The sequence below is a fragment of the Haemaphysalis longicornis genome, unplaced genomic scaffold (genome assembly GCF_048455015.1).
Source record: "Haemaphysalis longicornis isolate Haplotype H1 unplaced genomic scaffold, Haemaphysalis longicornis Haplotype H1 scaffold_4, whole genome shotgun sequence".
Taxonomy (NCBI): domain Eukaryota; kingdom Metazoa; phylum Arthropoda; class Arachnida; order Ixodida; family Ixodidae; genus Haemaphysalis; species Haemaphysalis longicornis.
In genome coordinates, this window is record NW_027526361.1 from 58,037,942 (window position 1) to 58,180,877 (window position 142,936).

General features: G+C 47.8%; 4 protein-coding genes across 11 annotated transcripts in view; 3 read left to right on the plus strand and 1 right to left on the minus strand.

The window, feature by feature from the left end:
- The window catches only part of Rdx (BTB/POZ and MATH domain-containing protein rdx), a 99,269-nt gene extending 98,675 nt beyond the window's left edge, over positions 1–594 (plus strand). For all 5 annotated transcript variants that reach the window (XM_077706849.1, XM_077706847.1, XM_077706845.1 and 2 more), the window contains one exon: positions 1–594. This exon is cut by the window's left edge and continues 1,641 nt beyond it. The gene's annotated coding sequence lies outside the window, so the exon portion shown is untranslated.
- On the minus strand, positions 389–8,893 carry Hspbap1 (HSPB1 associated protein 1). Of its 2 annotated transcripts, none has more exons than XM_077706851.1 (7): positions 8,761–8,893; positions 7,144–7,328; positions 6,909–7,045; positions 5,923–6,055; positions 5,743–5,862; positions 5,567–5,674; positions 389–1,049 (listed from the first exon to the last, which is right to left on the minus strand). In XM_077706851.1, exons 1-7 carry the CDS (start codon positions 8,864–8,866, stop codon positions 744–746), a joined length of 1,095 nt encoding a protein of 364 aa, XP_077562977.1. In that variant the 5' UTR covers positions 8,867–8,893; the 3' UTR covers positions 389–743. The 2 variants fall into 2 exon arrangements, with proteins under 2 accessions (XP_077562977.1, XP_077562976.1); XM_077706850.1 differs by having other exon boundaries at positions 8,525–8,881.
- Positions 8,894–21,283: 12,390 nt separating this feature from the next.
- Positions 21,284–120,218, plus strand: Cnc (NFE2 like bZIP transcription factor cap-n-collar). Of its 3 annotated transcripts, XM_077706858.1 has the most exons (12): positions 21,284–21,555; positions 22,162–22,259; positions 44,704–44,823; positions 47,236–47,335; positions 51,206–51,381; positions 77,138–77,348; positions 78,373–78,666; positions 112,936–113,054; positions 113,657–113,776; positions 115,086–115,317; positions 116,378–116,658; positions 118,734–120,218. In XM_077706858.1, exons 2-12 carry the CDS (start codon positions 22,197–22,199, stop codon positions 119,019–119,021), a joined length of 2,004 nt encoding a protein of 667 aa, XP_077562984.1. In that variant the 5' UTR covers positions 21,284–21,555; positions 22,162–22,196; the 3' UTR covers positions 119,022–120,218. The 3 variants fall into 3 exon arrangements, with proteins under 3 accessions (XP_077562984.1, XP_077562982.1, XP_077562983.1); XM_077706856.1 differs by lacking the exons at positions 21,284–21,555; positions 22,162–22,259 and adding an exon at positions 28,927–29,828; XM_077706857.1 differs by lacking the exons at positions 21,284–21,555; positions 22,162–22,259 and adding an exon at positions 40,343–40,965.
- A 7,943-nt stretch (positions 120,219–128,161) lies between these two features.
- LOC144178757 (methionine aminopeptidase 1D, mitochondrial) overlaps positions 128,162–142,936 on the plus strand; it is a 16,685-nt gene continuing 1,910 nt past the window's right edge. The window contains exons 1-6 of the mRNA XM_077706859.1: positions 128,162–128,762; positions 129,208–129,399; positions 131,084–131,250; positions 133,256–133,353; positions 135,578–135,625; positions 137,095–142,936. The exon at positions 137,095–142,936 is cut by the window's right edge and continues 1,910 nt beyond it. Of these exons, the coding sequence (XP_077562985.1) occupies positions 128,331–128,762; positions 129,208–129,399; positions 131,084–131,250; positions 133,256–133,353; positions 135,578–135,625; positions 137,095–137,240 (1,083 nt within the window). The 5' untranslated portion in view covers positions 128,162–128,330 and the 3' untranslated portion in view covers positions 137,241–142,936. The remainder of the gene's footprint in view (positions 128,763–129,207; positions 129,400–131,083; positions 131,251–133,255; positions 133,354–135,577; positions 135,626–137,094) is intronic.

Sequence of the window (142,936 nt, forward strand, 5' to 3'; positions counted from 1 at the left end):
GCTGGGGGGAAGTTCTCTCTCATCTCGCGCGCGGGAAAGTGTGTGCATATGTTTAAGCTTCAGGTTGCAAACAATTCCTGGCTCCACCCACCACCAAATGATAGTCAATCCTGTACATAGCAAATGAATTGTGTGTTTATTCGTCAACTTGCCAATCACCGATGAACGGACAAAACGGGGTTTGTTCATTTATCGTTCACAATGGCTGCCACACAGGTGTGACACGGTCGTGTTCTGCTGTCAAGACACACCTAGAGAAACCTACACCAAAGCTTAGCACCCCTTCCCTCCCTCCCTCCCCTCTACATGTGTGCATAGGAAGTCCTTTTGCAAAGTGTACACACGAAACAAGCATTTAAGGATGTGTGCAACATAGTGTGTGTATGTGTGTGAACGTTTGTCTCCCTGCCGCCCCACACCCCCCCTTTTTTTTTTATGCTTTTAGGATATTTCATTTGTGGTTTCAGATTTGACATGTGGTTGTAGTACTCATCATAAGTTAAGATGAATGTTTTTTGCACACTTAGAACCGTGTCGCAGCACTTTTTTTTTTTTTATCGATCACACTGTTAATAAAACAAATGCAAACCCTTATATCGTGTTGTGTATATGCTTCTTGATCAGTGTTGGTAAGAACTTTCGGCACATTCGCTGCATTCTACAATTCAGCCCTTCAGCTGCACTGGGCGCTCAACTGACCGATTGTAGAACAGAGGAGGCAGTTTGCTTAGCATGACTTTCTTCTAGTTTGCAAGCTCTTGCAGCTTTTGTGCAACAAGCTCCACAACATCGGGATCGAAGAAACAGTTCATTATGCGTCTTGATGACAGGCATTCTTGGCTGGCCCGTAGCCTCTTGGTGGAATCGGGGCCTTGCAAGATCCTGCATCCTGTCATCGTCACATAGTCTGCCCAACTGCACTGTGGTACCAGCGTAGGTGGAAACTGTATTGCTTCTGATGGGCAACCCGGCAGCTCTGTGTCGCCTGTAAAGTTGGGGCTTAGGAGGCGGCGAATGTACTCCAGGTTTTGTTCAGGCGGCGTCAGCTCCTGCAGAAAGGAAATGCCCCGTATTTCGTATGTTTATTGTACAAAAAAAAAGGCATGCATAGCCCTACACATGATAATGCGCAGGGCGTGTGGTGGTACACATTTTTCTGCCAACTGTCAATTTTAAAGGATAAAACTGACCAGACTCTTTTATAAATGCTGTTTGAGTTGATGAGAGGAAAAAAAATGTGCTGCCCTGTGGCAAATCTTGGTTTAGCAGTGTTATGCAGAGACGGAACGGCAAAGACACTTGCACAGCACACAATTTGTCCCAGGTTAAGATGGTGCTTGTCGAGCAGACAGATGTAGTACGAGTGCAGTTTAGTATACAGTTAAACCTGTATGTAACAAATTCCTGGATTTAAAAGTTTTTCAAGTCCCCATCGGCAGCCTCATTGAAATCCATGTGTTTGGACTTCTATGTAACAAAGGTGTTGCGACGGTTAACTTTGATGATTTGCTACTTTTGCACTTGATGATCTGCACTTTTTCTGAAAAACGGGCTAGAGAAATGCACCAATTTAGCAAACTTCACTCGGACAGCAAGCTATTGTGCCTTTCCAGTGTGAGTGCGGGGTCGGTAAGGTGCTAGGCCTGCTTGTCGGCGTGTGGTCGCACGTCCACTGCCATTTGTGGTGTTGGTTCATCAGGGACGAGTTCTGCTACCACAAAACGAACAGTTTTGTACTTTCAAGACAAGTTCACAATTTTAAATGCCGTCTTTGCCGGCGAGACAGAACGTCACCGCCAGCTACAGTATCCCAACTAGCTAGCACGCTCCCAACAATTCTGAGAGAGGCAAGGAGAATCAACTTCGGGAAAAGGCGCCCTTTCAGCCTGAATTTTGTCCTTGAAAACGGGTGGAGGCACTGAAAAGTGTCAAAAGGCAAAAGTCACGTTTGTGATTACAGGGGTAGTGAACTTGCTTTTTTGGAGAGCCTTGTAGTGACTAAGTTCCTGGGAAAGCAGGAGGCGCAACTCACGCACTTTTGCACTGTGAAATAAATCCTTCAAGGGTGAGTCCACCATCACTTAAGTCTAGCATTTTGGTTTCATTTCTGCTTAATTCACGCGAGCGTTAACTCGAAAACCTGCATGTAACGAAAAATGCCGGACTTTCTGGTATTCATTGCAAAGTTTAGCTGTCAATTTCTTCGCTTGGCAACACTGGAAATGGACATGGTGCGGCTTGTGCCACCGCGCCCTGAAAAAAAACACTGGCGTGTGTCGTCTGCTCAGTTTCAACCGATTCTCAATAGTGGTGTCAACAGACATCACGTGCTTAGCACGAACAAGTACCACCATCCCGCGGAGCCCGACGTAACCAATAACAGCGTACTCACATGGTTTCCTGCATGCGTGCCTCGCCAGTGAATGCAAGCTATATCCAGGTTTAACTAGCTAAAAAATGGATCCAGACTAATCGGCATGTTCTATGCCAGCAGGCACAGGCCACACTTCGGACGCAGCAACGCCAGCCAGCTATTGTGTGCTGCTCTTTTTATATTTTAAAGTGGCACTCTAATTTCAGAATCAGATGCCAACGGATCAAGCCCGTTCACGGTTGCAACTGAGGTTGCTCTACTCGAATTGCACCTCTGCCAAATTTATTTTCACCATGCAGTACATACTGCCAAATCAACTGCGACATGAGTGGTAGCCCTGCGAACTGCCGTGTTGATCAGTCAACAGTGTTGAAAGGGCTTTTTTCCCGCAATGCTGCAGCTGCCAGGAAATAGCGTAGACAGCCATGAAGCGCATGCGACTTCCCAGATGGCCGGGTGTTCCGTCCTCTGGCCCACCATACAGCTGTAAAAGTGGTCCAGCTCCACTGCGAGTACTCCCCCATTTGCTGCCGCGCACGTGCACGGAGCTTGCATGAAGGCTCACTCCCAAACTGCTGGCCATCTGGCCACTTGCTAGGCAGCTGCAACGACACTTCAGCCTGGCTGTGATGGCGGTGCTCCTCTCAATTTCAGTTTCAACCCCCGCTGATTTTTACTGACCGCTTGCGGCGTGCATGTGTGTATTTCAGCTGTCATAGTTCACATCTTGGAGTTTTTAGGCAGACTATACAGGGCTTTCAAGAGGGTGAAATTTTAAGTGTAGTTGACCTTTAAAGGAACCATGCAGACAAAATACAACTTTGTTTTATTCGGAAGATTTCGTGTCTTATAGTGCCCCAGCGCTTGTCTGGCCACCAACGATGTCGTATTCACTGAGAAATTGATCAATTTAGGTTAAAATTTTGATCCTCTCACCAAATCGAGTGTTTTCATTTTGTCAGCAATGAATTCATAGGTGCGCGCAGTGAAACGAACTTCCACTGCGTCATTCAGTTCTGCATCCTTGCTTGCCGTCAGTCCTCCCAGATGGCGCTGCCATAGTCAGCCACGGACCGTTGTCCGCCGTTGCTTTGTCTCGGACCGTATTTGGTCCTGCCTTGTTTTTGTTACGGTAGAAAATAATCGTTTTGTGAAACATGGGGTATGCTCGACAAACAGGTTCACATTAGACAACGTCGCTTACACCAATTGGGCAGTATCGTGTAAGACAATTCCAAAGCCGCGGGCTGCTGTGCAGCTAAAAAAAAGCATAGTGCTCCCAGCACCAACAGCAATGCGCATCGGTACTTCTATGCTTACATGTATTTTTGTAACGTTCATTGTTTACCCCACTATTCTTACTGTTGTGTAAAGTGAATATACATTACATTTAAATGCAAATAGCTCCTTCAGCAAGCTTATAAGCCCTGCCTAATCTCGTTTGCCTTTGCCAGCCTCAGCCAATCACACAGCTGGGCACGTGTGACATCATAGGTTCTGTTGAGGGAAATTAGCTAGTGGGTCACATGGCGATTCCCTTTTTCCCTAATTATATAGCTCATTTGAGTGAAGTGTGCATTAAAAGTGGTGTCAGTATGGTTATAACGAGGCAATCGATCGAATGAACCAAACTTGTGTTTTGTCTGCATGGCCCCTTAAGCCCAGTATACGGAGTGCTGATGTCAAGGCTGCCAGTTACCTGACAGTGGAAAAGCAGCAGACGGCTTTCACACATTGCGTTTGCATCCCACAGCATCAAGCAGAAAGCCAAACGAGTCAACAGCGTGCACAGCAACAGGCACACCACCTGTTCTTTCCTGTCTGGCGCTAAAGAATGTGCACCACACCGCACTTACTCTTTCTCAAACTGTGCGTGAGCATGGTGCTCTGTTCAAACATTCACTTTTCTGCCACGTGACATAGCGCCAAGCACCTCTCGGGCGCGAGTGACCAGCCCAGTCGAAGCCACGGCATGTGATGATTTCGGCAGGTGAAGATGTTGCGGAGCATTGATGCGAGGCTTGAAGGAAGAGCCGTGACAGCGGGGACCATGTGACACACTGCACCTTATCCTCCCCAAAACAAGTGAACAGGGTGCAGAATCCCACTGTTCACTGTTCCTGCGCGTCGCCCAGCAATGGAGACGCCATTTCCTTTCTTTAGCTGGCTCGGCATTCTTTCGCTAAGGTGGCTTCACGGATGGAACGCATTTTTCGCTCATGGCGCATCTAGTGCGCTCGTGCTAAAAAAGCACTCCGAAACGGTGGCACTAACTTGAAGTGGAATAGAATCGGGGGCGGATCTAGATGCCTACTTTGGGTGGGGCGCTTCCATTATGCTGATGGGAGGAAGGGAGGATGGCGCAACCAACCTAAATCATGAATCGTTCTTGGTTGTACACCAAGTGCTTTTTTCATCAACATATTGCAGATAACCATGTGACCAGTTAAAAAAAGGCTCCGTCCTCACTGCTGCAATGATTGGCTGTGGGGAACAAGGGATTAGCATGCTTCCACTACAGCGGCAGCTGCGTTTTCCGAAATCATGCATAACAAAAGGTTACAAGTGAGGGATGCCTTTCCCGCTGCGGACAGCGATGTTCCCCGTTGCAGTCTAAAAAATTACGTGTGCTGAAAAATCATTGTTGAGAGGTGTAAAGGACGGGGAAGAGGGTTGGGGCAATTGCCACCTAACTGCCCCCCCTCCCTTCTTGGATCCACCTCTGAAAAAAATATTACTTCAGTGAGGCTGCTTGAGCATTGGGAAGCTTCAATACAGTTTGTGTTCTTTTACGAAGCGATCTGGAATAGCAAAAGTTTGATGTGGGCCCACTGGTACGGCATTTAGTTCGATGGTTGGTACACTTCGTTTGTCTAGCTCATTTTCTTCCAGTGTCCACGTTTTTCTTGCACCTTAAAACCTTTGATTACAAAGCAAGCAAAGCATAGTACAGCTTTAGTCCAGCTTTCAATGGTTACCCGAAATTATTTTGTTTTGCATAGCTGTGCTCTTACGCTGAAGGCAAAAAAGGTTCTGTTTCAGGGCAAGGCAGTATCAACATCATCACACACAGCTTCTCTATACATGTACATATGATTTACCCGTATTCCTTATCAAGAAAGACACAATTAGGTATTTGCCATGGTTTTCATCATAGAGACAAGTTCCCTCAACGACACAAAGCAAGCTTGCCTCGTTGGTGTTCACCCACTGGTCGTCGTCATCTTCATAGCACGGCACTAATCCAGTGGCAAGCGTCCTGGTGATCGCTTCCAGCAGTTGGGAATATCTGTCTGTGCGCTTGGGGTGGAAAATGCACATTTTAGCACACAGTTGAGCAGCAAAAGGGAACACCATGCAGCAAGTACCGAGGGAATCCATGTGTTGATGCTGAGAGCAGTCGTGAGACAGGAAACGTAGTGCCACCAGCGGTGTGGAACGACCAGCACATCTCCTGGCTCGAGCACAACGTAGTAAGGCCTTGCCGACTGAAACAGCATTCACAAATTTGAATTTTTCTGGTTCAGGGTTCGGGTAGATCTGCATACCTCCAGTTTAGGAAACTTTACAAGGTCGACTTCCCTCAAGTTCACCAAGCTGAATATGCTGGACTCTTCAAATGGTATTCTTGTTGGATAGAGGCACGCACTGTCCCTTGCTGGAAACATAGTCCATGATTTCCTGCAAAGTTTTTTTTGTCATTTTAATCGCAATTACAAATGTACAAGTGCACCAAGCTGCGAGCACTTTCCAGCCAACTGTTACTTTATTTGAAAACCCTTTGTTTTCTGGATCAAGCTGACTAATAAGTTGGCCCATTATTACCCCAACACGCAGGTGCCTGTTTCATACGCATTGTTAAGCTCTGTGAAGTCTTATTGGCAGCTGGGGGCTGACAATGAGAATGAGCATTGAAAGCTGGGGAACTACCCGGGGATCTTGATTAACAAATGCTGAAATCTCGACCCGAGGGAATCATTGTTTTACACCTCTATTTAAAGAATAGCCAGCATGGTCGGGAATCAAACCTGCTAACTTCGTCCCTGTGGTTCACACAGTTGCCTGTGGTTCACACTTTTCGTCAACTCTACAACATGGAAATGAGCAGTCTTCGAAGAACACAGGAAGGATTAGCACAATCTTTCAAGATACTGCTTTAAACGTACTAAAAGTGCTTTTTGCTGGGGCTTGGGGTTTCTTTTACATTTGACAGACTGTAATCAAATTACCAACAGAGGCAAAGGCAGGTCAACATATGCTTTTTTTTTAGCATAGCAAAATTTGCTGGTGCTCAGTCATGAATGGCTAACAGCCTGTCACATAAAAAGTGGAAAAATTGCTAATTGCTGAATCTGCGTGTACGTCTTTTTCTGCCAATGTCCGCAGGATTTGAAACTGGATATAGCTTTCACATTGTAGCATTGGGATACTGTTAGCGAAGCCTGTGCTTGATATGAAATATCCGTTGTACCCTCCACATCACTCGCCCCTGCGTGCTGTGCAAAGCAGAGGGTAACTTCACAAATATTCGTACTTGCCAATCAGCTGAGCCACCAAGTTGTAGCCGTAGGTGTCTTGATGGCAGGGGGTATTCGAGCCTTCACTTCCAAGCCACATTGTACTGTCATTACCTTTGCGGCCAGGAAAACCAAACACGCTCCAATCCACGGACTGAAATAAAAGGCCAGTGTACACTTCACTGTGCATTTTGTACATTTGTACAATTATCTGATACAAGAAAAGAAGAAGTTGGGGCTAAATTTAATTACCTCTGTAATGCTGGGAAAGTCTTGGAACACTTTCGCCATGTAGTTGTAACTTGAATACGCAAAGTGTGTCAGCGAATCAACACTAGCCAGGTCGCTTTGCTGGTCGCTGCAACCGGATGTCCATTGTGTGAACTGTTGTATCGTTGCAGACACGCGTGCACCTTCAGTCTCCCATTGAGGTCCCCCTAAAGAACAGAGAATATCGCATTGCCCTTTGCTAGTAGCATGTTGAATGTTTGTATTTTCAAAACCGCCAGTACTTAAATTCATTTACATGGTTTCATATTTTTTTCATATTTCATATTTATTCGCTTTTTTTTTACGGGAGACGTACTTGAGGCACATGCGGAGAAAGTAAGAAAGGTTTCTCCATGCCAAATTAATACTAGTCCACCCAAACTCAAATGAGCCTAAGCTGGAAAGGCAGTGTAGCACAAGGCTTCAAGCCAGCTTAACCCACAAAACTTGAATGTGCACAAACTGTTACTTGCACGGCATTTGTGCATTCCACTTCCACCAAATAATTATATGACGTTGAATGGGAATCTTCCACAGTATCTCGAGCTTAGTACGGAAGGGTCTCAGCCAGTAAGCCGTGGTAGCGAGGACCGTCAACTAGGCAAACCCCAACAGCCACACCTAAAATGCGTAACAAGGAATGCTGTGTCTAAAGGTACATTGGATATATTCGGATCTCTGAGTCTAACATCGGACCTACCCAGTACCAAAAGTGCTCCGGGCTCACCAGTCGTGCTTTCTGGCACTTGTATTTACGACTAAGATAAAACAAAGTTGCACAAATCAACTCATGCTTGTTGGCTTCGATACATAGATCTACAAATCAACCCATTCCATCCAGTTTGGGCACCTGCAATCTATCACTATCAACCGAACCTAAGACTCTGGAATCCGCATACATTCAGTGTATTGTGTCCCCATTGCTTGCAACTCAACTTAGTTATTTCTTCTGTCACACATCTCGCAGGACAGCAGCCTGGGTTTTTACCTAACCGGCAAAACAGCTCGACTAGCCACAGTCGACGTTAATTATTATTATTATTATTTCTAATTAGTATTTGTTGCTTCGGCTGAGGTTTCGTCTAGACGTGGTAATAACAGCGAATCCGGCTGTTCAGTGAGGGGCAGCGGTTTGGCCAGTTCGATAAAAATAAAGAAAGTCAAAAAGACAACACAAAGTTGCGAGTGGGGGAAAAATCACGGCACCAGCGAGAACACTGCCGAAACTTCGAAAAATACACGTAACCTCTGTATAAATGACACAACACTAAAAAACATTACATCTATTTACTTTTAGTTATTTTAACATACTGTGTGACAGAGGAAATTAGAATGGGTTCTCATTTCGGCGCAGTTCGCGTACCTGTCTCGGCCTTAACTCCAACGCGAAATTTCAGAGGCATGTCCTGCGTCCTGGCGGCCCAGTCGCTGAGCGTCCAGGTTGAACATCCCCACGACGACAGTGCATCTCGAAATACGACTGGTTTTTCGAGGTCAGCCAAACAAGTTTCTAGCTGAGTCGCTATTTCTGACATGGCTCGTCAGCAGCGTTGCTGCGCGGCGAATTCCAAACGTAAACAAGTAGGGTCTCCAGCCGACCTTTCCCCGTCAACAGATCCATACGCAACGGCGGTAAAGGAATAGCACGTGTCAACGGCCCATCAACATATGGTGCAAAGCCAAAAAGTTCATGAACTCTGCGCATGCATCGAAAGGAGCCACCTACTAAATATTTAAAAACAATTCCAGAGGGCGCCGCCATTTTCTTCATGGTTTGTAGACTGGTTTTATTGAAGCGGCTGTCTTCGTCCGCTTGCTTTTTTCGGCAAAAGAACAGAAAGAACCAGGAAGGATTTTCATTTTGCGTTGTGCAGACTTAAAGAATGAAAAATCAGCCCTTCTCTTTATAATTTGGTTTGAACATTTAAATTTAAGCGGATTTTTTTCTATTACACCAGAGGAAATATGCACAAATCATCAGTACACTAAAAATACAGATCATGGAGGATTAACACATATGGCAGCTAATACAGAAGTTTTGTAGCTTTCACTAAAAGAAAGTAGAAGTTCTAAGGGGTCGGCAACCTTCTGACGCGAAGGGCAGAGTTCTTTTTTTCGTGGCCGAGTTGCATGAGGCCGGCACTGCGGGAGGCCAGACGGCGAATTGGGGGGAGGGGTGGGTAGCAGTAGCGGTCCCAGAGATCGGTTTTGGGGGGGGCGATTTTTTTTTTTTTTTTTTTTTTGGGGGGGGGGGGGGGGGGGGGGGCAGGCGAATTAAGAATCGCTTCCCTCCTTGCGCCAATTCTGCGGAGGTGGTGATAACCATGGAGGCGTGTGCGCGTATGCGGTGCAACCCGCTGGGATTTAACTTCGCGCAAGTGGAATGCTTAAAAAAAACTAAAAATAAGAAACTGAGGACCTCTTTGGGGGGGGGGGGGGGGGGCGACCGCCCCCTTCGCCCCCTTCGCCCCTTCCTTGGGACCGCCACTGGTGGGTAATAGTAATAGTAATAGTAATAGTAGTAGTAGTAGTAGTAAACTTTATTTTGTGAAAAGGGGTGAGGGAAAAGGGGGAGAGATCAAGGGTGGGATCCAAATTCCAGGACCCCAGAAGCTATTTGGCCATCCCTGGCCCTACTAAGCAGCGCAAGCTGCTGTGCAGGGTCCGAGCTGGACAGGGCTTCCTCCCAGGACTCTAATGAGGTTTGGTGGCTATTTTTGTCCCAAGTAATTGGGCAATTTCAGACTGTGTGGAATAAATCGGCCTTCTGGTGACATTGCTTACAGTCCTCATTATACTTTTCTGAGAACATAAGTGACAGAACTTTGCAAGCAAAGAGAAAAAAAATTGGCGAATTGCCAATAATGTTCAAAACTGTTGTTCAGCACGCATGTGTAAACAGTACAAGCAAAATACGAAACAATTAAAGTGAAGACGTTATGTGGCCAAGTGTGGATATGGGGGACAATGTCAACTGTAAGCGATCTTACTTTATTTCTGTATTAACCCATCTGAGGACAAAACTCATGTCGGCCTCTAGATAGGAAGTGACAAGGGGAAGGGGTTCTGACATCGTGCCGGAGGCTGCATAACACTGCCCTGCGGGCAGCAGGTTGCTGACCCTTGCTGTAGTTGATGTAAAATGATAGGGATTACTATTACAAAACATCCCCTTTCCCCACCAAAAAAAAATAGCCCAACTTTAATAAACGGCGCGAACGCTGATATTAACAGCGAACCTGCCTGGCGTTCCCTAATTGCAAGGCTAATTGTTTCATAGAACTTCTCAAAGCCAGCAGGTCGATTCCAGTTCGCGCACGTTCGCGCGCCAACTCTCGCCGGTGCTTCCGACAAGCGGCTTCTTCTTCCGAAGAGCGCACGACTTTACGCGTTTTCCGAACATTCGAGAAACGACCGCCAACCGTACTCGTCTATAATATGAGCGCTCCTCCGAACCATCTGTAGGAGGTGGCCGACTTCTCCTCTCACTGACTCCGTCCACCTGCGCTTGGTTCCCACTCCACCTAAGCTGCATCTGTACTTGGCGCTTGCTCCCCCACCCTCCCATTACGCTGCACGTGTTCTTTGCGCTTGCTTTCAAACCCCTCGCTAGGCTACGCCTTCTCCACATCGCTGCGCCCGCGTTACACCTCCTCGTCCCATGTAAGCATCGACCAAGAACAGCTTCGCTTTAGAAAAACAACCTTGCTTGATCTCTCGGCTTGAAATGGTCATCGCGACTTTCCGGTTTACTGTCGAACTATGCATTACAATAGGGGCAATCGCAACTAGGGGCGGACTAACCAGATGTAGGGAGGAGGATACCATAAAGCATGGTCTAGGAGCGCGGGTTAGACCGTACTGTAGACCAGGTATAGGAAAAGTTTCTAAGGGAGAAGGGGGCCGGTTATCCCCTCTTTTGGCCCGCCGCTCACCGAGCCGGAAATAACCCGACAACCCGGTTGTTGATAAGGTCACGGCAGGCCACACTAATGTGGCATCAGGCGACTCGGAGTCCCGACTTTCCACAGATATACGGCTATCCGGGTGCGCAGTCCCGCGTTGATAAACTGGCGTGGCAAAGACAAGAATCCTGCTATGTGTGAGAAACGACCTCACATTTGTGAAACGCGTTGAACGAATTCGTAGCCGTTACCGTGGCGTACTTTATTACCGTGTTATCGCAGCACGCGGGCGTTTTCTTCACAGTCATCACTGCGTATATTCCGCCTGCGCATCGCTGATCACCCACGCCTGGAGTACATAATTTGCCGTACACCACTGCCACACATCCTCACAGGGGATTCAATGGTCATCATCCGTCATGGAGAAGCGAGAAAACGACGGTTAAAGGGCGTCGCGCGACTCGCGCCTGTGGACATTGCAGATTGCTTTAGTTCGTGCATTATTATGTCAAGCGTCATTGACGTCACGATGGTTTTCGCAGCATTATTAACGACCCACAAGCTGGCATGCAGACATTGAGTCTCATGGAAGCGACCGTGCACAAACTTAATTCATTCGACAGATTGCCTGCTGGTCGCCGTAAATTACATAGGGACATTCTCGAAAATCCTCAACACCTGGTGACCTAGTTAGGCGTTGCCAGTGGCCTGGCGAACGTGATTTAGTGGGTGTCTACCTCCCTCCCTATTCCCCCTCGACCTTCGTCATCATACCATCATCATTTCTCAACTGGGGGAACTTCACCGCGGGAAACGAGCGCTGGTGATTTCTCGTCATACGACAACGCTATTAACAGCATCGCAAAAACCCGGAGGTTGCGAAGCAAATCTGCGAGCCTGTCCATTGAGTATGCAGTGGCTGACGTCGAGTTTAAGGGCAGAAACGCGCGCTCGGAAGACTCCCGCTGTAGAAGACATACGAGCAGCCAGACGAATGCGTAAGCTCATTCAGAGAAGAAGCTTGCCTAACGTGAATGGGTGTCCTTTTGTTCGAAGCTAGACCCCAGGAAGCTGTATTGGTAAGCTCATGGAGAAGATGGTCCTGGCGCGCTCAGTCTGGGAACTGACTGAGAGAAGCGTATATCCGTCGCATATATGTCTGGCTTCCGCAAGGGCCGGAGCAGCATTGACAATGTCATTCTCCTTGCAACACATGTGAAGCACGCAAAGATCCGACGACACATTACCATTGCAGTCTTCATTGACATCAAATCAATGACTGTGTTCTCCGTGAAGCAATCCGTGCAGCAAGGAGGTCTGCATATATATTTTGTGACGCCCCGCTTTGTGAAGACGATTGCGGCGCACTTGGTCGGTGATATGTAGGCCACGTGTCGCGAGAAATTTTTCAGTCGAGTATATTGCACGCTGCAGCCTCAACTGGAGTAAAGGCTCCAGCCTCGCTGTTGCGGCCCGAGCACCAGATCCAGATTTGATCTGCGTACATGGAGATTTCAACCGATTTCGGCAGAGATATCTCAAGGCCAACCAGCGAGATATTAAAAAGACTCGGGCGCAATACTCCACCCAGAGGGACGCCGCGGGTCACGTTACGGGGGGAATATCTCACCATCTGCTACAGACATGTAGGTTCTCCTATCAGAGAGGTAATCAGACATCCAGTCGCGCATGCTTCCCGCCGCAGGAGGAGAAGGATAAACATCTTTATTGTTGGCAAAATTTGCATGGACGCTTCAGGAGGTAAGACCTAAATCCAGGACCCCGTATATGCCTTGCCAGCCGCTACAGCCCGCTACAGCCGCTGGATGAAAAGCGCACTGACGTGCGCTCTCATTCAGCGGCCGTGGTAGTGGCAGACCCTTTTAGGGTGGGTAGTGGTGTGGCACGGTAGTCTGTGCGCCTGCTCGATAGTGGCGGGGCGGGGGGGGGGGGGGGGGGGGGGTTGCGTCGGGTCAGACGTAGATGTTGGGTAATTGCTGTGTATGTCAGGAGGGGAGTAGCTCCTCGCGCGAGGTCGTGCTCCGTCTTGTTCCCTTTCACTTCCAGATGGGCTGGAGTCCATAAGATCTGGATCTGTCGCTGCGGGGGGTGGAGGAGTAACATTGCTCGGGCCGCAACGTGAGCCGTTAAGGCCTGGAAGTGCCGGCAGGCCTCTTGGCTGTCCGTCACTACAGTAGTATCCTGGGTAGAGCAGATGGCAAGGGCGATTGCCGCCTCTTTTCAGCTGGTGAGTGTGTTTTGACAGAGGCAGTGATAGCCTGTCCTCCTTGGGCGGGGCTTACTGCCAAGGCGAATGCTGGATGTGGTTGGAGGGGGAATGGGGGGGGAATGATGCGTACCGATGCTTTACGTCACCTAGCTCAGTTTCTTGGTTCCTACCTTCGACCGCATCTGACATGGACGCCGTATATCCAAAGCCCAAGAGAAGTTAACGTCATTTTCACACATTTTCGGCATGCTTTCCACAGCACTGATGGATGTAGCGCCAGCTCTATTTTAAGGCTATACGACGCCCTCTGAGAAGGCTTACTTCGCTATAGCCTCCCAGCCCTGGCTACTCCCTCCAAAGGAAATTTTAAAGTACTAAAGGTGTTCCATGGCCCGAATACTGAGAATTTGTCGTGGTGTTCCGAAGACTACCTCCACAGTGGGAACCATAACAAAGAGCAGGCGGCTTCCGCCCACTGCTTTGCAGGCAATGGGACCTGCGCGTTGTGACAAGGAAGCCTGGGGATCCCCTAGCTGCCGCCTGTGTCTCTGAAGTACAGCACGATCTGCCTCCACAGTATCAGCCTCCAGCCTCTTCTCCCCTCCTCAGTGGCTGTTTCCTCCAATGAAAATTGTCACCACGGTACCTGGATTTGAGCGGAATGCGGATAAAGTTATTTGCCTCGGAGCATATTAACAGCCAATACAGAGGCCACACTCATGTGTTCACTGATGGCTCAGTGACGGCTACATCGTCGGCGATGGGGATCTCTATCCCTTCGTCACTCACTACCACCACTTAGCCACAAGTCCTGTACGGCAGTTACTGAGCTGGCTGGACTGTGCGCTACTTTTCAGTATATTATAAAGCGGCCGGCCACTCAATGGGCTGTCTCTACAGACTGCAGGTCAGCACTCGGGAGCTTAAAGTCGCTCCCAAAGGGCAGCTGGCCTGGTAAATCAAGCTTTTGCACCCACAAGCAATACAAGGGGGGCACAGCGTGGAACTGCAAGGGCTTTCTGTACACTGAGCAGTTGCGGGCAGCGACGCAGCTGACAAAGCCGCCTCATCTGCCCACAGTCTCTGCATACAAACTCCGCTGATCCCATTCTCGAGAAATGGCGCGGTAATACTGCATCATCAAGAGCATGGAAAGCGCACATGTCTATCTGGACTGACGCAAGGCAGTAATACGCACCTGTTCACCTGATTGATCCCAAGTGCACCTTCAGGATGCCACCTGAGGAAGCGTGAAGAAGCCTGTTTGCATGGACTGCGCTTGAATGTGGCGTATACACGGGACATTACCTCTACAAAATCCAGCTGGCAGCTCCACTATTTTGTTCCACACGTGACGCACGAGAAGACATCCATCGTGTTATATGCGTGTGTTCAAAGTACATCGTACCCAGGCAGAAACTCATATTACCTTTGTGCAGGCCGCTTGGTACGGGACTTGGGTTGAGGGCTGTTTTGTGGTCGGGTCCCAGCCAGGCTGCACTTGTAACCAAAGCGCTCTCGGAGTTTCTCCAGAGCACAGAACTGGACAGAGTTTCGTGAAAAAATTTTTGTATGTGACTGAGAACTTTGGGCGAGTCATCTGACATCTTTTCATTTTTATAATTATTTTTTGTTTTTGTTTTCTTCCATCATCCGGCGTAGCACGTCAGCGCGACAGCTCGGCTAACATCATCGTTTTCCACTGAAGTTACTCTCTCTCTCTCCTCTCTCTCTCTCTCTCTCTCTCTCTCTCTCTCTCTCTCTCTCTCTCTCTCTCTCTCTCTCTCTCTCTCTCTCTCTCTCTCTCTCTCTCTCTCTCTCTCTCTCTCTCTCTCTCTCTCTCTCTCTCTCTCTCTCTCTCTCTCTCTCTCTCTCTCTCTCTCTCTCTCTCTCTCTCTCTCTCTCTCTCTCCTCATCACGGACCATAAAATAAAACGTGCTCGTTTTGGGCAAATTTAAGAAGAGGTGGTCTCCTTTGCGCTAAGCCTGTTTTTCCAATGTATGCACCTGCATGAAGCCGTAACGGTATGTGGTCCTCTCAAAAATCGGCCTGGGCAGAATCTCATCAATTATGGTTCACGTATCTGCAAGTGGTATCCATGCAGGTCTTCATCGATAGAACTATAAATTAAACTATAGTTCAACCACGAGTCGGCCATGCAGTACTGACTAGGCAATATATATGGCCGGCGGTTGTGAAGGAAGAAAGCTTTTATGAAGTGCGTCGTGAAATCCGATGCACGTGTAAGTATGTTTCCCAATCGCTCTTGCATAATTAAACGTACTGTTTGTGTAGTTTCTACCACTGTGTAGCGTATTGCCAAGGCCAGAAAGCAATGAATAGGCTGCAGAGGCTGCACTTATGATTGATTCGCCATCGATAGCGCTTTTAGGAGCGGAATTGAACGGCATTGCGAAACTCTGATAAAATTATGAAATAAGATCTTCTTTCCCATCACCAGTGTCTGGTCCATCCGCTGTTTGGATACAGGTGCCGTTCACCGAGGAACGTCGTCGTCGTCGTCATCATCATTCTATATATATATATATATATATATATATATATATATATATATACTCAGGTCCACTGCAGGATGAATGCCTCTCTTACTGACCTCCAACCGCTCCTGTCCTGCGCTGATCGAGTCCACAGTTTACCCCTGAATTTCTCTATTTCATCCCTCCATCGGGTTAATGGCCTTCCCCTTCCTTCTAGACCCATCTGTTGGTATCCACTCTGTTACCCTAATTGTCCACCGGTTGTCGGTTCGCCTCACATGGCGAGCACAAGTACATTTATTTTTCTTTATTTAGACTACTATATCGTCAACTCTAGTTTGTTCTCTGATCCACTGAGGTAGCTCGTTTCTTGCGTTATTCCTAACCATATTCGTTTCATGGCCCATTAAGCCGACCTAAGTTTGCTTTCTAGTTTCTTAGTAAGCCACAAAGTTTCAGCTCCATATGTCATCCCCGGCAGTATGCACTTGTTGTAGATTTTTATTTAGAGTGACAGAGGTAGCTTACTTTTCATTCTTTGGGAGTGCTTGCCGAGTGCTCCCCGGCCCCATACCCAGGGGTTTCCCCAGGCATCGAATCAAGGGGGGGTGTCTCAATGGCTCTGGGGGGGGGGGGAGGGGGGGGGGGGTTCATAAACTAGAAAAGCTGTTTTTTTATCGCACTAGTTAAATAATAGACGTCTGTTAACCAAACGCTCATCCCCGTGACGTACGTTTTTCATTTTCTATATATGTATATATATACACCTGAGAGGCGGTGCTTTCTATTCAATCTAAGAAAAAAACAAATTTAGAGAAATTTATTTTTTACCATGAATGGTCTGTATTCAGTTTTTTTTTTTTAATTTCTCGCCATTTTTCAACGTATAAGGACATTTTCGAACTTGTTACCAGGGCCAGTGACGAAATTTGAGTTCCTAAAACAATGTTTAGGTAGCACATGAATTATGCAGCACTTATAAATCAGGCACCGATTGTACGCTCCCGATTTATTAAAACGCCAGGATTTGCTTCCGTAGCGCTTTTCGCTACTCCCTGGCTGGTAGCAATGTGCTCGCAGCGTGGTTAGCCTCAAACCACTTTGCCCCTTTCCTTTGAAAGCCTTTGTGTGTGCACATACGAACTTGCCACGAGCTGTCGAAAAAAAGGAAATAAATACGTGCAATGCTAACAGCAAGCTCGGGGGGCGCACTTTTGTTTATTTTGCCGAGGCTACTGCCAAGAATAGCAGACGGGCAGCCCAAGGGGGGGTGTCCAGAAAAACTAGGGGGGGTCTACACACACCCCAGGGGGGGTGTAGGGAAATCACTGCCCATACCCATTCTGCGCCGGGTTTCTCTCTCGTGATTGGGGTCAGCACTACCCATCTGTCCGAGGTAGTTATATTCTTTCACTTCTTCTAGCGCTTCGTTTCCTACGCTGAAGGGGACGTTATTGGCATGCTTATTCCTCATTACTTTAGATTTATTCATATCCATTTTTAGCCCCACGGCCGCGCTTTGTGATTGTAGTTCCTCCAGCATTGTTTGCATGAGTTCTGCAGTCTCACTCAGCAAAACTATGTCGTCCGCAAATCTCAAATGGCTCAAGTATTGCCAGTTAATCCTTAATCCTATGCTTTCCCAGTCCAGCTTTCTAAATACCTCCTTCAGGCATGCTGTGAATAGTTTTGGCGAGATGGTATCTCCCCGTCTTACTCCCTTTCGGATCGCAGATTTATCGCTTTGCATGTGAAGAGTAATCTTGCCCGTGCATTCCTTATATATATCTTCTAGAAGTCTTACGAGGGTTTCCTTTGTTCCCTCCCCTTTTGGTGCTTCTAGCACGGCCGCGGTGAGTACTGAATCAAACACTTTCTTGTAATCTATAAATGCCATGTAAAGGGGTTCAGTGTACTCCGGGGTTTTTTTATATCACTTGGTTGACGACGTGGATGTGATCCATGGTTGCGAGTGCCCTGTCCATGAACCCAGCGTGCTCTCTGGGTAGATGGGAATCCAGGCTGTCACATATATGCGGCTAACTATAACTTTGGTAACCAGCTTGTAAAAAACTGAGAGTAGGCAAATGGGCCTGTAGTTCTTGAGGTCCTTGGGATCTTCCTTCCTATGAACCAGAATAATATTTCCAAGCTACGGGCACTTTTTAAGTCTTCAAGCATTCTGAAAATAGTTCAGCAAGCTTTTCCAGTACAATATCTCTTCCCTCCTTCAAAATATCCATGGTTATGTCGTCGTTACCTGCAGATTTTCCTATTTTCATGCCTTTGAGAGCCTTTGAGAGCCTTTGAGAGCCTTTCTAACTTCGTCTTTAGTTACTAGTGGGACATCGCAAGTTGAGCGTGTATTCTCAGTAGTTTCCCTGGTCTAACGTTGCTGGTATACAGTCTGGTGCAGAATCATTCTGCTACCTTAATTACCTCGTTTAAGTTGGGCGTAATGTTTCCCTGCTCATCTCTGAGTGTGTGCATCCTGTCTTTGCCGATGGCTATAACTTTCTCTTACTTGCTTTCAAGCTTCCCACTATGTGCAGCGTTTCCTCGATCACTGTCATGTTATGTGCACTTCGAATGCCCTTTGCTTTATTTCTGTTAATCAGTTTTGACAGCACGACCTATTCAATCCGGTCCACCGTACTTGACACTTTCATGTTCTTACGTTCGGCAATGAGTTCCTTCGTTTTCTAAGTTTTCCAGTTTGCTCTCTACACACTACTGCTACCCCAGCTGCTGCTGATTAACTGAGTGCCGCGATGTTAGGTTGTCATTTAGCCAGTCTACACTGACCTCGTTCTGCTCGTTCAAGAGCGAGAATTTGTTTTGAGGAGTTATTTTAAACTTCTGCGATCTGGCTCTTACTGATGCGGGGTTTCTTAGTTTTCACGAGTTTAGTTCTTCCTCTTCTAAGATTCAGCCTTATCTTGCATCTAACCATCCTGTGATCGCTACTGCGAATCTTACTTAGCAAATGCAGTGGATACCTGGACACAGCGGCATCAAAGGTAACCAAAAAGCCGACGAAGCGGCCCGTAAGGGCCTTCTTTACCGAAAATACCGCAAGGTGTATTTCACGAAAACAGAAGCTTCTGCCATGGCTCACCACTTCGCGGTGACTGAAAGAAGCCGTCTATGGAGCAACTTACAAAATACTCGATGCTTTTTGCACACTATTGACCCAGAATTAAAGTCAAGACTCCCGACACAGCTTCCTCGTAACCTGGAAACGTTGTACCATCGTCTACGCCTGAACTGTGCCTACACAAATAGCTACCTATTTCGCCTTGGAGCGACGCCAAATCCACACTGCGACAATTGTGGTTGCGTCGAAATAATTGAACACATTTTATTAGAATGTGCGGCCTACATGGAACCGAGATCCCACTTCCTTGAAAGCATGGAAAGTCTAGAACAGGGACCAATTACTCTCAGAAATATTTTAGGACCATGGTTCATCCGTCAAAGCAGCGCCAAGCTCTACGGAGTTTATTCTCTTATTTGGATAAAATTGGCCTCATTTCAAAATTGTAAATTATGTGGCCCAAGCTCAGAACAAAAGTCCGCTACCGCGCCAAGTACACGACAGTTTTTTTTTTTCTTTTTCTTTCCTGCCCAGCTCTTCCTTGGGCCTTTTCTTCCCTCATCCTTAACCCACAGCAGAGAAGCATGTAGGCGTCTGTAAATGCCGGCAAGCCTCTCTGCTTTTCCAATAAAGCGCCTTCTCTTCTCTCGTCTTGTACGATACCCGGGTTATCACTTAAAACGAAGTCGATTTCGTTTTTCGTCGTATTATCGGGACTTTTTCATGTCCACTTCCTTTTAGTTCGTTGATGAATAATGAATAAACTTCATTTAAGTAGAAGTGCTCGTATAGCTTGAAAAAAAAAAAAAAGAAAACACGCTTGTTTTTGATGCAGCATGTACTGCGCGCAGTTAGCTAAATGTGACCCCTACGAATTCAGGCGTAAAATGAGTAAAAATACGCCGTAATGATTACACAATAATTGACACGATCTATCTCAGCATTATTTAGGAGGCGCTAGAACGATTCGGAAGCTCACTTATCGAAACAGGCGGGGGTATGCTTAGCACAAGTGTGGCCATATTTCTCGCCTGTCTGATAAATCTCATCGACTGACGCGTTCACCGGCATCGTATAACAACCTTCACTTGATAAAGGACATCAACAAAGATTACTTTTATCGATCGTACCAAGAATTACGCTCCGAGAGAAGTGCATTTGGTGTAATCAAGACTCGAGTGTATACTTCAACGGCACTGGCAGCGCGGCGACGATGACACGACGGCAAAACCTGAGCTGGTAAGTCACTTTCGGAGCTCGCGCATGCGCAGTCGACTCTCGCAATTGCGGTAAACGGAAACGTAAACATGGTAGCGGCATCTGTAACCACAAGCCGCTGAAGAAAATTACCCCACGTTACACCCTAATTAGTATGAACTTAGCGAACGCAGTGTCATGGCAGCTATAACCTGTCATATCCACCGAGTTTCACGCATGATGTATGTAAGCTTTGCATGGCTTTCGGGAAAACTCCGAAGCAAAAACTTCATTGTAGCCTAACTGCTTGATCGTTAGTTTTCAAACTTAACACAATTAAATACAACACTTACCGGCTAATTTTTGTTGTAGCGTCGAATTTTATAGGCAACCGCAATTGATTCGTTCATCTTAAATCTAATATATCCCATCACTTCGAAAAAAAAAAGGAAGAATAAAAAGAACGTACACGGGGTTGATTTTGCGTTATTGTTGGCGCTATAGCCTCTATTTATACGCTATGTATCTGGTAGCCACCGACGAAAGAAGTTAATTACAAGACAAGTGAAACGTACTCGTATTGTGTTTAATTTTCTTCAGTCTGTGGTTAGCTGAGCAAGCTAAGTAACTTTAAATGTATATTTTTTTTAAATTTATGGAAATAAGGGGTAAGACTGGACAAAATAATGGGTATAGTGAAACTGGAATACTGGTCCTGTAGCCCGGGCGGCGGCCCTTTGTGTCTTGTGTGATGACGGTCTAGCTACATTTATTCAGACTCTAAAATCAGTTGCAAGGAATTTCTGGGCCCAGTATGCCTGTTTAGGGCCAGTAATTTTTGTTTTTTATGTTCTCTCTGTGGAAGTTGGTAAACGCATGCCTATTCAACATTTTAATATTCCCAACCACGTACTGAATAGAAAAGAAAAACACGCTTATGAAGCGTTATGTGCGTCGTCCCCTCGCACTATCTGGAGTGCCGGCCCTATACCAATGTGGAAAGTAAGCCGCAGTGGGAGGGACATTGGGACGCGCCCCACGCGTTCTACAATCACGCTGACTCTCGCGATGCGTCTGCGATTTTTCGGTTTTCTTCGGCGGCGGAAAGCTCCAAGTTGCTCCCCTTATCAGCCAGCCGTCGCCGATAAGGGGTGGGGATACGAGAAGCCCACAGGCGAGCAGCCTCGCAAGATATCAGCACGGGAGGTGACGCTGCTTCCGACCTTCTCTGTGTCCCGAGTTGTAGCTCTCTCCGCGAGTGGAATTCGCAGTTATTTTCGTGTGGCTGTGAACACCGTAGATTTGAAGACACTGTGCCCGCCTAATCGGTTCTATCTCAGTGCGCGAAATGTGAACTGGAGCATTCGTGCGTGTGTGCGTCCAAGTCTTGGGCCGAACTGTTTTAAACAAGCCCCGAAAAGAAACTCCCGGACACACATTCTTCTGGCGCTGCGAGCGGCTGCCTCGTAAGCTTTGAAACTTTCTTATGCTCACTTTTAACGTCTCAGCAGGCTTGCGTGTAGCTTAAGGTTTGCCGTTTCAGTTCCAAGCTCTGAAAAGAAGTGGAGGCAATACCGCAAGCTGGGCTATTCGGCTGAGGCAATACCCTAAGTGGAGGCAGCACAAACGAAACTGAAATCGTGCGAGGACATGTGGCGTCAAAAAAGAACTGCCTTCGATGCAGAACTCTCAGTGCAGACGAGAAGGCGTTTTAACATTGCTGTGTTATTTAGATAAAAATTAGGCAAGTTTTGCTACTGTTGTCCCAGATGCGCCCTGTTTACATTCCAACGAAGCAGCAAGTGTAGTACGTGTAATAAAGTTAGGCTTAGCAGGTTTATGCACCGTCTGTTTTGTTTTCTTAAAATGCAGTTTATAGAGGGTATACTTGGCACAGAAAATGCAGAACAGGAGGATGCGTTTGCCAAATGGCGTCCCTGACCGGCGTGGTGCTGCGTGTATTCGCTATGCCGTATACTGGTGCTATCCCGCGGAGAGCCAGGCTTTCGTTGCCATCAGCAGGTCCAACACTGCATGCCACTATTTGTTCCTCCTGCTTTGTTTTTTTGCAGGCGGCATCCATAAATTAGCTCTCGTGTTAAGCAAGATGGCAATGCTGAATCATCCGACGTATCCGCCGACTACATTGCGACCACCGCATCCTTTGACGGTAGGTAAACCGATTGAGCGGCGAATTTATATATGTAGAATGTTTGCGCTGACTTAATTAGCATCTTTCCCTCCGATTTTTCTGTCTTGTATCACACACTTTCAAATTACTCTAAATTAACTGAAAACTTTGTCAAAGTTTTCTGATGTTTACCCCAACCACGTCTCATGCGTGTTTACAACACCTGTGCACGATATGTGTTCATTCAGCGTGCCTGTATTTCGTGTCATCGGATACGGATATTTAAATTCGTGGGCTTGATCTAATCTTTTGCCGTTCCTACTTGACATAAGCCAATAAATGGCGCGGAAGAGCTGTGAAATATGGGTTAAACTACGTGGTTTGAGTCTCAGGTGGCATGTGTGTTTACTGAACGCATTTTTATTTTTCGTTACTTCGGTATACGCCTGGTAGAAACTACCCGTCCATTTACAGACGCTTTCTGTGTGCTGGGGTATCAGTGAGCTCACTGCAGGGATGGCAGAGCCGATGAGCCCCGACGGGGCGGTGTTCCTCCCTTACCTTCATTCGTGTCCACCTGCAGTTCTTTGTTCTGTCACCCTCCTTCGGCAGGGAAGAATGTGGTGGCCAGCGTGTTGCAAAATTTTGCAGTGGCCATCGTCTTTGTACGCGGCGCAGAGGGAAAGCTTTCCTTTCCTACCGACCGTCAAAGACAGAGGGGGGCGGAGGCCAAAGTGGTTAGCGCGATGCCGTGCGGTGGCAGCAGGACTGAAGTCGCCAGTCCGGCGACTGCACGCGAAAACTTCGTTGAGTTGTTACGGAGCTGCGGCCGTGAGCGGTCGCAAACAAGGCCCGCTTCCGTAGTGGCTTAAAGGGCGCCACATCCCAACGCATTGTACCTCGCCAACCGTGCGGCGTTTCGGCACCTTTTTGGCCTGTGGGCATCCATCAGGGATCGTGCGGCGATACCCTTCGTACGTGGCGGCGTATTTATTCCAACTCAGTTATCCTCTTGTCTTGTTTGTGCTTCGATAAATTCCTGTAAACACCGGTAAATAGGCTGTTTCTTCAACGTCTACCTCCCTGCGCCTCGTCATCGGGTACTCCACACCCCTCCAAGGCGACACCACCCAACATCACCACTGAACTAAATTTTCCTCCCACCAAAAGCGATTTTGGCTCAAAGCGCAACGCTGTACACTGTTTATTTCAATTTTGTCCCTTAAGGGTAATAATGACCCGCCAAATGTAATGGGGGCCACTTTGTGCAGAAATTTTATTTTGTCGGTGAAATTTCTTGCCCTATTTCACGGCGACAACAGCCGCCATTTTCAAGCTGTTACGTAACATTACGTCATTTTTATGCAGGCTGAAGTTGCCCATGTGTGACGTAATCGTTCCCGCCAGTTGCTTAAGTTACGTCACGCCTTCTCAGTCACAGAGTTTCACACAACAATTGTATGAAACTCTATGTTCTCAACCAATTACATAGAGTGCGTGACATACAAGCCGTATTGTTGAATAGCAAAGACAGGCGTACGTTGTCATGCCCGCTGCATTTAGTCTAGTTTTTCAATGCCGGCCAAGAATTATGCGCCGTCAGTAAAGAGAAATAAGGCAAACTTTAGAACTGGTGCCAGTAAACATCATGAAACGTCAAAATGACGAAAGCACATGCAACCGCTTTGTCAACCGGAAGCACGTGACCAAAACTGAAAGCCAATCTGAAAAGACTTCCGGCAAATTCACAGTTCACTGTGTATTTGTGTAGTCGAGAACAGGGCCCTTGGTCTGCTTCCGATGTTCCTCGAGCGATACCGTGGCGAGGCTGTTCATTCCGCTGCTTACTTTCCTCATGAGGGCGCATTCCTTTGAGGGGTGGTGTGGTAGTGCCCGCTGTTCTCATGCAGTTCTTACGCGAGGAGAGGCCATGAAGACGACACTCATCACATTGAATGAGGCTCTGAGCTCGAGTCCTGAGTGAGCTCGACGCCTACTTTTCGTCCAGGCCTTTCCATTGGAGAACAAAACTTCCCTACCGGTCAAGTTTGTTGAAAGTGTCGGCGTCTCCACTACTGGAGCTGCAGATTCAGGCACTGCGCCCCCCCCCCCCCCCCCCCCCCCCCCAAAAAAAAAAAGGTCTCAGTTCAACGACCACAAACCTATGCTTCATGTAACACATATTACCTGCCCTGGTGGGTCCCGCCAACGGGATCAGTTTATCTTAAGCGGCACCGATGAGCACGGCGTTGAGACTTGGCTTATTCCTTACGGTGAGCACTCATAATAACATGGGACGATAAGATCAAGCAACGTCATTTTCTACTTCAGTCGGTATGCTGGGACTGTCACATTGCTGGTTGCTACCGCTTGTGAAGTTGTATGTTTTTTTTTTTTTTGAACTTCATTCCAATTTCCGCGACACGTGGAACTCCATGACTTCTCCGTGACCGAGGAAATGTTTTCTTGTCCGACGTCATAGCGACCATCCTCAAGGAAAGCTGTACCGACCATCGCACGACCACTGCGTATATACCCGCGCTACCGACGGTCAACCAAACGTTTCAACCGCACTTTGGGAAACATTCCTTGCAGTACGTCGCCTCCGAGGACACGGTCCTGCCGTTTGTGACACAATACTTCTGCGAAGATCACAACAAGGTTATCCCTTACCTTATACGATCCGGAGCTCTCGAGTACACTCGACAAGATACTTCGCACAACCACGATGTATCCGAGTGTACGCCTATTTCTTACGTCACGAAACGCGCCTAGAAATGTCGGTAAAGGTGGTGAGTCACGGATACGCAGGAAGACCAAGAGCGCCCGGAGCCGCAATATGGTATCGATAACAGGCCTGCTCCAGCTTCTAACCCGGCTCCTTGATGTGGCGCCAGTAGTAACTTTTGGCTTGAGCCCCACGATAATTTCAGAATACCATGGCGCCTAGCCGACCACGTTGTCAAACGCATGTCGCCTGCAAATTATGCCATTGAGCCAATGACTCAATCTTTCACTCGACAACGTCGCCGTGACACGTTCGTGCACAACGTACATCGACCCTGTCGACTTCTCATCTTTCTTAGTCGCTGGATGGCTCCATTTTCACCCGGGGGCGGCGGTATAATGAGGACTACAGCCAGCGACAAGCGTACAACGGTGCGAGGAGGCGTAGCCAGCGCAGGTCATTTCGTACGCCGAGTGCGTGTGATCATTACATGAATGAAAGAAGGACTCATCATTATCATCAGCGTCATTGTATGCAATGAAGACGACGTAAGCAGAAGCCTCACATGCTCAAGACGGTTAATGCGACATTATGTTTCAGATGTGCGTTGGCTGCAGCCCATGTACTTAAGCTTATCCAAGTTTGCCACTTGTTTCCTCACCACATTGCCGACTGTTTTTAACAACAATAAAGAGGCGAACAAGATCTCACGGTCAGCGCGTCAGACGCCGCCACCAACAGGTATCGTGTGATGTCTTTTAAGAATGTGTGTGCAAACAGGGCGCTATACAGGCAGGGAGACGGAAACGGGGACAGGATATGAATGTGTAAAGGATACAAAATACAAGAACACAAATTGTGGGCGACATGGGCGTCGGCAGGGGGTGCAAAAGGGGCCCCTCCCACCGAGCCACCCCAGAACAATTGCCCCGCCCTCTCGCCCTTTCCCTCGTTCCCCTAAATAGAATGGGTATGCCCTCCTCAAGACAAAATCCTTCCGACGCCCATGGTTACCTCCCCCAGGCGTGTGACATTACGTGCCGAATCCCAGAAAGTTCTGGACCCCAATTTTCTCTAAAACATTTCTGCGGTTTTTGATGAACGGGCATCTAGCCGCTTCTTCAAAAACGCAGAATGCTTCTCATTCTCTGACCCCTTCTGTGCTCCCTCATTTTCCAGGTACTTCCCATCGCTGTGGCCGTAGTAATTGTTGCTGGTCATTCCTGCAGTTCTTGTTAGCGAATGCTCTTTCGTATATTAGCCAACCCGATTACCCGTCGGCAAAAGAAAGAACATATCGGCTACTCGTTTGTAGTCGTGGCAGGATGGCGAAGGAGAATAAAACGATTAACAATGAGGGAGGAATAAAAAAAAGAAAAAAAATTAGCAGTGGCTTTGCTCGGCTATGCCAGGATATACGTAGCGTGAGCCAAGGTTCAGCAATCCAGTCCAGTCCAGTCACTGCTCTTCGCGCATGCGCAGCACGGCTCTCCAGGAGCCACGCGAAACGGCTATCAAGCGGATCCGGCGCAGCGTCAGACTTGGCTACTGCGCAACGGAGGCGCACAGCTGGGCACGCGCCGGCGCCAGTGCGTCTGCCGCGGCTATGACGTCACTCCTCTGGAATGCGCAGACCGGCGAATGTGCAGACCCAATTCTCTACACACCCGTACTTTCTAGTACACTCTACCCGTACTCCAATTGGAATGGATTTCCAATACAATCCAATTTCATCCAATCCAAATCCAATGCTCCTCTCGCTTTCAGGGTCCACGCGAAACTGCTCTACCTCGGCCAATGTAGCTTACACTACAAAACACAAACAAACAAGGGAGGAAACAAATACACGAATGAACAAACAAAAAATGGAGGAAGCGGAACAAAACAAGGAAAGAGACAAATAAACAAACTAACAATAAAGCTTGCATGCTCAGAAAATGTTCAAATTAATACCGAAAAAAAAGATAGCACTTCAAGAAAGTGGTGTTGATGCATATATATATATATATATATATATATATATATATATGCATCAACACCTTTGCAAGCCTCACCTTTGGAGAAAGGACATTGTTATTATCCACAATAATAAAAAAAGAACGACAATCACGACTTGAGCGGCATTGAATCATTGCCGCTGCCGCCCGGTCCTCCCTCTCTCTCTCTCTCTCTCTCTCTCTCTATCTCTCTCTCTCTATTTGTCCTTAATATTGCGCGGGCTTATCCAATCTGTGTGATCGCAACGTTTTCAAGACACTTTCTCTTCCGGACTCGTATCTATACCGTGGCATAGTTTGGCGCACGTCTAACCTTGTTGTTAGGATTCAGAACGGCGCTCGTGCGTCATGATGGGCGACCTTGACGAGCACCAGGTAACAACAGGTCACCCGCATGTCTGAGGAACGAGGAAAAAAAGAGTGCGAAACGACGATCTCGGCGAAAGAAAGCCAAGGTCCAGTAATTATGCCGACACGCGACGTGCGAGCTGCCCGTGCTACGAATTTCCCGGCTAAAACATTTCAATCAAGTCTGCGCATGTAATTTTTCTTGTATGGCATCGCCAGCTAGATTAAAGGTCACAGGTACGTAAATGGTGCATGAACATTGTTGTTGCTTAATTAGTGTAGAGGTAATTTTGGAATGTGGGGTTAATTCCGACGAGCAGTGCACCCCCCTCCCCTCTTGGGCGAACACGCACGCACGCACACGCACACACCCGCCGCGGTGGCTCAGTGGCTAATGCGCTGCTGAGCACGAGGTGACGGGTTAGATTCCCAACCGCGGCGGCCGCCTTTCTAATAGGAGGCGAAAAGCAAAAACGCCCGTGTGAACGAGATTTCGGAGCACGTTCAAGATCCCCAGGTGGTCAAAATTAATCCGGAGCCCTCCACTACGGCGCGCCTCATCGTCTGCGTTGCGTCGGCGCGCTAAACCCCACAATCAATCAATCAATCAATCAATCAATCAATCAATCAATCAATCAATCAATCAATCAATCAATCAATCAATCAATCAATCAATCAATCAACCAATCAATCAATCAATCAATCAATCAATCAATCAATCAATCAATCAATCAATCAATCAAATCAACACACACACACAAGTTCTCTTTGTTCCGGCCCTCAGTCATTACTATTTCAGACATCCCCGAAATAAATTTGCGGCCCGTATAATTAGACCCCAATATAAAAGATGTGCGTGGTTATGTGCGTAATTGTGCACAATAATTGGGTGAGTAGTTTTATAGCTCGTGCGCTGTTAGAGAATTGTGCTTTCAACAGATCAGTGGAGTAGCCAGGGGGTTGGTTTAGGGAGCTCAACAAACCCCCTCCCCACCCCCACCCCCCAAATTTTCATTGATGCATGTTTTTTTCTCATTTTTTTGAGGAAACGTATATAAAATGCACTGATGACTTTTTACAACTAGATATGTATATACACACGATCACATTACGGCTGAAGCACTATTGTTGCATATGCATCCCCCCGCCCCCGAAACAAATTTCTGACTACGCCGCTGCAGCAGGTGTCACGCATGAATTTGTACAAACACTTCAAAAAGTTCCTGACTCCAGAACCACGGCCACTCGATCCAAGAGGAATGGGATCGAGTGAACGTGGCAGAACTGAAAACGTCTCATTGGAACAACATAGTTTCATTTTAACGGCGTGCAGCTTGCACGGCTGGTGGAATGAACTTTGTGTTTACTTAAAACATAGCAACGTGCCCATGATTATTTTAAATTCAAGACAGCGAGCGTTGCGCAACGCCTTCAGCGACCCGCAAAAGCGCAGAGAGAGCCACAGGAAAGCAGACACACAACTGGAACGGCAAGGACGCGCGCCGGACGCGCGAGGTCATGACGTCATGTTTCTACGAGGCCTTCACCTCGGACGTGACGTACAGGAAGTCTGAGCAATAGGCGCCGCGCGATCCCACGGCGACGCCAGCGACGCCAGCGTAGGTTTCGTCAACTCCATGCCGATTGCTCATTGTTCCTGAAGCATCCCCGTGGCCGGCGTTTTTTCCTCCGAACAAGTAGCGTCGCAGCGGTGTAAGTTTGTCGCGCATTTGCGATCGTGTAGGAGACTGTGTTGTGCAGTGGTATTCGACGTCGAAGCGCCTGCACTATGCCAACGCGGGGTTGCCAGTTCCAAAGGTGGAAGCAGAAGCGGCGGCGATGAGGCCCAGCGCAGCTCGCCGAACTCCCAGCGTCCACACCAAAGTCCGGCGGCTGCGAGACCCTGCAACGAGCTTACGACAATCGCCCGGCCTGAGTGTGAAGCACACACGCCTCGCCTGTGCCTCCGACTGTGATAAGCCGCCGCTGTGGCCGGTGTCACGCGCAAACAGCGTTGATTGAGATCCGCCTCGCTACGTGCCTACAACGTATCTTTGCTGTGATTCTTGGGTGTGCGTTAAAGCGTCAGCGATCGCCATGATGAACTTCAAGAAGTGCAGCGGCGTGCGATCCACCATCCTGCAGCTCCTGCTCGCAGTGAGCCTGCTTCAGCTCGGCTCCGACCCCGACTCGAACCCCGTCCGCGTGAACCGGCGCTCCGATCAGGTTCGCAGCGTGCGCATGGGCGTCCAGTCGGCGTTCACTCACGCCCAGAGCCTCACGCCTCCGCTCTTCATTCACCCCAAGAGCGTCGACGCCTTTGACGCGAACCCCGTGTTTGCCGAACTCCACGAACTGGGAATCCCCTCGTTGCTGCGGCGGATTCGAACCCGGGTGTTCGCCTACCTGGCCGAGGACCCGGGGCCGCCGCCCACGAGGACCTCCAACGAAGCGGCCGCAGGCTCCGAGAGCGAGCAGCGCGCCGATTGTCCGAGCGAGGCGTCCAGCCCGAGCACTGCTAACCTGACGCAAGAGGTAACGTTTGAGCGAAAACAATGGCTCGTGTCTCTCTTTCTCTGTCGCCAACTGCAACTACTGCAGTGGCACACGCTCGCGGGGTGCTTCGGTTTAAATGGCCATTCAGTCGCCACCCTGCACCACCCCGTAAACAGCGGGGTCTATGAGGAACACGTGCGCAAGGAAAAATGAAAAAAAGAGTAAACGGGTTTACCCCGTAGCGGTCGCGCCCAAGGGAACGGCCTCTGCCAGGTGCGCTTCCTCCTACAGGCGATGAGAAGCTGGTCGGAGGAAAGCCTTGAGCACCCACCCCCTCTCCCGCCGTGTTTGTGTTTGTTTCACGCGGCCCATAGTAACACTGATGCCTGCCGCATGAAGGTCCACTTCCCCGCAGTGCGTTGCGTGAACCGCCTTTATCGTTATGGCCTCTGGTAGCACCACTGCTGACGCGCTACGCAACCTCTCGCGTCGCTTTCTAATTTTACCGAGAGCTCCTACTGCGCGTTTAAAAAACGGGGGTTGGCGCAGAGCGTGTCTGCCGAAAGGAAGAAATTGCCGCTGGCGGATGTAATTAGAATTCAGGCGGTGCGGCGTACAAAGCGTGTAGTAAACATTGGAGTCTTGTGGCTGATCGGCGGGAATGAATGGGTTTGAATCGATAATTCTGTGCAGAGCTTGTGGGCAATAGTGCATTTGTGGGAGATTGTATTTATCTAAATATAAGCCCATCACTCTTGTTTCGCAGCAGTTCTTGCTTTCTTAGTCAACCATTTGATGGACAATGCGTTTAGACCGATTGAGAGCTTTAGCGAAATAGGTGTCCAAACAAATTGAAAATGTATGTGCTTATACACAAGAGCCACGGATATCACCGTTGTGTACACAGTGAAGGACCGCAGTCATCAACCGCTAATGATATTTACCTGATTTTATATTGCTTTAATTCTAAGATACTCAACGCAGATATAATTGAATGGAAAGAGAAACTTTCCTTTGACAAGGTACGACCGTATGGAATGCACAGTCTGATGAAATATTATTTTGTTTTGCGTGTGCATTAGTGATGCTAAAAGCAATTGCACGGAACATTGGAAACTGTTGACGTTGTTCTGAGGCATCAGCTTTGTTTATTTGAGCACGTGCGTGTGACGGAGCGGTGATCCTCCTCTCTTGGTCGTACCTTTCGCCGTAAGATCCCCTCCTATGACAAATAGCTCTTCGTTGTGAAAGGAAGTCGAGATGGTTGTAGCACACCCGTAACCATCCCGCTCCCTCGCACTTTTTCGCGGCCAGCAAATGTACTCTCTGCGTTGTTGTCGTTAAAAATGGTTTTTAGGCTACACAAAAGGCAAGCACAGGCGTTATCCCGTTCTGCGGCTGGCATTCATAGCTCCTTGATTAGCTAGGTTGTTCACAGGCCTGGTCCTTTCGAAGCATTTTCTCTTCGAACTTGGCACCGACATCGCCATCCGCATTTGCGCGGTTTATCTGCTGACCCGTGGGAACGTAGCACACACTCGCGCCTTCCGAAAACAAACAACTGCGTTGCGTGTTGATTGTCTCTTGATCCCGAGCTGCCTGCATGAGGTACGCCGTTTCCCAGTCCGTCACGAGGAGGTGACGCCATACGAAAACTCCCGCGAAGAGTCCAGGCCCGCGCCCCGTAGGTCCAGCTGACGCAAGGCAGTAAAACGAGACGGAAAGAGCTGGTCGCTCGAAATGCGTTGCTGTTGTGGCGCGTCTCGGAGCGATCCGCTGCGCTTGCGGCCGAGTTTTTTGTTTGTTTCCAGAGCTTTCGCGGTGATGCGTGTGACCCAACGTGCGCTGCCAGCGCAGCATAAAATGCGAACGCTGGTGGCGAGGTTTTCCACAAAAGCTCTTGAGCAAGCGTCACGATTCTGGCGGGCGCTTTCAACAAGGGCCCCGCTCGGCGTTGCTTCACGCACTCATATCAAATCGCGTCGCGAGCGTCTGTGCGTCTTTAGTGCGCCCGCTATCCAGCAGCCGATCGCGTAATCCAGGCTTTTCGCGCTGTTTGCCGCCCTTGTTTGCGAAATTGTAGCTAGGCGTTGCTAGCAAATAGTCAACCAATCGCTGTCGTTGTAAACAGTTCGTTAGCACGCGTCACTTCTCCTCGTCAATTCCGCCGTGTTGCAGCAGTTGCTATTTCTAGGGGCCATACCATTAGGGTAACGAAGCGGTCTCGTCGGTACGAGGGCGCACAACGGTAGGATTCGACGCATTCATACTTCGTGCTGGGTTTTGGCAGGTTTGTCACGTGTTGAAAAAACAAGAAAAGGGATGAGACCTTTTCACGTTTTGTCGTTGGTCGTCGTGCATAGCTGGCTTTAGCACTTTCCTGCCAGTCTCGTTCTAAACTCACCCTGCGCATGCCTCGCACCTCGCGAGGAAGCTATTAAGGCGTTATGCCTAAAAGGAAGAAAGAAGCGTGTTCTACGTGCGTCGCAGCCAAGTGGGAAAAAAAAAAAAAAAACGCACAGGAAACAGCTGCTTTCCGCTGCCGCTGCATCCAGCGCGCAGTGCACTTTTCCTGCTGGTGTGACCGACCGCCTAGCCTCGTCAAAACGAGCCCACCCGTCTGCGCGCGCCGAAAAAGAAGAGTAAAATTCCAGCACTGATTCAAGAATGCGCCTCACAAAAGCTTTACATGCGCGGTGCTGATGAGGCCGAAGCAGCGCGCGGTTTGCATTGGTAACGACGACAGTCGTTAACCTTCTGATCAATTCTTCAGGTGGCCTCCAAGTAGTTTCGAATAAGCAAACGACCTTCTGACGAAGGCAGTAGCTGTGTAATACTTTAGCTGTGTAATACTTTTTTTTTTCATGTGAAAGAAGCCGTAAGATTTTCAAAAATTGGAAGTGACGACAAAGGAAGGAAGGGGGGGGGGGGGGGGGGGGTTATGCATAAATTCTTTGGTGAGTGGTGAGTTTTAGACACCCCGTCACACTCTGCCTATGCCTCTGTCATAGCCTCCTTTATAACCGACTGCTTTCTCACTGTGATTATACGTGCAAGTACGTTGGCAGTCAGGCGGATGTTAAGTGCGAGGAACTTTGTAACTGCTGCTCAAGGACATTAAAAATGCCTTAATATAACTTTGCTTGCTTGTCTGAGGAAATGCATTTAATTAATTAGCTGGTGCCTGCTGAGCAGTAAGCCTTGTCCGATTTATAAATGACTCGTAATCTCCCTAGTGGTCGGAAAGATGCGCATTCCAGAAGTTGGTATCCCACGCTACGTTTCGCAGCTGACAAGTGAGGTTAAGCATAATTTCGAACTGCACTAAACGTATTTCTTGGCCGACTGCAATTTACTTATATCTAACCTCGTTATAACGACGCAGTATCGGGGCAGTAAATTAGTCCGTTATATCCGATATCTGTTGTAACAGTAAAGGTAAACATCGGCTCTAGCAAATCTGCAATCTGGCCTGCGCAATTGTTCTAGGCTTCGAACCCACTGGGAGGTAATCCTTACCTGTCTCCTTGCATGACACTTCAAACTAAGTGGAACGTGAAATGAAACCAGTCAAATGCGCTTTTGCGCTGGACGACCAAAATTTCCGTAAATTTTTCAAACAATTAAAGAAAATGGTTGTGTTATATTTCAACTTTTTATTTTGCCTTTTTATGCTAACTTTCGAGTTTTGAGCCTCGCGCGAACCAAATAATTCTTCGTTACAGTCAATATCGCGTGGCTCTCGCAGTTTCGGTTTTGTTATTAAAATAATTGCTGTCGCTGAAATTAAGCATGACCAACCAAGGTTCGTGTTTAGTTCACCATAGCGGATAATTCACTATATCAGTGTTCGTATAAGGAGGTCCAACTTATTTCGAAGTCTAGATTCCAGTTGACGTGTCAGTAAATACCCTCCCCCTTATTTCTGTGTTCTTTGTTGCAAGAAGCCCGTCGGATGAGCTTCACCAGGGCCGGATTAGCAGTGTCGAGGGCCTGGTTAAAAAAAACGAGCCCTCCACTCCTCACCCCGCCTTACGTACTCGTCATTCTTGAGACTTGACGCTTTTTAGAATTCGCTAAAAAGAACACACGCCGTATTTACTCGAATAATCTCCAAAGTATTTATGAAAATCGCCTGGGTGTCTACTTTCTCGCAGAGCACGTGGAGAGATTGTCATCACAATTGAACTATACCGGGAGACGAAGAGGCATGGAACATTAAAATTTGTCGAGCTATTTGTTTCATACTTCTGCGCAGAAAGTTAAGACTAAAGGAAGAAATACATGGTACACTTAGAAGTGCAGTCTAATTGTCACATGTGTTTCTTCCATTCGTCTCAACCTTTAGCGCAGTTTGCCCTTGTTTCATAGACACCTTCCCTTGAAAACCAGGAAGCACATTCCTGAAAAATGGTTTCCTCTCTCTGCTTCACTAATTTGGTGGTGCACACTTTGGTTACCTGCATATGAGCCCTGCCGAAGTAGACAGGAGGGCCTTTTTCAGAAACTGTTCGCACATCCCTACAGTAAATATGGTACTAACCGTCTGGCTATTTCGTGATTTCATCCAGCAATAGAAATTTAAGCTCTCCTAATGTAGCGTTTCCATACAAACAATGATATTATGTATACTGTGTATGCCGACTGAGCACAACAAATAATTTAAATGGTTTATTACTTAAATGCTTTTATCGTGTGTGAGCGAACTCTTTTAGAAAAGGTGGCGCCTATAGAAAACGAGATTGATACCGAACTTTTGCAAAAATGTTTTTTATAACTCTCGAATAAACAATGATACATATTTTCATTTATGCACATATCGTGTCATACATTAACATTTTGCAGGCAATCCACTTTATAATAGCAGGAAACACATTCATGTTGCACATGCCTTTTCTGCTCTTAAATTGCACAATAAATTTACATTTTTAGAAAAAAATTCAATGTAACATAATGTGGAAAATAGGTTATGCATTTTGCAGAAATTCGACCTTGTAATGGGGCGTGTGTACGTATTACAATGTTTTCTCTTTTTATTCATCCTTTAACAAAAGAGGAACACATGCACGTTTCCACAAACTTTTCCCTGCCCTTTGTTGAGCAGTTTGTTGATGATATCTTAAACATTGACCCTTTAAGGAATCCCAGTCTATCCAGCTGCTCTCTCTGTCCATCAGCTGGATCAGCTCCGTGGCTGTACGCGATGCATCGTTCTGGGCGTGTGCAACGTCTTTACCTCAGATTGAAGAACTCTGAGCCGACTTCAGGATTATGCACATTAACAGCGTTTCGAAGCATAATTGTTGAAATCTCTGTTTCAATCAGGGGAAATGAGCAGGAGGCTTAAACTTTTTTGAACCAAATCAAACCAAACCATTTTTTCCCAGCCTTTTTAAAGGAGCCATGAAAAGAAAATACAACTTTGTTTAATTCGAAAGAACTAGGATTCAGTATCTCACTCAGCTCCATTACATCCACAAAATATGTTTTTAACGAAAAAAAGCATGAAGTATTTAAAAACTTCCAAATTTTGCGCCACAGTGACGTGTTATGAGCAAGGATGACGTCATACGGGCCAACAATAAAACAATTTTCAGTGCGTTAACTGCACGTTAGCATTCAAGTGATGCGGTTAAATGGAACTAGAGGCCCCATTACAGACGTCCAGTCATGTGTCGTCGCGACAGGTCAGTTAAGCGGCCGCCAATCGCACAAACAAGGTTCCGTGACGTCATAGAAAAGTTGCGGGAAATTGGCTAGGGCGGTCGCGACTGCTTCACACGTTTTCTTTAATATCTCCGTTATTTGTTCGGAGATTGCGATGATATTGGTATCATTGTTATCGGGACTAAGCAGTCTTTCTAATAAACCCAACTTGTATTTTGTCTTCATGGCTCCTTTAAGCCCCATACGCCCGGGGGACACGGTTCATTTCAACCCTCTGAACCATGGATAATCCGCCCCTGAGCTTCGCCTGTTGTTTTTTCCCCGGAACTGAAAGCGCGCATCTTTTTCGCGCTGCTGGTGCATAGCTGACAGTGGGGAAGCTCTGACGTGGGGCGCCCTACGCTCCTGTGGTCACGTGACCGATTAGCAGTTCTTTTTTTTTTTTTTTTTTCCATCGACGCGTTGCCAAAGCGCTTGTTGCTTAGTCGACGAATATTTTCCGCTAACGGCTGTCGGGAGCATTGTATGCAGAGACGGGCGGATGACCTCCCTGTCACCTCAACATCTCTGAATCTCATTCGCAAACTCGACCTCACCTTAACGTAAATTAGGTCGGACCTTCGAAGATGCAGGGTAAGTCGTGTACTCGGAGAGAGCTGCGGATATCTACGATCGGAGAGTTGCCCCTGCACCAGACGGACGAAGTACCAGAAAAAGTCGGGGCGTAATCTTTTAAATGCAGAGCATTTCAGTAACTCACGATGTCACCCGCGTTGACGTCCGTCGTAGTCCGCACCGTCGTTGTCCTCACCCCTCCCCCTACACTATATAAAAAAAAATACTATCCGGCGCCTGGTTTCGATCCCTCGACCCTGCGGGCGGAACACAATGTACATGGTGCTCTACCCACTGCGCCACAAAGCCGACACCGAATGGGAGGCTACGAACGCGCCTTATATCCTTGACTCATTCAAACTACGTCAAGAAGCTGCTGATACAACGCATTCACTACCACCAACTCCCCAAACAGTAAACGTTAACGCAATACACCCACCCCCTATGCGACGCATTTACTCGAGTCCCCCTCGCGGGGAGATGGGCCCAATTTTTTCTCTCCGATCGGGCAGTCTTCGCCAAGTGAAAACCGACGCAGTACGTAGTGAGTGTAAATAGAAAGAGTAGGAGTAGTTGCGCGTGCGTGCGTGTTCAACTCACGTATCTAGCGTGTGATACTTAAAGCAAATAATTAAATATAACTTGTGATGTCACAAACCTTTTGGTACATGTTTGTCTGACACTGCATGCTTGATTTGGCATCCGATCTCCGTTCGGCGCCATCCTAATTACTAAGACCAAAGATACACTTCACGACTGCCCACCTTTGCCTGCGGGTGCTTGGGAAGCGTGCGGTCTGTACGCGGGCGTGAAGCTGGCTGTATCGGTTTGACCGTGAAGATAAACTCGCCATTTTTTATCCCGTCCCGCCTTACCTTATCCGCACGGTGGAAGGTTCTCAGCACCGTTGGAGAGGTCAAATTATCGAGCGTCCATACAGCGAAAACAAAGCATAGAGCAGCGGTAGTGTTGTTACCATGGGAGCAGGCGAAATGTCAGCCCGTTTGGTAGGCGATTTTTTTTTTTCCCCGAGCGCGCAAGTTTTGATGCGATCACCCCTCAAGCCAAAGAGTGGGACTGGGAGCCACAGAAGTCGGCAGAGCCATTCTCGTCCGCCTGGGACTTTCAGTCCCACTGAAACATTTCACCTCCTGAACCAAGAAGCATCCCACACACACAATACGTCAACACCTCATTGTTCCTCCGCTACCGCACAACATGCACCACGCGGCAAGACGCTCGAGCAGCCAGATGCAGAGCAATTTCGAAGCAATACGAAAACGAACCCGACACTGCCTACGCGGATGCTGCCACATACCCCAAGATTCAGGCCACGATTGCTGTTGTAGACATGAAAAAACACCACCATTAAGTCTGACTATACCACACCACTACCAACTACAAGCGGAGGAAGCGGCCATCGCCCTCGCCGTGAGCCGAACCACTCGGGAGCAAGTTAAGAACGGCAATAGCTTATGTACGGTATCACTCCGGCTAAGCTACGGACCCGGACGTCAACGGGTCCGCGCGTTTTGACAGGAGACTGCTATGAATGCGTAATGTCGTCTGCCTTTTCTCACGTAGTTTGTTAGTCGTCGCTGCGGTAGTTTATGGGCATATTAAGTTTAAAAAAAAAAACACGGAAACGGCTCGTGCCATGTTCAGAACATTTTCAGTAAAGCGGTACTTGCGCCGCGCGAGTAACATGCGGCTGCGGTGACGAAACACAGCGGCAACTTCCGTTGCCGTTCATAAGCTGTACCTGCTCCGTCTGTTCGGTTCGTTCCGTGTTGACCGGGGACCCGACTGAGTTTGCGCGCGCGGGTGCGGCGAGGAGGAAGCCCCCTATCGTTACGAATGCCCGGGCACAGTGAGGTACGACCTGCGGAACTAATCCACCCTACCGGAACGAATTCGCAAGGCTCCTTGTCAGGTTCCGGTCAACACGGTACGAATGGAACAGACGGAGTATACAAAATGCTAAAAATCTCTGCTGTCATCATCACGGACTCGCAGCAGTCATGCCGAAATTTCACTGACGGAAGGATTCACCGCAAAACCCTCAAGATTCTCACTCAATGCCTCCCAAATTGTTCCAACAAGACCATCGGGCCCCCGCTCATCTGGACGTTCCGGACAACGAGACCGCTCATCTCCTGGCTCGAGAGCTATCTCGCCGAGCCGCTGTTTCCGGAAGTGAGCCCGAGCGCATGCACCGTGGTCACGTACCAAGAAATCACACAACACTACCGACTAGAGCAGGGGTCTCAAACTCACATCAGTGAGCGGGCCGCAGTTACGAAATTTAGTCCCGCAATAGCCAGGACAGCGAACAAGGTTGAAACGAAGCGCGCGGGGGGAAGAGAGATGGGGGGGGGGGGGGGGGGTAACAAAATGTCAGCGAACGCTGCTATTTGAAAGAAAATTATTTTCCCACATCTAAATATACTGGGTAATATCTGAATTGAATTTTGTGTCAGCATTCTTTGGCTTCAGGATTTCTTGGCTACGCGAGCAAGGCGCTTACTCACGCATTCGCTCTAAAAAAAACATAATATTTATGAACGAAGACGCTCATGAGCGGGCCGGGTCGCAACCGAAAGGCTCGCGGGCCACATGCGGCCCGAGGGCCGCGTGTTTGAGACCCCTGGGCTGAGCTACAACAGTGCCCCCCAGCACACAAACCACTCTTGAGAGAGCTGGAGCGACTCCTCCGTGCCTTTCAAACGAACACTTTCCTCCATTCCACCAGAAGTCACATTTTGGCCCCTTCTGGAGTGTCCCGGGGGCTCTTGAAGCACCCCACGTCCCCGCCCGAGTCCTTATCCCACCCATGAGCTTTGGGAGTGAGCCTTGGCCAGCTCCACCCTCGAGGATCAGCGTCAGCTGGTCAAGAGAGCTGTGGACGCGGCCCGAGCTCAAGGCTTCCTGGGCAAAGGAAGCCACCCCGAAGACTCAATTGTTTTTTTGCCCAATAAAGATGGTTTATTCTCTTTCGCCAGATGAGAGGTGAAAGTGAAGATTGGATTGTAGATATTTGTAACGTGCGTCTAGTATTTTTTGTCTGTCAACACAAGGATCGTGAAAATTTTTTCGAAATGAATTGAGCATTGGACGAAAGTACGCGGTAACGTGCGTCGGGTACTGCTGCCGTCAGCAGAATCGTCTGCGAGGTGATCGAGCATCCGCCGTCGCGAGATGCCGTAGTTCCCGTCTCTGTGTTCCAGCGTGGGAAGCGAAATCCGCGCGAAGCGGTGGCTGTGATGCCTGGGCGCGGCACAGCGTCTCGTATGTCCGCGCAGCGACCGACCGCGTCGCATTGTCCTTGGCGGGGTCCCTTGATTTCGCCGACGAACGTGGGCCGTGCGCGGTGCGATCGCCCTCGAGGGCTTCGTCGTCGATGTTTATTAGAGAGCCGTCGGGGCGCACACCTAGCGTCGTCTCGAGACACGTCATCCAGCCGCAGCAACCCGCCAGCGCGCGAGGCACCTGCCCGGGGTCGTCAGCGCTACACAAAGATACCGTCCTTGACTCAGCGCCGCAGTGTGAACAACCGCCTCCTCCGCGGCGCGCTTCCCTGGCGACCACCAGCGGTCGCCAACGCTGCGCAGCATAGAGCGGTTGGTGCAATCGGCGCGTCCGGCCAGCGGCGTATGCGTCGACTCGTTACTGTGAAACCTCTTAATTTTGGACCGTGCAAGACCTCTGCCAACAGTGCTCGAGGAACATCAGTGCCTTGATCGTGCCCTCACCCGGGGGGGATGTCGTCACAGCGCAAAGAGGGGCGAATCTTTTTCTCGGAACTCCTTCGCAGGGACTCGGCCTTTGGGTCGCGATCTCGCTGCGGGACCCCGCGTTCGCGTCTCGTGTCTTTGACCCGTAATGAGCGTTTCGAGAGCTCCGCGGCTGGCGGAACGCTCGTATTTTGAGGACCTTCGTTGTTGGCCGCCTCTTGACACCGATGGCGGCGCGCAGGACGGTTGTTTTTCGGTGCGCCCTTGCGTATGGGGTTCAACACCTGGTCGAGGACGCATGAGACGCCGTCGTTCATTCGCTTGGGCAACGCGCGCTGTTGCAGGCCCGCCGCGGGTTTTGCCTGGAAGCCGTGTGACCGCGGCTCATCTTGGACCGGCGCCCAGAGACAAACGCGCCGTTTGCCGCCCGCTTGAAAGCATCGCCTCCTCGAAGGCTGTTTGGTCCTTCGGAAGCCGCGGCCCTGATCGCTCGTCGTTTCCAAACCACCGGCGCTGTTTTGCAGACCCGCAGTGCCGCCTTGGTCCCGGGTCGGGGCTCTTTCGAAACGCTCGGATGTGCGCGTGTTCCCGCCAGTTTCCAGGTCAAGAACTTCGCTGCGCGCCTAGCTGTCTCGGCTGGCCGTCCCCACGATGATCGGTGGCAAAGTTCTGGCTGGAGTTGTGCCTCGCTGCCGGCGTTCGTTCGTCAAGAGAAGACAGCGTTGCCGCGGAAAGACCTAACGCCGTCCGCGCAGCGAGAAATCGGTGTCTGTGCGCTGTCAGGAAACTTTCTCGGTTTGCACCTTTGGTTTTTCAGATGTGCTTGCGACGAACGTACCCTCACCGTGCGCTGTGTGTTGCTGCAGTGGATGCCGGATTACGCCGCTATTTCCCCGGGAACCGAAACTATGGAGTGCACGTGCCCTGGTCGCTTTTGTGTTCGCGTGTTTGACATTGTGCACTGGCGGCCCACCGATTTTAGTGCTAGTCCTGTCTGTGAGCGTGTTACGGTGGAACGCTGACGGTTGACCTTGGACTGTGGCTACATGCTGTGGATAGAAATGGCGTCTACGAAGTGTCATGTGGTCGACCACGTGATTGACGGACACTTGCCGCGTGCCGTCTCTTATCGCTTCTTGCTGTCGGATGGGCCGCACCGTGTGAGTGTGACGTGCGACCTGCTAAACGCGCTTCCGTGTAAAGTGAATGGGGGGCGGGACCGTGTTTAGATGTGTTTCTATGCAGGAATCAATCGCCGTTTCCCCGTGCTTTCGCCGTCAGGAGGTTGTGGTGTCGAGATTGTTAGCCGTTGTCGGCTCGCACACCGTCGGAGCGCGCTGGAACCGATAGATCTGCTGATAAGACCGACCTCGGAATACGGCCCAATTGCGTTTTTCTTTAAGGAGTACTGGCACCAGAAGGCACCAAATTTTAATGGTCGCTTTAGTTGCCTTGATAGATGCTAGCAATCCTGAGACAGCACCACCCCTTCACACAGAAAGTTAGAGAAGCGCGAACCGCTCTCTAACATCAAAATTCCGTCAAAAGTGCGTTAAAGCCTTCGCTGAAAGTGCGTCCAATCGATGGTGCAACATTGAAAGACCCAAATCACGAATGAACAACGAACCCACGCGACGATCTTTTGCGCACCAAGTAAACGCATCTACGAACGATCTAAACGCATTTCGGTACGTGGTTAATGAGATAAAGGTATGTACTACTGTACCCCTTCTTCATGATCGATACGTGTATTGCCTTATCTAGAACCGTTCCTTTTTCGCGATTTTAAAGCAACCATTTTGACGCAATGGAATCTCGGTTTCGCGCGCTCGCGTGTGTCCAGAGATCTTGTCAGAGCCGTTCGGTGGACAAACCGGTCCACGGAGGAATGCATTAGTTTTTTGGCAGGACGCCGTAGGTCCCACTAAGAAAGCTCTCGCTTTAATAAATGGAACGTAGTGGAAGTCGTGTTTCGTCCTGTATTACGTTGAGCTCGGAGGGCGCGTCGAGGGAAGCACCCACTCACTACGTCACCGTTTTGCGCGGGCGTCGAAACACTGAACTCTTGTTGTTTTGACCTCCCCGCTACCGCCGCGTGTATCGGCACGCCAGGCACGCGTCCCGGCTGCAGTTCTGTCTCGGTGCGCCAATCCTCACTCTCCGCGGCCGGGGTTGACGGAGCGCGCTAATCGCGGCGGTTTCAAAGCATTCAGAGCGGTCAGTGTTTTCCTGACTGGGCCGCCTGAAGCGCCTTGTCGGTCATCGCCCGCCAAGCCGTGCGGATGAAGTGACGTCACGAATCCCTGCTATGTGTTGGAGACACTGGGCGCCGTCACCTAATTGTCCTTATTGCTTGGGGGAGGGGAAGGGAGGACATGTTGATTTCTATTCCCTGCTCCGTCGGCGCAGCTATGCTGTACGCTTCATAGGCCGTTCATACTAGAGGAATGAAGCTAGCTTTGAAATAACTCCAGAACTCAAGAGATTTGGCCCATACTGCCAGTACACCTTTAAGTTTGAACATTAAAACATTTAAGTTTAAACATTTAAGTTAAGTTTAAAACATTAAATCATTAATTTAAGTTTAAAACGTGCTCTATAGTGATGTTTTAACTCCTGGACTAACGTCCAGGAGTTTTGAATGAGGTCTACTTCAATTCTGTAGTTAACGGCAATTTCATTTTACCTTGTAGGCTTCATCTAATGTTAATTTTTTTGCCATTATTGCAAATATGGTGGCGGTAATGAAAATAAATTCATACTTTTTTCTGCGGTAGTTGCTTACCTGTAATGCTGAAAATGCACTGAAAAAAAAAAAAAAAAGGCTAATAGTTTCAGAGATGTAATTACAGTTTAACATGGAATCTTGTGGATGTGATGGTGTAAAAAATTTCTCTTACTTTTGGTTCCCATCTAAATCATTCAGCCAAAAGCTGTATGGTTAAACAGTTTGTGCATCTGACAATAACTGTAGTGAAGTTCTGTCTGTTTTAGACTTTTCTTTCTACAGCAGTTGCGCATTAGGAGGCACGCTATCAGTGTTTAACTTGGGGTCTGCTGAGTCTAGCTAATATTGTTACGTGGCGACAAGGTAAACATGAGTCGAATATTGAACGATGGAGCAGCGATGTATTTACAAGGATGAACTATGTACAAGCGGCCATGAAAGACCTCGCGGCAGCCACCTCCTCTTTGTCGTCTTCGGTGACATGTTATGGTGCTATTGTCCACATAGATGTTCTGTGACAATATAGTCGATTTATTTCTTAAGCTCTTCAAAATTTATGTATACAGGCATTAACTGCAAAACGCCCTCTAAATTGGAAGTGAATTTTAGTAATAGGATGCATGTGATGTTAACAGTTACTTGGAAGGTGGAAAGTGCACAATTCCTGCTACGCTATCCTATCCTGATTCCTGGTTTAAATATATTTTTATTGCTGTCAGGTGCCTCTAAATGCTTCAAAATTGAAGCCTTCAATCTCAATCGCTAACGGATTTATTCATTTTTATTGGTAGTCCTAATTGCTGACTTTATGCAATGTTTGAGGCAAAAGTTGTAACAAATTGCAAGGTGCATGCGGGGCAAGTTAGCTATGTGCAGGAAATCTAGTATTTGCATGAATGTGCACACTCAACATTCACCGCTGACATGCATCACTAGAATGGATGGAAAAAAAAAAGAGTGGTAGACTTCTCAATTACCATATTTTCCAGTCTATAAGTCGCACTCCCCTCAAAATGGCAGTTTTTTCTGAAAAAAAAACTTATATAAGTCGCACTGGTGTATAAGACGTGTCGGTGTACAAAACACACTTGTTAATCAGGTAAACTTATAGAGGATCAGTTCGTTAGAAAGTGCGGCGAGAGTACATGGTTGCGGCGGCTGCCGCCTCTGAATGCATCCCGCGGTAAGCAGTGCTAGACACGTGCATCTAGCGTCCAAAGTCTAGACAGAACTAACTTCTCAAAAGTGGTTTATTGATACGCACAGATGGCATGTACTTACAGACGGTGTTTAGGCAAAACCATCAAAGCCTTCTTCCTCCGGCTCGCTAACAAAAATTCATTCATTTGGCTTTGAAAAACAGTGCGAAAAAACTCGGACGGAGAGAGGGCAAACAGACAGCGTGTCTGTTTGCCCTCTCTCCGTCGCAAACAGACAGCGTGTCTGTTTGCCCTCTCTCCGTCCGAGTTTTTTCGCGCTGTTTTTTCCAAGGTGTCATGTATACCCAACTAGTCCAAAGTCAAGCTTTATTGCGTTTCATTCATTTAGACCATAGAGCTTTGTCTCTTAACGTGCGCTGATATCACGCAGCACACAAGGCATCTTATTGAGTGCGGACCACACGCAGCCGCCACGTACCAAATTTATTCCATACATAAGTAGCACCGGTGGATAAGATGCACCAATGAAAATTTCAGAAAAAACTGCGGCTTATACACCAGAAAATATGGCACAAAAGAATCATCTTCCTTGGGAGTGAATCAAATGAGTGCTAATCATTGTGGTATTCTTAGCTTCTTTAACTCACCTTTAAAGAACTTATTTTAATATGCAGTGCACAAAATTCATCAAGCCAGCTTAGCACGAAGCGAATTGCCCGAGCATCATCATTAGAGTCTGCAAGAGTAAGCTTCACCGAAAATTTTTTGACCAAGACCCCTTTCTGCGTCTGCGTATTTCCTGACCAATTCAAGCACCACTTTTACATTGTGATCAAGAAATATTGTGTGCAGATGCGAAATTCCAGGTGTGGAGCTGTGTCATGTTCTTGTCCTGGCAGAACTGCTTTGTTGGAAAGACAACTTTCAGCTTTATATATTGACTTCCAACGGTTTATTTTGTCACATGTGATGATGGTGTGATTTTCTTGGGCCCTGGTTGTGCTCCTTAGGACGCCGACCTCATCGAGATCCTGTGGAAACAAGATGAGGACCTGGGTGTTTCGAGAGATGCCTACAGCGCAGTCTCCGAATGCAGCAACCAGGGGGCTGTCAAGGCATCATCTCCTGAAGTAAGTGGCTGTAGTTCAACACTGCGATGAAAATTCTCTGTTTTTAGTGGAGAAGGGGCCCATGAGACAAGTCTAATGTTCGCTGCAACTGTTTGCTACAGTGTTGACCCTGGAACATCGATTAACAAGGAGCTGAGCTGCTGCCTATGATCTCATCTTGCTCAGAAAAAAATGGGGGTAGGGGGGGAATGTGTTTTTCTCTCCATGCTCTATAGTAATGTGCCGCACAGTGCTATGGGACAAAATGTAATAGAATTACCGAAGATGTCTTTGCGCTTCCATCCAAGCCCACTTTGGGGAAATAGTGTAAAGCGAATTATCACTGTAGGAAAACATTTTTTCAGTCCTGTTCGCTCATCTGGGATGAGCTTTGCATGCACCTAAATTGTTCTGACGGGCATTTGTTGAACTTCATCAGTTTGTTTCTAGAATGAAACAGGTTGCTGAACATGCGAGTGGTAGTTTTCTTCTCTGAGCTAAATGAGCACAACTTCAATTGAAGCATCACTCTGTAAGCAAATGGTCATGGAACGTGCACATGGTCAAGTGAGCGAGAGTTTTCGAAGACATTGCCTCACAATTAATACTGCTAGCAAGGAAAGCATTGGTTAAAGGGGCCATGAAGACAAAATGCAAATTTGGTTTATTAAGAAGATTGCTTTGTCCTGATTACGATGATGAAAATTTTATATTTTTGTAAAATATAAAGATTAGACTTAAAAAATAAACCATAAATTAGATTAGATTTGGATATAAAGATTGCTTAGACTGGATTTTCTATTTTTAGGAAATAAAAGAAGTGGTGGTGACTCTCCAACCACTTTCTGGCGATTTTTCTGCAATGTCAGAGAATTTCGTTTGTGCGATTGACAGCCACCAAGCTAAGCCACCACCAAGAAATATCTGGGCGATAGCAGGGAGGGCCTCTAGTTCCATTTGATTGCATCAGTTGAATGCTAATATGCAGTTAACATACTGGTAACTATTCTGACCCATATTACGTTACTCCTGCCCACATTACGTCACCGTAGCACGAAAAGTGCAACCTTTTTAACCTCTTGCCTGAATTTGCCATAAGGCATGAAAAAAAATTTTTTTGCTATTGCTTTTGCTAGTCTGCCTATAAGGAAGCCACGGAGGAACTTTCCCACATGTTGGGGTTTTCGGAAGAAAGTCACGGCTACAGCACAAAAACAAAACAAAAGAGGTCCTTATAGACCAGTAAGTGGTAAATTTCTTCAGAAACAAATTATTTACGGAAACTCAATGCATTCTTCAAAAAAGTACCTAATGTGGCAATATTTTTATTGCAATCAAAATACTTGCATTCCTTTAGTAAATACGGATGAAAATTGACGGCCACAGAGGAACAATTGGCATAAACCGGAGGAATGGGAGTGCTCAGCAATTTACTGAAAGTGAGGTATATGATGCCACTTGTTCTATATGTTGCCATCAATGTGTAGATTCCGTCTGAGCGTGGGCATTGCAGCTACTGATTCTTTCTTCTGGTTGCGTGGCTTAAAATTGGTGTGATGCGAAATCGCGACAACTAGTCGGAAGAGGTTAATATTTCTTGCATTTTCAAGTTTTAAAAAATGCCTTTGGTGGCTTGAATGAAGCTGAGTGAGTTACCAAAGGTTTGTTCCTTTAAATTGATTAAGGCTGTATTTTGTCTTTAAGTCTATTTTTGGCCGCTTCTTCCTTAAGGTGGTGCGATAGGAGAGAAATTAAGCTAAGGGAATGAAGCTCAAAAAAGCAATAAAGAATAAGGTGGGGAGATGGGAATTTTGCAGTAATTGTGTAGGACCGATAAGGCTGCGGTTTGTGGCCGAAACTGTTTGGTGGCTTGATTTTCATTGTGCACACATATTTGTGTGCGAACTTGCAAAACGGCAGTATTTCCCTTTAACTCCCATGTTTTAACCCCCAGTAGTTCCTTCAACCCCTGTGTTTCAAAGTGCCCTGCTTTGAACCACAGGGATCCTGGTGAGCAGTCACCCATTAGTTTAGTTAAGGGCCTGGCATAGGGGCGGGGGCTTTCTACACGACACAGGAGCCTCACTAAAGTAAACATAAGCTGTGAAGTTTGTTAGACCAGACCAGTGCTGTAAGCCAAAAGGGTACCATGTTGGGATAGTTGGTGGTCAGATACAAAGTAAGTAGCAGCGCACATTTTGACAAAGGATGGACAGAGATACACACCACAAGCGCTGTAAGCAGTATTGTACAAATAAGCGACGAACCATAGTTGTACACGGTAAACTCTGAGTGGCCACACCCACTAAGTGTGTCGTGCAGCGCAACTGCAGCCCGCTACCCAACAACGGATCCATCCAGATGCTGCCTGTGCCTAGTAGATGTAGTTGCGTGTTTGTACTGAAGTTCCTGCGTTCTCTTTTCCTGATGCAGAATCCCGAAGTGCCTAAGCAGGAAGATGAGCCGTTCTCTGAAGTGCGCGAGGACACCAATCCTTGGGAGGGCTTCCAGTACAGGATCGACTCGGAGACAGGTGAGGCCTTCCCCAATTTGGGCGTGCATTGTCCGCAGTAGTGCTAGCATTTGGGCTGGGCTGGCATTTGGGCTGTTTTGAAGTGTCTGTGTAAGCAAAAATCGACAGTGACTTGAGACCAAGCCGAACTGCCTTAGGGAACAAATCTAAGGAACAACGTATGGTTACATAGAATGAAATGCGCACAAAACAAATGACAGCACTGGAGTTGGCTGTACTCTTGTAGAACCTCATTAAGCTGCCAGGGAGGCAAAAATACTGCATATGAAATGTCATCATAGGTAATGTAATAAAAAAGGGGTGTAAATGAAGTGGGTTGCACATCATTACATTCTACACTGATGTTGTTGCGAGCTTAAAATCTAAAATGTAGGGGCCACTTTCTGTGTTTTTTGGCCTCGTTTATTCATGAGGAATTTCATGAGAAATATGCTTTTTAAAAATTTCGCTTTTCTTTCATTATCGGTTCGTCACTGATTTGGGGACGCCAGCTATGCACTACAACACTCTGGCATGTCCATGGGGCGGAATTTATCTGGTTTCAAGTGCGTTTGACTTACTTACACCATGTGTGAACAAATAAAGAGTCCACGTGAGCTGTCAAGTGGCTGAAAACAAAACTTTGAACACTGTGGTCGCATCAAACCACATCGCGAACTAGTATGGTTGCTGTGGCCATGATGGGTGCCCGGTGTTCGCTGTTGTTCGTCTTTACAATTAAACGAAGGCTCTAGGCTTCTGCTTAATGGTGAGATAAAAGCTGATTTAAGTTAGATTACTGGATTACCGTATGTAATCATGTATAAGCCTCGCTTCTTATCCTAAATGTTGCTGCGGTGTGGCCTACAGATGAGTCAGACATTAACACACTTACCTAGTTGCCTTGTGACTGTTGAGTATAACATAATGTAACAACTGGGCACAGATGATGAACATTTTATTCAACTGGTTATTTAACTATTCGGTGCCACTTCGCGCTCACCACTCTCGTCTACTGGTAATGAAAGCTAGGCATTCCTGATCCAAACACACACCTTATGAAGATACGCTCTTTTCACTCCCTCTGTCATAGTTTTTGTATGGCTATCCATGGCCTCTTACTCGGTAGTAGCACTGCTGAAATTGTTTTTGAATGGCCAGTCAACACAGGCATTGAATAGCCTGCAGTACACTTGTGAAGCCGTCGGGAATCAAGGGTAAGTCTGTTCAGAGGTCAGCCAGCTGAGTTTTCACTCGGTCTTTTAGGTGACTTCTGAAGCTGTGAAAAACAAGGAGGGCTTTGGGCCATATTAGTCCTTCTGGTCAGTTTTGCCGCACTGTTTTAAGCCAGTCTATGAGCAACTCATCGGGCATACGTAATTTATCTTGACCTCAGACTACGATTACCTGGAGGAACTTAACATATGTCTTTCAGACGAAATGTAGGGTGGAAGCTTCCTTCCCCTAGCAGCGATACAAAGTATCACTAATTTTTTGCTGTTTGCAGCCAGTTGTGCGCATGAAGGCACTTTTTGCTCCTTTGGCTTTAGCCGTGCAATTTTCCGGCACATCAAATCAGAAAAGCATCTGGTCAGTGTTGTCGATCCGCGACAGACTATGCTCGTGTCCCCTTCGAAGTGCATTGACGAGGCGATGGAGTTTCACGATTTGGTACTTGTATGTGGCTGGCAGGTTATGGCACAACGTTGTTCAACGGCAAATGGAGAGTTGGTCATCTTCGGCTTGCTTTGTTCACAGGTAGAATGTCCATGTGCCGAGCATAAGTGATTGCTTTTGTGCAGATAATTTTTATCAACACCAGGTAGCCGTTGCTTCTAGTAGTGCTGATGTAGTTGACGTCCTTTTCAGTCTTCGGAAGCTTGCAATGTTTCCCATGAAAAGCCCTTCGGGTTCAGGTGGCCTTGCCAAAGTCTTACATTTGCAGACACCGGCAGCGCACATGTGTTTTGTTGATGTCAAACTTGTGCCCAGTCGCCTGCTTACTGTGTTCCTTGGTATATTTTGTAATGTGAAGTTCAAAGCCTTCAGTGTAGGACCTCCTGTCTGTGCTTACCCACGCCTTTCGCTCACTCGTGTTCGAAAGCATGTAGTCTGCTACAAGGCAAAAAGGCAAAACACGCAACGCAACAGACTCTGCAAGCAGTGCATGTACTTCTGAACAACAAAGACCGAAGGGCGCAGGCCTGTGTTGGCCGGTCGTCACGGAAAACGGAAGACAGAAAGCAGTAGAAGTGTCATCCACATGGTGATGCTGCTAATGTGCAGCGAAATGACAAAAACTTGGTGGCACTATTTTGTAGCGTTTTTCAGGCCTAGGCCCTCGGTGGCTGGTAAAACCTTGGTTTTAGGCACTTTTACAACTTCTTTTCTTAAAATTTACGTTCCCTGGAGGGGGGGATGGTTGCGGGTTATTCTCGAGGGCATCTTATGCAGAAGTAAATACGATACATAATGCAGTCACAAGTTGGGGTGTGGCAAAATAAAACGACCGCAGAGGCAGCACGTAAGTTTGCTTCAATCAAAAGATTGCCATGGTGGAATAGCAGACATGCCAAGTTTAGTGCGAACTGCACTTAATTAGACAAAATAATTAGAAAAAACATAGCTGTGGATGTTTCGCAGAATTCGCCACGAGCACTGAATGGTGTCACCAATTTATGTCACTCGCTGGTGTGCACGGATTGGCTGATGCTGTTAAAAACAGTCACAAACTCACAAGGACATCATGCCGTCTCTATGTTGCTTTTGTAACAGGGTGACATGAAAGTGTCGTTCGTTCTGCTTTGACTGTGCGTATAGTAAAAATCAACAGAAATATCAAGAACTAATTGGAACATGTGGACATCAGTTGTGTTTCACTTGTCCAGTTGTAGTCATATGGATGAACCCAAGCTTGAGCTTCATTGTTTCAAGCAAGCATTGTTTCAAATAAGCGCGGCTGCACAGTTACAGAGGGAACACTTCACTAAGCTTTGATAGGTCCAGTTCCTATACCAGAGCACCTGCTGGCATGTAGCCAACATACTTGTCATCCATTTTGGCCCCTCAGCCACGTATATCAAATAGGAAATTTTGTATGTAAGAGGGGTTAGGAATCGAGTGGGTAAACAGAAATTTGTCTGCTACGTGTGAATTTCTCTGTAACGGAAGCGTCGTTTGCCGCCGAACAAAATTGCAGTGAGGTATAAACTGTCCAGTCTTTTGAATGAAGCAAAGTTGAGGGTTGTTTTCAGAGTTCCTGTAAGTGTGTACTGAGGAGTTTCTGCTGTAGATGCAGGGTAGTCTCCGGAAACGGGTCAGTGAAAGATGTACGTGACATTACATGCTCGCTTTACTTGAAATCTCAGTTCCCAAGTAGGTCTCTGCACCCAACACTTCACCTCAGAAATAACATACTGTTACCTTGACAGTCGCTTGATATTGACCTCTACAATGGTGGTGTCATCAATGATTGACTATTCCTGTGCATTCCCAGGTTCGCTTATTGTAGGGTAAAATGTAGATAGTGAGTAATTTTGGCCACATGTCTACTAAGTTTAAGTGTGAAGACCACCAGCCTTGCACCATCATTGCAGTGTTTTCATATCTATGTTCTCCAACTGAGTGCAGGGCAGGTCGTTAAACGGACGACAGCTACAAAATGCACATGCATTTGCAGCCAATTTCACATGATACGACTGCAGGAATAGCGTTTTCTTTGTGCGTGCACCTTGTCAAGGCACTTTACTTAAAGCGCTGAAAAGGGATGAGAACTCTGATTCTCTCAAGCATGCTCTAGCCAACTGTCAAATATTTTTGGCAACCCCTTCCCTCCCCCTCCCACTAGATGGTGTAACATCCTACCGTGTGTGTTCTCCTCCATCATTGCAGGGGAGCACATTCTTGGTGAGAGCAAGCGTGAAGAGCCCCGGCAGCGTGTGGACAGCGGCTGTTTCCTCCTGGACGATGAGGAGGAGGAGGAGGACACGACGCTGAGCCTGCCCGAGGAAGACCGGGAGGCCCTGTTTGCCGAGCTTGACCGCATCCTTCAGGGCCAGTCCCCTCAGGTTAGACTACACACCCTCACGTGTTACTCTCTTGACTCTTGTCACCGGCAGCAAGCGATGCTAAAACAACAGTGCTGTGCTTTCCCGGCTGCTACGTTGTTTTTGTCTAGTCCCGGCGCAGCTCGCATAGAGTCCCATGTATTAAAATCCTCACTGTTACGTCATGGCTCAGAGTACGTTTCCGGATCATTCGTCGCAATCTGATACTCCAAAGCCGCCCGGAACAACATGTGCGGACCACCATTTTGGCGTTTGACGAGCCTTGGCCAGGCTGGCTACGGAACTGACTGCATGAAGCTGCACGCGGGTGCGATTTGTCACCACTAGGTGGCCCTATGTTACTCTATGCTGTCACCATCATCACTGCGCTTATGACGGAAGTTTTACTTCGGAATGCCAGAATTGCGTGTTTGCCATAAAGGCAGTACCACAAAAATAGTGCACGTACGCTTCAAGCTTTGAAAACGCCATTAAACTTGCAACCGTGAACTTTGTCATGCCTTGATGGCGTCGGGAAAATAGGAGGCGCTTTCTTTTCAGGAAAAGCTTGACGTACTGAATGCAGTAGACAAGCAGCCAGCGCGGAAGAGAGTCGACATCACTAGGGACCTTGTGTTGCCACGTGTGGTGTTTTCCAGCGATCGCAAAAAGCGGCAATCCCACATTCTCAAGTTTTTAGGGTTCTAAAGCCAAAGTTGCAGAAATACATGGTTGCTAGTAAAAGCTACACTGTTTTCGTTCATTTTGAAGGTTTTCTCATGGCTGCGTTTTCCTGGTTGTTACGTTTTGTTTTCCCGGTCCGGTGAAAAACGTATGAATGGGGTTCCACTGTATTTGGTTGCACGCAAATTTTTTTCAGGCACCATGGGAGGCAGCTTGCCACGTCTTCTAAATAGGCGGCGAAGTAATGGCAATTGGGTCTTGGTTGCCACAAAGTGCTGGCTCTACTTGTTGTGAGATGTGAGACATATGCCAACGAATTGAAGTAATGGTCACCAATTGACGGTGACTTGCAAACAGTTCCTGAATCACCCACTTTCAAGAAAGTAGGACCAAAGGGAGACATGTGGAGGAGGCACTAACAGATATGGTAGACACCATGTAGTAACCTGGATTAATACAGACTTAGTGTCGTCTGCTCAAGCTGAAACTTTGGCTGTCTACTTTGCAAATTTGAGAAAAACTCGAGGCAGCTGCATGAGTGCTTCCGAGTTAAATGTTACTTTTTTGTGAACAGCACAAAGCTCAAGATTACCCCAGAAGCCTGTGTATACCATATTTACTCTCATAATGAACCCATTTTTTTTTTTTTTTCAGAAAATTCGGTGTGAATTTGGGGGAAGGGTTCACTATGTGGGAAAAAGTTGCAACAGATTTTTAAAAGTTAAAACATCATACAATAAAGATGGTAAGAGAAGTGCTATGACAAGCTTACCTTTCCAGTAAAAGCACGTACTCAATTATGTAACCCAATTTCTTTTTTATTCACAACGTACTAGTGCCTCCCTCTCGTACTGGTGAGTAGGTTCGTCCCCCTACTCACCATCGGAGCTGTCTCTCTCAGTGAGGTCACTAATGGCTGCCTGGTCGTCGTCGGCCCACAGTGCACCATCTTCTGTGCAGTCAAGGTTGTTGGAAATTCCCGTCTTTTTGAAGCTGCAGATGATGACAAGCTTGGAGAAGGTCGTGCTTCGTGCCTCCAGTATCCATCACCAGAGCATGTTGACGGACTGCCTCTTTATTTTCTCAGCTGGGCTCGGGTCGTGACTCCCCTCGGCCATCTACTCTGTTTACAGCTGCCGCACGTTGTCTTTGAAAGGATTGTTGATGTCGAGTGGCTGCAGTGCGGAGGTCAGGCCACCCGGAATCACGGTAATGTTTGTACACATCTCCTGCATTCAGTGCTGGATGCCCTCTTTAAAATAGCCATGGAAATTGTCCATGGTGAGCAGCGACGGCAGAAGCAGAGCCCCTGGGCGTTGTACCTGAACTGTCTTGACCCAGTGTCAACCATCAACTCCGTCGACATTCAGCTCTTCTCCTGAGTTCGGACACGGATGCCAGCGTGAAGCTTGTGTTTGGGAAGCGCCTTCCTTGTAAAGGGGACAAATGGTGGCAGCTTCCTACTGTCAGCCAGCACTGCCAAGCTGCTCATAGGCGCCCGTCGTCTGCACGCACACACTTTTCGCGCCCTTCGTTTTGACCCTGGTGCTTCTGGGCATATCAATGTTTATGGCCGTCTGGTCCGTGTTGCCGATCTGGGACAGAAGAAACTGTTTTTTACCCCGGAACTGAATCGCGAAGTGATGAAAATTGTGCGCGCCTTGTCCTTGCCGTCTGCTGGCAACTCCTGGAACACTGTCGAGCTCCTTCAGAGGCATAGCCCATTTCGGTGCATGAACCGCATCGTCCAACCACTGCTTGCTTTGAAAATAGAAACAGGAATACCGTGGCTTCTGGCAGTGACCGCCTTCACTTCAGAGCCTCTTTATGTACTCCAAAACTTCTTTTTCCACACCGGGAGGGAAACTTCTCTTCTTTGGGCCCACAAAATGCATAGTGATCCCCGTTCATTTCCCGAAGCTGTCCTTCTTGTTTTCACCAGTAGCGAACACGCGCTGTTTCAACACTGAACTGGTGGCCAGCTGTGTGGTTTTCATGCTTCAACGCATGTCCCACCACCTTCAGTTTAAAACCGGCTGTGTAGCTCACATACCGGCCCATCATATGCCGCACACCAGGAGCACACGAAAAAGGTCGGTGCAGAGCTGAACAAAAATGTAGAGAAATGGTGAAGTTGGGGAACAGCACAAAACAGGGAAGAAATGTGGAGTACCGAGTATGTACGTTGTTTTTTTCGCATGCCGCTGCACTTCTATGGCGCTATACGCAAGAAGGTTTGTTTTGTGTTCAGCAGATGGCATTCCGCAAGCGCGCAATTTTTAAGTTGTGAGCTGTGGCGTTTGTGCTCGCAGGGCGCGCTACTGTTGAGATTTTTTTTTGTTAGAATGCTCTTGCAGCCTTTCTGCCAGCACTGTGGCATGATGTTAAGTTACTACGATCGTCGATGGCATCAGCAATCACACCGAGATGAAAACATTGAACAGTAGCTTTTCTATTCGCACCGCATTTTTTATGCAGTGTGACACAAAAGTAGATTCTCAAGAAGAAAACAGGAGGTTGGGGTTGGTTTATTACATGAGTAAAGGAGGTAATAAGATGTTTTTCTTTGCAATTTTATTCTGCTTTGTATTTTTGTGGATCCCTAAAATTCGCTCCAAAATTTGGGGATCCAATTTTGTTAATGCTCAGTGCCGCCATCATCGAGACTGGTAGCATACAAAGCGACATTTTGTGGTGCTTTGGTAGGCTGTTCTTTGTTTGAACTGATGCCATTTTGGCCTGCCAACTTTGTCACGTATTTGCACCAGGAATTGGCATGATGTTGGCACCATGAAGGCAGTGCCCAGGTGCCTTTAAAAGAAACGTTTTAGCTGCTGAGAGCATCTGGAATAGTGCCACTGTGTGGCAGCTCGATGTCACCGAGGGCAGCATTCGTGGCTGGAAGTTGAAGGAGGCATTTCTTTTTTGCGGGGGACCTGAGAAGAAGTTTTTGGGGGCTGGGAGGAAGCTGTGCCATGGTGCCTTCATTTGCCGCATGGTGGTTGGAAACGAATTGTTCAAGGACGGCTATGCACTGCGCTTTTGCTATGCGATGACAAAGACCATGCGTTAGATGTGCAATAGTTACTCTGTGGTCATTGCAGAAGACTTCTAGCCTCTGCTCACCAGTGACATTGTTGTAGCTGCGTGCAAGAACTTACCAGCACACGTGCTGTAGCTTGATAGGTACTTGTTTATAAATCCAGAGACTTCAGCTTAACACTTTGGACGTGGACGGACATAGGTGGATCCTGTTAATGAAGCCAAACATCACTTACTTCTTAACTTTGATGATCACCACTGATGAGATGTGCACTGAGAAAACAAACTCTGCCGATAACCAATGGTGAGAGGTGTCCGTCTGATGCTCGGCTTTTGTCGGCAGCAGCGGAGGGATTGAGGCTGTGCCTTGAATTCAGAAACAAAACAGAGATATTTATATATCACTAGGCAAAGAAAATTTATGAATGCATAAACATGTGCAAGCATCACTGTAAGAAAATACAAACACAGGCAAGAGAAAACGTTGGAAAAAGTGAGCCAGTTCACTGTGTGATGGTAGATGATGACCAGCGAAGCTTCTTAGCAAAGGACACAGAATGTAGGCGAAAGGTATGAGCAAGTTTTAGTTTTCTTGAGTGTTGACGGTGGTCATCCCTAAGGAAGACGCACAGAGTTACAGCCGTTTTCTGCTGAACATTCGCGTTAAAGTTGGCTTTGCCACAAGGCATTTTTCCACACGCAGAACAAAAATGCGCGGAACCCTAACCTATGTCTGTCCCACCCACAGACCACTTCATCCTGTGAATTAAGTAGCATCAGGTAAAGAATTGCTTTCGCAGAGGCATTCTAGGAGTGTGCCGCTCTTGGGCCCAAGTACCGAGCTCCTGTCAAGGGGAAGACAAACATCCTGGTTTGTTCTATAACTGTGCAGTCACCATCGAATTCGTAGGTCGTTCGAAACGTGAAGGGACACGCACCAAAACATTTGTTTTTCAGTGCCTCGCGCTATAGAGTGCCTCACGATTTAAAACGGCTCTTGCTTTGAAGACATGTGCAGCCACGGGTGTTTTTGTTCCAGACGCGAAAAATACAGGGAACCCTAGCTATATAAGCTTCACCTAAAAAGTATTATAAACTAGTGAAGTTGAACAAGGTGGATACAATTCAATGAATATTTAAGACACTAGAGTCCCAAAATATTCACTGATGCACCGCCATCCCGGGGCTGGGAGTGGCTACTCTTGCACAGATTTTTCCCTTCTTAATTAAGCAGCGTTGCTTTCCGATGACAAAACGCGATTGAGTTCTGGGATTCAACGTTGAAATCCTCTTTGATGCAGGTTGTTTGTGTTGATCATACTCACGCGGTGACATATCCTCCATTACTCCCAATCTTCAATGAGACTAAGCGGCCTCTAATAAAATATCCTATCGGGCTAGTTGGTGCATTGCAGTTTAAAGAAAGGTGCTAAAAACAGGACACAAGAAGGACGACGACACAGATGCGCTGCTCGCAACTATTTATTGGAAAAAGACAAAAACGACAGCACCTTAATAGGTTTCTATGTACCTACACAAACAAACATGCAAAAAAAGAGAACAGCACCATAAAAAACTGGGAAGCTTGCACTAAGTCGTGCAAGGCTTGAACCGTAGAGAAGCTGCAGGATCTTTTTTCTACCTGAGCAATGAAGGATACGTCAGCACGCATTTGTAGAAGTTTGAAATTGTTCACTTACACGTTCTGTCGTCGCTTTGCGCTGTGCTAGTAGTAGTCGTCATATTCATCGATATCGCCGTCAGGCATGTGCTCACGCGTTTTCTCGCTCCCCGGCAATTTTTCAGTTTGTCAAAGTTCCAAGGTTTTCACCAGTTCTTTTTTTTTTTCTTTTTTTTTTTCTTTTTTTGCTAAAGCCACTGCACGTGCTGGGGATGCTCGGCAGCCACCGCGAGGCACGCGCTCACGAGCACTCTGCATTTTCTTGGTATTTTTAATGCGTCACGTGCCACACATCACGGCCAGCTACAACAGCTCCACTGTTAAAATATCTGGTCAAGGTCATGGACAAGAATATGTATAGGAGGAAAAATGGTCCATTGCGGCAGGCACGGGCAAGCACCAGATAATGTCACAATAAAAACCAACGTGAACTGCAGAGATTCTCTGTGACGGCAAAGAAGAGGGTAGCGGCACCTGATGGACGAAATGATGGCAGGCCACAATTCATTCCGGTGCTGCTTAGTGAAATGCCGATTGCGGCGGCCACGCAGTTTCTCTTCCCATGACAGATGCCACTAGCTTATCTAGCGCTAGAAAGTGCTTGTGACGTTATCTGGTCGCCCTAGGAACCACCATTTTTCCTCCTGTCTTGTTCTTGCTCTGTGGTCAGGGTACACATTACTGATTAAAGTGACCCCTCTCTGCACTCTAAGGAACGGCCGCTGTTTGCAAAAGCTTGTTAGAACACGTCAGTTTTTTAGCAGCACTAGCTTATTGCTGCTGTGTAGCGGTTGCAGCAGTTATTGTGTTACTTCAGTCAGCGCCTCCATGGTACCCCTTGAGAAATGTTTTGGGACATGAATGGCACCTGCAGTGGTTGTGGGCAAAAGCTAGAATTGCGGGGTTTAAAATGGTTCGTAACCGTAGTTGAGAGTAGCTCATCTGGGCCATCATTCTTTTTTGTGTGTCCTGTTTTAGTGCTTTTTTTTTTTTTTTTCAAGCATCTAAGTGATCTCTGCGGGGCATGCTTTTTTATACAGTTTTACGTCACACTTCCAGTGCAGGGAATAACAACAAAACAATGCGTTCACCACAGTTGGACTCTATATCTTCCACCTCTCCATTTTATTGAATCGTCTGTGCGTCTACTGCTGTGGAGGCCATACTGCCTTCCAAAAGGTCCACAAATTCTTTCGAAACTGTGAAGTGGTGGTGGTTTGTTGTATTTACTTTTTCGCGGTGCAGTGATGAGTAAGAGGCGACGGGCCAGAAACGTGGGGCCGTTGACAATGTGCCTTTTTTGCTTTGTTTAAGTGCATCATTCTCGTATGCTCTCGGCTTTTTCCCGTGCACGAAAAGGGAGTGACGCAATAGCTCACAGGTGGTGTGCAAGCGAGTTTGTGACAGCCGTGCTTGACTGGGGCACCAGACAACACACATCGATTTTCGGTCCTGGTAAACGGAGCTGCTCCGTCTCGTCGTGCTGTCTGCACTGTTGCTAGCATTCATGCTGCTCTTTCCTTCGCATTCCTTTGTGTGCGCAAACCGTGCTGAGAGCATTAAAGCCCCGTGTCAAGTGATTGTCTTGATAATCAGCGAAGGCAATTAACATGGGTAGCGCACCCGCCTGGCAGTCATAGGGACAGTAGTTTAATTTTATCCCTAGCAGTGGCAGGAAGTATTTTCTTTTGCTTGTTTTGTTTGTGCGGAAACCGTCGCAACGATGGTGGTCTCTATTGAATATGCTCTCTGTATACAGCTTTTTTGGCAAGAAAAAAAAAACAATGAACAATGAACAAACAGACATGCAAATTGTAATGTGTCCTGTGACAGAGAAACTGCATATCGGCTTTATGTCCTGGTATGCTAATTATTTTCAAGAGGCTTGCGTCTTCATACATTTTTCCCATGGCAGTTGCTGTGTTCAGAGCCCTGGGCCATGTACCAATTTAGTGTGGCACATTTTGGGCCTCTGACACGTGCGCTTCTGTGATACAGCAGTCACCTTGGTGATTCGTTTATGTTAATCGCATGCTACAAGTTCTGGCCCTTTTGAAAGGTGCTGAAGTGTAAAAACACGTTTGCCTATACTGCAAAACCTCGTTACAAGAGACACTTGGTTATAAGAGACATTTGAATGTTTGGTTAATTTTCCTATGTTCACCATGTTAACAACATTGCATACAAGAGACCTTGGCTACAAGAAGCAAGTTTCCTGGGTCCCTTGAGTGTCTCTTGTAAAGAGGTTTTACTGCATCAGTAGATTACACTTCCCTCCAAAAATGAGATTTTCTTCCAAAAATGCGCGCTAAGATCAACCAAGCCCTCATCCCCTATGGTGGTCGTTGGGAGCATGTAAATTATAGTCTGGCAGCACAACAAGGGGAGTGTCTTGCGATCGGTGCCCCCATAACCCCTTTGTGCAAGGGGTGCGCGTGCTAGGTGCTCACTAGCTTTCCCAGGAGTATAATTTCTTTTCAGGTTTCTCACGTGCTCTCCCTAGTTCTTCATTCCTGTTTTGTGCTGTTTTCAGCGCTGCATGTACTCTGAAACCAGGAGCAGAAATTGTCAGTTCACTGCAGAGTAGAGGTGAAGATATGGGGGCCAGTGGTGTTATTGAGAAGAGCATACAGTGTTGGCTAGTTCAGGGAGAAAAATTGTTGAGGTGCAATTCCCAAAACAAATCATTCCGTGGATGCCATGCGGTTTACTGCAAGTTACGAAACAAGGCTACAGGCTGCTGCCAAAAGTTTGTGTGCATTTGTTGGAGGTTACATCAGCAGTTTTCTGGGACTCTGCGATTGAAGGCACGTGAGAAGAGGGGCTGTCCACTAAGTGAGAACATGTTTGGAGTGCACATTTCTGTCAAGTGCTTATTCAAGCAAAAGCGTTGAATGGCCTATTGAGTGAAAAAACTGGCGTCCGTGTTTGCAACAGAAAAACGGCTCCTTTGGAGGTGTTCCACAGCACAAGGTGTTTTATGTCACAAAGTATTTCATGGTGCAAGCTTGAGCGAAAAAGCTGGCGTCTGGCATTAGCGTCCTTAATAGAAAAACAGCCCTTTCACGAGGCAGTGGATCACAAAGCAAAGCATCTCCAATGGCAAGATTGCAAAGCCCTTCGACAATATGAAGTGAAGCAAGGCATCTCAGGCATACAGCTGGACATACATGCTTTTGCATTTACAATTCATAAGAAATGCTTAAGCGTTGGGGATTATTTCTTTTTTTGGTCGATTTCTTTCACCTCGAACTAAGGGGCATACCTATAAACTGGTTTACACAATATTTTCTTCACATTCACCCTCGTGGCAGCAGCAGAACACTGGCTATGTCTTCTCATAGGCAGGCTCTCAGCTAGCTTTAGGAGCGCATCTCTATGCGTCACGAAAAAAATCTAAAGGATTTACTTTTAAATGAAAAAGCAATCATTTTTTGCCAAACAAAAGCTTGTGAAGGCTGTGCATGAGCTTTATTATTCCACATTTTGTATCCTTTTAATGTGGAATAAGTGTGCCGAGGCGCGCCTGTTGGTGCAAAGTTTGCAGTCTCGATCATACTGTGAGTTCATCCGGAGCACACTTTGGTGGCACTCGTGTTGACAACTGTTCCAGCATTTCAGTCATAATCAACCATAATACAGTAAAGTCTCGTTACAAGAGATAAAGGCACTCTGTTATAAGAGACATGTGAAAATGGTTTGGTTGGTTTTCAAATGTTCACCGTGTTAGCAGCATTGCATACAAGAGACATGGTTACAAGAGACACTCTTTATTACTTAGGGCAACTTTTTGGGTTCCGTGAATTCTTGACTATTTAGAAGAGGCATGATGAAAGAGGGGCCTTATATGAAAGATTGTGTGGGAAATTGCCATGAAGACAAAGCTTGGGCCCACATTCATGAGACTACGGAGGTTGCAGAACGTTGTGAGGAGATTGTGTTTGCAGATGTGGACCTTGTGGGCTCTGTGGAGCTTACAGGATCAGGCGACCCTGTGCAAGTAAATGTGCAAGTAAATCGTGCAATTAAATGGCACCCTAGAGGATCAATCGGAGGAGGATGACAAGGACATTGCAGGGCAGAAAGTTTCAGCAGTTCAGGCTGACAAACATATAAGAGCACTTAAACGGTTTTGTGGGAACAGGAAGACTTGCAAAGTAAAGTGGTTTGCCTACTAAAGTTGGGAAGGAAGCTAGTACAACCTGCAGTCCCTAAAACTGCTATGAATGACTTCTTTAGGCCATAGTGAGCATTTTTTTGTCGACCTGTCTAAATACACTTTGATACAACAAAGTGGTAATGTCTTTTAAAATGTTTTGTTACAAGAGACCTTTGTTACAAGAGACATGTTTCCCGGGTCTCTTTAGCGTCTCTTGTAATGAGGTTTTACTGCAATGCTAACTTGGTGCTTTTACTCGAAGCTGGAGTGCGTTATCACTTTTTCTGAGTGTTGCCAGGAATTTAATTGGAACATCAAAGGCAAGTGTTATGGTTGTGGCTGGTGGTGTATTTACTGTGCCAGCGAGGACAGTTAGTTTAATTTCTACTATGGCTTTCATGGTAGCCATGCCAAGTTAAGCAAGCTTGTACACTTCTTCTGGCATCATAGCGTAGCACCCATGGTATAAAATCATGCCAATCCAACATGGGGGTAACATGACTCATTGGGCTAGTTGGTTGGGATTAGCAAAATGAGGGGAAGATGAAAAATATGATGAACACAAGAATGAAGATATTGCTACAATCATTAGTATTCACTGACGCGGCGAATGGTCAACCCCCACTATCATCTGTTCTTGAGCTCAGCCTCATCATCATCATCAGTCCACCATAGGAATCATTATCAACTAATGGCCAGAGGAAGATGACGACGTTCGCTCTCGGCAAGTGCGCGGCCGCTGTTTTAGGCCCCATCGAGTTCAGGGCAATAAAGCCAATTCCATCAACCTTAAATCACCAAGATCCATCATCTTATCGGTGACAATATGACAGACAAGAACACTCATCTTAGGTTTGGAGGGCAGAGTATAAATCTCCTTATCTCTCCGTTATTGCCACGAAGTTGCCTGTAGTGAGAAAAGAGAAAAAAAGAAAAGGCTAGAAGGAGGAGGATGCAGGGAAGGAGTTTATATCGTTCAATCTTAGTAATCATTGGGACTCCTCTGTTTTTGGATAAATCTCCAAAACATTCATTCACCAGCAAAGTTTTTAGGAATTCATATTTAGCTGCTAATTGCCGACTTTGGCAGTAATGGTGATGAGAAAATGACGGGTGATGTTCTTATTTTAGTATGTCTGATGACATTACGGGAACACTGGCCCTTTGAGTTTGTTGGCGATAAGGGTGAGTGGCTAGCAGTCTCAAATAGGGACCTCTTTCCCTCTTTCAGGATTAGCACATTTGAAAAATGGAGGGCTAACTTATCTCCCCAGTTCTGATACGTTATTCAAATTGTTTATCCAAATGTAAAAGCTTAAGGTGCCCCACGCATCCAAATCCTGTGTGCGAACTTTGATGACAAGAGCCAGCTTATAAGCAATTTTGAGATACAACAGAGCTCACAAATCACCAACATTGGTAAACCGCTGTCACTTTGAGACTTCACTGTTGTTTTTGAGACTCTTTGTTGCTGCCTGCGGAGACTTCTCGCTCTCCCTGTTTCTAGCGTGAACATTGAAGGAGCATTTTCAATGCTGTCATCAATTGAAGGGCATGTGCTTCCCAGCGACAGAAAAATCCAGAAATATTTCAGTACATATATTTCAGTATATTTCAGAAATATTTCTCACCACGACTAGAGTGACTTGAGCGATGCGACTCGAGCAACAGAAATTGAGTCGCTTTTGTCGCAAGTGGGAACGGGCCTTAATTGCACTTACTCCTACACTTTTTCCACTCCCCCCCACACTTTAAAACCTTTTTATGTGCCGTACGGCAAAATTGCGAAGGATAACCTTGAAAGCATGCTGAAACTCATTTTGATACAGTTTGATATGCCCAAGCTACCACCCATCTACCACCGGACGTCCGTCCAACGTACGTCCATTCCGGCTCTAGCGTACGTAAAGTCCCAGATGAAGGGACTTTACATACGTCCACTGGACGTTCGTTTTAGAGTTGATGGACATACAATGCACGTTCGTGGGATGTCCGGATTTAACACTTCCGTACGTCCGAAATTGGATGTGTTTCGGACGTTCAGTAAAAATTTATAGAATCACAATCGTTCTATTAGCGAGAAACTTGTGTTCCTTCTATGAGTAGTACACCGCATAGCACCAACGCACTACAGGACAGATAGACATACACGAACGCGGTATACTTGCTTGACACACCTTTTTCCCAGTAGCGTAGCCCTCATGCGGCGGCCCCTGGAACCACTTGGCGGAATATAGAAGAACGCGCCCCTTTTTTTCTGCCTGCCCTGCACAGTTGAAGAAGCTGTTCCAGGTGCCACGCATAATTTTGTTGGCAGAGAACTTTTTCGATGGCAGCCGCAGTGCTAGCTACCTGTCGGCCGCTTTCAGGGCTCAGAAAACGGAGCAGCACTTAGCTGGCTGGGCGTTCGCCACTGGCTAATCCAATATGGCGTCGTTTTTTTTATATCATCATGGAGGAAAGAACTGGAAGCGCGCACGCGCTTCCAGAGCGGCAGCGATACGGCAAGAATGGTGACGTCACGTGATACCTCCTGTCATGGCGGCCGCTCGGCGTTCGTTTTGTCGAAACCGAAACTGACACGAATAAACGACGGCGTAAATGAATGTTTACGCTGTGCTCGACCGTCTAACCTGTCATTCTATGATTTGTGGGCTGGTAGGCACGCATAGCAGCGCAAAAAACGTCACACGAAAATGTCGTGTCAGTACTCTTTTAATACCCCTGTCACACGGGCACTTTCAATCGCGATTGAGTCGATCCGGATCGAGCTCAATCCGGATCGGGAACCTGCTACACGGCAGTTTCAATCGCGATCGAGCTCGATCCCGCTCGAACTCAATCCTGGTTTCTCAAGCGCGATCGAGGCTTCCAAGCGCGATCGAACGAAAGCGGCGATACTCTCGTCCCCGCTCAGTAATGGCACCGAATGTGACAATTTCAACTAACGCCACAAATTGTGTCAAATAACTTGACCCAAATAAGCGTGAGGTAATATTTACATAGTTACGTATATCTACGACCGCGCGAAGTTACCAGACGCCGGCCGCAAGTACATGGTTAGCGCCATCTGGCGAACACGAGCGCAACCCGTGCAACTTCTCAATCGCGATTGAAACGTGCCGTGTAGCAGCGGCAGTACGCCGAGCGCGCTCGAAAACTCGATCGCGATTCACTTCAATCGCGATTGAAAGTGCTCGTGTGACAGGGGTATTACATACCCTTCCCCAAAGAGATCATCGTTGGAGTCGGTGAGGTGCTTCAAAAAAGTTAAAAAATTCGGCTTAATTTTAGTAACACAAAGATGAAACTTGCAATATACAAGTCAGGCTGTTGATGTACAAAATCTTTTTAATTGAAAAGCTGAGTACCTTTTCCTTTTTTTTGCTTTTGTGTGTACTTTACGCCATTATTTGATTCCTCGTGGTAACATTGTACATCCGTTGCTGGATGTCCACAGTACATCCGCAAATGTATATTCACACACGGACGTACAGTGTCCATCCAAACTTGACATTGGATGTTCGGCCGTTTTTCGGACGACCACGGTTGTCCGTCGTTGCTTGAGCTGCTTCTTCCCCTATACTAATAACAATTCAAGGAACGCGTGCTGTGGTAACTGGTTTGTCTACGCTGCGTGTTTCGCGGTAACCTTTTCGCATGATTCCATGCATACTCACAGGACTCGTGTCACCGTTTTCCCGGCTGATGTGAAGCTTGGGCGATGTATTAAAAGTTTAGAACCATTGATTCGAAACTCCTGATTTCGAATCGCTGATTTCGAATCTACATCCCTGAAATGTGGAGCGACACTTGATTGAACTCTGGAAAGGTGTGCGCGGGCGATCTGAGCGCGCGCTCCGTGTTTGCTCTCTGTTCGTGGCCGTCGAGACATGCCACGAAGCGTGTCGCGTATTTGTCGCCCCCGCCCGGCAGCAACCGAGGGCGTAGTCCGCCGACGAGACCCCGCGAGCCTCTTCCTTTATCCAGTCGGAGCCCGTGGCAGCTTCTCTCTTCACATTCGGACATTTTTTTTTTTTTTGTAACGATATTTTTAGACGTGTGTGGGCGAATGGACCCCGGGGTTCCCTTTCCGGGTCGTCCCGCCCGATTACACGAACCTTTAGCACTGCGGAAACGAACCGCTACGCACCGGGCTTGTGTTTGCTGGCCAAAGAAAAATCTGCAGAAAGACAGAGTAGCAGCTAAGTTACAAAATGATGGTAGTAGAAGGCAAGCTTGGAAGGGTAACGGCGACGACGACTGTGGCCTATGCTCGATGTCAGTTGGCCACAAGGTTTCCGGTGTTTCTAATGGGTGAATTAGTTTTCGAATTCCAGCAGCCGTTGCTTTTGAGATGGCTATAAATTGAGGTGCCGATTGAAACTCCGGGTTTATATACTAAGGTGTTTACGCTCGGTCTACCTTAATCAACTACAAATTATCCGAAAGGGGCATGGTAATTAGACGCGCAAGAATTCATAATGAACACTTTTTTTAGGTTTCAGTTTCAGTTTATTTCATTTCACGACATAGATGAGGGTAGGCCCGGGAAAAAAGCGACTTGGTGTCGCTTGAGGAGACCCGAGCCCCCCTTTTACATGGCAGACAGCGAGATCTTGAACACAAACTTTGGTACATCGCATACAGTATTAAAGACACACACACACACACACACTAGTAAGGTGATTGACGCGTGCTGGTGGTCATTTGCTTGCAAGCAAAATGACCACCGGCGCTAAGACCAGCGGTCAAATAAAAGCATGCTTTTATTTGACCGCTGGTCTTAGCGCCTATTTGAAAGTACCACGGGGGCATCAAGGCGCGACAGAGCCGTAAGCTTCACCGCGATTGTTAATTAAAAAAAAAATTCTGTACGTAGTAGCAGTGTGCCCCAGTAGTCAAGCCGATCTTTTTGGCTTGCCTATTTTCTCATAATATTGGAAAACGGAAGCGTACGGGGCTGACATGGTGTTTAATCACTCAACGATTGCATTGTCGAGGTGGCGTAAACGCGAAATGAACGCACACTAGTAAGATTCGGGGGCCAGGTTTCTTAATGGGGTGTCTCCGATACGAAGAGCAGTTCGCAGCCAGAAGCAGTGGTGCCCGAACGTGCTCTCACAGTTCAGAGACTCGATGCATTCGGCTTTGCATGGCAGCATGAGGCGTCGAGGCGGCTCCAGTTGCACACTTGCCACCGGTAAGGTTCTAGTTCTTCCGCGATGCAGCGCCCAGCGCTGTGCTTCATACGCGAGGCTATGGTGACGTCCCTTCTTCCTTCGTGTTCGTGGCACTCACCATTGGAGCCTGACGTCGTCATCCGCCATTGCCCCGCGACGCGCTCAAGGCGGGGACACTGGGCGGGGCCTGTAAAGCTGCGCTCGTCCCTCCGTCGAGGATCGTCGCGCTGTGCCGCGCGGCGCATTGTTTTCTTCGCCAGTCCGTGCTGCCTGGTCCGTGTGCGGGTCCGACAGGGCCCGTGTCGATCGCCGGCGATCCATCCTGGAGGGTCTGGAGCCCCGTCTCCTGGCCTTGTGCCTCGTGTCTGCGCCCTTGCTGGCTGCCGCTTGCTGCTGTCCCGCGGGTTTCTCCCTCGTCAACGAAGGCTTTCCACTGTGCAGTTCTGTGGCGGAGAGGGGCTGCTTAAAAGTAAACCACAAGGTCCATTGCTTCGCTAGCCTGCTGCCTCGTCAGACGTCTCGTTCCTGCCCGTTGCCGCACGTTCACGTACCGGTTTCTTGAAGGAACAAGTCGCCAGTATCGGCATTTTCATTCTCATAGTATTTTAAAGCAACATTAATAGCTGCCCTTTTGGGAACCAACTATTTGACCTGCGGTGCCCCTTGACTGCCAGCGCCCTTGCTTACCTTCAGCCTTCTGCTTCGCCCTCGAAACTTATTAGCACAATCGTCACGTTTTCCCTCTCCTTGACGTGCTGTGAGGTCTGTTTCGGGCCTGTTAAGTTCACAGTAGTGAACAGGCGCGTAAAGCTCGTTCAACTTCACAATTCCGACCACAGTGCAACCGTCCGCGCCCTGGAATCCTCCGGCTGCAACGGCAATCGGCGACGCAGTTGATTTACTTGGGTGCATATTTTTCGGGCCCGAGATAGACGGTTGCGCCACTTAGCTGGCTTCTGGTATGCTGCCGCCGACGGGACGCGTCTTGTCCGCACACCAGCAGCGCAACGCGTCCTGACCATGTTTGCGCCCGCTACGTTTGAGGGCCACCATCCTCATCTTCGGCAGCCGAACTCGTCCAGCGCAATGTACGCGATTCGGGAGCCCCTGTACCCGCAGTGCCACGACCAGCAACAGCAGCAACACTCGGGACTGCACATCCTCTGCCAGGTGTGTCCGCGTTTCGTTTCCTTGTCTGTCGGCAGCGGAAGTACGTTTGTACTGCGTGCTTTTTCCTTTGGCTCACCGTACTGATTGCTCCCTGCTGGTGGGATGGTTCTTTTATCAGCCGCACCGCAGATATTTAACTCCATGGAGCTGCCCAAGAGCATGGACTCCGCTGTCGCAACTTACTCTTTCCTTATACACATGCTATGTAATGCTTGTTATTGTACGCGTGTTTATAAATGGCTCACTAACACTATCCGCACTATAATTGTGGTGCCCCATTTCAACGAATGAATTCATTTCTGCGCTGCGCCCTGTCTGTAGGCTTTCCTGCTATATAAGAAGCGTACCTGCGGCGTCTTTCGCGCTCACAACTGAAGCACGGTGATTCGCGTTGGCTGTTGGCTTGTTGACTTCACCGCTTCGACCTTTGATTGCCTGTCTGCAGCATAACGAATGCAGGGTGTGTACGAGCATCTGTGAGGATTGAGCGGCGACCCGGTGGGGACCCACGCCTGGCGTCTCGGTATCTCTGTGCGCCATATCTCATGCTCATTCAGTACTGGGACGTGCACAGTGAGAGTTCGGAGACAGCGAGGCCTCACAACGCGTAAACTCGGTTTGTTATATGTAACACAGCCGGGGACCAAGCCCTGGTATTCTGAATCTCTCCCCCACTCAAGCGTCCAGTTGAGGAGATCCTTGAAAGCGATTTTCGCGTGTAAGAGCATTGCGGTATCCTCCGCTCAGTCGATCCGAGGAAACACATGGAGTGGAGGACAGACTGAAAATACGACCACTTCTCAGTACGTGGCCTTAGCCACGGTATATATTTGGATTAGTGATCATGCATTCCCTGTCAGACTGTAAGCATCAACGGGTTGTTCTATTAGCAAGACAAGTGGGAGCGCCCCTCGGCTGTAATGTACGAGCGCTAGCAAAGCGGCGTTTTTTTTTTTTTCTTCGCTCTGATGTTCACTGTGATGTGACGATACATTACGTTATTTTTCTGTGCAGCGTCCTTGTGCCGTTTGTGGCAGCTCTTTTTTTACAGCGCAGCATCCGAGCTGCAGGTCGGTTGCTCCGCTGCTTGCCCAACCTTATTCGCCGCTGCAGCGGCCGGTGGGGGCTTCTCTTTAAAAACGCATTGTGTGCAAATGCGCCCCGAAGAGCGGGAAGAGGGGAAGCCGCGCGGGAGGGAGGCCTTCGCGACGGCGCGTGCATCCCTTTCGCCGACGCCGGCTAATGAGCCCCGATTTGCTTGAGCAGCGGTCCGTTTTCGAGGCCCGCTCCTCGAGCCACGCGCCGCCGTCCGCCGAACTCGGGGCCGCCGACGCCGTTTCTCGCTGCCCGGGCAAGGTGCCGTCGACTCTGGCGATTCGCTATTTTGTCGTCCTTCGAATCGAAATTCCTCGGGAACTGAAGTTTGCGGTTTGAAAGCGAAAGCCCAGCGATTATCGGGCTTATTTGCTGCTGCGTGTTGTCGCAGGCATACCGAAGGAAAAGCCGAATGAAGAAGATTTGGGCTGACTTGGCAGTGTGCAATTTGGGGGGACGAAGTATTAGGAATGCGAGCCGCTGACGAAATAACAGGAGTTCGTACAGCATGCAAGATGATCTCAGAGCTAACGGTCACAATAAGGAGTGTACGTCACTGATAGTTTGACGTGAAGAATAGTAGATGCGAGGTTCTTTCGGGGCGTATACGAGGGCGTGCAGGGGCAGCTTGCTGCGGTCCGGCGGTGCCTCGATCCCGCCTTCAGTTGCAGACGCATGCTCGTTCGCTCCTCTAGTTTTCGCCTCTGCTTCCGCTATAAGCAGCTTTCGATGCAAAACTTGAAGGTGGAGAGACAGGCCCAGGAAAAGTTCAAGTGAAAATGCAAGCCCACCAATATCAGCCTGCTAGCGTTCCTTTAGAAGGATAGGAAAGGTGTTTCTGACACAGTAACATGTATCCCGTGGGAACCTAGACAAGGCTGTGCCAGGAACGGGAGTTTAAGAAAGGATAACGAAAGAAAAGGGGGAAAAAAATAACTGCATTTAAGGCATCTCGTCCCTCTTCCTCGTGGACACGAGGCTCAGCCCGATGCGCCCCTAAGCTTGCTCCGACTTTTCCGCAACGCGGCGTTTCTCGCACGTCCCTCGTGCATAGTGCCAACCGTGCTTAGCGCGCTAGCTGTCTCAGTCGTCACGTTTGCTCGCTTCAGCACCAGCAATGGCTGCCCGTCGCTCCTTTTTTTTTTTTTTTTGTACACCAGTGTCGACATTTCGCTGCCGTCACTCCCACTACTTCCACTTTTGCCGCCCGCACAGTGGCTGCAGGCTCTATTTTGCAACGAGTTCAAACGCTGGCGGGAGTCGACCGATGGAGGCAGAGGCAGTTGGCGAGCCGCGCTTCGACTTGTTGTTTCCCCGGAAACGGCCCCGTCGTTGCGGAGGCAGCTCTCTCCACGCGCTCTTTTCACTCTATCGTCATGTACTCTTCTTTTGCTCGCTGTGACAGACCGAAGCGGCTCGACGCAAAGATTTTGCCGACATGCCCCGTATATTGCTCACGCAATAATAGAGAACAAAATGAATTAATAAGCGCCAATGCGTGCAGGGTGATTGAGATTGTGAGCACTGTAAAGCGCGTGCGCCAACTTGGTGCCAAGCTTCCGTCCTTGGAGCTACGATTCCTCCACCCGTTGTCCTCCTTGCCCACTAAATCGTCACTGCCCTCGTTGGAGCATGCGCCTGGATGCTGTCGGTTCACTCAGCATGGCAGTTTACAGCGGGAACTTTGTTAGAATTATCACACCAAAAGTGTCGGTGTGACGGTGTCTGTAGTCGCATCTGCTGCAGGCACCATCCGACAGTGTCACGCCCGCTGTGTCCTCCTCAGCATTGCTTTTGCCAATTAAAAAAAAAGAGAAAAGATCGATATGAAGCTATCAATTCCCATATGTCCCTGCACAAGGAGGAAAAAGTTGCACCAAAAATGCACCAAAAGAATATGAGAAAAAGTGAAGTAGAAGCTGACGCTTGGCTGTCCTGCGCAGGGCCCCTTCTCATCTCCCTCAAAGGTAATATTTTGACTGGTGGCGTTGATCGTCTTTCCACCTTTCTTCTGCGCAACTGTTTAGTGTTCGCAGTTAAAAAGAAAGTGGTCGTTATAAACTATAGAATTCAGAAGAACGACGCGTTTGCCGACGCTCACGCGCATGCCTTCTTTTATTCTGAACTATCATCCCCTGGTGGCGTTTCTGTACAACGTTGCAGACCATTGTTGTACAAGTGATTTGTTAACGTCGAAAAATAACAAGGACATATGATTATGGCGTTGGCGAGGACCCGTGCACGCAAAGATAGTAGTAGTCGAAGTTTCTCCGTTTCCACCCAAAAAGTACCTATATGGTTGGGGACGTGTCCCTATGTGCAGTACCACTGGTTCGCAGACATGTTTCGGCGCCGGCGCGTCCTGGGGAATTTGTCGGCTGTTGTCTGATAGCCAGAAGATGACAATGCTGCTCTGGGGGACTGGGGCCCAAGCAGCACGGAATAAAAAAAAAATATCGGCGCAGACTTAGCGCCGTATGGCGTCACTGCGGTGCAACGTTGCACGCCGAAGCGCGTACCGCAACCACGGTAACAGTGCGCGCCGGCTTAGTGTGGCATGATTTGGTGAAAACGAGGTGTGCTTCCTGCGAACTACAGTGACTATGCCTGGCCAGCGTGACTCGTCGTCAACGGTGACGCTACGGAGTAGCCACGACGCGGGTGTGGCCAATTCCTACCTAAACGTGGATGACAAGAACCTTGTCTGGGGCCGTCTAGGTGCCTTGCAAGTAATGGCTTCCGCCTCCTTTCTATTCCGCAGTGATTTAGGCTTAGTGAAAGTGTAGTTTCGCCTGTGCCGTGCACTAGCTGTGTCATTTCCTCGTTTTAGCAACAGCGGATGGTTGCGTTGTAATGGTTTCGTTCCTGTTAAGCTAGAGAACGCGCGCTTCGTAAAACCGGCTCTTGTGTTTTCGTGTCGCTTCTATCGGCTGTGGTTTGGTTCGGAATTTCCTTATTGAACGTAGTGTGAGGACCATGCGTTCACTGCTTAGCTGAGTTGACTTTATCGTATATGCCATTAAACTTCACATTTTTGGTGGCATGCTTTACTGCTTTGCTGGCAAGCAGTGTGCTGTTCTCCGACTGTACTTTGGTGCCGTCCGGTGTCACCATCGGGAATTTTCGTGGGAAATCTGTCGCATTTCAGGACGGTATGCTATATTACGTATTTATAGCATTTCAGTATCTCCAGCGTGCGTCACTTCTTTTCTTTATTCTTTTACTGCGTAATGAGAATTTTGCGCTTGTTTTCAAACTTTTTTCAATCACGTCCGGCGTAGTACAGCATCGAGTTTCGCGGTGGACCCGACCCCATGCTACACGTAAGGTACGACCTCAGGCCCGGCGCGTCATACGTTTAATTCATTTGCGCTTTATCTCCCTCGCGGTCCTGGATGCCACACGCTAATGTAGGATCTCGCAAATACTCAGCGCAAGCTGTTTTCTTTCCAAATGAGAAGCTTTCGTGGCATAAGCGTCCGTTTCGAGATGTGCCGCAAATCCTTTGCGGGTCCGTGCAGAAACAGGGGCGCTATACTACATTGCCGTCTATTTTTGGTAACCGGCGCGGTGTTTATTCTGTGCGCGTTTACACGAGCTGCCACCGCAACCGCCCTGCCACGAAATGAACTTCGTTGTCCTGCCAAATCGCCGTCCGTTTCCTCCCGGAAGAAAACATTTTTTCTTTTGCTCCCCGTAATTTAGAGCTTGAGCGACTACGTATACCGATGTCATAAAATTGCAACGCTGGCTTCCAAGTTTTGCTGCACGTTATTGTCTATTAACCATATCCGAGCACTCTCGAAGCGAACGCCGTTGAAACGAACACGCGCTGAGCCTTGCGCTGGCGAATACCCTGGCACAAGTGGTTATCGCTTGTATCAATGCATGGTAGGACTGGCTGGTGATGCTGCAAATCTATTGCCCTGCGTGTGATAGCCGTGAAAGGCTCGCTATGCCTGTGACCTGATAACCTTTTCATGGCGGAACTGCGTATCGCCTCCTGTATTGGGTCGCATTTAATGCTCCAGGAGGAGGTGCGTCAGTGCGCACTGGCACAACCACCATTACGGAATTGAATGCCGCTACACCACGCTGTTACCATCGTGTTTCGGGCGCTCCATTATACACGATTGCAAGCCGAGTTGCTGCTTATGATTGCTTAGGGTAGCGTCCGCTAGTTTTCTACCCCCCCCCCCCCCCCCCGTCCTATTTTAAGCGAGACTTTATTTGCCTCACTGATGGCGCTCCATGTCGCGCCACAAAGCAGTGGAGGAAAGTCACCATTACACAGTGGTTTTCACAAAACTACGATGATGATAAACGAAGGCACGTCATGCGCCTCAAAAAAAAAAAAAAAAAAAACTTTCCCCTGGTCGGTATAGAACCTGGGCCCTTCGCGTTATGAGTCCGACGTCGATTCCGACATGGTCGCGGCAGTTTGGATTTTGGCTTTGGACTTTAACTCAGGTTGTGTGGGAGAAAGCTTCACGTTTTAACTATCTCTTAAGAAAGGGGCTTTGATTTTATTCAGCAGTGATGGCTCACTATACACCAACAAGCGAAACCGTTCGCTCTTTTCTAGAGCGAAAAGGGAAGAGTACAAGCTTGCACCATTTTAATTCGTTTTTTTTTTTAGGTTGAAATTTGTTAGCGGTGGCAAATGTTTTCCCAGTGGGTGAGTTGAAAACTTATGGTGGCATTGAGGTAGGTTGAAAGGGCGGGGTGTTCGAGGTTCACTCTGAACGCCGCCAAAAATAGACCGTGTTGCGTGTGTCCCCATGAAATTCCGGGGCCGACCGTGATCTTCCATAAATGAGCGTGCGTTTTCCCGACTCTAGCTCTGTGACGGGCAGCGTTGTTGCAGTGGGCCCCCCTGTACTGCTGGAAGCGTGTCGTTGCTCCTTCGTTGCTTTTTTATTTTTCGCGCGCGTCCGCTCGCGTGTGCGCGTTCGGCACATGAACTTTCATGAACCAGTATCCGTGGTTGTGCTTTTTGAAGTGCGCGCAGAAATTCGATTTTCTTCGGTGTCTAACTTTAAAAAGCTGTATTTGTTGTCAGTTTGGAAGTAATCGAAAAAAAAAATTGCCTGTTCCGTGTAATTACGGTGAAAGCGACGGGGCGCGGACCCTGCGCGGCTTTTTTTCTCCACTTTCCGCAAACTTTGTGCCCCGGTCGCCGTGCTTGTGTAGAAAGCGTTCCTTGGATGTCGCGATGTGTTCACTGACGTCTCTAAAAGCTCCGTTTATAGTTTGAGGATCACCCGCTTTAGTGGTACTACGTTCACGACCTTAAAATATGCCTTGGGCGCAAATTATTGCGGTTGACTCCTTACTGTCCTGCCGGAAGAAGGCCACGTGAACATCTGGAACATGAAAGCTTGGCACCACGTACGAACACGTGCACAACCAGCCGCTGATCACGTGGGCACAGTTGAAATGACTCAATTGTAACTTCTGGCGTGCATATTGCGGAAGAGTGGTTGCGCGCGTTGGTCGCAAATTCTGGCTGTAGGGGTAAATTTGTAAATGCGAAAAGCTCAGCGTGTTTGTCATGTTTATCTGTCATTCGAAAGTCAGAAATATTATTGGTGGGTTTGCTCGCCAGTGGGGCCACTGGCACGCAGGCGGTTACTTTACACTGTAGTACTTTGTGGATCACTGGTTGCTTATTAGTAACGACCTACCAGCGGCACAGCCGTGGGTCAGGGACGGGAGATGGGGTGGAGCAATACCTTCTCTCTGATGTCGCTTGCAACAATGCAAGCTGGTACGCGGCGTCTTTTCTGTAACTTCAATGCCACGTTTGCGGAAAATGACACTGAAGTGAGTTGTAGAGATTGTGTAATGACTATCATCATCGTCGACAGCCTATTTAAGTCACTGCAGGACGAAGACCTCTCCCGCCGACCTCCAAACCTCTCCTGTCCTGCGCGGTCCGAGTCCATTCCTTGCCTCCGAATTTTCTGATTCAGTCCCTCCATCGAGTAAATGGCCTTCCCCGGTTTGTAGACCCGTCTCTCGGTAGTCACTCTGTTACCATGGTAATCCACCGGCTGTCATTTCGTCTCATTACATACCAGATTAAAATATAGAATGCGCCGGCGATGTTTGGAATTTTCTCGACCACTTGGCGTGCTTTCTTAACGAGAAAAGAGCGTTGGAAAGTGCCATTTCTCTCGTACTGGCCCTCAGCGCTGATTTGCTGAAGCTATGATCGAGGACACGCTGGCAAGTTCGCCGGGGTAAATTTAGCGGATGTGTGGCGTGTTAGCCGTGCACAGGGAGGAGACGTGTACATTAATGACACTGAAATGACGAAAAACAATAATTGGAAGGCCTGGCGTGTGCGGCATCTACATCCGATCCGACGGGTGCAGCTCCAAAGCAACGCGGTGTGACACGATGCAGGTCCGAAGGAAGAAGCGTCACGAAGGGAATTCTAATCTACCTCTGTGCGCACCCTACGCGATTGCGCGGGAAAGCCTTTGAAATTTCCGCGCCTCCGTGCGTCGCGCTGTTGCATACGGCTGCATGCCCATTGGCTCGGTTGTGTACTACATACTCGTCTCTTTCATTTAACCGATCGTCTGCCCCTACGCATCGACGGCCACATGATCTCAGTGGCAGTGAGAGGAGGGAAGTACGAGCTTCGGAAAGGTGAGGTGTTTGTTGCAGCAACGAGACGCGGCGCGCGCCCACCGACGCGTGCGCGCGCGCGCGGACGGACGTCTCGTGGCGGGGGCGGCGGGACGCGCTCATTAGCGTCCAGAGCTGCTCGCCAGCAGCCGGGCATTGTTCGCCTCTGATCAGCCGAAGGATGTCCACGCTTGGTTGGCCGCGCCCCCAAAGGAGCTCGCCCACGGGGGGAGCCTTTCGCTTCCTCGTGCAGCCCCTTATCTGCTTGACGGTCTGCTTATCATATGCAGGCCTGGTTGGCCTGCCTGCTCCTGGCGGCGCCGCCACTCGTTTGAAAGGGGTCATAGCGTGGCGGGCATTGATGTGTGCAGCGAGATATCCGTGAACATGCCCGCGACGCGGGCAAGGCACACGCATGGACTGGTTCTGGCGGAATACGGACGTAAAGCGCGCGCGTGTAGCTTAGTCATCCTGGACTGTTTTTCGAGGTTCGCTTTCTGTTTAAAGCGAACTGTTTGTGCAATTAAATGAATTATGACAAACAAGCAGGTACATCGTTTATGCAGCGACCAATAAATGGGAAAATGTATTCCATCGATTGTTGAATGCTGCCTGCTACTGGGAGCAGCAAAGCTAAAAACTTCTTTTAATAACATGCACGAAAAACATTTCAGATTAAACTGTCAGATCGAATCATTTTTATACTTCTCTTCTGTATGGTTCTCATCTAAAAGGCATGGCTTGAGGTTATGCAGCCATTGTCCTATGCTTGTAATGTAGTACATGATTAACTGTTATGTCGAGGGCTTCGCTGCTTAGCATACCAGTCGTATAGCAGACATGATGCACACAGACAGAATACCAAAACTTGGCGCAATTCCTCCAGAGGCTAAATAGACTAGCCCCACTTCTAGCTGTTGCTGCAATATAGACAGCTAAACTTCCGTGAGTTGAAACAAAAGTTTTATCCAGCCAGCTAGTTGGTGTTATGTGGCTAGGGATGATATTTGCATTAGGTTTAGCATGCAACATTTCTTTGGAGGGGATCAGGGACATTTTAACAAGACAAGCTTAGTTATTGTCCTTTGTATCACCAAAGGGGTCTGTTAGGACATGAGCAGGCTACTACTGTGTCCTGTAGTTAGTGCTAATGCAGCCCTGTTAACAAAACTTATGCAGTTTTGTTAATTTTATCATTTTCAATTTGCTAAGCAGCAGTTAGCCTTTGGACCACAAAACCGAAACACTAGTTTAAATTATCTGAGTTAGCAGAATCTTGCATATACTCTGCGATGCATGTGCAGCTCTGGCACATTGATCTCTCCTCTCTACAAACCTCCCATGCTGTCTCTCCTTTATTGTTTCAAGCAGTCTTTGTAAATCATCAAATGGATTTCTGTCTGTGCTTGCCTACTCACTTCAGCAACAGTCAAATGTCTTCTGGTCCACTATTTAAAGCAGCACCTATTTCTTGGGACAACTTCGAGTGTAACAAATGGGAAGGTGTCACAAGCTTAAGGCCAATCTGACGGTTTCTGGTTTCCCAAAAGAAGTTACCAGCTGCTCCTGGCAATCGCTCCATGGCTGTCTTCGCGCTGCTGAAAAGAATGAAATGCAAATATAAAACGAAAACACTGCAGAACTGGTTGTTTAATGCCTGCTAAGAATAGTCATGCACTATTGTAGTAGCTGGGATGACCTGTAGCCCCGCAGTGTTTCAGAATGGCGATGCTGCTTTTGCAGGCTTGCTGTGTTGTAATCTCAGAACCTCCTCTAGAAAACCATGTTCGGATTACCTTTGATGCGAAGCATTCTTAGGCTGCTATTTTAGTTTTCAAAGTCCTGGCTTTCTGTACTGCTGTCGTAGGTGTGCTCAAGAAGTCACAGCAGCTGCCGTTGGCGTTAAGGAGTGTTACATGCAGGCACTACGGGATTTCTTTTCTGCGAAGACCTAGGTACCCTTATCTGGGGATTAGCGAAACCAGAGATTGCTTTGCATTTAGAGAAAGAACGTTGGATGTGAGTAGTACTGCTTGGAGAACCTTGACTTTTCCCTTTGCTGTGCAACTGGGACATGCGAAGCGCCAGTGGTTTCACCCTGTGGGTCTTGTTGTGGCTGTGCAGGCGGCCGACCTGTACCCTGCTGCGGATGACTGCTGGGGCGGAGGCCACGAGCAGAGGGAGCCCAGTGTGGAGAAGCCCTGTGCCCCCCTGGCGGCTGGGGGGCCACCGCCCCACAACTACACGGACCCTTTCCCCGGCGTGCTCCTGAACAACGCCACCCTGGGCCCCCCACCGATGGACCACAGCAACGCCTACCTGCAGGGAGCCTTCGGTACGTGGCTCGTCAGCCTCGCTCAGTACGAGCACCGCATGTGTGGTGGGCCAAGTTAAACTCTCCGAGATGGTGCTGTGTGCCCGGAACAATCTAAAATGTCTGTAACTGCCTCTCCTCCCAAAAGCAATTCTAGAACAGTAATGTTACTTGGAATAGATCCCCGTAAGGGAGCAGTTTAAGTCGGTGGTAAGAAAGAAAAAAAAAATGGCTGTGGTTTAGCTCAGCTGACCTTGGATATGCAAAATAAAAGCTTGGCTTAGTCTGGTTGAGTCTTGGTTTTAACCTTTGATGTAGCTGTTTTGCTGACCACGGCTCAAAGCCGTTCGGTCCCGTGCAGTGCTCACAGAAGGGGGCCTGCTCTCTCTCTCATTCACGGCAAACACGGCGTTCCTCTGAGTCACGTAGCCCGAGACGACCCAGCGGCGCATGCTCCGGGAGGCTGCGTGGTTGGTCGGCTGGCTATCAGCTGATCAGCCGCATCTGTCGCGGCCGCCGCCACTATTTGAGAAGAATGACTGAAAACGAGCTTTGTGCGCAGCGCCGAAAGTGGGCCCAGCGAGTCACGTCATGCGCTTTAAAGGGGTGTGTCTGCAGTCAAAAGGTGAACTTGCGCATCCGCGGCGAAACCGCTGGACGAGAGTAGTAAAGCGTTTCTTTAAAAGCCAAAACTCTAAAGTGTCAAAACTTTGGTTGCAATTTTGAATTATTACTGCCATGGCTGAGAGCTAGATGTTGAACTCTGTTTTTCGCAGTCTCGGGATCTGCATCAGTTGAAGGCATGCTACTAGGCAGGGTAGTTTATGAGTTGGTGTTGAAGGGACGCCCAAAAGAGTCCTAAAATGCGTTTTGAACACAGCTAAAGAAATAGAAACACAACTCCTCCCTGATGTGCGCACTGCAAAGTGAGCGAATAACTGCGTGCAGCCATCCTTCAGTTACGTGCGCGTTATGCATTCTTTAGAAGTCCTTCGAAGGAGGCTCTGGCTGACCTCCTCGCCGTCCTGTCGCTCTTCCCTTGCAGGAGCGACTGCCTGCTCGGGGCTGCCCTGCAACAATGTGTCATCGCTGGCCGAGGGCCCGACGTACGGCCAGGACTTCCCCGACTACCTGTACTCTCCGGGCATGGCCGGCTACGGTGGCATGGGGGGCAACATGAGTGCCGGGGGCATGGGCTGTGCGCTTTCGGGCATGGCCAGCATGGGCAACGCGACCGCCAGCCCCGCCATGGGCTGCACACCCAGCGACTACCTGCTCAACGACCTGCTGGCCGACGAGGACTTGCACCTCATGGACATGGTCGCCTCGCCCACCGACAGTGAGTACTTACTCCCTCTGGGAATTTCATCTGAGTGGGAATCTTCTGCACACTGTGTGCACGTCTTTTCTCGGCAGTGCTGGTTCCCTCTTCCCAGCCTCTTCCAATTGGCAAAGGAGAACCCTTCTCTTTTATGGGACTGCAGATGAGGGGAGCCTGCTGGATTTGAACGCTCTGATCGGCTGCATGCCGGTTGTGGCGACTTCTAATTTAGAGATATTTTTGCGGAAGCCGGCCACTTTGTTGTCTGACTCTCGTACGCTGTCATGCTCGGCCTTGGGATCCTCTTAGTAACATTTGCCGTATGTTCTTGTCAATGATAGGATTGTGAATGTAACACAAGGAAGTACTTTCTAACCTCGTGAAAAATATATTTGTATTATAATTGTACAGTCTACGCCCGTTACAACGGACCCTCTGAATCCGGAAGAAAACGTCCGCTGTAGCCGAAGTATGCAGTATCCGACGGGGGGGGGGGGGGGGAAGGGGGGGGGGGCTATGAGCTCTACAGTGAGTACTTTGACCGATATTGCATGCATAGTATATACACTTTGTTCTTTCTACACGCCTGCAGCACCTCTGCACAGTGTTCGCGCGAGGGCAAAGAATCGCGTAAACACCGTTTCCAAAACTTAGCACCGGCACTTCGAAAAGGCCTAGCGCATGTGGTCAAGCCTGTAAAGACGCAAGATAAGCTGAGCAAATAACGCAAGAATATAACTAGGCGCAATTATAAACCAGCTATAAAACATCAGTCGTGCCCATCAGCATTAGCTAGGCTCTTTTAAATCCCCTCACGACGAGGCAGGTTTTCCCGAAACCATTCGTCAAACAAATCGGATCGCTGCCTGACGTTCCCTCAAGGCAGATTCCACATTTTTAGCGATTTTATTCTGGTCATTGAAACAGATGTAATGAAATAATCTGATGACGGTCAGCTGTAAAATCGAAAGTTAGACCAGTTGGACTGCGCACGGTTACCGGCAGATTGCGCACAATGGATGGGGAACAACCCCTACTTGAGGCATTTCTTACCTTTTTCACCGAACGGAACGGGAACGATGCATGCGTGGGAATAATAAAAGCCGAACTTCACTGAACCCGAGATTTTTATTACATAAAAAAACTGACGAGGGCAGACTCGCCTCCGAGTGCACCACTTCGAGTATTCGATAGCCCTGTTTTTAATCTCACCGGAGTCGCGTTTATCGGCAGCGGCCTTGTTCTTGATGGTACAGCGGACGCTGTGCTTAGAAAGGCCTGTACTTCTGGCGATGTCAGCCTGTTTTTCCTCGTGTTCAACAGCGTTAATTACGCTTAATTTATCCGACAGGGAAATCAGCTACCCTGCCGCTCATGCCGCTGGTCGCACAAAAAAAAAAAGCCACTGGCTTGGCTTGGCTGCGCCAACGACCCGGCTGCCAGCAATGTTGCCAGACATAATAGTTTTCTAGCCAAAATAAACGAAAAAGCACACCGGGCGCCGGCCCCGCGGAAGTCCGCTATAAACGTTCAGTCGAAACAATTTTCGCCTAAAATTTAGTCTGTTGTAGCCAATAGTCTGCTCTAGCCGGGTCCGTTGTGAGCGGAGTGGACTCCATTTAAAATGCATGGATACCAGACAAACCAACAGAAATGGTCTGTTGTAACCGAAAGTCCGTTGTTGCCGGATCCGCTGTAACGAGCGTAGACTGTAATGCGAAGTAGAGCAACTGAAAACAGCGAAGAAAATGTGGATGCTGGCTGTATTGGCTGTAGCAAAATTGGAAGTAAATGCATGCACAATTACTAGTCGTCACTGCTCACGTCTTTGTCTCTCTTGGCGAGAGCTGCAACGTCATTTGTGAAAAGGTGGCAAAGCCTTCCACTGAGCGCACTTGGTGTTGTCTTCAAGTTGCTGCCCACGTTCCCTTGTCCAAGATGTTTGAACGGCTTGTTTGTGTATACCTGAAATGGCTGGAGCTCTGCCGTCTTGCCTTCGGGAATGACAGTGAAGTCAGTGTTTGGCCCTACGCGTCCTTCAACTACTGGTCAGGGGATCTTTGAATGAATCCAATATGAGTGTTGCCGGAATTGTGAGATGCACGCTTGGACATTTTCTCCACACAGCACTGAGCCACTCCATCATCATGGTGCTGTCCATCTATCCTTTGCCATAGCTTTTTTGAAGAAAAATGCGAGTAAAAAAAAAAGCTCGTTATAATAATGTTACAAACTCAGGGGTGAGACAGCTGCGCATATTGCGCAGATTGGATACAAATTTGTTTTCCTGCGCCAGGCTGCTCCAAAAGCTTGAAAATTGCAAAAATTGTGCCAAACTGCTCCAAAACAGTCTGAGAGCCAAGGATTTTAACGCTCCCGTCAGTTTCAGTGGGGGAAAATGCTTACTGGCGGCATTATTTTCCAGCACCCCCAATGTGATGGTGTTTGAAAAGGTTCAATTGATTGATCATTCAACAAAAAACCGGCATAAAATTGTCCCCGGGATAGTTTTTTCGAAAGTCACAATGTCGGGTTGCACATGTGCGTTTTCACAGTTTTCCCATGGAAAACCATTGCAAATTCCTTTAGAAAAAATACTTATGTGTACGGAGGCATCGAACTACTTGTGCAAGTTGATGAAAAAAACGGCAATTTTTGGAGCGTCGTATCTCCGGAACGACCTTACTGGGCACCGCCGTCTTTGTGTGGTGAAGATGTGAAAACGTGTCTGCCGGGCGAAGCATTTGCTTGTGGTTAGAGTGCTCTTCGCCGATTTCTACCTTAGTTTTAGTTATCGGGGTAACTGGGTTTATTATTTATTCGTTTGATCTGTTGCGGGTACGTGGCGGGACTCGAAAGACGGGAGTTCATAAAAAACAACCCGTGAGTTCGCCGTGTTTCGGCTTCGAGTGTGAGGCCAGCGTGGGCTTTAAGTGAAATTTTGGACTCATTGCGGTGTTATAAAACGCTGAGTTATTGCCGCCTTTCACAGCGAGTTTGCGAGCAGCGGGAATGGGACGATCAACGCTGCAGAAGAAGCGGCGCAGGCTACATCGCCGCAAAATGTTCAAGCAGTGTCCGATAGCGGGACGGGCTATTATTTCACGCTAGTAATAATGGTTCATTTATCTGAAGTGAAATTTATTGCCAAGAGGGAGGCGGTTAAACATACCAGCATTACTCAAATTAGTATCGTAGTGAATGTGCGCCTTGGGGATTGAAATGGAAAGGCTGGTGGGATGTGACAACTAGTCACCTCGCTTTGCGCAACTTTTGCTGTGGCTCTACATTTGTGCGTAAAGCCAAGTCTGCGACGACAATAATAAGTTTGGCATTCACATGGTAATAAAAATGCCTTATGGTTGATTAGTTTTTAAATTCGACATTTTCGACTACCCTCCTCGTAATCCATGCATAGAGCCTAAGTATTTAAAATAGTTTGTAAGAAGGTAGTGCAGTTATTATCTCGTGATACTCTGGTAGAAAAACTTTATTGAATGTCTATTTCCGTGTTATGTACGTTCAAAACGGATGGAAAAGTGCGTTTCTTCCCCTCGAGATTGCAACAATTTGATTTTGAGGCAACTAAGGTGACATAATTAATGTCGTTCTTCTGCTCCAATTCAAGGTTCTTCTGCTCCAAAATCAAGATTTCGCTGCTCCAAAAACTGCTCCCAAATCTGATTCAGCTGTCTCACCCCTGCAAACTTGAATATAGCGTAAGGTGCGTTTTGAATACAAAAATTTTGAGAAACAACTTCCATTATAATCATCAGAGTACAGTGCTATTGCTCTTCAACATTGGTTGTATTGGCCTCGAGGACATACTGTATTTACACGATTGTAAGTCGACTCGAATGTAGGTTGACCCCCCAAAATTTCATCTCTCTCTCTCAAAAAAAAAAAGCGAGCACAGGAAGCAGCCCGTTTGAATGCTGCTGTGTATGAGTGCCGAAAGCGTTCTTCTGACCAAAGCAACACCCCCCGAAAATCTTTTCAAAAGATTTTCGGCCCAGGGCACTTATGACAGACGGGACGATTCAGTGCAACACAAACACGCGGCAACGTGGCTACCTAGCAAATCGTATCGCAAGGAGAAGCTCTTCCTTCGACTACCAATACAGCCCGTAAGGCGGCTCTTCCATCAATGATCGATGCTCTCTCAAGAGCCGTACGCTCGTGGTGCGCGCAGTAGATGTTAAAAAAGAACAGCTTCTGTTTAAGCACGTGGAATACCGTATTTTCCGGTGTATAAGTCGTGGTTTTTTTCTGAAATTTTTGTTCGTGCGTCTTATCCACGGTGCGACTTATGTATGGAATAAGTCCGGTTCGCGGCGGCCGCACGTGGCGAGCGCACGTTAAGAGACACAGCTCTGAGGTCTAAATGAATCCGAAGCCCACCGCTACGGCGTTTCTCATAGCCCATATGTGCCTTCGGGGCGTTAAACCAAAGAATCTGCAGCTTTTTCTGGTCAAAAACAATGATAATGGCCTGCGACAACCGCGCGCCACTTTCTGCCATGCGCAGTAACTACAGTTCAGAATAAATTCAAAGTAATATCAAGCTGGGTTGCAAAAACAAAATGCAGCTTATAAATTATTACAGAGAGTTACTCTGAAGGAGGTAAACGTGCTGCTAATTTTTAAAATAACAGCTTGCTGATAAGTTTCGATTTTTGGGCCGCTTCTGGTCGCGTCACTTCCGTCTGCCATGGCACCTTTATTTTGCTGATTTACGACAGCACGCAACAGACGCGCGACGTTTGGAGAGGTGGCCAAATGGGTCTCCTACTCTTGGGACTCCATTTCTACAAAAACAGTTGTAGCCGGGTTCTTCAAGGCTGGAGTGATCCGGTCTGTGAGTGGTGATGTCACACTAGAGTGCTCTGCGATTGGCGGAGGCCGGCAAAAGCAAACGCAAGTTAGGCAGGGCTTACCAGTTTGCATAGTGAGCTATATGCTCGTTAAACTTACTGCACATTCCTTTTATGACACTAAGAACGGTGGAGTAAACGGTTGAAGTTCCGAACGAACACGCAAACGTGTACGCCAATGCGTACGGAACTACCGCCAGCCGAGCTCGACATCTCGCCGTCGCGAAGACGAATTTTCGGGTTTGAGGCTCTTCGGGGCCAACGAACCGTTCCAGCACGCACAGCCGTGACCTTGCTTGGTATCGTAATCCCTTCACAGGAGGTTGGCCGTCATATCGCCAACCAGCAAAGGTAAAAATAGAAACAAGGGGAGTAAGGAACAGCAAGCAGCGACGAGATAGTGCCAGTCGTCGCAGAAGTTTCGGAATGGTGTTGGCTTGCTTCTGTCGTTACGAGCTCGTTTCCAGTTTACAACCACTGAAAACTTCAGTTAGTTCAAGTAATTTACAATGAAATTATGTTGCTGCATCCTGAAATGCCCATGTATTACGGGCAAATCGTCGAGGGAGTGCGACATCCCCGCCGGTGAAGAGACCTCCTTTCATGTGCTGCCCAACGACGAACCTCGGCAAAGCAAGTCGCTACGTTTTGTGAACATTGCAAACGGAGAAGAAAGGGAGCTAAAGGAAGTACGAGTGCGCCCGCTTCTTTTCCGACGAAGTGATTACGGCAGGGACCCTTACGTTCGCTCACTCCTGGGACATGCCGCTGCTCGTCGCCGACTTCGTCAAATCGCCGTCAAAGCGCTCTGAGCTTGGAAAAAAAAATACCGTACACAGTGCGCGTTGACGCTCGTATCTTCCTGGTCGGAGCAGAGAGCTCACGCGAACGGCTTTCCATACACGACACCGGCTAACTGGCATAAGCGATACTGCTACTGAAATTGAACTGATATTAACCGTAATAAAAATACGGCACATACGTACCAGTCTGTATTTGTCCGTCGCGACGGGGCTGACGAGGCAGCGGTGCCGATGGCTTGGCGTTCGTCTGTTGTGGGTATCGCGGAATGGTCGCTTTCCGGTCCATCCGTGTATCCCACGACTCCTGCCGCTTGTGCACTTAGATGCATTGAGCGTTCAAGTGGTGTGAGGTTGTTAAATGCAAGCCCGAGCTTCTCGGCGAGAGTTTTGTTGACCGGATCAAGCGATTCCGTGACTAGGGCTGCGGGTGCACTAGGTTTTTCTAGTATTTTTAAAATGGCCACCGTCTCGTTTTCGGCTCGAGTTCCCGTTCCTGTCTGTGTCCCGTGTGTGGGTGCTATATGGAGTCGACATACTAAGTATCTGTTTCATGGACCGGCTCGCATGACGCCATTGTTCACGTCACGAAATGTGCAATTTAGCGGGAGATTTAAAATTTTGGCTTAAATTGCCTTATTTCTCAGTGAATAAAGCATCATTTGCTTCCGAGAAAGCGCTTGAGGTACTATGAAACACCTAATCTTTCGAATAAAACAAACTTTTTGTTTTCTCTTCATGGCTCCTTTAACGTTGCGGCTGATACTTCATCGCCGCCATGATTACAGCTGCGAATTACAGTCCCTAACACAACTTTTCACCACACTGTCACCTGCTTTCTCGTACGTGGAACTTGGTATCTGTGGTGATTGCTATCGAAGCAATCAATGATCAGAATACCTGCCACGGTCCTTGTTGATTCATGCGCGCAGGTCCCGCTGTAGAATAACACTGAAGGTATTGCTGAAGAATAAGAAACAATAATATTACTAACGCTTAGTATGAAAGGAAAAGCCCTTCATACATCTTTTGTCCACCACCTAGTCTTAAGTAGCACAAACTAAATTCAGAGCAGCGCAAAAAATTGGGACAAGATATGGCAACACACAGTGCTGCGTTATCGTCAGTGCTACGTTTTTTGTCCTGTTTTTTTTGTTTTTTTTTTTTTTTGCGCTGTTTTGAAATTAGTTAGTATGCACCAACTAGCTCAAACCATCACTCCAATGCAGTTTAAGTAGCACCAACCTGTCCTCATCCTCTCCTTTCTTCTGAGCTTCAGAAGTGGATGTGCCACCATGTCCTTGAAGTAAAAGTTTTCTTAGTTAGACTGATGGCGCCTTGTCATAAAACAAATGCATCTCCTCATAGACTGGTCGGTCGACCGAAAAGCTCTGATAAGATCTCCGGACGCGCGGTGTGTGCGTGAAACCAGGCTTCCATTGGGTCAAAATGGTTACTTGAAAATCGTAAAAAAGGAACGGTTCTAGGGAAGACAATATTTGCATGGATCATGAAGAAGGATTACAATAGTGTACCTTTATCTCATGAACCACGTATCGGTATACATTTAGATAGCTCGTACATGCGTTTACCTGATGCGCAAAGAATCATCACATGGGTTCGTTCTTCGTTTGCGATGAGGGTCTTTGAAGGTTTGTTGATCAATTGGACTCACTTTTAGTGAAAGTTGGACTCACTTTTATCTTTCGCGCTTCTCTCAACTTCCTTTAAAAAAAGGTTAATTTTTGTTGCCAGAATTCCCACTGCGGTTTCTATGACTGCACTGTCGCAGCCTACTGGTACATGCATTGAATGGAGCATCGTTGTTATTTTGCTTCACAAGCAATGTCAGGCTCCTCCATACCGCTTTCATCTACCGCACTGTGAACTGTTATCAAGGGGCTTTATCCTTATTATCGTCGGCTTTGAGCTACAGAAGCGGAAGTGTTGCCAAGATAGTCAATTTTTTTTTTCAATTCATCTTTATTTTCCAGAAAAAATTGTCTGGATGGTCGCCAGGGCTAAAAGCTGAAACAAACAGCTTGACTGGGCCCAGGAATCTGCCTCTGGGCCCAGGAATCTGCTGGTGAATCTGCCTCTGCCACCAGTTTGTACCACAACCGCTTCGTCATTGCACACCGGCACATGCACATTGTTATTTTGCAGTGCAGAATGCTGGGGTAGACAGCCAAAAAGTGTTTTGAAAGCGCGTATGAGTACATGTGTATCGCCAGTGAGTCTTCACCGAATGTAACAAAAACATGGAAGGCGGAGATGAAAGAGGGCAGGTTTTTTAAATTTGGTAGAAGTGGAACTGGGTGGTGGGGTCTCTTCAAAGGTTGGTGGTACTCAAAAAAAGTGGCAGTAGATGGTATGGAAGGGCTTTATAATGAGTGTCTTCAATTGGGGAGTCAACTGTGGTAGAAAACGTCCTGGCTAAAATTAGGAAACAGGAAAGGAGGTTCGCTGGGCATGTAATGTGGAGAGCTGACAACTAGTGGACCACCAGGGCAACAGAATTGCTAGGAGTGGGAGAAGGCAGCACTTGATGGCGGAATGAGATAAGAAAATTTTGTTGCAAGGAGATCATTAGGGAGCCCCTGCTAGATGGTCTGCATGCATCACTGAAACGTTGCCTGAGCGGATGCCATTCCAAATGGCAGGTGAGAAGAGCCACCTTTATGCATATTTGTAACCAAGGGCAGCGTGGCATCCTCGTCCAATGGCAGCTCATTGTAAGTCTCACTTGAGTCAATTTTGGCAAAAGCTTCACTGCCGTTGAACGTTGCCAGGATATTTTCCACCCGGATCAACAGGTCTTGCTCAGTGTGACATGCTTTGCTTACTGAGAGGTTCTGCAAAGGTGAATGCAACCATAATGCTTCATTGTCAGTACCACCGGCACGACCCACTTAAAATGAGGTACAGGGACTATGATACCCGCTGCCAAAGGTGGTCAAATTTAGTCATCCTCCGTACAAAAGGCATACGGGACTTCCAGAATTTCAGTACCGTGTATCAATGCGTACCATAGGAACCTCGATGAGGCCCTAGCCTGGTGCAAACGTGTCGGCAAAGTCTGCTAGCAAATGTTCCATGTAGATGTTGGCCGCAATGGAAGGCAGGAAAATAGATGGTGCCAGGTGGCCTCTGTCCTTGAGATGAATCATAGGGATGAACCAGACCTGCACGTGCTTCCTCCACGCAGGTGCTCAAACGGAAGTTACTATCTAGGGCAGACACAAAAAGGCTGTGGCCATACAACTCTTCTTCAATTTTGCGCTTCAGAAAACAATTTCCTGTCTGCCCTGAAGGTGCACCTGCGGCAAAGAAACAAAAGGGAGGCATGCATTTTTCACTTTTGAAGGGCGGCCGCAAGCACCGAGTTTTTAACGGTGAGGGGTGCAAAAGCTAGGACATAAAAGATATTGTTACGTGGTGCAAGGAGATGTATTTGCAAACTATTTACAAGGTTCAGTTTAGAGCAAAGGCTTGATGGCGAACCACTGCTGTAGTCCGGAATGGATGTCTTCGTTTCTCTTTTACCTCCAGCTGATCATCTTTAACTGACTTTGTCCTGGTTTGGTCATGTTTAGAGCCACTAGATCAGGTTTCAGAGTATCGGCACTCTTTTCTGTCATTGTTCTATGCCACCGACAGCGGCCATTGGTCGAACCGCGCCACGTGACATTTGTTTACCTCGGAAGACCCATGGGCACTGACATTTTGGTGCCTCTGTGTTGCCGCGCACGCGCTCTTCGATGAGTCGTGATTTTCCGAGCGCGGTGCGGCTGTATGACACGTTGGAAGTGAGTTTTTAAGCCCCCAGACACTAGAGTAGTGATGCCGTGCTTCCCTGTACTGTGCTGTTTCAACCGGCGGGAAGGTGGAAAACGCCTGCATCGCTTCCCGCTGGAAAAGAACGACAGTGGCCTAGCGTAACTTATAGCCACTTAAAAGGCGTAGCTCATTTAGTGGCTCTAGCGCAACCTAGAGCCACTAAATGAGCTACGCTAGCGTAACCGAGCCTGACCCCATCGCACGGGCGCGCTGTCTCTAATTCTTCGAAAAGTAACACAGCTGCCATGGTTGCCAAGCGGTGCCCGGAACAATTCCGCCCGTCAACGTCAGCCGCAATAGGTGGCCTAAAGCTGGCCACCCTGGTGTCGGGCACCAAAATGGCTGCCGCCGTTCGTCAGTGTCGTTACTCTTAGGCGTAGCTTTTTTAATGGCTCTAGTCATGTTATTAGAGCTGCCGTGTCACATAACTGAGCACTATTTCGGTGCTTGCTATGGAGAACCTCATCATGGTAATTTCTGGGGCTTTAAACGGACCACGTTAACAGTTCTGGTGAGCGGGCAGCTAAATTTTAAGAATGCAAATTTAGACCAAAAAATTATAGTGAAACAGAGGTGACAAATGTTACAAAGAGCATCAGAAAAAGCTTGCAAGAACACGTTGGGAGCTCCTTGTTTAATAATGCATGGTAGAGACATGACCAAAGGGAAACATGAGGATTAAGTTGGTGGAATGGCAAATACACAAGATATGACTGAAAATAGCTGGAAAAGCCAGGTAACCTCAATTTCAAAGGGTGGATGTGGTTGATTCGATCAACCGGCATTTTATAAAATGGTGCTTGATTAAATGGGCATCCCTTTGATAAAATGGCGTTTCGATAAACTGTCGAGCACCTCCGGTGGAAGCTTTGAAGAACACGCAAAGTGGGCTTGCTTGCATTGACCTTCCAGCTGTGATGGGTAGACAGGTGTTGCTTATTTTCAGTCCTGTGAGTCGAAAGTGCTTTATCAAACTCTTGTTCCCAGCATTCGTGTAAAAACTGCTGGCATATGTGGCTGACGAGCTCTGTGACTTTGGCAGCACTGCAGAAAAATGTGGTTGTTCCCTCCTTCATAGGAACCGGTAAAACACGAAAGTGAAATGTGCTTTCACTGGAGCAGTTGAATGTTTATTGTGCATCGATATGAACTTGCACATTGCTATTTCTATTTCGTCAGTATGGCACCGTGAGGCGCATCAACGTTAGACACTAGATTGCATGCGCCGGAGCATTGCGTAAATCCGACTGAAACCACAGGCGCTTGCAAACCGTGCGAACGAAACTAAATGGGTTGTCAGCGAATCGTTTGGTGAAGTCACGGTCTGCTGCAGTGAAAGGAACATGACTTGTAGGTGTGCTGGCGAGCGACGTCATGCTGGCGGGTCGCTTCGGCAAAGGTGCGACCACTTCAGTCGTGCTCTGTGGCGTGTAAGGCAGACGTTTGTGCTGTGGCGAGCTCAGCTTGTGGAATGCGAGAGGCAGAGTTCGTACCTTGGACCGTGAATGCGTCAACGCATTCCGCTTCCCACTGGCGCGTCGTCTCATCGTACCAAAGCTATCACGAGCGTGACATTCGCTAGTTGTCGTCATTGCCTTACAGCGGCACTTAAGGTGACAGTTCTCTTACGCCGGGCCATCACACAGGAAGGAGTAGGCGCCAGAGATGCACTGCAGCTCACGCTGCTAGGGTGGCTCAATTCACGCGCGTCCCCCGTACACGTATTAACTGGCATAGAAGTGCCAACTGTCGGCGCTCATTAGTGTCATGATGCACTACTTCGCTTCGCCTCTCCTAGACGGCAGCGCCATCTGAATGAAAAAGGCAATAGGGAAGGATATAAGGTGCCTTCGTAGGCCTTTCTACACGTGAGTTCATAACGTAGTTGGCAGAGGGCTTCGTACCTCCCTTTCCGGCGAGAGAGCTTGTGGGCTCGAATCCGGGTGCAATCGCGTCAGTGGAACTTTTTCTGGTGATGTCATTTCCGTGACGGACATGACGTCAGTGAGATCTTGGTGTATTCCGGCGTAAAACACTTTCGTGTTTAAAAGAAAGTCTATTGTGCTATTACTTTTACAGCAGCCCGGAAACAGAAATTGCAGGCAGGGTGATCTCGTGACTTTTAGTTTTAGAGTGCTAACCGGAAGCGACACGGCCACTGGTTCTTGTCGACTGGTCGATCAGCACCTGCCATCGGATGAGCCCATACATGCCCTCTTGGAACACAGAACCTAGGCACCATTCTTGCACTGAAATCTAATGTATCTGTTCCCTTCTCCAGAATTCATCAAAAGTGATAACCCTGGCACATTTTGAACAGCGCCGAGGATGGGTGCATGGCAAAAGATGCCCAACAGCAAGATTTGCCTTATTTTTGGGCAAAGCAGGTCAGGCCAGGCTGTCTCTCCCCGCGCGCCATTAGCCACCGGGCTACTTGAAGAGAAAGGCAAACATCAACACATTGTTTTTACGTTTTGCCTTGGGATCCAAATGAACACGTTGTGGGATATTGTGTGCTCTTGAAGATGACAAAAAATAACCAAGCAAAAAAAACAGTAGGAAGGGTTGTTGGGGGATGGGGTCAGGTTTGTCTTGCTGCGTAGTGGACTGGAGAGTGCGTGGTAAGTTTCTGAACTGCATATTGTCAGGGAGAGGCAAGGACTTCTTGTTCTCCCCTGGAACACGCTGCAAAGAAAGAAGTCGCACAGTAGCAGGCCTGAGGTGAATGAAAGGGCAGCTGGGCAGTCAGGAACAGACTATATGCCATACATCTCACCTGTTTTCTCCCCCCCGGATACAATATTTCTGCTGGCTCATCATGTACCGTATTTACCCGATTCTAACGCGCCCCCGATTCTAACGCGCACCCATTTTCCTGGGAAAAAAAAACCGAAAAAACTTGCACCTCCGATTGTAACGCGCACGGGACTTTGTGACCCAGACAAACGAATGCGACAGAAACGGGCGATTTATTTCCCGAAGTAATCTCACTCATCTCGCTCCTCGTCGCTCTCCGCTGACCACAACATCTCGTCCTCGGTGCCTTCAAGCACGTTCGCGATGCCACCCACACTTCTGAACGAACGTTCAACCATGGTCGATGGAATCGTGGCCCATGCCTCGCACGCCCATTCCAAGAGCTCATCCAGAGGTGCACGCTACAGCCGACCGCTCGTTTTGAACGCGTGGGAGCCGCTGCTGCCATTGCTGTTATCAAGCGCGCAAATTGAACGATTTGGCGATTTGTGTGCACGCCGATAGAAAAGTCTAGGCCCCTAGGCTTACTGCTATAGTGAACTAGAATAAGTATTCTAGTTCACTATACTTGCTGCGTCCGAAAAATCGTTGCTAAACGTTTTGGCGCCATCTTGGGATGGCGATGGCGATGGGTGGGACGAAATTTCGCTGTTTCGGCATTTTCGGTTTTGTATCCGATTCTAACGCACATGCGATTTTTCGGCCTATTTTTTCGGAAAAAAGTGCGCGTTAGAATCGGATAAATACGGTATTTCTTTGCTTGCAGAAACATAATATACCAATGTGCCCTTAATGTGTTGGGTCAACGAAGTCTCAAATTTGGGATGGCTCCATTGCCTACCCTGTTCATTTTTACAGCAATTTAAAACGCAAAATGAAATACAGTCAAATCTCGATACTAGGAATCGTGTGGGACCACCGAAAATCGTTTGTTGTTCTGAAATGCCGTTGTGATGAAAAACTAGCAGTTATAAGCCAGTGCTCAAACCTAGAAATGAAAATGGCGTACGTTAGCAGCAGATGCATGTGCAGACTGGCAAACTCTCAAATAAAAATGTTGCACTCACTTCAAAGCTACTTTATTTGAAGAAATCAGTTATTTTCTTCTCGTGCGTGCAGCATACGGTTGATTAGGGATGCCTCTACATATTCCACCTTGCGCAATACCTCATCAGGTACGTCATTGCATCGAGCAATGAAAATGCGGAATTTGTTCATGTGCACTTAAACATCAATGTTTGACAGGAAATCATCATGTATGTTCGATGAACCACAGTCGTCTTCCTTTGCGTCATCGTCACTAAAGATGACGACTGCTCTCGCTTTTTCCTTGCTTTTATGTGAGCTGCATTTATATTTATATTTCGCACAAACTTCGCAGCGAAATCACCCACAACAAAGAAATGCCTGCCCGCACACGTGATTAGCGTGACGAACGACTGACCGGCCACCGTCACCCAGCACGATGAGAGAGAGAAAAGGCAAACGCGGCTAGGCCTGTTAGGCTATTGCACATTAAACCACAGCTTTGTGGTGGCACTAGCTGTTGGTGCTTGACACGTTGATGATGATAGCTACTGCGCTCAGAGAGTACACAGAGAACCGGCAGTTTCTGCTCGATGTGAGAGTTGCGACGGTGTTACTTTTAGCTGAATTCGTAATACTGATGTTCCTCAATTATGATGGGGGAAATAAATTATGCGCGTTATTCTGAAATATGCACTATAATAAAATTTGTAATTCTGAAATATTTTTACATTGAAAATATAGGCGATCTGGCATTCACAAGACGCCAGGTGCGAGACAGCTGCGCATATTGCGCAGTTTTGACACAATTCCGTTATCCTGCGCCAAGCTGCTCCAGAAACATGAAAACTGCGCCAAACTGCTCCAAAACAGCCGTAAACGCAAGGATATTGATGCCCATGCCAGTTTCAGCAGGGAGGAAGGCGAGGAAGACCTCCAGCTTTCTGGTCACCGCTTTTATCGTCAGCCGCTCGCAAACGCACAAATGGCAGAAATAGAAAGGCTGAAACCGCCGTAACAAAGCAAACGATAGCTTCTAAAACGTGATTGGCTCTCCAGCCGGATTCGTTGAAAGGGCCTTCTCAACGAGGCATAGCTATGGCAACAAACATGGCCGCCGCCTTATCCGGCTGCTACTGCGTACGTCAGGCGCTCAGTGCTCCTTGCCGATATTTTACGCTGTCAGCTGGATTCCCGTTTATTCATTCTATCTGTTGTGGTACAGAACATTGACGTTAATTTGGGGATAATGCTTGAGATTGGTTCCAGGTTACGGGAAACTGCGTGGCTCAAAAGAAGGAGTTTGTCGGAATGTGGGGCCCACGAGTCCAGCGTGGTTTGTCCTTGTGTGCGGAACGCAGTGTGTTCCTCTATAATCAGTGTTCATGAAGTGAACTTTTCGACTCGTTGCAATGTTATAAAACGCGGAGTTGTTGCTGTCTTTGGCAGCGAGATCGCGAGCCTTGGGAATGGAACGATTGACATGCAAGTTGCGGCCTGCGCTGCGTCGTCGCGATTTATTCAAGCAGTGCCCAAGCAGAACTGGTTACCATAGCACGCGAGCAATAACAGTTGATGTATGTGAAGTGAAATAAATGCTAAAAGTGAGGTGGATAAACATAATAGTAATGCTGCTTGAATTACTATTGGGGAACTTGCGCCTCAGGGATCGAAACAGTGGGCTGGTGGGGCGCAACAGCCATCGCCTCGCTTTGCGCAACTTTTGCGGTGACTCTACACTCGTTCGTACAATGCAGCGTGGGATCACAAAAATAATTTCAGCATTCAAATTGTAAAGAAACACCTCACGATTGCGGAGTCTTTAAATTCGATAATATGAAATGCAGTTTTGTTGGCAATACTCTTAAAAAAAGCTGTTTTAATGATCCATTTATTCAGAACTGATTAAAAAGTGTATTGGACCCCGAAATTGTTGAAATATTTTTAAGCTCTTTAGACGACGTATTAAATGTCATTAACTGTTACCAATGAAAGCTCTTCTGCTCTGAAATTTTTATTTTGCTTCTCCAAAAACTGCTCCCAAATCTGTTTGGGCTGTCTGGCCCCGCAACACACCCTACACATTTTTTCAACTCTACAATTTGTACTCTCACATTTTATGCTGTCACGTTTTCCTAATGGTGCAACTGGATTGGCGGAACTTGCCTCAAGTGTTTTTCTGAGAATGGAGAGCGGTAGGGTTGTGTAAATATAAAATGAATGTATCCAACTTCTGCTGCGCACACGTAGAAAGTTAAGCTATTGAACCCTGTAAAACAGGCTGTCTGCCTCACTACCGCCTCAAGGAGCTTTGATGCACCTTAAATTTCGCTCACATTTGACCCTGCAGCCAAAAGATTCATGCGCAGCCGAAAGAGAGAGAGAGAGAGAATAAACTTTAATTAAATCCAGAAAATGCTTCAGAGAGGCATCCTCATTCCAGGATGCCTTGAGCTCGGGCCACGTCGACAGCCCTTTCGATCAGGCGCAGCTGATCTTTGGAACCGGAGCTGGCCAAGGCTCTCTCCCAAAGCTCCGTGGAAAGGTGGATGTTAGGGGGGTCTAGGGTAGACAAAAGATTCTTGTGCAGCAACATGAAAGCTATTCTATTATATTGTCATCACAGAACGACAGCCAGCAGCCCGAAGCCTTGAAATTATTAACGCAGTCGACTGCACAACTGAGCCTCCCGTCAGCTCAACTGATCATCAGCCTGCTGATTAGGATTTCTCGGCGTTTGCACGGTGCTTGCTCGGCACAGTTTGCGGTACAGTCATTTTTGTAGTGATGTAGAGAGGACTGCTGAATTTCCTGAAGTCACTTTAAGGTTTCTTTTGAATATTCAAGGCAACTACAGCTGTGTAGACTTTATATAGAGAGGTTCACTCTAAAATGCACCTGAAAATTTTTCTGTTTATGGTTCCTGCCCCACCAAATAGATTTTGTTAAGGACATACCTAATTATTAAGAATGCTTCATGAAATGAGCGTTGTTTTATCCAATTCGCAAATGGTGTCTGAAGAGGATTATGTTCCTGGTATGGCTGATGGCAAAGCACAAGGTCTCGGACAACAGACCGGCTGTCAAAAGGAGGGGGGGGGGGGGGGGGTGAAATGATGGCGTTATTTAGCTTATTGAAAGCATTTGCTCGTAAATGAAGCAACTTGGCCAAGTCTGGTCATCTAGCGCCATTCATGTCGGGCCGAGCACCTGCATGTTTCACCAAGACTCGGATCGTTGCTGCGAAGACCTTTCCCAATCATAATGATTGCAGCCCCCAATGCTGACCGTATGCTTTCTCTGAGAACACTTGGCCACCGTGCCTTTTGTAATTTCTCAAATAAATGTGGTGGAAGACCGTATACGACCTCCATACAAAAAAAAAATAATTTTTAATATATTGAATATAGAGCAAAGGCCTCAACAGTTAAAAAAAAAGAATAGAGAGGGGAAGAAATGCTACCTTTGTTGCGGAGCTGAATCATGGCCAGTTGATGATACACTGGGATGGCCGCATCAGCTTCTGTATTTGGCAACAAAACTGTTTTGCACCTTGGTGAGAACTATCATCATTTTCTTTACACTGTGTTGATCTGTGCCATCTGCTATGGGATCCGCCCATGCCTGATAGCCTTCAACCTGTCCGCACTTATTCGGGATGTCAGTTTTTCCTATGACATTCACAGAAGCGGCCTGCAGTCATCTTTTCGCTATTATCATTTCACCAATGCCTCATGAGATAAGTGAATGAGACCGTCGAATATATCTTTCTCCTCTCTTTTCGTCTCTGTGAATGAAGTGTGAATGGTCACTGGCTTCTGGAGCCCGATCTTTTCTTTATGTCAGTTTGGAGAACAAAGAGAGCTTGATTCAGGATAGTAAAATCTTTCTGAAGCCCACAGCATGCTAGTTGTGACAGTAGTTGTCGCGATGGGATGTGAGTTCATAAATAAAAAGCTCATTGTCAGTTTTATTTTGAAGTATAGCATAGTTCCCGCAGTGATATGTTGGTCATTATTAGTCTAAAAGTTGGTGTGCCAAACCATTCATACGATGGCTGTTTCAGTTTCACTGGGTTGCACGCACTCAATAAACAAAACACGGTTGACTGAGGCGCAGTTCAGTGGAAAGCACGAAAGTGCTGCGCATTGCCGGTTTGCGGTGCCCGCGTGATTGACAGCAGGAGCTCGCGTTCGACGCAGCGCTCTACCCCTCCCCTGCGTTTTGCTGCTGATGATGATGTAGTTTACTGGCGCAGCAACCTTTCGGTCAACGCTCCAGACACTGCGGCTGCGCCGTGCCATCTCCCCCTTCCCGTAGCTCTAACGCGGCGCCAAGCGCCAATTCCACACTCTCTCCACCCTTTCCCGCGCTTCGGCTGTTGCCGTGCCTGCCCTGGGGGTGCAAGGCGCGGGTAGGATATATAAGGGGGAGGGGGGGGGGGTAAGCCCCCCTTGGTCTCCCCTACCCGTTTTCCTGCGCGCGGAGGCATTCTGTTAACGGACGTTTAACAGGTCGACACCCCCTTGGAAAGCTGTCGGGAAATGCAGTGCGTGGGCAAAAGGAAAACAGCTTCGCCGGAGTAAATGTTAGTGCGAGCTTTTCAGCTGTACTGAGACCGAATATATAGACAATTTAATAAAAAAAATCTCCGGATGACTTTTTCCCGAAAAAATTGTTGAGTGCCATGCATTCACCTGTTTTGAATGTGAAAAATTACGAGAGCGCTTTTATTACACGGCCGCGGTCATGTATCATCCGCAAGTACTCGCGCAAATGTTGTTTCTGCTTTCCTGGAGTTATGCGTTGTACGTAGGAAAAACATAAGTGTGTGCTAGTGCATTCGTTGAGTGTACACTTTTCAGTACAGAGCACTTTATGGGCTTGCGTTATCATGTTAGCTCGCTATCAGTCGATGAGACTGCCAGAATCAGGCGGCGCAGCGAGATAACGGACCCAAGTAGAACCTTCTGTACCGGGGTCAGGGGGTCACGGAGGCTTCAAAAACCACGCGGTTTAAAAAATAGTCATAGATTGGCCACCCAGTGCTCCACTTTTTAACCCAACTCCCTTCCCCTCTTTTCTTAATAAACGTTTTCAACAACAACCGTTAAAACCTCGTGAACCGCTGGCGCTTGTCCTACATTTCCCCGTTATTTCCTACATTTCCCCGTTAAAGAAAACTGCAGGTACATTTCAGGCAAAATTTGTGTATATAACCGGTAGCCCCCGCGTTCCTTTACTTAGGAACGCCCGTTGGCTTGGTTTTAGGGGCGAAGCTCCTAAAGCCATGGGTCTGTCCATCCCTTGTGTCTCGTGGTACGTGACCGGCGCATGCTTTCGGAGATGTCGCAAAGTGGGCCGCGTTGCACGCGCAAGAACCGGCTGCAACCGGCAGCACAAACTCGGCACCGTGAGCGCGAGCTTGTCTGTGTTCGCCAACGGAGGCGCGAGCGCACGTGCACTGCGAGGGGGAGATCACGCAAGAGATCACGCCACGAACGCAGGCAGTCGTTCTCGGAGATCGAACGAGACGCAAGGACCTTTGCTCGTTTCCTCTCGTCTTGTTCGGGCACAAGTTCGCCCTAAATAAAAGTTCTTTCTTTACCGTTGTGTCCCATCCTACGTGACAAATTGTGGTGGAGGTGCGGGGTAGTCCTCGATGGCGCGGGGTCTTTCACCAGGTCTGAGCCTGGGAGCATTGACTCCGAAAATAAAAGTTGATTTGTACAATGTACGCACACAGTCTTACGTCTTTCTTAATGATGTAATGGGCGAACTTTCACGGGAGAGTTACGGTTACCGATGATCTCCCCCTCTCGAGCTTCGCCCCACTTATCATCATTCATTCCGTGGATATGGCGTGATTTTTTTTAAGATAGTAAGCGAAAAAAGCGGTCGCGCAAGAAAGATATGGCGCGTTCGAAATGACGCAGAAAGGCTCCAGCTGCGCAAGACAATAATATTGCGTTCGAAATGCCGCAAAAATGCTCCAGCCGCGCAAGAAAAAAATGGCGCGTTCGAATTGACGCAGAAAGGCCCCAGCCGCGCAAGAAAAAAAAATTGGCGTTCGAAATGACGCAAAACAGCTCCAGCATACGAAATTAAGGCAAGCCAAAAAGGAATACAACTCCCGCTGGCGCAGTTACAGGCAGGGGCAGCGCAAGCACTCCGAAGGCGGGAAATTTGAGATGCATTGGGTGGCAGCAGTAAGCGGATAACGGCACTGCAGCCCAAACCCGCCGCGGTGGCTCAGTGGCTAAGGCGTTGCGCTGCTGAGCACAAGGTCGCGGGTTCGATTCCCGGCCGCGGCGGCCGCTTTTCTGATGGAGGCGAAAAGCAAAAACGCCCGTGTGTACGAGATTTCGGCGCACGATAAAGATCCCCAGGTGGTCAAAATTAATCCGGAGCCCTCCACTACGGCGCGCCTCATCGCCTGCGTTGCGTCGGCGCGTTAAACCCCACAATCAATCAAGCACTGCAGCCCATTACGGCGAATCACTGCTCTGCACTTCCGACAGCTAGGACGGCGTTAATGCTTATGAAAATTACGCGTTGCAGGCAGCAAATATCGTGTAGGCAGTATTAATGTGGAATATTTAGGGAGTGCTTGCTGTCTGTATGCACGTCTGCCAGTATCATACGCTTAAAAGGTGACAAGGTGGGGGTATATAGGTATAATGTGTGTTCGTGTGTGCGTGCGTGCGTGCGCGCGCGCGTGTGTGTGTGTGTGCGTGTGCGTTTTACAAAGTGTGCCTGGCTTTGCGTGGCGCGAGCGTCATTAAAGAACGAGGTCAGGAGAGCAAAGTCCGCGTGCAGGCGCTGAATTCAATATAACTCCATGCTAGACGTCCAAAAAGTTGGATGCGAGCTACAAAAAGTGACTTATTCCGATTGCATTTGAGGCGCCTCTTGCAACTTTTAATGAACCTCTTCCCAGTACCGGACCGCCTGGCGGCCGCCACGGCTAACTAAACAATGGCAGTCAGGCCATATCGCCTCCACAGCCTCCTACGGTCAGGCACGCCTTCCGAAAGTCTCGCTGTCGGAGAACCCGACCTGCAGTCCCTCCCGCATCTTCCCGTCACCCCCGTACCTTTCACACGACTGCCACGGAAGCACGGGCACATTCCCGAGACTGATCTGTCGTGGGCGAGTCGCCTTTCAACGGCAGAGCTGTGTAGGCCGACATAAATTCGTTAACCGTGGACAGAAAACCCCGAAGCCTCAAGAAATGTGGTTAGGGAGGTCCCGGGAATCGAACCTGGGACCTTTGCGCCGTTAAACCGGCAACCTAACCGCTGGGCCATCCCAAAGGCCCGGAGAGCACGGGTTAGCATGCGGTGGGAAACAATAACATGTGCCGTCAATTGGAAACGAAAAAAAAAAAAAACGCTTCCCTGGGTCGGAATGGAATCTGGCTCCCTCGCGTTATGAAACGGGGGTCTATCCGATTGAGCTATAATCAAATTTTGGGCGCACAGCATTTCCTTAGGGTTCGTACCCAAACAACCGTCGGCCGGCCACCGTACGTGCATTCCGTCTCTAGCGGACGTCCGTGGGACGTCCGGAATTACCACTTCCGTACGTCCAGTCGGACGTCCGAAACTGGCTGTATTATGGATGTTCAGTAAAAATTTCCAGCATCGCATATCGAGAAGCTAATGTTCCTACAACGAATAGTACCCGCACAAGACTAACGCACTACCGGGCAGACAGGCATACATGAACACAATGAACTTGCTTCACGTGCTTCGTTAGCTCGTCGTTGGAGAGATATCATTCGGACTTGTATATCCGTTTGTGAATGTCCACTGTACGTCCGAAAACGTACATCCAAACATGGACGTACAGTGGACTTTAAAACGGCCTTGGATGTTCGGCTGTGTTTCGGACGTCCCACGGACGTCCGTGGTTGCTTGGGTAGCGCGGGCGTTGGCTTTGGACTTGGCCGCGGGTTCTAACGCGTGCTAACGCGGTCCACTTCGGGAGATAAGCCTGCGGACGAAACGATCCGGGCCTGCCAGTCATGGATAAGTTTCAGCGGCTATAGTTAATAAAAAAATGTGAGGTGATGACATATGGAGCGGAAACTTGGCGCCGTACTAAACAGCTAGAAAGCAAACTTAGGTCGGCTCAAGGGGCCATGGAACGAATAATGTTAGGGATAATACTCAGGGAAAGGAAACTACTTTCCAGGATGAGAGGAGAAACTAGAGTAGAAGATATCATAGTCCAAATTAAGAAAAAGAAATGTACTCGGGCAGGGCATGTAGTGAGACGAAATGACAACCAGTGGACTGCTAGGGTAGCAGATTAGATAACGGGAGGCGGGTGTAGAAAAAGAAGACCGTTAACTCGATGGAAATATGAAATAAGAAAATTCGGAGGCAGAGATTGAAGTTGGGCAGTTGAGGAAAGGATGGTTGGAGGTCAATGGGTGAGTCCTTCGTCCTGCAGTAGGCTGATGATGATGGTGGTGGTAGTGGTACGTCCTGCATAAAACGTTTGCAAGGATGATACTAACTGTGGTTTGTTTGAAATATAAAACGTGACACTGGAGTTTTCATGACTGACAACACAAAATACTCATCGAGAACATTATAATACGCATTCAGGCCAATACTCTTGTTCAGGATCTGAAAAAAGCTTCCATTCGGTGAATGGAAACCATGATTTAAAGCCGTCACACAAGCCGTCGCAAAGGGTGACAGAGTGGACACCGAGAGTGGGTCTAGAAAAAGAGGAATTGCTCGATGGAGGGGCGAAATAAGGAAATTCGGAGAACAGGCTCGAGCTGCGCGGGGTAAGAGCGGTTAGAGGTCTATGATGGGAGAGGCCCTCGTCCTGCAGTGGACTGCTGCTACTGCTGCTGTAACAGGTGGGTCTCCGACGAAGGGAGAGGGGCCGCGAGTTCTGCTGTTTCTTCAGCCTTCTACCGCTGCGCCATTTTTTCTTTACTTTTTTAACTTTGTTACTCCCTCACTGGTAGCCATGCGCTTGCAGCGTGGTCAGCCTCAGACGGGTTGCCCCTTTTGTAAGCTTCTTTTTTTGTGTGTGCACCTAGGCACTCACCACGAGCTGTCTCAAAAGAATAAAAACGTGCAGCGCCAGAAAGCGTTGCCGCTATTTCAGCAGTAAGCTGACGGTGCGCCCTTTTATTTATATTGCCCGAGGCGACTGCCCAGAATGGTGGACCGGCAGACTGAGCAATGAAAACTGAGTCAAATCAAAGTGCTAAAGCCACGTTTCCCAAGTCCAAAATGCGAACTGTGAAGCGAAGCGTTTGTTTCTTCAGAAGCTACGAATTGCTTACGAAAATAATTGACTAATTGATAAGTATATCGCTCTGTCCTTCTTAGCCAGTGCGAATTGTCTGTCACAGCCCTGAGATGCCGCGTTCCAAAATTAAACTTGATTTGAACAGGTCCAGATTGTCACCAACAGACGCTTGCTTGACAGAACAATTCGGAGTCCCTGGAACGTTTCAGTGTCGCCGCTCTTCCGAGCTTAGAGACTGCCACATTTAAACGCCTCGGACGTACTGCCAAACAATAAAACCATCATCATCATCGCACTGCTCTCGGTAGGCACTGGTACAGTGTACTAGAAGTTCTAGTACACTGTAGCACTGGTAGCCTCGGCCACTCAAAGGAAGGAATTGACTCCGACTTCCACGTTTTCATTTCGGCTACCGGAAGATACTTCTGTTGATGCGTGCTTTCCTTTGTCCCACATCGGCCCTAGAGGTCATATTTGGTTCTGTTTCATTGCCTTTTTTTTCTATTCTTACCTATGCATCTTTAAACTAAATGGCCCGTTCGTACGCGGAGTTGCTTTTATGGCACCAACTGACCGACCAATATTTTAAAGAGAAGACTGGAGCGGGGATTTTTTATTAGCTCAAGGCGGCTTGGTGACCGCCTTGAGCTAAGACCGCTAAGCATGATGATTGCAGGATGCGCCTCACGGCCGCGTGCCGTGGGGCCTAATCGTTAAGTGCCGCGTCATGCACGGATAGCTAAACGCGGCGAGCTGAGGAGGCCGGCAGCTGGGGCGGGGGATTCTCCCGGGCCGCTTCGCTCTTGCCGCGAGGGATGGCGCCACTGCCGCGCGTCGATGACTCTGCGCCATTTTATCGCTGTGTAATGCACCTGAAGAGTCGGGGACATGTCTGGCGTATCGCGCAGCAGCCGTTCGATCGCCGTTTCCTGATCGCTCGGCGGCCTCAATCGAGCCCCTCGCTTCCTCCCCCCTCACGACGACGCCTCGCCGAGTGGAGTTTTTCGGGCTCCGCGCGACGGCCGGCTGCGTGGAGACGACCACCGGACGGGCTAGTTTTTCGCAGCGGCTGCCGCGACGACGACGAGGAAGTGACGGGTCCAAGGTCCTCCTCTTCGAGCGTGATAAAGCAGGAACGACGATCGGCGTATTCCGTCCGCACTCGGCGCCGCTGCCAGCTCATCGGTGGTGCGACCGCTTGTGAAAGCGCGTCTCTCTCGCATGGAGCCGAGAATGGGTTGCCGCCGGAGAACAACGGGGCACGGCGTGGAGCTGGCGTTCGCTGAACTCTGGCCGGCTTCGTGTCGCGCGCCCAGGGTCGAAATCCAGTCGATGGTCGAGTGCGTGGTTGCGGGTGGTGCGCCCCCGTCTGCTGTGGCGGCCTCCTAGGGCGTTTGCTGCGTGCACGGGTGTTCTGTAGGGACCTATCATGATGTGCGCGGTGCCGCCGGAAATACTCGTGGTGCGGCCGGACATCGTGTGCCTGGGTGGTTCGTCGGACGAGGAGGAGGACGACGATCTCATATGCGGCACTCCGCCACCCTCGTGCATCAGAAAAAAGCGGCCGTGGTCAGGTAACGACCGACTCTGCGTGTTTGCCAGGGTGGTGCTGTAAATATTGATTACCCGGGGTTTTGTTAGCGAAGTGGTGCGAGCACGTGGGCGCGGTGCCGTTGAGTCGGGTGTCAGCGAGCTCCTCCGAGCCGATTCGGCGCGTGCCGTGATGCCGTTTTCGGGAGTGACTGTCCACCGGGTGTGGAGCGATGTTCGTGCATTTCCTCACATGCCGGTGGCTATTAATAGCGCGCGACGCGGCCATCAAACGGCGGCTGGTGCGCGCTTCATCTGTCTGTCAATCCTGTAGTCTTTTGGAGAGTGATGGCTCAAATTTGGACCGCCAACCTTGCCGGTGTACACGGGGCTTGCGAATTGACGGCGCAAAAGGTGTTGAACGGCAATCGAAGCCGTTGCGCCCGCTTTTTTTTTTTTTTTTTCTCCCTCCGTGGGTGAGGTGGTAGCAGGTACAAGTGACCGCGATCTCGCCTACAGATCTCTCCGTTCCCCATGAGCGGCACCCGCTCTGTTGCCCGCTGGCTTTTCGTCGAGCACTCTCCGATTGCGTTGTTTTGCGCCGAGGCTGCATGCCGCCTCGTCGACGCCCAAGGGGCCGGCGGCACGGCTTCGCCAGCGCAGCAGCGAGCCAGAAAACGCTGACGCATTCTTATCTTTTGCGAGGGAGAGGGAGGGGGCGCAAGCAGCCTTGCAGATTTGCCGGCTTGCGGTCGATGACGCAGCGATCGAATGAAGTTTCTCCTCTCTCCCTGCCAAACGGGGTGGAAGCTGTAGCGTAGAATTTTGACAAACAAAGAACTGTAGGGGCCTTGCCAGTGCCTAAATGGGTTTCGCGCGCTGATGTTTTACCTGGGCTGTTGCGAGACTTTTCTAATATAACGGCAGCCGTGCAGTCGGAAATGTCTCACGGCAGTTTCCCCCACAGCCTGGCAAGCCTAAAATTTGCATAATTGTATCACCTGACGCAGTGTAAAAAGACCCGAATTTACCTCCATTTCGCTCGGGTAACCAAGATACTCACATACTATGAACACCTTATAATTCAAGCAACATATGAGGGCCACATCTGACGTTGCGTAACCTCCCCTACCTGAACTACTTTAACGCAACACAATCCTATGTAGCGTCTCCCAATTTAACTCAGCCCAATTACACTGTGCACAACCTATCTTAGACGCAACAGGACACAGAGAGATCCTGTGCGCTGATCGCATGATAGATGTAGGAATAACCAGAGTGGAAAAGTGTCCCTAACAAAATTCAGATCCACAAAACTTGCCAAATTTTGAAAATGAAAAAGCATGTCCAACGCCACAGAAGCAACCGTTCTGAGTTTTCGCAGTGTATTTGTCCCAAGAGAGCTTCGGGTGCTTTGCTCACGCATTCAAAAGCAACTACCGGGAGAAATTTCTGGCAGTAATTCTCACCGCTGCCGTAATAATAGACTCATTTCGAGCACCTGAGGATCATTAACTTGCATGGAAGTGTGGTACACACAGGTCCTTTCATTTTTCACATTTATAAAAATAGCTGCTACTGCCTGCGATCGAACCCCCTACCCCTTTCAGCCACTGATCAGCCAATCCAGCGGGGCTTTGCACCATCCCCTCGAAACAGCGTTACTTGTCACAAAGTGAGGTCTGCCACAGCTGTCCGTGTCAGCAAACACCACATGAAGCATGACATGACGTTCTTTATTATTGCAGCTTACTGGTCAGTGCTGTGTTCCACGCAGAAACTTTTGTGAACGAAGTACTCGTTTTTTTAATGTGTGCATACAAAACGTTATTAAGTTCCTGGTACAGATGCCGACCCTCCGGCCGCGGCCGCCGCTTTTCTGACGGAGGCGAAAAGCAAAAACGCCCGTGTGTACGAGATTTCGGCGCACGATAAAGATCCCCAGGTGGTCAAGATCCCCAGGTGGTCAAAATTAATCCGGAGCCCTCCACTACGGCGCGCCTCATCGCCTGCGTTGCGTCGGCGCGTTAAACCCCACAATCAATCAATCAACAGATGCCGACCCTCCCTTTGAAGGGAGGATCGGGGGTGGAGACAAGCTTTATGCTCACCTTTGCTTCAATTGTTTACGGGAGGGTTTAAAGGAGCCATGAAGAGAAAACACAAGTTTGGTTCATTCAAAAGATTGTCTCGTAGAATCATACTGACACCACTTTTAACGTAAACTTCGCTCAAATAAGCTACATAATTAGGAAAAACGGGAATGGTCATGCGACCCACCAGCTCATTTCCCGCAACAGAACCTGTGATGTCACATGGGCTAAGCTCTGCGATTGGCGGAGGCTGGCAGAAGCAGACGCAAATTAGGTAGAGCTTACCAACTAGACGAACGAGCCATTTGCGCTTAAATTTAGGGCACATTCTTTACAAAGCAATAAGAATGATGGGACAAACAGTGGAAGTTACGAAAGCACATGTAAACATAGAAGTACTGATGCGTTCTGCTGTTCGTACTGCGCACAGCATGCTTTGGTTTAGCTGCACAGCACTACGGGGCTTGGGGTTGTCTCAGACGACACTGGCCGATTGACGCAAGGAACGGTGTCTTACGTGACCCCATTTGTCGAGCGAGCACTGTTTCAGGGAACGAATATTTTCTCCCAGAACAAAAACAAGCCAGGTTTAAATGCGGGCAAAAATAAACCAAACGCTTGCCACGGTATGGTGGCGCCATCTAGGTTACGGAACGTAAAGAAACGCGGGAACAAACCACACCGCTGTACAGGGTGGAGACAACCTTTGAACGGTCCCGTGCCGCCGCAATTGGGCCAACGGGCTCAACGCGTTATTCTTTTCGTTTCCCACGAGACCTAGCAACGCGAAACAGACAATATGATTCAAACTTCTTTAGTAAACCGCGTTGCGGCGATAATTTTAGCGCGGTTTTGACACAATGACTTGCTTCGCCGGCGAGCGAGCAACCGAACATGGCGGCGCCAGCGTTACGTGTCTCTACCCTGTACGGCGGATGCGTGAATGAAGGTACTCTAGGCTGCAGAGCGGTCGGTTCCCGTGATGTCACTTGGGACCACGAAAACGCACGATTGAGCGGGAAAATCAAAATTTTAACCTAAATTGTTTAATTTCTCAGTGAATAAAGCACCGTTTGTATCCGGACAAGCGCTGGGGGCACTATAAAACACGAAATCTTTCGAATAAAACCAACTTGCATTTTCTCTTCATGGCTCCTTTAAGCGCCATCACAAGAAGATCTGATGGCTCTGTTCGAGCAGAATATTAAATGCAAAGAGAATTTATTGGGGTCATAATCCACAACTTGGCAGGCGTTCGTATCATAGAAATCTCCCTTAATGGGGCTGCCCAGAGAAACTGCAGTGTCGTAACGAAGGAATGACTAAGTCAATGGATGATACGTAATTTCTCATGACCAGTGTAATTTTTAGGCAGAAATGGGCCACATGAATGAGAAATGCGTGTAGTCGTTGAAGATAGGTCTGGCATGTGATTCAACGAACAAAACACCAGGAAGACTTGAGTGTGTACAATCATGCTACTGTCAAGTCGTGATCGCGTCATCTAATTGAGATTAGGTCAAAATAGTCAACAGTCGTAATGTGGAGTATACAGGGTTACTAATGCAAAAGCATTAAACTATAAATGTAAAAAATCTGGCGTCCCTGGCACACAGGTAGCATGCAAAATGGTTGACGGCTCAAAGAATAGAACACGTAACTGAGTTCAAAAGGGTAAGTTTGGGCCTGGGTGGTATTTAAACGTGGGACATCCCGATTATGCATCACCAATAGGTCTCTTTTTTTGCCTGCTCAGAGCAGCTCTGGGTAGCTCCAAACAGCCCAAAACTCCTCCCGCCATAGACGTTCTATGGGCACATAAAATATGGAGCTGCTCAAAACTGCTTTGAGCAGAGAAAAAAAAAGAGGCCATTTAATACCACGAATTCCCGGCAACCCTGGCTGTCTGAAGGTGAGCTTGTGCAGTAAAGTGGCTAGTTGGGCAAGTTGGTATGGGTTCATGGTGTATGTAGCACAGTGCAGAAGAGAAGACGAGGTACAAGATGGGCCAGCGCTCGTCCTGTGCCCCTTCCTTTTGTATCTTGCTTTTTCCACTGCACTACACCGTGAGCTTGTGAATACACTGTACTTTTGAACTGATCTTAGAGGCATGTTCTGAGTGCTCCGTGAGGAATGTGAGCATGCTAATTACAGAATTGGGACGTTTCAGCTAAGTGCCCTCTTTGCCAAGGGGTGTATGACATTTCCCAGTCGTAGAAAAAGACACTAATTGAAAAGATAAAGGTGGGAGTGGGACGGTAATGATTTGAGAGCCAACTACGGGGACCTGTATCGCTAACCACAAACCAGGTTTTCTAGTTTTTAAAATGGGGTTGCTTATTGGTGAAGTTTATATAGATCACCCTGTATATGATGCACTTGCGCTGGAGTCTAGCACAGAAAGAGCTGCATCAATTGCTCACCATTCTCCCTGTCAAAACAAACGAATTATGGTGTTACTGGTGCGTGCAGAATAAATGTCACCAAAAAATGTTGCGAACTTCTAGTCACGTTTTTATTGGGGTGCTGTGACGACCCCTGAGGGACTCTGCGGAGATGAATGCAGCTTCAACGACGGTGCAGACGAGATTCAAGGCTCCGGCTCATCATATCACGACATCCCTGCGCGATCGCTCGTTTGCGTGCACTATAAGGCAAAACGTGCACTTTTGACGCGAAGCACCTCCCGTCCACCTGCTGGCTCTCGGCCACAAACGGCGCCCGACCCTCTGAAGTCCGTGGCTCCTTTTCCCCCCGCCGATTGTCGTCTTTCCCCCGGAAGAACATACGAGCAAAACACGGCAATGCTGTGACGACCGTCAGGTGGCTCGCCGGGCACGCCGAACTATTTACTCAGAATTTGGGTTCCTCGAGCCTTCCCATTTGAGCCAAGGCCTGTACAGCGAAGCTACGCGAGTGTCGGTTCTGTGCAAAAAGCGGCTTCTCGTCTTCGGCCGCCGCCCCCCAAACGTCGTGTGCGGCCTTGCCGAGACAGGAAGAACCTACGGAGACCTGACATGCAATACGGCGTTTGCGCGGGCTTTTATCCGTGCACTGGCACTTTATGTTTTCTGTCATCGGTTCTATGCGTCATATGCGGCTCAAACCGGCCAGGTCTGCCCTCCGTGAAGGGCTAAACCTTCGAACTGGACACCGCGCCTGCTGTGTGGAGGCAGTGGAGGCCCGGGGTGTGACGTCAGCGGCGGAAGGCTGGCGCGCGGGCCTCGAAGCGTGGTGGCACCATGCGCAGAACGATGAAGTCCCTGTCGGCGCGTAGTGTTGTGCAAAAGGAGCACAAGAAGCAAACGAAGGGGTCTGAGAATTAGCATCTGAAGCAAATGAAGCTGTCCCAGCAGAACACGCTGAAGGGTCATGAACACACAGGCCCAGCATTAGCCGTTTTCGCTGCTCGACTAACATTGCATTTCTTCTAAATTAGCTATGTGCGGAATGGATTGTATAACCGCATCGACTCGCAGCCCTGCCCTAAGTTATCTCCATCTTTTACGTCGCCTCCAAAACTTTTTTGTTGCACTTTTATCTTGTGTGTTGTCGCAATGACCTTTGTCACATTGATATCGGGATAGGTTGAGCTTGCTGTGCCCGATTTGTTTTATTTGATTGATTGATTGTGGGGTTTAACGCGCCGACGCAACGCAGGCGATGAGGCGCGCCGTAGTGGAGGGCTCCGGATTAATTTTGACCACCTGGGGATCTTTATCGTGCGCCGAAATCTCGTACACACGGGCGTTTTTGCTTTTCGCCTCCATCATAAAAGCGGCCGCCGCGGCCGGGAATCGAACCCGCGAGATTTGTTTTATTACATTGCTTCTTTGATATTTTGCGTTGTGGAAAAAAATTTTGCGTGATGTACGGAGCAAGTGGATGTTGTTCACTTAATCCGCCAGGTTTTCAACCACCCAGTTCAAGCGGTGCGCATTGTGGGCGGGAAGCTGTGCTGCACGCGTTATCTGCTCGCTTGCTTGACCCACTGGCCGATCATGGGGAAGCGGCCAACAGATGGGCAAACAAGCCAACGTGGCACAACGTTGTCGTGAGGCCATCCGTTTATAATCGCCGCCGCCACCAAGTCACCAGGAAGAGAGACATGGGTCTCAAAAGTCCCTAGGCTTTAGTGGCCGCGTCTGGACACCACCACCCTGACCTGCGTGGGCACCTGTTGGTTGTTCAATGCGTAAATTTCCTCCATCGATAAAAACGCTCTAGCAGACGACTGATCCGTAAAGTGGTGCATCGGTGATTCGGTGCTACGAGAGCATGGAGTTTTCAGTTTCATTCGATGATGTGGTGCCGCGCTGAAACAATCGCAGCCTCCTGCCGCGCCGAGAGATAAGGCTGGCCAGTCTAAACGCCGCGGGCGCATATGCGCCGTTTCACAGAGCGGCGGATTACGTATCGGACCCGGTGACGCTGTACTTCCTGCGTCGAGCCTTCGCTATTCTGGGTGCCCGGGCAACGCGAGCGGTGCGTGGTCGGCCTGGCACGTCGGGCGCTCGATGACGGCGGGGGCGAGGAACGATGGGCTGGGCGCGCGCGTGCTATTTTTTGTTTTCGGCCGCATTGGAGCGCGCGAAGCAGCCACTGCTTATCGCGTGCTTGCACAAGGGACCGTCCGTGCTGCCCTGTTGGAGGGGGGGGGGGGGGGGGGGGGGGGGCTGTGGTCTTATCGGGGCTGAGCAGTCGACGTGACTCGTGGCTTGCCCGCGATGGCCCGCGTGTTGTGTGGTGTGTGCGCCCCGACCTGTGCAAGGGCGAGGCTTCCTTTCGCAGATAACCGCTGGCCCCCATCCGTCGGCGTTGTTGGGAGTTTGTGCGCAGGCCCACCCGTAGGATCCAGATGTCCGCTGCTTCGATCGCATTTTCTAGTCCTGTGTCCCTCTGGAGTTCGTTTCTGGCCGTTAGGACACTAGTGCGATTTAAAATAAGCTGGCCACGTAGGCCTGTATAAGTATTTTACGATGTCATGGACCTATGGCCACGATAATTGCGTGGGTATAGAACATAGTCAAGTGGAAGCCGTTGTGCGCACTCTCCAAATTTGTTGGTAGGTAGGGATTTAGACCATCCATAATACCATCAGAGACTTAGCAGACGAATGGCAATTTCTTTGTCAAAGATTGATGTTTTCACAAAGCAATAGGCACGCCACTTAGAATTAGGTGGAAGTCTGTGACACTGTAGGCATTCCATAGGCAGCAAAAGTAATTTTATGGGTTGTACAGCCAACTAATTTGCACTGCTGAATGTGCCACCACTTCTGTTGGGTGATATGGCCTGTTTGTCACATGACACCTTGTCCTAATAGCCCAGTTGGTAACAAGCCAATTTATAACGAGAACATTCACGATAGTGTGGTTCGTAATGTGGGCTGTTCATGGCCAGGTAACCATGTGGTTTGCTACTTGAGTTGGCACCAGTGGAAGAGGTGTGATCTAGAAAGGGGAAGGGAGCAGTAGTAAACAATGGGAGACACCAGAAGAGGGTGCTGATATCACTGAGGATACCTTCCTGAATGAGCCCCGTGGAGTGTAATCCTCTTCACCACTTTCTAGCTGTCGGCCCGTTGTGTGTCTTCGAGCCACACACATCACACTCATCATCAGCCTGTTTGTGTCCACTGCAGAATGAAGGCCTCCTCCAAATATTTCCAGTTACTTCTGTTGTGGGTCTTATTTGTTGCCCCCAAACTTTCTTAGTTCATATCTCCATCAAATTTTTGGTTTTCCCTTACTTCATTTGCCTACTCGGTAGCTATTCCATTAAACGGATGCGGTCCCCCCGTAGTCCTTCATCTGCATTTCATGACCTGCCAAACCCCACTTCTGTTGTCTAATTTGAACAAGAATGTCTTCTGCCCCAGTCTGTTAGGTGATACCTCCGGCACACTTTGAAAAAATATGGCATAACAAACAGCTAAGGCAAGTCAGAGTGTACACCGAGGGCTGTATTCTGAGTCAGTCCTCAACTCCACGTTTCCTAGACTCAGCTGAGTGGAGGATGCCGCAATGCATTTACACGCGAAAATTGCTTTCGAGTATCTCCTCGACTGGAGGCTCGAGTGTAGGAGAAATTCGGAATACAGGACCGAGTATCACGCGATTGACTCCTAAGTTACTTCCTTGCCCTTTTCGGCTGAGGATCAGGGACGGATATAGTTGTCCATCAAAGTGGTCAGGGATGTTCACACGATTCGAGCCTAAAATCATCTTGGTCCTGTTAGAGTGGAGGAATGTTGGGTTCGGCTTAGCCAACAGAGGTCTGTAGGATATAAACAAGAAGAAATTTTGGTGCATGGTCTTGCTCTTTATTTTGATGGGAAGTTTTTAACCATCAAAAGAACTGGTGTTTGTGCTTTTGTACGGAGGATAAGAAAGACTTGCGCAAAGGTTGATGGATCGATGTTGCATTGAGCCTGCTGGCAGCGAGAAGTTCGCAATGCAGAAGCCACAATCTCGGATAGCAACATTTTTGTTTGAGTGTAATCATGAGCCAATCTGTTGCTGATAAGAGGAATTGACTGTAAGAGTGCAATAGCAGCTATACATCGGGAATGTTTATGCAAAAATTGTACATGCCAGTGCAATGTAACCAAGTACGAGTGGTGTTATCACGAGTGGTGTCACTTTATCTCACTGAAGCCCATGTTTCTGGTAGGGGAAAAAAAAAGTTTTTGCACCCCATTGACAAATTTTGCTATGTTATCAACTGCCCCATGACTAAAGATCCTGTGACCAAAAGGCCTGTGCATGTGGCTACCAAGCAGATGAAGCAGTTTAAAACGTACAACAAGCTGTAAGGATTTACTGGTAGAAACTAGGGGCATTTTTTTTACCTGAACTGGTGCAGATTAGTGCGTGTCATGCAAAACCGTGAAGACTGCTACTGGGGATATAGTAAAAAAAATGAACATATACTGCGCTGCTTGCACCAGTGCAGCCAATTCAGGTAAAAAAAAATGCCTCTACGGACTCTACTGTTCAGTGATGCTGGTTTTTTGTACAGTATGTTACTTGTGAACCCGTAATATGTAGTCTTGGAAGACAAAAGCAGCAATATTGCTGGTCAGATAAAGCACATTGGAAGTGCTTTCTTATTAAATTGGACACATTTCTGTGCGTTGCATCAGTGACAAACCAATGAATGTTTTGCTCTTTGTTATCCAAGAGTTCAGCATAACCGAGTTTGGGTAAATGGGGCACCACTGTCTTGTGGGAAGGAAAAGCAATGACAACTATGAGAGAAAATGCAGTTTTGATGGTGTCTGCTTGGATGCCACAAAAATGAGGCAGTAGTGATAACAGAGGGGGCAACATGCTTATTTTCACATTCGCACGTTTTTATCTACAGATAAAGGTAAGACTGAAATGGAGAAGCTTATTGAAAGAGTCAGTGTACTCGATTGGTCCTGGGAAAATATTAGTGAGAATTTTCACCGGTAAGGATTTTACTGTGTGTGGGCACTACTAGCCCTACCTTGTCAAATCATTGCCATAGGGTGAAAAAATGCCACGCAAGAGGAAGAGCTGTGCTGGGCAGCACCACCGAAGGGTCTCTGCCGACAGGAGCGTTCTAATCGTGTCGTTAGCTGCCGTTCTTACCTCAGTTGTTGCCCCTCTCGCAGCAGAGTGATTACTTTAAAAGTGACCATGCTGAGCACAGTAACTGGTGCATGGGCCAATGGAGAGCGCGGTAGCTGCACAGAGTGCACAGAGGGTGACGACAAGGGGACAAGGTCAGCGTAGAATACCTGGCTGACGTGGCTTTATCTCAGTGTTTATGCGGCGTTTTACTCCTGCCGATTTTATTGTCTTGCAACAGTTTTGAGAGGGTCGTATGGCCAAGTATCTCAACCAATATCGATGCTCAGCCTTGCTCTCGTCGAACTCAGCAGCAGCGTAAACAACACCAAGCTGAGCGTGCGTTCGTAGAACCCTTACAGGTGGCTGAAAAGTGGCACATCCCCTGCTCGAGTGCCCGCCCCCAGGCATTGACCTTAGTGGAATCGCCTTCAAGGTTTCATCTTGTCAAGTTCCTCACCCGTGTGTTTGGTGCTTGTCTTTGCAGTGGTGTCTGCCCCGTACCCGGTCCAGCTTTCTGTGGCCGAGGATCGCATGGACAACAGCAGCGACACGGGCGTGTCTTCCATGGGCTCTGAACGTGTTCCCTCACTCTCTGAAGACAATGTGAGACTTTTTTCTCTACGCCACCTTGAACGGAACCAGAGAGTGAGCACTGGAAATGGATATCGATGTTATCAGCTTTGCCTAGTTTCCATGTCTGTGCACTCATGTGTTTGCCTGAAGAGAAAGGACTGTAACCTTACCTCTATTCCGCATGTCCACGTCGTGTGGCAGCGTAAGTGGCTCATCAGAGGCTCAACCATCAGTGGGCAATGGCCCCTTTAAAAACGCTTCTGTGTGTGTGTGCTTTGCTTGATGCTGTCTATTTCACCGGTATATTTGATAGGGTTTATGTATGTAATTATCCTCGACTCCTCCCATACCACAATGATGAAAAGTCTTGCTGTCCATAATTCTTGAAACCAGTGTTTAATTCCAGAGCTATGAGGCGGCACAACCATAGTATAGTGTACTTAAATGGATTTTCATTTATTTTATTTTAGCTTAGTTCATTCATTCTTCAAAAGGGGGCTGTGGGAGCATTGCATCAAGGGTAGGCACATACAGAACCAACTTCACGACAATAACGAACCAAGCGCGTTAGCTAGTATAAGATCAGGTTGTACGGTTTGTCTCCAATGGTAATTTGGGTCACCATTTGACAGGAGTGGCTGGACTCCTGCTCTGAATCGTCGTCTTCACACGCGGATGTGGACAGCGATGCCAAGCGGCTCTTGGAAGTGGCCCAGAAGAAGTACAAGCTGTTTGGCCGTCGACCAGGCCTGGTGAGTGATTCGGGTCCTGATGGGTGGTAACGCAGTTTTTCACTCTCGCAAGAGATTGTGCCTCCCCGCTTTCTACTGCTTGGGGCGCTTCTTCCCTCTGGTGACTGAGTTAAAAGACAAATATTTTCTGCTTAGCCATGCCATCGTGTGTGCTCCGTAGAAACAATGTTTGTGATGTGATAGTTTTACATTCATAAAATGCTTTCAGCTCACCTGAGGCTTCTGACAGGAATTTTTCGAATTTTTCGTGCAGTTGCCTGCATCTAGAAAGTTGTTTATCGGCCGTTGAGTGCTGCTACATTGTAGTGCTGTGCAAATGCGCGCTAGTGCGCTGCACCGATTGCAATCGACATAGCGGGTAGTACGGACAGGGCCCTTAACGAGTTTTTAGTCACACTCCTCACTGCGTTTGTTGACATTCTCCTTGTTGCCGATGTTGCATCCTGCATGCGTCTCATGCTTACTAACTCTGATAAAATACACGGGCCGTTTTCCCAGAATTACTTGGTCGGCTACTGCTACGAAATACATGCAGTTATTTTTCTTTTGCAGCTAGTTGCTTTATATTTCCTAAGCTCTCTCAAGATTTTTTACGAAATGGAATGTCTAGGTTGAACACTGACAGGCATGCAATAAATTTGCACATGTGCCTCGGTAACATGACGGCGCTGCGGACACTTGTGCAATGAGTACGTCTAGAACATGGAGGCACCTTTACCTGGTGGAAGTGTAGCGCGTTTCTTGCTAAAGTTTCTGAACTCTTTGACAAACTCCTTTTGCACCTCAGTGATTAGGCAAACAGGGGCTGCCAGAAAGGATGTCTAAGCACGCATACATTCGGCCGGCCACCACTTATGGAAAGATTAGGGTCGCGGTAAGCACCACCCAGTCAGCTTAAAAATAAAAAAGAATAAAAATCTGGATAGTTAGTTTTCCCTAATCAGTGCTACAGTAGTAACAAACTGAAAAGAAAATGAAACAAGGAAAGACGAACCCCTGAGTTTTATATATAAGCTGGACACTTTTGAAGCTTCATTTGTGGAATTTGTGAGGGAGGTAGCAAGGGAAGGTGTCTAACCTAAGGGAAGGAGTGATTACACCATCTGACCTATCAACAGTGCTAAAGAGTGAAAGTTTGGCCAGGTGGTTTGAGGCATTCATTGTTTAACTGTGCACCACTCGTCAATGGCTGTTTTGGATATCTCACTTAGTGGAGGCTCTAGTCTTGCACAGATGTGCCAACAGAAAGTTGCCACAGGTGCTGCCACTCCCTGGGATTGCTAACCGGGGGAGTGCACCCTTCTTCCAGGCGGACAGTGGCTCGATGCTGGCCGGCTATGGCGGGCCGTGCGCCCAGCACCTTCCCACCACGGTTGGCCGTTTACCTGGCGGCGCAACGGTTGCTGTTGTGCCACCGAACGCGGCCACACCAAGCAGCCTGTTTCCGCCCGAAGTGCCCCGTCTGGTCATTCGGCCCGTGGGCTCCCTGGTGCAACACAACCACTCGTACTCGGCCGCCGAGGCAGCGGCTGCCTCTGAAGGTGAGAGGGGGGGGGGGGAGGAATTGTGGGCTGGCATTCTTTGAGAACCCAGCTCTGTGAGAGGCATGAAACAGCTCGTCATGTCAGAGCTTGTAATGTTAAGGGGAGTTACATTTTCTTGTAGCGTGTAAAAACAAGGGTGGGCACTCTCGCTGGGATTGCCTCCATTACTTTCCACTCTTGGAGTGCAATGGAGGCACGTGTAACGAGAGGCTGGTCATTTAGGAGTACAAAAAGAATTTGCTTTGCAAAAAGCACTTGATATTTTGCGTTCCTGTGCTGGATTTGACAGTTTGTGGTCAGCTTTGTCACTGGGCTGTACCTGCCTGTTTGAGAGAAAGAATTGAGGTGGCACTTTCATTCGTGATTTGCTGCATTTTTTTTTGTGTGGCTGCTTTTAATGTGGGGTTTCTCAATGCCAGTTGCCCTCTGTACCCTTTCTCTTTTTTTGTGTGTGTGTGCATGTGCGCGAGAAAGTGGGAAAGGTGGGAAAGAGCAAGGCAAGCACAGTAATAAGACGGGTACCGGGAATGGCAGTGTGTTCCAGTTGTCTTGATCCTTGTTATAATTTTCTCAAGGATGGCAAAGTAGCTTCCTCAGTAAGACACCTGAAGTCTGCGGGGATGTGGCTATTTTGCTGTGTAACGAGAACAGGTGACCACAGCACTGCCTTTACACAAAGTTGAGTTCAAAGAACAAATGGAATTCATTTGTGATTGACTGTGCAACTGCTTTGAGCTATTTATTTGCCTCAAGGTTTACATTTAAGTGTGCGTTTTTGTTCCTTGGTAACCATTGCTTGTACTTGTTGGCACACATGCTGGGGCATTCAAGGTCGTCCCAGTTCCTACTGTTTGTCTATCTGCCTGTTTAGATGTCCAAATGGACTGCTTCCTAAGCTGTGTGCCATGCTGCTGGCTTGTGTGGATGCACCCGTGTTCACGAAATGCCACTGGTGCACCAGATTAGAACATGGAAATCATGTGGTCCGGGTCCTGGCAGTCCGTTTGGGTGTTCCACCATCTCTCCCTGCTCCAGAGCGTGCTGTGTGTTTGTGCAGAGAACTGCGAGGAGTCGTCCTCATCGGAGGAAGAGGAGGAGGAGGAGGGCGGGCAGCAGCGTCTGCAGCGACAGCATCAGCTGGGCTATGAGACGGAGGAGCAGCGGCAGGCGCGGGCCTCCCGGGATGAGAAGCGGGCCCGTGCGCTCAACCTGCCCCTGTCCAACGCCGAGATTGTGGACCTGCCCATTGATGAGTTCAACGAGCGACTCGCTAAGTACGAGCTGACAGAGGCACAACTGGCGCTGATCAGGGACATACGGCGGCGCGGCAAGAACAAGGTACGCGGCTGACGGCCACTGGGCCATCCTCGTGTGTGCACGTTAATGGCGGCAGAACGGATCCGTCTCTAGAGTCGGTGTGGCTGTATTAAAAATCCGGCTGTGTAGCGAAGACCATTTTAGTGTGGAGCTGGAAGTTTGTGATTGTAACTGTGGTGTAAACAACCCATCCCTGCCTGTGTGGTCATCTTCAACTGACATGTCCCTGTCCGCCACGATTGACTTGGTATTCTTTGCTCTTGTGCCATAAGGGGGAGGCTACCCTTGAACACCAAGTTTTTTTTGTTTCTTGAGATATCTAAATGAAATTTTCAGGGTTGTGTTATAGCATAAGCATTAGAAAAAGTGCCAAGTTTCATTGAGCTGTGCAGGTTAGTTCTCAAGTTACAAGGGCAAATCGAAGTAGTTTGCATGGGTTTTTTTATCCCGGGCCAGGAGAACTAGCCAAGTGTGCTGGCATGATGAAATTCATCATGGTGATTCCTGGATAGGTACCTGAGTGCAAGACGGAGCCTTCTTTTTGCTAAATTTTTCAGCAAAAGATTTCAGCGCTACACTGAAATTAGTGTCGCTGATCAGACATGCAGTAATGATTCTTTTTGTTTTTTTACAAATTACAAACACAAAACGGGCTTGTCTTGCCCTCAGAAATTTATCCAGGAACTGAATAATAATAATAATAATAATAATAATAATAATAATAATAATAATAATAAAAACAATGTAAATCTGACAAGCAGTTCTCAAGATATTGCGGGGATTACTGGTCACAGAAGGGAAAAAATTCATTGCAAGAAAACGGACTTCGAAGGTTGTGCGAGAGTCTAAGAGAACCCCACAGCAGCATAGCTAGAGGTGTCTTTGCACACTTTGTTCCTCTGTTGCTTTCTTGTCTTCTGCTTTCATTTTGAACAGCAGTATGTTATCTCCTTACCGCCTCGATCTCCTCACGCGTCAGGAAATGCATTCCCAAGTGAACCATGGTCGACACATTCTCGCTCGTCAGGGTAGATACGAGACCGGAGGTGGAGGTCACGGTCGCCGTGGTCGATGCGCTCTCAACATCGGGTGTGCTTGAAGCATTATTGCACATACGGGGCAGCAGATGTGTCGCTGGAAGTGTCAACACGCTCGTTGTTAGTGGCGCGCTTGGCCATGTGGACAAGCTTGAATCGTAGGACGCTTCCGCGCACCGAACGTGTGTCGCGTTCTCAACTTCACTCCACACATCGTATCTGATCGCGCAGCACTCTGGCAGGCTGTAAAGCAATTGTAAAGACAGCCAAAAACTAACCAGAAGGAGCGGATGAGCAAATGATGAGATTGTAAACAGTGAAGTGGAGCAAAAAAGGACCAGCACGGGGCTTCCGACAATGGAGAAAGGTGCGTCATCATGCGCAGCAGCCAATAGCAGTTGTGCGTTGCCTTGCAGGTTTGCAGAGCACGCGCAAGGTCCAATCGTAGCTTTGCCAACAGGATGCAGGAAGCTCTAAAAGCCTTGCGAGCCCCCCAATCACAAGCGAACCACGCCTCGGCCTTGTTTGTCCGCTAGCACTAATACGGGTAAAAGCGCAAGAGTTTATGAACGAAATAACACCAAAACGGCAGCACTACCGAAAAGGGCCCAGGAGCGGTGTTCGCACAAAGTTGAGGCCCTTGTTACACTTGCTCGCCGCTCGGGAGATGCTACAGCTCGTTTATAATTGATTTTTGATATTTTTACGATTAATCACGATCTGGTAATTTCAGAAAAGGTTTCCAAAAATCAATTCTTTTGATGTTTTTCGGTTTTCAAAGGCCGTGTCCCCCCATAAAGCTACACACACGCTTCTGCTACCGTTCATGACGTGACCTCATCACGTCCAACACGTGGCCACACGGGTTTGTGTTAGCTGAGTCTGTGACGTTTGTTCCCTGCACATATTTTTGCTCATCTCAAGTGAGCAAACTGTCGGGAGTTCCTCCGCCGACGTTCCCAACTATTTCCATGCCCTGCGTGCACATGCTGCTTCTCACCTTTCTCCTCGGCTCCTAACCTTTGTTGTGCCATCCATTGTGGTCTTCCTCCTGTCCAGGTGGCAGCGCAGAACTGCCGCAAGCGCAAGCTGGACCAGATCATGTCGCTGCAGCAGGACGTGGAGACGCTGCACCTGGAGCGCCAGGAGCTGGAGCGGCGCCACGAGGAGCTGCTCGCCCAGCGGCTGATGGGCCGGGACAAGTACAGCCGCCTCTGCCAGCTGCTGGCCGCCCGCACCACCCGGCCGATCAGCCCCACGCTCGAGCATCACCTCGGCAGCAGCCTCGACGGAGGGGCCACCGGAGGGGTCAGGAAGAAGAATGCCAAGTGGGAGAGCGGGGAGTGACGGGGGGACGGTGGTGGCTTTCTGGGAAAGGGAAGACCCAGCTGCTGATGAGAATCAAAGTACTAATCAACCCACGTACTCGAGAAGCGCGCTTGTGTGGGGCACATTGACACGTGGCTAAGCACGCAAATCTTCATGGCCTCGCCACCCCAGGTCCCATTGTTGTACTTAACCCGCCACGTCTGAACGGTTAAGTGACCTCGCTGTTACGGTGGTCGGACTATTCGTGAACTGCCTGGGCTCTCTTTTGTTAGTTGTCGCCGTCTGCGTGCCCGGATTGGTGACAGCAGCATGGTGCTATGGATTGCCGATTCATCCGCATGTCTTCCCGCAAGGCAGACCACCAGTGAGATGTGGGAAAAGTTACACAACCGTCGCAGCAGCACCCTTTCTAGCCACTGCGTCCCTGCTCTCCGCACAAGAGGAAGAGGAAGAAACGTGTTTTGTGATTCAAAGACGCTCAAAGACGCACTTTTCCAAAGGTGCACTGGACATGCCTGTTGCGAGCACTCCAGATGGCCCCTCAGCCGTGCCACTGGTGAACTGTATGTGCCTGCATGTGTGTTGACTGTGCCGGGCGCACAGAGTTCCGAAAAACCACGCCTTAACAAGTCCAGTCACCGTCGTTCATCTGTTGCAGCTCCTTTAATGTTGCCTTACTTTGGTCTCCGGCTGTTGACTGTTGTAAATGTACCTTTTTTGTTTTTCTTTTCCATCTTAGCGGCGGGGGAGTCGTCTGTGTTTTTTTGCGCAGGGGCAAGTTCAAGGAAACAGATGACTAGCTTGGCTTTTGGTTTTCCACTGTGCTAGATTTTGTTTTGCTTTGTAAATATGAAATTTCTCTAATGGTGCAGTGAAAGGAATGAATGTGTGCCTGTTTGATTACAGCAGATGAGCTAAGTCATGCGAGGGACAATGGTATGCTTTTTTAATTCCAAGATTGCGCGCAGCTGTTGGGAAGATGTTTAGCCAGTTGGATTCACAGCTTCACAAAGTGAACACGTGCAATAAACCGCTTCCACTAATGGATCTTGTGAACTGGTGGGTTGCAAGACGTACCGAGCGCTGGTGTGGTTTAACAAAATTCCGATTATTTATTGCGTGTATTCACACACACACGCTGTCCCTTGTTTATTACACTCATTTTGTGTTGAAAATGCAGTTGCATTCGTAATAAACTTTTGTTGAAGGATTTAATTTCGTCTTGCTGTGGGTTCCTTTTGGTATCGTATGAGGCGTGGTTGTCGCGGGTCAGCAGATTGATCAGTAGTTTGGCAGCGTGCAGTTGCTGTACATTTTGGCAATCTTAAACAATGCATAATGCACATGCACAATGCAAATTTGCATTGTGCATGTTGCAAATAACTAAAAAATACTGCTGCTGCATTGAGTTATACTTGGAACCACTAACAATGCAGTGTTAGGCATTTAGTAAGATAACTCATTTAAAATGGGCCTTTCTTCTCTTGTGCACAAAATTCTTCTACTGTCTGAAAGTGCACTTTACAAGAGCATATCAGAATTTCAGCACTAGGTAGGTATGTCGGTCTCGTCACAAGAAATAGATGCGACACATTACTTTCTGTTCACCTGCAGTCTGTATGAGCTATTTTTAATTTAATTTAATTTACACATGCCACGCCTGATAAAGCAGAAGGTTTAGCAAAACAGTCCCCAAGTATTTTGCAGTGTCATAGCACAACCACTTTTTAAGTTTAAACTTCACATGCCACTGAATACTAAAAATTAATAAACATGTTTGTTAAAGCCGGTTACCCATTCACACAACAGAAGTTTAATAATCACAAAAGTGTACCTTGATGCAGCTATTTATTATGTAAAAAAAATGACTGCAAAGCTAATAAGTGTCAGCATTGAAGGATCCAGTAAGAGCAGCGAAGGTTTCCCTAGCTCGGACATCTTGACAAGCTAGTATGCATCGTCCTTAATCGGTGCCTGGTTTATTTGGGTACTCAATCACTGCCATGCAGTGAAACAGCGGTGAAATCTGGACCGTACAAGACAGTTTTGAACCCCAAGAGGCCCAGCCATCAATGTTCAGAAGGAATGATTTTCGAGGTGTGTTACTTGCTGGTAAGAAAAGGGGACTGAGTGCTTCCTACTCTGCAAAAAACAAACATCATTCTTCACTTACTTTTAGTATCTCCATCACGGACAGCTGCTGTTATCACCACAATGACCACGACTATCACGGTACTTGTAATTCTGCATGGCAGCTTCCTTTATCAGTTCGGTACTAGCAAGAACCATCTTGCGAAAGACCATCCTTGGCACTGAACATGTTTTCCTCATCGGCTTGTGGTGTATCTCTTTCAGTGCTGCACGAAGTGCATGAATCGGAGTATAATTTGAAAGCACTTTCCCCTGAACTAGTTGGTGCTTCGTGCTTGAGTGAAAATTTTAAAATTTGGAACATTGCTTAAGATGGAGAAGAAAACTGCATAAACACAATGCTCACTCAGATTCCCTTTCTCAGATTACCTTCTCGTGACGTTCCTTTTTTTTCCAGTTTCACTGTTAAAGTAAAGCTCACGCTGCCGTGTCTTCTTAATTGTACACAATAAGTACGGGCTGATGCAAAATATTTTGGGTTACTGTGCCAATGCTGGTGACGTGCACCACCTAGATAACATGAAATGAGGATGTAAAGGACCAGGACTGGCTTGAAAATTAGGGTCTGTAAGGTATTTTTCCAGCCTAATTTCTTTCTCTAGTAAAGCCACATCCCCCCACGTGCTCCTCTTCACAGTGGAGCTGTATATGTCTTGGTTTCACCACATGGCTTGCGTGGATAAATTGGTGTAGAACAAAAATTTTTCATCTCTCCAAAGCTGCTGTTTTGTGTTGCCTTCTTGAAGGGCTTCTGGAGTGATGTTTTGGAGGTGTTTTTTCCGTCGATACACGAGCACCTTGAAGTGCTTCCTGAGCAACGTTTTGGCTGGTGTCTTTCCCATCTAAGCATGTGCACATCACCAGTTGCCACCTTGTGCTTGCACAGGGCGGGGGCATGCACATGCAGCCAAACTTTATGCGCTCACCAATGACATGGCCATGTTGCTGGTGGGAGATTTCAACTTGGACATCTCAGGACCTGATGCGACCTTACTGCTGTCCTCCATGGTCGAGCGGTTTGGGTTGGTGTGTTACACAGACAGTAAAGTGCCTACGACGTGAAAGGAAAACTGACAGCCCCATGTTTATCCACTATAATATGACTCTAGCCCTTCCAAGTTTAACTCAGCCACGAAATTGGCTAGAAAGTATGATCAATCGCAAATTACAAACAAACGTGTTCTGTCTCGTGCACAAATACTTCACAGGATTGAAGGGCAGAAAATTTTTGGGGGTAAAGAATTCCTGTTGCAAGAGGAAAGGCAGGCAGCTGAAAAAGCATGATGTATGCAGCAGTGCAACACCGACCCATGCTGCAATGGAATATGAAATGCTGGTACAGGTATTTATTGAGTCACGATGCACAATGCCACAGTTAAGGGGGCAGTTGGGTCTTTGGGGCCGAAAAACGGTAAAAAAAAGCGTTTTCTCAAAAATGGAATTTTTGGCCTCCACGGCCATTTTTCTTACAGTCTGTAAATTTCCTCATCAAAAGGCATCATATTTTGTTGTTATTATATTATAATAGCATTTTAAAGTGCACTCTACAGCTCAGTTAGCGCAGAATTCGATGGTGAAACGGCACTTTTCTTGCAATGCAAAGCTAGCATTTCATCCTCAGATATCTTGGCACCCAGAGCAGGTACAACTTTAATTCTTTTTGCTTCTGATACCAAAATGTGTGGAGAATACAATATAGGAAACAATTTTTTTAAATGGAGGCTCTGGAAAATTATTATTGTGTTCAATTGGCACCACCTGCGAGCCATTTCTGGCAGAGCGCGGGAGAAGCGAAGTTCCCTGTGTTGTAAAACGACCAAAAATAGCTAAATCAAAAAATTTCTTCCTATGTTGTATTCTTTAGTCATTTGTCTGCCTAGCCACGTGGTAATTGCCTTTCTGCATGGAGTGGTTATTTTGTAACTGTGTCCCAAAATAATGGAAATTAATCATTAATTAACTCAAAATATAATCAGCTTACAAAAAATCTAATAGGAGATTTGAAATCAGCACAAAAAACTCTATAACGCAGTGCAGTTTCATTAAAATTGGTTGGTAAATAAAAAATATAGCTCTAAGACCAGTCTGCCCCCTTAAAAGCTGATGATATTCCGAGCCCTGCGAAGGGGTTGATTATCTTCTATCATGAATCATGCGCATTCACATTTCTCAATAAAAAGTGAGGAACAGGGGCGAAAGTCGGTGTCTCAGATACTTGACCACTTTAGTTTTAAAATTCACAATGTAAATGCACAAACAAGTGCATTCTAGAACAAACTAAAAACTGGTAAACTTGCTTTGGAAATGCAGAACACATCCCCTCTCTTGGAGTGATTATGCTCAAAGTTTTGTTTTGGAGAACATGCACAGCACTGCAGGTAATGGCGGCAGTTGTGCTGAGAGGGAACAATATTGGCTTGTGCAAACAGCGTATAAATGCAACAAATAGTTGAAAAATTATGACGACGTCTAAACATTCCGTATGATGTAGCAAATGCAACAGCATTGGCGTATTGTATGCCGCCTTTGTTCCCTTGACCAGTAGCCCTTCTTGGGCTTTTATATCTAGTCGTAGTTGTAACACCGAGCCTTATGATGTGCCTAATAACCATAGATTATCTTACTCTATACCCTTACTAAGACGCTATGCCAAGCAACATCTTAAGCTGTGTAAACCCTGACGTTTAGTACTGGAAGCACACGCCAGGCTGGCACATACCCATGATCGCATGTTTTGGTGGACGCCGCATTATTTAGATCTTAATGTGAGTGCACTGTTGTACGCCAAAAAAAAGATGAAAATTAGCAGAAACGCGTATTTTGCTACACTCCTTTATTACTGCGGAGCAGTCTGATATGTCTAACCCCCCCAGTTTTCATTCCGGTGCAGCCGCTTTACTCGCGGCACTCTTCCTCACCACCGCTGACCCCACTTTCACGACTGTTATTCCGTTCGCCACCACCGATGCCCCCTTCACAGGCTGCGCAATCGGCTGATAACGGCGGTAGTGCCCCCTTATCAGGCATTCCTAAAGCAATTTGCCCGCTTTGAACACCGACAAGAGCCCACAATTCTTCAGCATGAAGAATTGTGGGCTCTGAACATGAACATGAACAGTGAGCATGAACATTTTTGCCCGTGTATGTCATGCCTAAGCACACGCCCATCGCTGGTGGCCGGTTTTGCATGCACTGGTTGGTGCTGGAAGTGGAGGGGGTGGGTGGAGGGGTGTGCATGCACAGCTGGGCTTCATGCTGCTACTGATGACATGTGCGTAGTGCTGGCGGGAAATTTAAATGTAGAAATCTTGCGGCTCAATGCGACCTGTCAGTAGTCTTCAATGGTCGAGCGGTTTGGGTTTGGGCTGGTGTGTTACACAGACAGTGGGGCTCTTCGATTACAGCCCCGGACTGACCGTGGACTCCCTGAGAAGCAGTCCGGCATTCAATTTACAATTTATCCCTATGGCTTCGGGGAATCTTTGGACTACCCACAGACTATCCGCGGTGATCACGTCTGAGACTGCAAATGGAAGAGCCCTGTCCACTAGAGTAAAGCTCGAGTCCTTTCAGGTTTGAACTCCCTATGGTATAGACCCGTGTCGCTCACTCGGAGGAAAAACAGCGGGAATCGAAGGAGCGTCTGCCGGAACGGGAGCGCGAATGGGTAAAAAAATGGGGCTCTTCGATTTACAGTCTCGGACTCACCGCGGACTCCCCGAGAAGCAGTCCGGCATTCGATTTTCCCATGTATCCCTAAGGCTTCGGGGAATCCTCGGACTACCCGCGGACTATCCGCGGTGAGTCCGAGAGTGTAAATTGAAGAGCCCCAATAACAGAAAGCCGCCACCACCGCCGTTGCCACCGCAAGTTCCAGCTCGTCGAGTAGCTGGGAATTTCTCCCGGATGGTCTTTACAAGCTGGTGTAATAACCTGGACCGACACCTATAAAAATCGTTGCACCTATCTCTTCACGGTCTCTGCGAACTATATGTTCACGGACTTTACAATGCTATCCACCATTTCAGGTGATTGAACCTTGAGCATTGTTCTTTTTTCGATTATTCCCTCCCTTCCTTCATGTCCCTTTCCTTCCCCAACAGGGCATTCATGCCCCCTCTGATAATAAAGGCATTCCTCCTCCTCCTCCCGGATGAACAGCAACTTCGGCGTGAGCCAATATTTCTTGTTCAGCTTGAAAGGCTGAAAAGCTTGAAAAGCGACAATTTTGGTGGTGCCTATATCTTCTAAGGACGCACACATTACTGGTTGCTGTTTATGCAGGGACGGGTTGGGAGTAAAGAAAGGGGGGCGGGCGTGCACGTGCAGCTACAGGTTTCATTCCCTCACTGGTAGGTTCGTTGTGCTGGTGGGAGGTTTAAACGTGTACACCCACCGCCCCAATGCAAACTGTCCGGTGTCCTCAGTGGTTGAATGGATTGGGTTGGTGTGTTACGCAGATAGTAAGGTGGCTATGCAGTAGGGAAACAGGCAGCTCCACGTTTGTCCGCTGGAATATATAAAGCTCGAGCCTATCCTATCCAAGTTTCCAAGTGCTAATTGCTCAATCACAAATTACAAACGAGTTTAGTTTCGTGCATCTCTAGGACTGCGTCCAGCTTCGCAGGTCATATCCTTCTTTACGGAGTGCAAGGGCACTAATTTTTATTGATACGAAAGCATATATGCATGCTCATCAAACTATTAACGCATTCACTAGGTGCACCTTTAGTCAACTTATAGCCATTTAGCTGTGTTGGTGTTTGCGGATGCGTGCTCGCAATTGCATCATAATTCGGTACGATTCCCATCCAGACCAAATTTCTAAAAAAAAAAAAAAAAACGTGAACTCAATTACCTTGCTTCTCTACAGCCCCAACCACATGGAGCGATTTTGCGAGCGACTTGGGGCGCGACGCGACTAGCGACGAACTACTTTTCGCCGCGCACCAAGTCGCTCATCGAATCGCTCGGTTCTGGGTCGCCAGAAACAGTCGCTCGCCTCCCGGAAGTGGCCTCAGCGACTAGCCAATAGGAGAGCCCTACGTAAGCACGCAACCTCCGGTTTTGAAAGAGAACGGGGGGAAGATTTTGCAAATCCACGCAGACGACGTTTGCGGTGCAGCGGCAAAGAAAGCTTTGCGTGGCAAAGCTTGTGTACACGCTGAAGCAGAAGCAAGAAGGCTCCCGCTCACACTGGGTGAGACCCGTGTGGGAAAAACGACGTCAAGAAAGCGAATTCTTCACGGCGTTCATGTTGGAGCCGAGAAACGAGGCGCAGAAGGAAAAGCGTGCGCTATCGCTAACCCAAACCAGTTTTAGAGATTGAAGTGCAAAAAGCAAGGTAGAAAGGCGTAATACTTTTTAGTCATGCTTTTTATGACAAATAAACAAAAAAAATGTTTGCAAACATCCAGCGTACCAAGCGCGTTACTATGCGCAGTGCGGAAACATTGAAATCGCCATCCTCAGTCGCATGCTCAGTCGCTGGAGCCGTCGCTGTCATGTGGTTACCTCGGCGAGCGACTTCGGTTCGGCGACTGCGGATCCTAGTCGCGTCGCTCGTCGCGTCGCTGGAAAAATCGCTCCATGTGGTTAGCGCTTAAGCGCTAACCACATGGAGCGATTTTTCCAGCGCTAACCACATGGAGCGATTTTTCCAGCGACGCGACGAGCGACGCGACTAGGATCCGCAGTCGCCGAACCGAAGTCGCTCGCCGAGGCGACCACATGACAGCGACGGCTCGAGCGACTGAGCATGCGACTGAGGATGGCGATTTCAATGCTTCCGCACTGCGCATAGTAACGCGCTTGGTACGCTGGATGTTTGCAAACATTTTTTTTTTGTCCATTTGTCATAAAAAGCATGACTAAAAAGTATTACGCCTTTCTACCTTGCTTTTTGCACTTCATTGCATCTCTAAAACTGGTTTGGGTTAGCGATAGCGCACGCTCTTCCTTCTGCGCCTCGTTTCTCGGGTCCAACATGAACGCCGTGAAGAATTCGCTTTCTTGACGTCGTTTTTCCCACACGGGTCTCACCCAGTGTGAGCGGGAGCCTTCTTGCTTCTGCTTCAGCGTGTACACAAGCTTTGCCACGCAAAGCTTTCTTTGCCGCTGCACCGCAAACGTCGTCTGCGCACAGAACAGGGAGGTCTGCGTGGATTTGCAAAATCTTCCCCCCGTTCTCTTTCAAAAACGGAGGTTGCGTGGTTACGTAGGGGCTCTCCTATTGGCTAGTCGCTGAGGCCACTTCCGGGAGGCGAGCGACTGTTTCTGGCGGCCCAGAACCGAGCGATTCGATGAGCGACTTGGTGCGCGGCGAAAAGTAGTCCGTCGCTAGTCGCGTCGCGCCCCAAGTCGCTCGCGAAATCGCTCCATGTGGTTGGGGCTTTACGCGTTGCTCGGTAGGCCATTTTGCCTGCCATGTCTCGGTAATCACGACGACAACATGTTTTAGACCCACCGGCCGGCCCATGTTTTTGTGTTTCGAGCACAAACACGACGCAACGCAATGTTCAAGAGCCAAAACAAGAAATACGAATAGCGAACTGAACATATTTTATATAATAAAAGGGCACTGGGTTTCCGTGCATCGAGTAATGTTTTATTTCTCTATGGTATTCCAGACACCACCGAAGGGGGGTTCCACGGGCCAAGGCCCCAGGGCTAGGGGGAATTAAAGTCCCTAGATAACTGAATGTGTTACTGGATAAGTATTATCCAGGGTCGTTAGGTTCACCATGCCTCCGGAGTGCCACCGAATCACAGCGCCGAATGGAAATAGGGAAATGGTATGGCAACCAGCTCCCACACAACGCCCGATTACGAAACCGAAACTAAACAATTACGTTGTGTTTTAAATTTTAAAAACATTTAAGTGCATTTCATGGCACATCTGGTCAATTTTGTTACTTTTTACAGTAAAATATAGTGCGTAAGCTACAAGTAATAGCTACAATTAAAAAATGCTGGACTGCAGGCGCACAGGTAGCGCAGCGGCGCATTTGTTTACCATCTTGTTGCATCTCCGTCTGCTGCAGCAGGTGCTGCTCACTACTGTTGCTGCCCGCGTGTTGAAGTGAGTTCATTACGAGTTACAATGCTCATGTAAACGCTTTACTTGTAGCTTTTTCTTTACGTTGCGCCTTCTTACGTCCCAGCGCATATTCGACAATGTCTGGCAGCGTCGCAAAAATCTCTCTTTCGAGACCGTTACTGATTCCCCGGCTGATGGCAGCGCTATTTACGGAACGACGATTCCATCACGACAAGCGTGCTGTGTTGCCTCTGTCGTCCCCGTTGTCAACTGGCATTGAACGCAACAAGACACTCGTGGCACGTCACATCACAAACCTAACGCTCGGCGATCGTCACAGGATAGGCGGGATCGGAACTCCAAAGTACGACGTGATCACGGGACCAGGCACTGTCAGCCCCATGCAGTATGTTCCCGACAGCATCGCAAAGCCGGGCTACGCCAACAGTGGCATAGTGGTGGGGGTGCCCAAGGAAATGGAGATCAAGACCGAGGAGCAAGTCGCTCGCATGCGGGAGTCGTGCAGGCTGGCAAGGATGATCCTCAACAGAGTCTCAAAGCAAGTCAAGGTGACGTTCTTGCTCGGTGCTCACCGCTACTGTTACTTGCACGCAAAATATAATTTTCACTCGAGATTGTGCGATAATCGCCATGTCACGCAAGGTGGGAACACAGAGCTGTTCATGGCCCTATGGATAAGGGAAGTCCCTACCGGCACTTAAAATGATGCCTATTGTAGTTCAAGAACACTGTTTGTTTTTCAATATTGGGCTTTAAAGCTCGAAAAAGGAGGGAAAGCCTAAATTATCGTTCGTGCCTAAAATTCTAGGTGCATGCACCAAGTAGATAATGTTGGTGTGCCAATTCATTATCCGGCTGATAATGGAACCGGCAGTTTGCCGATTTCGTTATTTTATAAAGCAAATGCCAGGCACGACATGCATACAAAATGTTCGAACCCTTTTGCAGGCGTTGGCGAACTCGAGCAGATGAACTGTACTGTATTTCCTTCAGGCTGGAGTCACCACTGAAGAGCTGGACCAGTATGTGCACAAGCTGTGCATCGAGAACAATGCTTACCCGTCGCCACTCAACTACCGCTGGTTCCCCAAGTCTGTGTGCACCTCTGTGAACAACGTGGCCTGCCACGGCATCCCAGATGACAGGCCGCTGCGTGACGGGGACATCATCAGCATTGACGTCAGCGTAGGTCCAGTTCTACAGCTCCGTGTAGCTGTGCTCAGTGTGCAGAGATTCATCAGTAATGCTGGTAACTTTGAGTGTTCTTGCAAAACAGGAACCATGGGATTTGGGCAGTGAGTACACAGCTAGGGTTAACGCCGTTGCACTTTGTCGCTACGCTGGCGTATGATAAAAATTCAACGTATCAATTATTGCATTTCATCCTGCCATTGGTTCCAGCATTTTATCTGCTGCCAGTGGTAATGTAATGTGGTGTAAAATTTTAGTACAACATATTATGTACACAAATAAGGAAATATTAAGGCACCACATCAGATAGCGCAGTGGACTTAAAAAAGGATGATATAAAATTCCAGTGAGGATTGTCCAGACAATGCAAAGCATATATGCACTCAGTCAACTAAAGGTGCCCATCAGGAGGGATCATTTGTCTTGTTTGATAAAGCGGGACAGGTATGTACGGTATGACTAGTACGAGCTTAATTCCGGGGGCGTAAACTTGCACAGAGGCATCTTTGAACCAAGTGAATGAAAGAATAGGGGCAAGTATAAAAAAAGGCAACTGTGTAGACAGGTGATCAACCCCGCAAAGCATTGAGGCGTAACGTTTGGTGGTGGTGCCTTAATTATGCCATGTTACCTGACATCGTCAGGACGGTAATGCATTCCCCCCTCTTTCCTTTTTGCACGCTTAATGTTCGAAACTACCGAACGCAGTGAATGATGGCAGTACTGTGGGCAGCGACGCTTGTGCAGACGACGTGTGACAGCCTTTTTTCTTGCGTGTGTGTGTGTCGTTCTATATTGTGCGCATTAACAATGGATAGCTCCTATAATGTTCAGCCAACAACTGCTAAAGAATGACAAACATAGTGTGCTATGCAAATTAAACTGGAATCATGTACACTACAAGCAGTCGTATCTCCTTGGGAAAAACTGGCGTGGTGGCAGCGCTGTCTTTGAATAGCTGCATATTCTGCTGGGCTGTTTCGAGGAGAATTGTTCTACTTCATTCATCGCATATGTATGTAGCTCTTGCTGTCAGTTCTAACTAAGATGAATGTGTCGATTAGGGCTAAAGTACTAGCTGGAACTAATGTGTCAATTAGGGTTGAAATGGCAACAAGCTCTGGCAAACACACAGCTGTCTGTCAATCTTGTTGTGGTCTTCACATCAAATTATGCTACTACGCAAGTAGCCCATGTAGTACATAGTTTAATGCATGTGTGCAGCCTATAACGAAACTTATTGTACTCTCCAAAGAAAGCACGGTTATCAATTTGGAAATGCAGTGCTTGGTGGCAAGCCTCCTTAGCTGTCTCTTGATGGCGAACTGCAATTAACATGCTGGGCTACTTGAGAGCATAAAGGGTGTTTTAGTAAATAATTAACTGGAAGGTCCTTTCCTTCTTATGTAACCACGAGAGCTAGAGGTGCACTGCAATCACTGTAGGGCTGCGGCAGCACTCTGCCCACGGACTGAAGTGTAATTAAAGCTTGGCACTAATCCAGCCTTGCGCAGTTCTGCTGCTTTGAGATGGAGCACCTTGTTGTTTTCTTATTCCTACCCTAGGGCAAACATTGTGCAACCGTACCCCTGCCAGCCTGTTCTCTGTCAGCTCACTATATTAAGCCGCTTTGTTGGCTTTGTATTAAGGCAGTGTGTGTTGGATTTGTCGTCTTCAGGTGTTCTACAATGGCTACCATGGCGACTGCGCTGAGACCGTGATGGTGGGCCACTCTGTGGATGACAGGGGCAAGGCACTGGTGCAGACAGCTCGAGAGTGCCTCACTAGGGCCATAAACATTTGCGGCCCTGGCCAGAAGCTCAGTGAAATAGGCCGTATCATCAGGTGGGTATTTGTGAGCTTATCCACCCTCAGGAGTTTCACCCAGAGTTCACGTAATAGGGAGGGGACTGAAATAAAACCATTTGGTGGTGTTCCGGCAGAAATAGATGAACATTACAGAGTGATCACACAATGCGGTATGACATTTGCATGAGCTGTGGTGCTTTTGAGAATAGTTACACATACACATTAACTGGCTGGCATTTGGCCTTCTCCATCGCAGTCTTGGAGCTTGGTGGTACGTATTGGCTTCAAGTTTTTAAAAAACTGCAGTTTGTTGCACACATCGTACCTTGTTCTGTAGGGAATGTTGCTAAAGTTCGGCTGCAGCAACCTGTTAGTTGTAGTGAAGGCACTTTGTTGGCTCAGTATTTCAGCTGCTTGGGTACACACACCTGAGATTTGGCGACAAAGCAGACTGAACTGACTGGACAAGCTGGAACCGAGTTTTCAGCCAGCGGATCCTTTTATTTTTACTAGCAATTGGAGGGTAGTGGCTAAGACACATTAGACCAGCCATCGTGGCTCTTTTGTTGATTTGCAGTGCTTCACACAATTGAGTGGATATTCTGTGACAATCTCCTCTCAGCAAGTGGCTTCTGGGCAGCTGGCATGACGCGTGGTGACTTTATTTTGGCACCAGTTGGTCACGTGATGGCTTATAGAGCGCAGGCATCGCGGGACTTGGCAATCTTGCTGTTGACAGCTCACAGTAAAGAAAGCAAGACAGAAAAGACTCATTATTTGGCAGACAACGCACCTATCTTGTTCATTCATTCTTTTATCAGTACTGTTGGTCCAGAAGTAGCCTGTTGCAGTGTAGTAGGTACAAAAATTGTTCAGGCAAAAGTAGATAAGTTGTGAAATTCATAATACGTGCTTTCTCGGGGTTGTTGCAAGCAGCAGCTCAAAATATAGGTAAAGAAATGATACATGCACAAAGAATAGTTCTCGTGTAAGAGCAGTACATAGTTCTTCATGTACAAGAACAGAGGGGGTTTTGCACCATCTTAAAGTTTGCACAAAAATAATACAAACATGAGCAGCAGCATGTGACTGAAGAGAGCATACATGCTGACAAAACGAATGAAAGTACATATTATTCGGAGAATAGTTGTCTTGTTCTTTTTTTTTTTTTTTTTCAAATCAAGTGAACGGAAAACATCTGTTTGTAGACTGAAGAAACGTATTTCACTCTTCAATAACAGATGGGAAGAAACTTAGAGTTGTCGTTATGTGGGGCTATAGGGGCAGCAGTATTTGCATGCTATGGCAATGTCTAGAGTGTTCTTTCACATTAAACTGAAAAAACGATTGCATGATTTAGTGCAAACTGGTAATGAATTAACTGAAAAAAGAATTTTAGTTTCTCAATCCTTGTCTTAATTTCCAAACTCTCGATCTCTGCTTACAAATAGGGGAACAGCGCAACACAGACAAAACACTAGAAGAAGAAGGTGTCTTGCGCTGTTCCCCTATCTGTAATCATGCACCAACTTGCCCAAACCTTAACCCTTGTAAGCTCGATCTCTGGTTTTCTACAAAGCTCACTTGGGGAATAATGATGACGATTCATTTTGTGTCTACATAACCCTGCCCTATTGGCGCTCTTTGCTGAGAAACTCGTAGATAAGCTTTGCCAGTCTCATTTCACCAGTTGCAATTTGGGACGTCACAAGTGGGAGGGAGGAGAAATGAATGTGACAGCAATACCCATTGTGGCACTTCTGGCATTTTCTGCATCGTCAAACAACTGCTGCTGCAAATGATGTGTTTGTATTCTTGGCACTGTAAAATCTGCTGATATAGGACAACTTGTTTTCTTACTTTAGTGTCCCTTTAACGTGTTTCGGAGTGGAGTAAGAACCTATGGTTGTGCGTTCAGTGACATGCTTGCACTGACTCCATTGACGATGTCAGTGGAAATCTTCAGAATTTTATTCTGTGTGTACATCTGTCGATCACTGATTTTGCAATAAAACTGCCACGTTGGATGTTGCGTACGCAGTATCGTGGCATCCCAGGCTGGCTTCACAGTTGTGCCCGCGTTCTGTGGTCATGGAATCGGCACCTACTTTCATGGACCTCCGGACATCTATCATTTTGGTAAGGCCATGATGTTAGCACTTTTTGGGTCGCTCATCGTGCCTTCAGTACTTAAGTGCCGAGTAGAATTTTATAATTTAGGCACAGCTTTCTTTCTTTGCAGCAAAAATTTATGTGTAATCATTAGGGTGTTTTTTTAAGCTTTTCAGCGACACTAGGATTTAAGAAACTCTTGAGTTGGCTAAGAATGCGGCTAGAACCTCTAGCTTTCCGCGATTCCGCAATTCCGCAAAAAATCGCGGAATTGAAGTTTTTCCGCGGAATTCCAAAAAAACCGTTAAAAGTGTGGCGCTACGTCCCCAAAACGATATATTCGGTGAAATGTGGCGGAAAAGTGTTGTTTCTGTTAGCAATAGCAAAATAGTTTCTATTAATTGTCTGCAACGTTTTTACTGTTCTTTTTCTTTTAATTTCTTTTTCAGTTAGTCAAAGGGCACTACCGTGTAGATACGTCGCACATTTTATCCTTTTCTTCAGGTTATGCTACCAGAAAACGGCACTCCCTTATGATTACACCACTTGTTCCGCGAAATAACTGTTTTAAATATTCTTTTTTCACACGTACCATTGTAGATTGGAATGACCTGGCGAATGATGTTGTTTCACTAAGTTCATTATCTTTATTCGAGTCGCACTTGCATTGATTGTTGTTGATTTGTTTCTATTACCTGCCATCGACTATGTTTCTGTATACCTTTGTGTCATGTTATGTACTCGTTACAAAGATGTAACCCACCCTGCTAAGGTCTCGTTACGAGATCGCAGTATCTACAAATAAATAAATAAATAAATAAATAAATACTGTTGAAATTTTAAATTTGCATCTGCGTATTCCTACCTTATCAAATAATAAAAGTGGCTAGGTGGTGCAGCCTCCACCTGAATCAAGGGGCGTAGCCATAGCCACAGAAAGAGAACATCGCACACGACAAGGCCGGTCAGATTGCAAACAAATGAAGGATGCAATGAGGAAAGCGGCTACCAAGGTGCTAGTATACTTGGAGAACTCTTGACACTTGGAAGTTCTTCAAGAGTGTGAGGTGCTTGGATCCCCAGCAAGTTGGGTGTCTCTCAGAGAAGAGATCAGAGTTTGGGGCCGTTCCTGGATTTATAGCCCTAGCTGCTGAATGGCAAGTGTCCTGAAGTCTGCCCAAGACCTCAAGTCTAGTGACTAGTGGCAAAATTTCTAGTGGCACAATTTCTTTCTAAACAAGAAAATTCAAGTGAAGATTTTTATGTCCTGGCTTTCTGGGCTGGAATGGAACACCTGACTCCAACACTTTCTTCCATTGCCCTTAAATACCTGTCGGTGCCAATCAACTCTGTTGACACAGAAAAGTCATTCAGTCGCTATGGTGACATCGTGCCTCACAAGTACCGTTCTCTTGGTGAAGAAAGCACAAAGCATCACCAAATGCTCAGCCACAACAGCTTCGTTCAGTTGTAAATAAAATCTAGCATGTTAGGAGTCTGAAGTGTCTAATAAATGAACTGTTACATGTACCTTATGCCGTTTCAATGTTGTCGCGGAATTTTGCAGATTCCCCTATCTAGAATCGCAGAATTTGAAATGTTTCACCGCAAAAAGTGAGGGGCCCTAAGAATGCCTCAAAAATGCTTCTTGTTAAAAGGACGAGTTACATGTTCCAGGCATTGCAATGCCTGTTACTTGTTTTGTCACATGCTCGGTGGGCATCACCTCTCAGTGGCACCCTTGTGCAACAATCAATGTTTGTCAATTTATTTGCCAATTTATCGACTGCTAATTGACTTTGATGAAAAAAAAAGGACAGGGCTGAATAGGCCGTGCCATATCGGAGATTTATCTTGAGTTCGAAATCATATTGCTGCAAAAGCGAATCATCCATAGCAGGTGCCTGGGTGGGATTACCCATGAATTGAATGGAACTAATACCGTACTGTGCCAAGTATCCGTGAAGCTTCTGTGTCATGTAGAAACGAGTAAGCGAGGTATGGATGCATGTGCAGTTTAAAAACCCTTAATGAGTGGCCTTGTGCTGAATTTATAGCATTAAAAGCAGATTGCAAAAAGGGCAGATGGAAGCTGAGGCCGTAGATGTGTGAATGCTATGGACCCTTTTGGTAGGCTAGCTTGGGCGTGCCAGGCAGGCCAACCAGTTCTGCACTGTCCACTTTTCTTTTTATGCCTCCCTAGCACGAGTGATGTCTTATTTTTTCTGTCTCGCATGTTTCCTTTCTCCAGATAATGATGAGAAGGGGGAGATGTTCGAGGGCCTGGTGTTCACCATTGGTGAGTCCACTTGGTCTCCCTGGTCACAGCCACCTGCTGTGCCGCACAGTTAGCACAGAAAGATTCGCAGGCTTTTGGCCGTGCTTTGGACTAGTTCTGGTTGTAAAACTCAAGCAGGGTCCTTTAATGATTTCTGGCTAATGCAGAAAGCATACTGTAAAACGGGAGTCCGGATAACCGATGAAAAGCATAAGCCCAACCAGGTCTTTAGGTCCTGTCTACCCGTTCGTCTATCCTGGAACAATGTGCAGTTCGAGAACAGTTTTATGTAGGGGAGACATATAAGTGCGTTACGGCCCTCTACACATTAACCCACTTCCAAATGAAACACTGGGAATCTGTGGGCATCACGTGGGGTGAGCGGTTATTATAGATTGGTGACACATCTGCAGTGCTGTTATTTTGTGTGCAACAACTTCTCCTAGAAACTGTGGTAGGTGGTTTTACTGTCTGTTTACAGAGCTTGGTGGCAGCAAGAAAAGGGGTGATGTCATGATTAGCCCAATATGAAGCCAGTCCAATGTGGCAGGGAGTACCAGTGGTTGCTGTACAATAAAATAATCATGCCTTTAGCATTCAAGCCCATATTGACCGCAGAATTCCTGCTGAATGCTCAGGAAGTGGTGAAATTGCCATTTGTCTTTCCTCACAAGCCTTCTCTTTGACTGCGTGCATTGAGTGACCACTGATCGCAGACATGGTTGGCCATTTCACTTCTTGTCGTCAACATTGTTATGCCATTGTGCGGTGGGCCGCTGTACATCACAAAGTTGACGATGAGCGTTCACTGGTTTCAAGTTCACCAATCTCAAGGAAGAAGAAGAAATGTAGACTGAATTTTGCAGGCAGTGGGCCAGTCTAAGCCTTTAAAATGGTGAATGCGAGTGTTTCATTTGCTCAGATTGGTCGAATTCAAACTCGAGCAGCAGCATTGCTCTGAATGAACTCTTCTTTTTTAGTATGCCATATGCGTATGTGCGTGAGTGCATGCGCACCTGTCTGAGAAATGTGGGTAAGCATTGCTGGGAATCGTTTAGCTGAGCTCCAGTAGGGTTGAGATCATGCCCCTAATGTAGGGACAGTGGCATTTCATGTCGCTGCTCATGAACTGGAAGAGTAGCGTCAGAATCGCTGCTACTGAGTTTATATCGTCAATTGTGGTGGCATTTCTGCAACAACTTCCTTTCAGTAAAAGTATACAACAGGGGGGACAGAGCACTTCATGTTAATTAAAGAATATGATCAGAGAATGTTAGTGTTTTTAATCGGCAATTTTGAAAGCTAAGGTTGCTGCTGATGTGTTAATACACCTTTTTGTAGCATCTGCATGCTGCGGGTGGGGCCACGATTTGCTCCTGGGCATGCACTTCACCCAAGTGTCAACGCTTCCCATTGCTTGTGCTTTTACCCAGTGCAGGACGAAAGATATGCCTGTTTTTTCTCTCCCCCCCCCCCCCCCCCCCCCACAGAACCGGTAATCAGCGAGGGCAGCCCTGAAATTGCCATCATGGAGGATGGCTGGACGACAATCACCGTAGACAACAGCCGCACGGCCCAGTTCGAGCACACTGTTCACATCTGCAACGAAGGCGTTGAGGTTTTGACTGTTCTCTGAGAGGGGGCTGTCCGTAGGTTTGATTTATGCGTGTAGCTGGTAAGCTGTGTGGTTTCCTGTTTGTAAAATGTCACTCGTCTCGAGGAAAATGAGGCCTAGTATGTGCAAGAGGCTGGACAGTTTCTGCCTCACGAAATGAACTAGCCATTCTCGACTGACCCAGTCCTCAGTCCCAAATGCTGGACATCCCAAGGTACGGTGTTCCAGAAGAGAGAGGTGTGCCGTTCGGGGCCGATTAGGGTGTCCCCTTTGCGATGAAAATTTCTGCTGAGGAACACCTGTTGTGAGCAGCGCCCCTGGCGGCCGCTGCTCACCAGCTGATTTCGGAAGTTTTGTTTGTTAAGTTAATCCTTATTTATTGCCCTAAATAGTCTTATTTCTTCGTTTCATGACATAAAGTTTTATAAAACCTGTCAAATAACTGTTTAGTTTGATTCAAAAACGTATAGGTGGCGCTGGCTCCAACAGGAGTTCTCTCGGGAACGCCTGCTGCTCCATACACTTTTTTCATCGCAAAAGGGACCCACGCTCTCTATTGGTTTTTCTCCTGCACGACACACCTTACCTTCTAGTACACTACCCAAGGGGAAAGAGTAGAGGGGAGGTGAAAGATTGATTAAGACGGGGCACAAAGTTTTCTTTCACTATAGTTTCATTTCAGCTTACATGATCCTGATCACTGCGACAACTCTTGTAATACGAAGCGTCCGACTTTAAAAGTCTACGGCAAAGCCCTGCTTTTAGCCTTGCTTTTACGTCGATAAAAACTTTGTTGGCAATGTGCTTCCCTGAAGTCTCCCACAAACAGTTCATGTGTTATCAGTCATGTTTGGGAGGCTTGGTTCTGGGCTTGTCTCGGAATTTTTGATGACTATATGAAAACTTGAACACACGGCCACATTTAAGGCCACCTTGGTCTCCCAACTGTTCTTGTTAGTATTTTTAACCTATGTACTTAAAATTTTCATGCATAGTTGTTTTTGACATCTTAGAACAAATATCCAATCATTTTTTTCTCTAGGCAGCATCTTTCGGTTTAATATTACGGGATAATATTTTAGTTAAGGCAGATTTCTATTGCTTTAGTGTTCTTCCCACCATGGCTGTAATTTTTTTTTGTTATATGTACATATCAGCATCATAGTTTTATTGATGCTTGACTAATTCCTGGGCTTCATGGCCGTTTCAAAGTCCTGGCCTTCGAACCATTTGTCTGTTGAGTGCCCCATTGCAAATACATAAGGTTCACTTCCAAATGAGTGTTCTACTGTCAATTGAATGTTGCCGTCTAGCACAGGCATAAATTTTGTTGCTGACAGCCAAGTGCTTCGGGAGGGGCATGCTTCAATTGGCCCTTGGAGTCATCTGTGGAAGCTGCTGACAAGTGAAGGAAACCATACAAGATTGAATTAGTTAGCAGTCACAGCTTAGAATGCTACCGAGTGGCTCTTTGTTGTTAAGTAATTTATCAATGGGGCCTTGTCTCTCATTTTTGGCCATATTAGGTCACCAATTTCCTCATCTACATCATTTGTAATCTCTAGAAATGACACAAGCTGCCTTGGCAAGAATGTCGCATAAGTAAGGGTGGAATGTACAGGACGCAGAAGGTTCTGAAGTACACCAATAACATAGCTGGGCAGGCCAGACAAAATGAGTGGTATACATTATCTCGGCTTGTGGTGGAGAGTTGTAAAGGTACATGTGTTGAGCTTTGGATGTGAAACTTGCTTAGAACTCGCGAGGGGTAGGTCTGCTCAAACAGTAGCAAAAGTTGAACTTTGATTGTGACTACCGGCATGAGCATGCATCTTTATCCAGGAACATAAACTTGGCTGTTGTGTTAATTCTCGGCATTGCAGTGTTTCGCATTATGATTGCATAGGTTTTCTGGAAAGAACCTAGCCAATATTGAATTGACGTTCTTGTATGAAACTTCACTGCAATTATGTGCAGGTGCAGTCTACTCTTGTTGCAACTACCCTGATAATCGGTCAAAAGGTGTCCATTTTATCCAAGGTCTGTAATATCCAGACTTGGGACTTGTGAGGAGGGGACTCACGGGGACATGAGCTGGGCGCACTGGATTGCCCTTCTTCCGAAACTTTCGTTATGATGCCTAATGACGTCATTGCAAATAATGAATGACAACAGTACAAAGCAAAAAAACAAACAAATGCTTTTTAGAGATGAGGGAGGAGGACTTGGTGCTGCATTTCAGTAAACTGCAACACTGGAATGGAGCTGTCGTGTTGCCGCCGTTGAAGGTATTCTTTGTCGTCTTGAATTGCAGTCAATCATTTGCTGTGAAGTTAGCCTGACTGCATGTGGGTTATATTCTTGCTCACTGCGGTCTTCTGATGACAGCTCAAAACGACCTTCTATCGCGGCGCTCATTTTCTTGTCCAGCAGTTTCTTGTCCTCGTCAACGTTGTCGTTTAATGTGGCAAAATCGGAGACGCTCTTTGCTCAGAAGGCGTCTCTGATTTGAGGCCATACTGATGGGTCTGATGCTGCATCATCAAATGGATGACTCCTCACAGGTAGTCTCATTATTTCTCTGAAAACCAGCCTACATAAGGAGTTTTTGATGGCATCGATTATACTTGTAAGTCTGTTGTACATGGGTCCGTTGTGATGAGTCTGAGTTAATGGGGTATCATGCTAGCTGGTCACGTGTTTTGTGGGAAGCATCTAATTATCATCTACAGTGCTTGTCTAATGGGTTTTGCTTGTCAGTTCATTTCATAAAAAAAGTGTAGTTGTTTAAAATTGTTGTTGATGCATGTTTTTAAGGGGACTCACCTGTTAACATTCTTATGGGATAAATGTTCACAACAGCCTAGTTTGCTTATTCTAGAAATACGTCTCTTCTGTACTGAAATAAAGACATAAAAATCTTGCAGTGAAAGTTAGATAAACAAAAATGTGTTTCATGTTTATTTTTTATCTCAATAAAGAAGTGATATCTTACAAAAAGAAGCAAACTAGGCCGTTAGGAACACTTGTATGGGTTTGTGAACTTTTCGTATTCGTGCACGATGTTTTTGAAGCCCGTGGGCCATGAATTCTTGAGTCCCATAGGAAAGTGATCAGGTGAGTCCCCTTAACAAGCACATTGAAAGAAATTAATGGACTCCTTTTTTTGTTTCCTTTCCGAGATGATGTCAAACCAGCTTGTACTGTTCCACTCTTGCTTAGTTGCACATTCTCATTCATTCCTATGTCTCATAATCCTTATACTGGTTCCTTTTAGCTTATTAGCTATTGGAATCAATTGTGAAATAGCTTCATTTCTGAAACGAATGCACCTTAGCCTTACCTTGGTCACCTTAGCCTTAGGTGTCAGCTCAGGCTTACACACAACAAAAAAGGTGTCTCAATGGATGATGCCTAAGCAATGAGGTAATGCTGCTCAAAATTGCGCCGCGAGTACCTTTGTGGACAGCGTGTTGTTAGATCTGTCTCTTCCATGCAAGCGGTCTCAGCTTTGATTTCCGCGTCAGCAACTGCCGTGTAGTATACTAGTTCCTCGTCTGTTCTTTCTTGGCAGAAATAGGGATAAGTGATTGTTCTGGTGAACATAGTTAGTAGTGGATGGAGTAAAGATGTGATGTTCGTTTCCCAGAAGTCCAGTGTCGATCAGCAACCCAATTGCCCAGCTGCTGTTGATTTGGCAAGAGGCTCTGCAGGGCGATGGTGTTGAAGTTGTCGGAGATAGTGGGCGAATTGATAAACTCGAGACGTTGATACAATGGAGGAAAATGAAGAATTTATTTAAAGCTATTTACATTAAAGTATACACGAACAAAAAAAGGAAAACTTCGAAGTGCAGTTAGACTCTAGCTCGACGAGCATACAAGTCACTTGAGCGCCTCGTACTTTGAGCCTAGCTCTCCTACGCTCCGAGTGTGCACAAACCACGGCCGGGAGTCTGTTCCCGCCGAAGGACCCACCTAGTTGTCTGGTACACAGCTGTACCCTTAACTTCCGGTGCAATCCTCAAATCTACGTCTCACTTAGGGTGTCCACAAATCCCAACCTAGCTTTAGCAGTCGAGACTCTTGCCTCGCCGGGAACTGTCTAGCTTATAGCCCAGAGAAGAACACTCTTTTAAGAGCGAAGCTCTTTAGTAAACTGTTATTTTTCGTGTCTGCAGTCAAACATACCAAGAAATTGCCTAGCGCGCACGTGAACACGGGCCTCGCGGTGACTGCCCGGCAGTTAACGAAACCAAGAGAATGCCTAGTGCTCGTGTGCGCGTGTCTCGCGACGGCCGCCCACTGTCCCATGCGCACGTTCGTCAATTCAAGCACTTAGGGAGATTGTCCAAGATTGCGGCGACCGCCCGCAGTTAAAAAAAACATAGAAAATGCCGAGCGCTTGTGTGTGTGTGCCTTGCAGGGACTGCCCAGCATCATCGGCGCACGTTTGCAAGCTAAGCGTGCACACTTGGGAGACTGGCAAAATTGGCCAAAAAAAATAAATCTCCAGCATTCGCCGTAATCACGGCAACACTTGCTTGGAAGGAGAAAGACAGGTTATGGCATACGCCCCTCTAAGGTGATGTCCAATGAATATCACTTCCAAAACAATGAAAGAAGCTCACACTTGTAGCAACAGTGATGGAGGAAAGGTCATTGCGGCAGCGAAGAAGAGGCAAATTGGCTGCAATCGTAGACTTAAACTGTTGTGAAGGTTGCGTACAACTTCGCTGCCTTCAAGTCTTGCGTGTTAGTATGAGCTTCCTTCATTTTTTACGGCCAAGTTCAGCCTTAACACCTTAGTATTAATCTCTCTCTCTCTGGCATGCCCCTCCAGCTTCCGTACATGCCTAGTGGAGGGCCCAAATTCATGTAGACAGCTGCCACTCAGCTGTCTGCCGAATAATCAGTTAGGCGTCACCACTAAGCGGTCAAAAGCCTGTACGTTACACACGGCGATGAGAATGCGTACCGACTCCAAAGTGTCGGGGGGGGAAAGGGGGTGGCTAGCGCAGAGTAACCGTTTCCACGGTGATGCGCGACGGGAATCTCGCGGCACAAGCTGCTGCTGCCGTGGGGTCAGACGACAGTAATTACCCCCTGTTTTGTCGACTACACACACAATCCTCGGAACATGGTGGGGCAGTCTGCCTAAAGAACGTATTCCTGTGGCATTTGTCCCACCCAGACAAGCCGTCTTCCGAACGTGCCACTCTGAGTTCACGATGGCAGTGGCGTAGTATTGGAAGTGTTGCTTTAGGCAGAGTGGTAAGGTTCGATCCTTTCACCAGCTATGCGAGGGCATCTGGCCGCTGACCTTGCGAGTGAACCTTACAAGTGGTAACAGAACTGACAGTTTTGTAGCTGCAGTATCAAGCAAAATTTTTAGATTAGAGCACATTGCTTCAGTGTTGCTGTACTGTTCTCTTCAAGGCACTTTGAAAGTGTAGGTTGTGTTAAGCAGGTTTATATGTAAGTAGCACAGGCACAAAAAGAAGGGAAGAAAGAAGAAAATGAAGAAGCAAGTAGCTGGGCACATTCAGCTTTGAGTGAGCTCTTTTGCATGTTCTCATCACTTTATTCCATATTCCCGTATTATCCTTGGTTTACGCCTGCAATACAGCTTGGTATTGCTTTTATCCCAGTGTCACAAGCTGAATGTCACCTCGGTATCTCATGGGGCACCACATAAAACACTTGTATCCTGTTTTG

What these genes read in the sequence shown, in the direction of transcription:
- Hspbap1 (XM_077706850.1), bottom strand. Translation starts at nt 8,696, where the DNA reads ATGTCAGAAATAGCGACTCAGCTAGAAACTTGTTTGGCTGACCTCGAA. An exon ending in TGGAGTTAAGGCCGAGACAG is followed by an intron (nt 7,329 to 8,524) that starts GTACGCGAACTG and finishes TCTGTTCTTTAG; the next exon opens with GGGGACCTCAATGGGAGACT. An exon ending in TCAACACATGGATTCCCTCG is followed by an intron (nt 5,675 to 5,742) that starts GTACTTGCTGCA and finishes TTCCACCCCAAG; the next exon opens with CGCACAGACAGATATTCCCA.
- Cnc (XM_077706856.1), top strand. Translation starts at nt 29,391, where the DNA reads ATGATGAACTTCAAGAAGTGCAGCGGCGTGCGATCCACCATCCTGCAG. An exon ending in CAGGATCGACTCGGAGACAG is followed by an intron (nt 47,336 to 51,205) that starts GTGAGGCCTTCC and finishes CCATCATTGCAG; the next exon opens with GGGAGCACATTCTTGGTGAG. An exon ending in TTGGCCGTCGACCAGGCCTG is followed by an intron (nt 113,777 to 115,085) that starts GTGAGTGATTCG and finishes CCCTTCTTCCAG; the next exon opens with GCGGACAGTGGCTCGATGCT.